The 144,179-nt window shown below is 37.5% G+C and overlaps 1 protein-coding gene across 3 annotated transcripts; it reads right to left on the minus strand.

Annotated features, from left to right (window-relative positions):
• Positions 1 to 17,743: 17,743 nt before the first annotated feature.
• LOC111921882 (telomere repeat-binding factor 1-like) lies at positions 17,744 to 20,832 on the minus strand. Of its 3 annotated transcripts, XM_042898812.2 has the most exons (5): positions 20,417 to 20,832; positions 19,954 to 20,064; positions 19,583 to 19,797; positions 19,126 to 19,210; positions 17,744 to 18,113 (listed from the first exon to the last, which is right to left on the minus strand). In XM_042898812.2, the coding sequence occupies exons 2-5, from the start codon at positions 19,954 to 19,956 to the stop codon at positions 17,895 to 17,897; spliced, it is 522 nt and encodes a 173-aa protein (XP_042754746.1). In that variant the 5' UTR covers positions 19,957 to 20,064; positions 20,417 to 20,832; the 3' UTR covers positions 17,744 to 17,894. The 3 variants fall into 3 exon arrangements, with proteins under 3 accessions (XP_042754746.1, XP_023773220.1, XP_023773219.1); XM_023917452.3 differs by having other exon boundaries at positions 19,954 to 20,831; XM_023917451.3 differs by having other exon boundaries at positions 17,746 to 18,113; positions 19,887 to 20,830.
• Between the last annotated feature and the right edge of the window lie 123,347 nt (positions 20,833 to 144,179).

Consider the following 144,179-nt stretch of genomic DNA (forward strand, 5'->3'; position numbering starts at 1 on the left):
TGAACGAAGATAAACCTGTTCCAGTTTCACCACCTTCCCGACCATTGGGAAGAGACAAATCAAAAAGCAAAGGCAAAGGCAAAGCGTCGGATTCAGATGATTTGAAAGAAATGGGAACCGACATGAAGGATATAAAAGAGAGAATGGACAAGATTTTGAAAATTGCTTCTGAAAGAGAGCTTCGGAAACAAAGGGAGAGCGACATGCGAATACTAGCAACGGACACGTCGAATATGACCGGGGCCGAGCTTGAAGTGGTGTTGGCGATGAAGGAGGAAGTGAAAAACCGTTACATGAATCGTGGCTAATTTCTAGGTTTTTTTTTTTTTCAAGATTTTAATGGTTTCTTGTGTGTTTTTTTTTAAAGTTGGTTTTTTGTTAAAAAATAAGTTTTATTAAATTAAAATAATTAACAAAAAAAACAAAAAAAAAAGGAAAAAAAAAATAAAACTAAAACTGTGGCACCACACCCTTGGTGTGGCAAGAAACCACACTTAAGTGATAAAATGTGACGTGACGCTTACGTGGCGAGGGAGGGAGTACGGTTTCGGTGGCACCACTCCCTCCGGCCTAATGACACGAATGAAATGCTAATTACACGAATGAATGACATATTTGACATTTTACTGTTTATGATGTAATTATTGACAGAATTACTTTTTATATTTTTGTTGTTTTTAATATTTAAATAATGATTGGTTTGTAAAGTTTATAACTGTTTCAATATTTCAATTTATACTCCTTAAATATTCATGTATGTTGTAGATAATTTGCTTTGAATTTTGATTTTTGATTTTCTTACTTTATATTTTTATTGTTTGGAGAATATAATTTAATTTAACTTACAACTTTTAATAATTATAAATAGGGTTAATTTCGAATTTTTTTTTTACTATGCTTAGCTTTTTTTTTTCTAGTGTAACTAGTCAATTTTGATTGGTGCTTAAAAGCCATCTATTTTCGGATATAAATTCTATCAAGATCGTTATAACTTGCATTTATTTGCAAAAAGCTCATCAATTTTTATTTGTGCTAAAATACACCCATAAAGTGAGGGCTAAACGAAACTTTTGAAAAAATACAGTTTTTTTTTTATTTTTTATTTTTTATTTTTATTTTTTATATTTAACTTAGCTCTAAGATGTAACAATGTTCTCGCGCAAACGTTTACAAAAAATAAGTGGTTAAATCGAACTTTTGAAAAATATAGTGTTTTTTTTTTTTCATAATTAGCCCATATAAATATTGTACTTTGGAGCACATTGTGACAATTCGAAAGCATGTGAATTTTTATAATTTATAAAAATTTTATAAATATCAGATTCACATGAAAAACTGAGCTAGAAATTTGACAAAAAAATTATTTTCCTACATCAATGTTAATCTATATTTAAAGAGTATGAAAAAATAAGAATTTCGATATATTTATTAATTTTTTTTCGATAAAAAATAAACATTAACTTTTCAAAAAACAAACAAAAAAAGTAATAAAAAATAAAGATTTAAACTTTTTTTTTCCGTGTATCATTGTGTTATCTTTTTGTTCCGACTATCCTTGAGTTGTTTTTCAGTCAGATTATCCTCATTTTATTTTTTTTTCATTCGAACTATCTCTATGTTATTTTTACCTTTCGATTATTTCTATGTTTTTTTTCTTCGACTATCTATGTGCTATTTTTTTTTTGTTTAGACTATACATTTGTTATTCGACTTAAAAAAAATAATAATGCAGAGATAGTCCAAACACACAAATAGACAATCATAAGTGAATATAGACAAACATATATGAAAACTATAAATTGGCAGGTCATTAAAATGTACATTTAAAGTAATAAATATATCATTAACATTTAGTAAAAAATAAATTAGATTGAAAATGAAGTGAATTTATAGTAATACTAAAAGTGAGAAATTATTAACATATATTTTTTTTAAGCTTTTAAGATTATTAGCATATATATATTTTTATATGCATATTTCAAATAAAGTTGTTGAAATTTAAAAGAATATAAAATATATGGATGTGTTTAAAATATAAAGATGTGTTTTTTATTGTACATCTAATGTAAAGGGAATAAAATAAAAAAAAAATGTAAAAGCAATTGCAATTATGAAATTTACAAATATGATGGGATTGATTGTGCACTATTAAAATTAATATAATGTTTATACACGAATTTATTCGTGCTAATAATAGAACCTTACAGAAGGGTTTATAGAAATAATGTGAAGTGACAAAAATGATGGACTATTTATGCACCAGTCAACATAATATTTAAATAATAAACTATACACGATTTTAATCAAATGAATAGGAGGACCCTTCATAAAAACAAGGGTAATTCTGTCACACCCCAAAATCAAGAATGGCGGAAACGTTCTGGGACGGAGGACGTCATATAATGTATCACAACAATGCAAAGTAGTAAACAAGCAACAACATCATCCATTGCATTAATAGTATAATTTTAATTACATGTGAGTTCTTTCATAGTATAATTCCACAAAATGAATATTCAAAATGAAAGACGTGTCTTGACTGCTCCGTCTTCACAAAACCTGGTAGTCGTACCTGTCTATTTGTGACCTGAGAATACAATTTATTTTGAAAGCGAGTATCAACAATAATGCTGGTGAGTTCATAAGTATTTATGTGACTTTGATTTGTGAAACTGTAAAGAAGGACCTGTAAATGTTTGAAGGAAAGTTTGTACAAATGAACATGTTTGTAAGAAATTGTAAACGTTTGAAAACCCTAGAAAATCTCATATTTTCTACTAGTATAAAAAGTAGCCTTCTACCAAGACCCGACTGTTTTGAATGTTTGCTTTTAGAAATGTAATATTTGCCCATAAGTGGGTGGTAGTTTAAAAGTCCCAAAAATGAACTACCATGGTGTTTTTCATTGCCTAAAATAGTAGATTTGTGTACGTATAAAATTGCTAAGGTATTTGATAATCCCGTAAATGAACGTGTTTTTAATACTCCATGTGAGTTTTATAACCATGCTAATGACCCAGACTGCCTGTAACAACGTTCTTCAGGCGTTAGAATGTTATGACGTTTGTCACCCCAGACCTGTCGGTCTAACTGTAGCTAACAATTTAGGTGCGAGATTGTCAATCCCGTATAGATCTATACACAAGTATCACGCTCCCCCTACAAGGGATTATGATATATAATACACGACTTAATAATGCATACTCGAAAGTACGTGAAATGTCTCACAAAACCTAGTATAAAATAGATTTACGTATGAAAATGTCCATTTGTTCTTGTATATGAAAATATCTCTTGGATATGGCACTTGTAGTATGTAAATTTTCATGAATATCTAGCACACTATTTTATGTAATCGTATCTCTTGTAATTGTATGTCTTGAAATTTGTATGCCTTGTAATTGTATGTAATCGTATCTCTTCATATACTATGTAATGTATTAGTATAGACTCATAAATAAACTGACTCTTGTATGATTCCTTGTACTTGGAATGGTAAGTAGTATATCCTAACTATACCTATTATACTTACTAGTATTGTGTGTGTATAACCGAAGTATGCCTTTGCTACCCAAAGGTACTGAACCAACTGATGGAAACTTTTATGTCTATATATGTATACATGATATATATATATATATGTAACTACACATATATAGGCGTGCATTTGACAATAAAAATATAAAAGAAGTTTTGTAAAACCTTTGAAAAGTTTAATAAATAAGAGATGATGACTTGATGTCAGTTTATAAAACGATTTGAAAGTAGTTTGTTTGATAAGAACAATTTTAAGTATAAGAAGACCTTTGTTTGAAACACGATTCTAACAGCGTTTGAAAGGACACATAAAGTATGTAAGACGATTTGATAAAGAGTTTTTTACATGTAAAAATGATTGTCGTAAACTATTATAGTTTTTCCAAAAGTTTGTTTCGTTGTATAGTAAACCCTAGTGAAATGCTCACTTGTTATGTAATGTGTAAATTTTGTAGTGACATAAATGAACACATATACTCAGAGTATAAATAAAGTGTTTGATTCGTATATGTATAACAACATATTTAATTTCAAAAGACAAGATGTTATCGTGATATATTTTGCGTACGAAAGTTTCCATGTAGTAGTTATGGATCACATATGATTTACTTGAGAAAAAGAGTATATAGTGAAACTTTAGGTTACACACGATAATAACTGTGTGTTTACTTGTATCCCCCCCTTAAAAGTGTATAAAAGCATTAATAACACATTTGGAAGTGTAGATTATAAGGGTATGAACTCACCGAAGAAAGTGCGTGCTTTGAAGAAAACGAGCTTTTTCTCGGGCGGCACCTCTACTGGAAAGTAACGAGTTCTTCGAGAAACTCGGGGCTTCAGACCTTCGTCGGGGCTTAGATATAAACCGGAAAGTCAGGATATTGTCGGCACGAGAAACAAGATGAAAATGTGAGAGAAGTGAAGAAAATGAGCAAGGATGGTCGGCACCCTCGCATTCTATTTATAGGGTGCTGAAAGAGGGATTACGCTGGGCGTAATTTCGGAGTACGCTGGGCGTACTCGTTACGCTGGGCATAATTTCGGAGTACGCTGGGCGTACACGACGTCAGCGCTTACCACATCCTCGAACGAAGAATTGGATGGGACCCGGAGCGACGTGGACGAACCGAGGCCTAGCACCCGAGTACGCTGGGCATACAAGGGTACGCTGGACGTAAATCGTCTTGGTGTGTGTGCCCCGAACTTGTAAAATCCATAACTATCGCATACGGTCTCCATTTTTGACGTTCTTTATATCCACACGAAGGTGAGAAAATACTCTACAACTTTCATTTAGACTCCATCGGCTAATTTTGACTTTATTTTTAATTATATTTTAACTAATAGGCCAGGACATGATAACTTCGTTAGAAATCCATAACTTGTTTATCCGATGTCCGTTTTCGTCTGTCTTTTTACCATTCAACTACTATTGTCGTGACCTTCAACTCTCGTTTAAGTTGTGTCGGCTAAAAATCGCTCGATCTCTATTTCGAGTTTTTAGCTGTCTACCGCTGTCATGAAACTTAGAAAAACTGTAACTTCTTCATACGATGTCCGTTTTGGGTGTTCTTTTTATGCATGATCACGGTTTAACGTAATCTACGACTTTCGTTTAGATACCTAAGGCTAAAAATTATTGTATCGAAACTTTGCGTTTTACGTCTATCAGTGTTGCCGGTTTTTACCGCGAATCTTAGATTGGTCATAACTCCTTCGTTATAACTCGGATTTTAGTGTTCTTTATATGTACGAAAACCTTGATAGGATTCTTACCACTTTATTTAACCCAAATAAGATTTTAGGAAAGCTGTATTTTGGCCTAAATTTGACTGGTGTTACAGTTTATTGTATCAAAATATAGGGTTGTCACATCATCCCCCTGTTAGAGGGAATTTTGTCCCGAAATTAGAGTTTAAGCAGAATTAATAATCATGCTACGGATAGAAGTTTTATTTGCTACTCGTGTACTTAAGTGAACTCTAGTCATCGCTTTGCATTCCAGCGAACCTTTCACTATCGGGATACGACTTTGCTTCTTTCGCTTGCCTTCACTGAGGTGATAACCCTTCTTGGTTGAATGTATGTTGAATGTTTTAGTAGTATCTGAACATAGTACACCTTGTATCCTACAAGTAGTGTCTCCAGATCTTCAGAGCAATTACCGCTGCTCCTGACTCAAGATCATGTGTTGAATGGTTAACCTCTTGTGTCTTAACCTGTCTTGAGGTATAGGTGGTGACTTTTCCTCTTGCATAAGAACACAACCAATCCCTTGGTTGGATGCATCGCATTACACCACAAAATCTTCTATCCCCTTTTGGGGGGGGGGGGGGGATAATTTTGGTGTGGTGCACCAGGCTTACTTTAGCGTTTGGAACGCTTTTTCTTGTTTACAGACAAGTCTGGTGCTCCTCAAGGTGAGAGACTTGGCCTAAAGAATCCTCTTCTGAGGAGTTCGTTAAGCTGTCTGGGAAGTTCCAGTATCTTAGTTGGAGCTAGACGATAAGGTGATTTGGCTACTGGGGTAGCCCTTGTAACGAAGTCGATTCTAAACTCGAATTGACATTGTGGTGGTAATCTCGGTAGTTCTCCTGGAAAGGTGTCCGGAAAGTCGCGTACTTTTGGGATGTTCTGAATGTCCTTCACTTCTCGACACGTCTCGGCGATGTGTGCAAGCAATGCATGATATTCCTTTCGTAAGCATTTCTGAGCTTGCATACACGAAATGATGAGAGGGTTCATACTTGGTTCGTTGCTGTAAATAACTAGGGCTTCGTTGTTTAGGGTGGTTAGGACGAACTGCTTTATCAAAGCACCTGATGTCGGCTCGATGTAGACTTAATCAACTCCTACTGATTATGACGTCAAAACCTTGGGGTGGATTAGCTGTCGTGAAGATCTAAAAGAAAGTATGACTACTCATGAATTAGGGAAAACGATAGGTATTTCTAAGTTTATTCTTACAGAAGCACGATCACTCGCATTCTTGGGCAGTCTCTGTCCTGAAGTTCATAGTAAAATTCATACCTGGTTCGTCAATCACAGTCTCGGGTATACGAGTCGTATATAATTAAGATTGAAAAGGTGGGTCTTTGGATTGAACTTGACGTACTGCACGAGTGGTACTTCGGGGAGGTTTGCTAAGGTTTCGTTGGAAAGGATAAGAAACATGAGGTACTCTATGCAAGAGTACTTCGGTGTTCTAGAATGACGGCTTCGCTAGAAAGACGTTTTTCGGAGAAGGAGAAGTACGCACGAAACTGGTATTGCGAGGATCGAATTGAGTCAAGTTATATGATGATATTGGACTTACATGGAAATAAAGGTATTAGATTTGATCATAAGGGTGTTACAGACAAAACACAACAGTGCAACTTTAACAGAGTTACAGTACTTTGGTTTTACTACAAGACTATTGTTGCGAACAAGGTTTACTACAAAAGGCAAGTATACGCAGTACGAGGGTCCCCTTTTTTGACGGGATCTCTCAAAAGATAAGACTCGAGTTGCACTAATTTTAAACATGTTTAACAACATACTTAATGTTGACTATTGGAAGTGAGCCCCTATTATAGTTGGGTCCTTCATTGCGTTTTTCCATTCTGGGGTCAAACTCCTCCTGTTCCACTGTCATTCTTCTCTGTTGGGCAGTCCCTCTTGAAGTCTCCTGTTAAACCACATAGATGGCATATCCGAAAAATTTCGACATTGGTGGTTGAAGTAATGTGTTGGACCCGAGTCCTGCAGAAGCGGGTAGTGTGTCTGTTCTTGTTGCAGGTCTTGTAGTGTAACAGACGACAACTACCTAGGTGATGGAAGCTGCACTTATTGCACTTCGGTAGGTTTCTAGTATACTGTCTGGCCGGGTTAGGGATAATTGGGATACTAGTAGTGTTGGTGGTAGGAGATGTAGATGTCGTGGCTGCGAAGGCTGCCACCGGCGATGGTTTCTTGCTTGTCCCTCGAGGTGATTTGCCTTGAACTCTATCCCAGAATTTTCGTTTATTGCTCTTTGGTTTGAGGTTCGGAGTGTCGTGGTAGTTTGTTACTCGTGGGTGTACTTGGTTGTTACTTGGATTGGAATTATTGAAAACGATCCCGCTAACATTTGCATTGTTAGCGTTAAGGTGACTCAGAACTGCTGTCACGGTAGCCGAGACTGTAGCTTGAAAGATAGCTGTATCAATCTGAAGAGTTGGTGTTTGGCTGATGGGTTGATTACTTTTCTTCGGCGACATGATTTTGTAACACGAAAGAAAAAGGAGTTCATGAGATATTATGGTTGAACCTAGATGTATTTCGATCGCTTAAGCAAAGAGTAAGAGTATGTTCTCGAAAGTTTGACCTACATCCCTATGATGCAGTCCTAGTACAGAGTAGAAGTATGTTTGTAGAATGGTCTTAAGACGTTTGTCGTTCAAGCCGAGGTATCGTTGGTTGGTGAATAACATGATCCGACCACTAAAAGAGACTTGGAAATGTCTCTGGAGTTAAATTACTTTAGTCCAATGACTTGACTAAAGCATGTTTCAGATAGACTCCAATGAAGGTATGATGAGGGTTTTTGAACAAAGAGTGACACGGAATTTAGCCGACTGTCAATATCGATGTTTAAGACGTACTAAGTTTAGGAAAATTTTATCTTGTAGAAGGTCCTACATCATATCCGGAGTAGAAAGGTTTTGGCCGCATAAAGGCCTAACTAACAGTACTTACAGTACAATATAGTTACATAGAAAAATGCTTCATAGGACATACACATGAAAACGATTCCTTTAAACAAGGAAGGGAAATAAAGCATTTCTTACTGGCGGCGGTCATCCTTCTGGTGAACTCTTAGTTCAGCCAATTGACGTTCCATTATCAAGCAGGTGTCTTTCGTACACTCTCTGGCATACTCGTAGCTCTATGACTTCGGCTCGTGTTTTAGCTAATGCTTGTAGCAGGGTCTCATGGTCTCTCTCAGATCTCTCACGAGTGTTTTCAAGACGGTTGGTGTGGATGGTATGCATTCTTGCATTGACATTTAAGCTCTTCGATATAATAGAGAGTCGTCCTGCCCTGAATTTTATTTCGGGTAACTCTACGGATCAGGATTTGTAGTACTTTGTCTGCTGAGCTCCCTTCGCTTAAGTTGTAGCAGCTTCGGTCTCCTTTAGATGACATAGGTTGATCTTGCTCTTCGCTCCATGTTTCCAAGCATTCTACCCAAGGAAGCGTCGAGCCATGAAGAGCTGGACGAGGGTTAGGGTTTGAATTGGGAGCTACAGGGGGTAGGTTCTCATCCTTGAGTTCGGAGTTATCATCATCTGAAAGGTCTTCAGCATGTTGATCATCCAAAGGGGATTGGATGATCATTCTCTGGTTCTTCTCTGAACCATCCAACATTGCCTTTGTTTGGGAAGTACGGGTCGTCGTAGGGATGGGGTCCAGCCATATTATCTATGCGATATTTGGGGTATAAGAATCTAACACATAAGTAGTTTATAGTAATACACAAAATACTCCTATAGTATTTTAGGTTTATGTTCTATTGTTCTCATTGTGGTATTGTGGGTAAGTTTTTAGACTTGTTGCAACTCACAACCACACTTAGGCACATGCTAGTCAACCTTCGGATAATATAGTTGATCAGGCTATATCATCCCAGTTTTGACTATATGTCTCTAAGTCTACTTGTGCTGCCCAACAATCGTAATACTTTTGTTCTGTCTTAGTGACACTGATTTTAGTATGAATGCAGGCACGTATACTTACTTAAATATTTTATTATTTAAAAGTATAGACTCTTTATCAGAGTATTTTAATCCCTATTGTATTTATAGTTTGTATATCTTTTATGGGTTGATATACTCAATTCACTATAAACAATGCTCTGATACCACTCTGTCACACCCCAAAACCAAGAATGGTGGAAACGTTCTAGGGCGGAGGACGTCATGTAATGTATCACAACAATGCAAAGTAGTAAACAACAACATCATCAATTGCATTAATAGTATAATTTTAATTACATGTGAGTTCTTTCATAGTATAATTCCACAAAATGAATATTCAAAATGAAAGACGTGTCTTGACTGCTCCGTCTTCACAAAACCTGGTAGTCGTACTTGTCTATTTGTGACCTGAGAATACAATTTATTTTGAAAGCGAGTATCAGCAATAATGCTGGTGAGTTCATAAGTATTTATGTGACTTTGATTTGTGAAACTGTAAAGAAGGACCTGTAAATGTTTGAAGGAAAGTTTGTACAAATGAACATGTTTGTAAGAAATTGTAAACGTTTGAAAACCCTAGAAAATCTCATATTTTCTACTAGTATAAAAAGTAGCTTTCTACCAAGACCCGACTGTTTTGAATGTTTGCTTTTATAAATGTAATATTTGCCCATAAGTGGGTGGTAGTTTAAAAGTCCCAAAAATGAACTACCATGGTGTTTTTCATTGCCTAAAATAGTAGATTTGTGTACATATAAAATTGCTAAGGTATTTGATAATCCCGTAAATCAACGTGTTTTTAATACTCCATGTGAGTTTTATAACCATGCTAATGACCCAGACTGCCTGTAACAACGTTCTACAGGCGTTGGAATGTTATGGCGTTTGTCACCCCATACCTGCCGGTCTAACTGTAGCTAACAGTTTAGGTGCGGATTGTCAATCCCGTATAGATCTATACACAAGTATCACGCTCCCCCTATAAGGGATTATGGTATATAATACACGACTTAATAATGCATACTCGAAAGTACGTGAAATGTCTCACAAAACCTAGTATAAAACAGATTTATGTATGAAAATGTCCATTTGTTCTTGTATATGAAAATATCTCTTGGATATGGTACTTGTAGTATGTAAAATTTCATGAATATCTAGCACACTATCTTATGTAATCGTATCTCTTGTAATTGTATGTCTTGAAATTTGTATGCCTTGTAATTGTATGTAATCGTATCTCTTCATATAGTATGTAATGTATTAGTATAGACTCATAAATAATCTGACTCTTGTGTGATTCCTTGTACTTGGAATGGTAAGTAGTATATCCTAACTATACCTATTATAGTTACTAGTATTGTGCATGTATAACTGAAGTATGCCTTTGCTACCCAAAGGTACTGAACCAACTGATGGAAACTTGTATGTCTATATATGTATACATGATATACATACATACATATATATATATATATATATATATATATATATATATAACTACACATATATAGGCGTGCATTTGACAATAAAAATATAAAATAATTTTTGTAAAACTTTTGAAAAGTTTAATAAATAAGAGATGATGACTTGATGTCAGTTTATAAAACGATTTGAAAGTAGTTTGTTTGATAAGAACAATTTTAAGTATAAGAAGACCTTTGTTTGAAACACGATTCTAACAACGTTTGAAAGGAAACATAAAGTATGTAAGACAATTTGATAAAGAGTTTTTAACATGTAAAAATGATTGTCGTAAACTATTATAGTTTTTCCAAAAGTATGTTTCGTTGTATAGTAAACCCTAGTGAAATGCTCACTTGTTATGTAAAGTGTAACTTTTGTAGTGACATAAATGAACACATATACTCAAAGTATAAATAAAGTGTTTGATTCGTATATGTATAACAATATATTTAATTTCAAAATACAAGATGTTATCGTGATATCTTTTGCGTACGAAAGTTTTCATGTAGTAGTTATGGATCACATATGATTTACTTGATAAAAAGAGTATATAGTGAAACTTTAGGTTACACACGATAATAACCATGTGTTTACTTGTATTCCCCCCCCCCCCCCCCCCTTAAAAGTGTATAAAAGCATTAATAACACATTTGAAAGTGTAGATTATAGGGGTATTAACTCACCGAAGAAAGTGCGTGATTTGAAGAGAACGAGCTTTTTCTCGGGCGGCACCTCGACTGGAAAGTGACGAGTTCTTCGAGAAACTCGGGGCTTCAGACCTTCGTCGGGGCTTAGATATGAAACTGGGAAGTCGGGATATTGTCGGCAGGAAAAACGAGATGAAAATGTGAGAGATGTGAAGAAAATGAGCAAGGATGGCTGGCACCCTCGCATTCTATTTATAGGGTGCTGAAAGAGGGATTACGTTGGACGTAATTTTAGAGTACGCTGGACATACGCGACGTCAGCGCTTACCGCATCCTCGGACGGAGCATTGGATGGGACCCGGAGCGACGTGGACGAACCGAGGCCTAGCACCCGAGTACGCTGGGCATAAATCGTCTTGGTGTGTGTGCCTTGAACTTGTAAAATTCATAACTTTCGCATACGGGCTCCGTTTTTTACGTTCTTTATATCCACACGAAGGTGAGAAAATACTCTACAACTTTCATTTAGACTCCATCGGCTAATTTTGACTTTATTTTTAATTATATTTTAATTAATAGGCCAGGACACGATAACTTCGTTAGAAATCCATAACTTCTTTATCCGACGTCCGTTTTCGTTTTTCTTTTTACCATTAAACTACTATTGTCGAGACCTTCAACTCTCGTTTAAGTTGTGTCGGCTAAAAATCGCTCGATCTCTATTTCGAGTTTTTAGCTGTCTACCGCTGTCACGAAACTTAGAAAAACTGTAACTTCTTCATACGATGTCCGTTTTGGGCGTTCTTTTTATGCATGATCATGGTTTAACATAATCTACGACTTTCATTTAGATACCTAAGGCTAAAAATTATTGTATCGAAACTTTGCGTTTTACGTCTATCAGCGTTGCTGGTTTTTGCCATGAATCTTAGATTGATCATAACTCATTCGTTATAACTCGGATTTTAGTGTTCTTTATATGTACGAAAACCTTGATACGATTCCTACCATTTTATTTAACCCAAATAAGATTTTAGGAAAGCTATATTTTGACCTAAATTTAACTGGTGTTACATTTTATTTTCTCAAAATATAGGGTTGTCACAAATTCTAATTGCACTAATGAAATTCTAATTACACGAATGAATGACATATTTGACATTTTACTGTTTATGATAGAATTATTGACACAATTACTTTTTATATTTTGTTGTTTTTATTATTTAAATATTGATTGATTTGTAAAGTTTATAACTTTTCAATATTTCAATTTATACCCCTTAAATATTCATGTATGTGATACATAATTTGTTTTGAATTTTTATTTTTTATTTTTTTTTACTTTATATTTTTATTGTTTGGCGAACATGACAACTTTTAATAATTATAAATAGGGTTAATTATGAAAACAAAATACTATGTTTATTTTTTTTTTCCCGGTGTAACTAGTCAATTTTATTGATGCTTAAAAACCATCTATTTTCGGATGTAAAAATTCTATCACGATCGTTATAACTTGCATTTATTTGCTAAAAATTCATCAATTTTTATTTGTGCTAAAAAAACACCCATAAATTGATGGTGAAACAAAACTTTTGATAAAATATAATATATATTTTTCTTTCATAATTAACCCAGCTCTAACATGCAACAATGTCTCACTCAAACGTTTTACAAAAAATTGGTGGTTAAATCGAACTTTTGAAAAAATACAGTATTTTTTTTCATAATAGCGCATATTAATATTGTATCTTGGAGTAGATTGTGACAATTAGAGCGCATGTGAATTTTTATAATTTATAAAAATTTTATACATATCAGTTTCACATGAAAATCTGAGCTGAAAATTTGACAAAAAAATTGTTTTTCTACATCAATGTTAATCTATATTTAAAGAGTAAGAAAAAAACCTATAAATTCAAGTTTAAACAAAACTTTTGAAAAAATATAGTGTTTTTTTTATATAATTAACTCAGCTCTTACATGTAACAGTGTTCTCGCGTAAATGTTTTACAAAAAATTGGTCATTAAATCGAACTTTTGAAAAAATACAGTGTTTTTTTTTTTTTTCATATTTAGCCCATATAAATATTGTATCTTGGAGCACATTGTGACAATTAGAGTGCATGTGAATTTTTATAATTTATAAAAAAATTTATACATATAAGTTTAACATGACAATCTAAGCTAAAAATTTGACAAAAAAATTGTTTTTCCAGATCAATGTTAATCTATATTTAAAGATTATGAAAAAGATACGAATTTTGATATATTTATTAATTTTTTTGATAAAAAATAAACATTAAAATTTCAAAATACAAACAAAACAAAGTAATAAAAAATAAACAATATTTTTTTTCTGTCTGTTATTGTGTTGTTTTTTTCTTCCAACTATCATTGAGTTGTTTTTTCAGTCGGATTATCCTCATTTTTTTTCATTCAAACTATCTCTATGTTATTTTTTCATTCCGACTATTTCTATGTTTTTTTTCGCTTCGACTATCTATGTGTTACTTTTTTTTGTTTGAACTATACTTGTGTTATCCGACTAAACAAAAAAATAATGTAGAGATAGTCCGAACACACAAATAGACAATCATAAATAAATATAGATAAACATATATGAAAATAAAAGAATATATCCGGTAAAAAAATCAAAAACCATCCATAAATAAATGAACATAAATATTCAAATTAAGAACAAATCTATACGAACAAATGGTTAAAATGTTAAATAGCTGTTCCTAAATCAAATTAGAAAAAATATAAATTAGCCGGTCATTAAAAATGTAAATTTAAAGTAATAAAACATATCATTAACATTTAGTGAAAAATAAATTTGATTGAAAATGAAGCGAATTTATAGTAATACTAAAAGTGACAAATTATTAACATATATTTTTTAAGTTTTTAAGATTACTAGCATATATTTTTATATGTATATCTCAAATAAAGTTGTTGAAATTTAAAAGAATATAAAATATAAGGATGTGTTTAAAATATAAAGATGTGTTTTGTAACTTACATCTAATCTAAAGGGAATAAAATGAAATATATATATATATATATATATATATATATATATATATATATATATATATATATATATATATATATATATATATATATATATATATATATATATAAAAGTCATTAGAAATTAAGAAATCTGCAAATATGATGAGATTGATTGTGCACTATTCAAATAAATACAATGATTATACACAAATTTATTTGTGATACTAAGAAAACCCTATAGAAATCATTAGATGGGACAAAAATGATGTTCTATTGATGCATAAATCAACTCAATATTTTAATAATGAACTATACACGGATTTTATCGTATTAATACGAGAGTCCTCCTATTTATATGATTAAATTCGTATATAATTCATTATGAAAATATTGAGTTGATTGGTGCATAAATAATCTCATTTTTGTCACTTCACATGATTTCTATAGGGTTCTCCTGTTAGCACGAATAAATTCTTGTATAAACATTATATTAATTTGAATAGTGCACAATCAATCTCATCATATTTGTAGATTTCATAATTTCAATTGCTTATATATATATATATATATATATATATATATATATATATATATATATATATATATATATATATATATATATATATATTCATTTTATTCCCTTTAGATTATATGTAAGATACAAAACACATCTTTATATTTTTAACGCATCCTTATATTTTATATTCTTTTGAATTTCAATAACTTTTATTTGAAATATGCATATAAAAATATATGTTAATAATCTTAAAAACTTAAAAAATATATGTTAATAATTTTTCGCTTTTAATATTACTATAAATTCACTTCATTTTCAATCAGATTTATTTTTCATTAAATTTTAATGGTATATCTATTACCTTAAATGTACATTTTAATGACCAGCCAATTTATAATTTTTCTAATTTGTTCTAGCAACATCTATTTAACATTTTAACCACTTGTTCCTATAGATTTGTTCTTGCTTTGAATGTTTATGTTCATTTATTTATGGATGGTTTTTGATTTTTTTCCGGTTTATTTTTCTTTTATTTTCATATATGTTTTTCTATATTCATGTATGATTGTCTATTTGTGTGTTCGGACTATCTCTGTATTATTATATTTTTAAATCGGTTAACACAAGTATAGTCTAAATAAAAATAAAAATAACACATAGATACTCGAAGCAAAAAAAAAACATAGAAATTGTAGGAAGGAAAAATTAACATAGAGATAGTTCGAATGAAAAAAAATGAGGATAATCCGACTGAAAAACAATTCAAAGATAGTCGGAAGAAAAAGATAACACAATGATAGACGGAAAAATAGTTTAATATTTATTTTTTATTACATTGTTTTGTTTGTTTTTTGAAAAGTTAATGTTTATTTTTTATCGAAAAAAGTTAATAAATATATCGAAATTCATATTATTTTCATACTCTTTAAATATAGATTAACATTAATATAGAAAAACAATTTTTTTTGACAAATTTTTAGCTCGGTTTTTCATGTGAATTTGATATGTATAAAATCTTTATAAATTATAAAAATTCACATGCACTCTAATTGTCACAATGTGCTCCAAGATACAATATTTATATGAGCTAATTATGTAAAAAAACACATTGTATTTTTCAAAAGTTCGATTTAACCATCAATTTTTCGTAAAACATTTGAGCGAGAAGACTGTTACATGTTAGAGCTGTGTTAATTATGAAAAAAAAAACACTATATTTTTTCAAAGGTTTTGTTTAACCATCAATTTATGGGTGTTTTTTTAGCACAAATAAAACTTGATGAGATTTTTAGCAAATAAATGCAAGTTATAACGATCTTGATAGAATTTATATCTGAAAATAGATGGCTTTTAAGCACCAATCAAAATTGACTAGTTACACTAGAAAAAAAAACTAAGCATAGTAAAAAAAAATTTCGAAATTAACCCTATTTATAATTATTAAAAGTTGTAAGTTAAATTAAATCATGTTCTCCAAACAATAAAAATATAAATTAAATAAAAAATAAAAATTCAAAATTCAAAACAAATTATTTACGACATACATGAATATTTAAAGGGTATAAATTGAAATATTGAAAAAGTTATAAACATTACAAATCAATCATTATTTAAATAATAAATACAACTGAAATATAAAAAGTAATCGTCTCAATAATTACATCATAAACAGTAAAATGTCAAATAATAATTACATCATAAACAGTAAAATGTCAAATATGTCATTCATTCGTGTAATTAGAATTTCATTTGTACCATTAGAATTACCCTTGTATAAAAGGGTCCTCCTATTCATACGATTAAATTCGTGTATAATTCATTATTAAAATATTATGTTGATTAGTGCATAAATATTTCATCATTTTTGTCACTTCACATGATTTCTATATATGAGGGGTCCTCGTATTAAGGGTAATTCTAATGGCACGAATGAAATTCTAATTACCCGAATGAATGACATATTTGACATATTTCTTTTTATGATGTAATTATTGACGCGATTACTTTTTATATTTTAGTTATTTTTATTATTTAAATAATGATGGATTTGTAAAGTTTACAACTCTTTCAATATTGAATTTATACCCCTTAAATATTCATGTATGTCATAGATAATTAGTTTTGCATTTTGAATTTTAATTTTTTTATTTTATATTTTTATTGTTTGGAGAATATTATTTAATTTAACTTACAACTTTTAATAATTATAAATAGGGTTAATTATGGAAAAAAAATACTATATTTAGTTTTTTTTTTCAATGTAACTAGTCATTTTTTATTGGTGCTTAAAAACCATCTATTTTCAAATATAAATTCTATCTTGATTGTTATAACTTGCATTTATTTGCTAAAAAACTCATCATTTTTTATTTGTGCTATAAAACACCCATAAATAGATGGTTCAACGAAACTTTTGAAAAATATAATGTTTTTTTTTTATTATTTAACCTGCTCTAACATGTAACAGTGTTCTCGCTCAAATGTTTTATAAAAAAATTGTGGTTAAATCGAACTTTTTAAAAAATACAATGTTTTTTTTTTTCATAATTAGCCCATATAAATATGGTATCTTGGAGAACATTATGACAATTAGAACACATGTGAATTTTTATAATTTATAAAAATTTTATTCATATCAGATTCACATGAAAATTTGAGCTAAAAATTTGACAAAAAAATTGTTTTTCCAGATCAATGTTAATCTATATTTAAAGAGTATGAAAAAAATATGAATTTTAATATATTTATTAATTTTTTTTGATAAAAAATAAACATTAAGTTATCAAAAAACAAACAAAACAATGTAATAAAAAATAAACATTATTTTTTTTCCGTCTATCATTGTGTTATCTTTTTGTTCCAACTATCATTGAGTTGTTTTTTCGGTCGGATTATCCTTTTTTTTCACTCGCAGTATCTCTATGTTATTTTTTCCTTCCGACTATTTCTATGTTTTTTGTTTTCGACAATGTATGTGTTATTTTTTTTGGACTATACTTGTGTTATCTGACTGAACAAAAAAATAATGCAGAGATAGTCTGAACACACAAATAGACCATAATAAATGAATATAGACAAAACATATCTCGTATCATAATAAATAAGTAGAATAGTGCCACGTGTCAGTCTCCCAGACCTCAAAATACAGTTTTCCCGCTTCTTTTCTTCAGGTCCATTTACGTAAATGCCCTTCACTTCAAATAGAGGCAACTAATCAAGAAAAAACTGCAGTCAAAAAATGCAATCAAAAATTTAAAATGAATAAAATATTTGCAAATAATATGCAAAAATCAGTTATTCAAATTTGAAATTCGAAATACCCGATTTAATATGGAAGTTTGTTTATTGTGATTAGAAATTAAATAATTTCCAGTGATTAAATCCCAAAAAATCTGTATTCAAAATATTATCTTTTCAAAATACTACTATTATTCATCTAATATATTCCTTCTTTTTAGCATTCTTAAAATTTTCGAGCTGTCGATTAAGTAAATCCCAAAAAAATCTGTTGTAAATAAATGCATATCCATATATATATATATATATATATATATATATATATATATATATATATATATATATATATATATATATATATATATATATATATATATGTGTGTGTGTGTGTGTGTGTGTGACTATAAGATCTACATGCTTTGGTATCCACGATTCTGCTTATGAGACTACTTTGCAAAAGTTAATCTTCTCATAATCTCGCCATATAATTTACTATTACATCAATTCACTATTTTCCTACACCTCTCTGCATCCAATCTTAGATTAATCATTTCAGATCCATTTAACTCGATCGTTTTCATTCAATCGTTGTTAATAAGGTTTAAGGTTAGTTTTCTTTAATATGTAATCTATCTGTATATACGACTTCTCTATATCTCTTTTTTTATACCATCTTTTGGGTTTTCTTTACTCTCCATTCTCCTGTTTATTCTCCATATTAAATTGGATGCATATTGGATTTACTTTTACGTATGTGTATTTAACATATGCATGAAAGTGTTGTAAGATATATTCATCTTCCTCTTTCATCCATTGTTGTTTTAATTGATGTGTGTTTATATGTATCTTTTATGAATAATTTAAAGTATAATTTTATAATAAACTAATCAATTAAAGTATATATTCCCTTTAACTATTATTAAACATGCTGATTAAAAAGAAATTAAAAGTTAAAAGCTAAAAAAACACAATATAACACAGATACCTCTATGTATGTGCCAATGGTAGTCTTATTAGAGCCACCATGCTCCTTTAAGTTGTTTATTGCCACCATTATAAGATTGTCCAGCCTGTTAATGACACGAAAGGTAAAATGGTCATACACTATAACTATTGATAACATCATCTTCCTAGAGACTAAATAACCATGATTCATAAGAGAGATCCCCAATGTATAATAAATAGCACATTATATAAACAATCCACCATTCTGGTAACACATATACCACAATGTATGTGGGATATTTGTAGCTATTTGTCAATTGATATCAATGTCAGTTCCAAACAAAGGGTACAATCATCATTTATTGTCGCTCAGAAGGTTTATTCAATGTAACAAAGAAATAGTCTTTGTTCACACATCACTTTATCCATACAACAATTCATCATCATTTATCCATACAACAGTTAGTGTGAAAAAGAATAAAGAAATAGGGCCTAACCTTATCATAGATCTTTTTGAAGCACCAACTTGTGGAGAACCACTAGAAGACTGAAGAGGCCTCACATCACCCGAGTCTTTATCACTGGGATCAACAGTTGTGAGTGAGAGAGGGTTGTCATCCTTAGGGACATGTTGCACTCTTTTCAAGGCTAACCTAGCCTTCTCCCTAGATCCCCATCCATTTGCCATTACACTCATGTTCCTCCATTTTTCCTGATCCAAGTCAATGAACCAACGATTAAAAGAAAATTTCAAATATGTAATAACCTCCAGCAGAAAATGGCATATGAAAAGATGTAAACCGTAAGATCCACATTAGAGCGCATGTATAACACACTGCTAAACTATGGATCTTTAAGAATTGTGCACCATTTTCCTGCTCCATGCTTAAGAACTCCAGCTTTCAGAGCTGCTTCTTCTTCAGATGTCCATTTCTGCTTAGGAGCACCCATCAAGTCAATCAAGACTAGTAATTTCTACCTGCACAACATATTCATCAATTCCATATAATGAAATCTAAGCGTTATTTTTATAGAACGCGTCAGGAGAATGATCAACTAATTGTATGTTCACCGAGCATATCGAACACATGGATTAGGCATCTAAAACTTAGGTCACCAAAGTGTAATTATGTATCAGATATGACTAAGATAACCAACAACGAAAGACATCAAAAGACCTCTTGCACGATTACTACAAGTACAACGAAACTCTGCTAGCTAAGAAAATATAAAGGAACCCTAATTTCCTCAATTCTCATCGATACTTGTACAATTACACAGATTACAAGCTCAAATACCAATCAACTCATGTATATGAACAGAAGACCGACCCACATCCTACTTCAATCATAATTCTTCTTCTTGGACCAACTGAGGACGAAGACCTTTTCATCTCCCTCTCTCTCTCTCTCTCTCTCTCTCTCTCTCTCTCTCTCGACGCCCACCTTCCCCCATCCTTATTCGCATCTTACTGCAAGAGCAGAAAAGAAGTAGGCTCGCTGCTTCTTCCCTTTTCTGCGGACCATTCGAACACCGGAGGTCCTCAACTTCTCAAACCTTCACCCACTAAGAATCGACAACAGCTTCCTGCTTCTTTTCTTCTTCTTCCTTCGGTCCAGCGAAACTCTAGAGATCCTCCCCCTGCTTCTTTTCCCGATCGAACGCCATCGGAGCCCTTTCTTTGATCGGTTGTTTCTTTTTCTCAAATTGAAGAAAACGGAGACCTGACCCCTTTTCCCTAATTTGAATTTTTGGTCTAATCGACCAATTCAGCCACTCCACTTTATGAATTTGACCAAAACAGTCCCCTATGGAAATTATTGACAAATTAACCTCAAATCTCAAACATTTATTCTTTTAAACCATTTCAGCCCCTCTGTAATTAGATTACAAATTCATTTTTTACTTTGTTTTATATGTTTTCTAATAATATCAATTTTTACAACTTTAATTTTATGTTGTTTTACATGTGCTTTCAAATGTAAATGCTTACTATTAGAATAATATTTCTTTTTTAAAATCTAATATTATGGTTAATGAAATATAAATAAGACTCTTACATAATTGTAAATTACAATCTTTATATAATGTAATAACAATATTTCAATAATATATTTACTTTTATATACCACTATTTTCAACATATTTCATTATAAACTTTTAAACGTAACTTACATATACCTAAACATTATATTTTTTATTATTTAATATGTATACTTTTTTTGAAATATTATATTAATTGTATAAAAAATAAGAACATGGATATATGTGAAACTATTGTGCAATATTATAAAGTTCAATAAAAATATTACAGGTATATATTATATACTACCAAATTGTAGGTTTATATGTTATTTCTTGTAATTTAATCATAATATGTCAATATGTCAAAAAAATATATTATACCCCTTTGTTCAACATATAAATATTATATATGAATTACTTGTTCTATACTTTTAGGCATGTTGTTTTATTAACTAAATCGAATTATCTGTTAACGTTGCATACATACAATGCATTCAATTTCTTCTAAAAAAACTAGAAAATTAAATAGTTTCCTCTTAGATAATACAAATAATATTAAGTTGGATACCACATCAACACGTCTATCTGCAATCAAGGTTCTAAATGGCGTGAGGCGTGGTGTGGCGGCAAGGTCAAGCCTCAAGCTTAACGAGCCATGGCGTTTTTCAAGGCGTGATGTAAGGCGGCGATTTTGTATTAATTTAAAATTATATTACCACATAAATATAAATTTATATTAAATATAACTACTTTTTAGAAGTGTTAGATCAATAACTATTAACAAAAATTTAACAAAAACCACAATACTTGTATCTCCGATTAGAAAAGACATAACAAAGAGCAAAAAACCGTGTCTCAAACGAAAAAATGCGCCATGGCGCGCCATATCACGCCTTGTCACGCGTCACGCCTAACAGCAACTTTATGAGGCTTTTCGTAACGGCGGAGCCATGCCTCACGCCATGGCGCGCCTTTTAGAACACTGTCTGCAATAACTAAAACTGTTGATACTTCAGCAAACTTTCCGTCTACTACAAATTAATATTGCTCGACACTGGTTACTGATGCTTACAAAGGTATGTTTATTTCTTCAATTTTATTATTAAAAAAACATATTTTTTTACCTCCTTATACATTTTATAGTGTATAATATTATCGTTTATATAGAAAACAACAATAACATGTACCAAAGATTGGTTTGTTTCTCAAAGATCCAGTTTTTTCACATTGGCAGTTGTATATTGCCTTATGTATAGTTCAAAGCACACAGAGGGATTAAAATTATTAATTTTAGATAAAGATGACAGACTCACATATAAAACTTTCAATGTTGTTCATATGGAAGTTTTTCGAAATTTATAACCAACTTTTTTGTAGCATCTTTTAGTCATTTTTAGCAAAACATACTTAATCCATCATATTACTTTATTTATTTATTTATAGTTACGTATTGTATTTTTTATGTTAATTTCATTACCACACATGGGTAAGGCATCATCTCCGTATGTTCAACAAGAATCATACACCAAAAATCATGTTAAAAATCTCCACTTGTAATTAAATACTTATCATTTACTGTTTAATTAAACACGTACAAATCACAAGTTATTAAAATATGCATTATCACAATTCAAAAGTTTTCTAATCTAATTTGTAGCCAACTTTTTTGTAGCATATTTTATTCATTTTTAGCAAATCATACTCAATCCATCATATTACTTTATTTATTTATAATTACGTATTGTTTTTTTATGGTAATTTCATTACACATATTGTTAATGCATCATCTGCGTATGTCCAACAAGAATCATGAACCAAAAACAAGGGTTTTCAAAAGTCTTCATTTCTAATTAAATACTTACAAATCAAAAAGTTATTGAAAAATACAATATTACAATTCATATGTTATCAAAATTAATTAAATATTATTTTATTAAATAGTTAATTTTTTAAATTCACTTAAAAATCAACACCCGTGGAACCCACGGATTTTAACTTAGTATGAAAATATTATTTTATTAAATAATTAAATTTTAAATTTAATTAAAAATCAACACCCGTGGGTTCCACGGATTTTAACCTAGTATGAAAATAAAAGAATATAACCGGAAAAAAAAATCAAAAACCATCAATAAATAAATGAATATAAACATTCAAATCAAGAACAAATCTGTATGAACAAGTGGTTAAAATGTTAAATAGATGTTGCTAAAAAAATTAGAAAAATTTTAAATTGACTGGTCATTAGAAATGTAGATTTATAAAATATATCATTAACATTTAGTGAAAAATAAATTTAATTGAAAATGAAGTGAATTTCTAGTAATACTAAAATTGACAAATTATTAACATATATTTTTTAAGTTTTTAAGATTATTAGCATATTTTTTATATGCATCTTTCAAATAAAGTTGTTGAAATTTAAAAAAACATAAAATATAATGATGTGTTTAAAATATAAAGATGTGTTTTGTATCTTACATCTAATCTAAAGAGAATAAACTGAAAAAAAAATATAAAAGCAATTCAAATTATGAAATTTACAAATATGATTAGATTGATTGTGCACTATTCAAATTAATATAATGTTTATACACGGATTTATTCGTGCTAATAGGAGAACCCTAATTAAAATCATTTGAAATAACAAAAATAATAGAATTATTTATCCTCTAAATAACTCAATATTTTAATAATGAACTATACACAAATTTAATTATACTAATATAAAACCCTTTAAATTGATTAAAAAAAAAAGTTAACATTAATCACAAAAATCCCACTGCCCATAAAGTAGATCAGTCAAACTTTATGATTTTAATCTCAACCTTTCATCATATGAAACAAATGGTGGTCCAAACCAAATTCCGATATATATATATATATATATATATATATATATATATATATATATATATATATATATATATATATATATATATATATATATATACTAGTTTATAACCCGTGATAACCATGGTTATAAAATTAATTAAATTTTCGTATTAAAAAATCAAAATTATTAATCAATTACTTTAAATAAATTATTACTTACGAGATATTTTTTTAGTTATATAAAATTATAATCGTTGATTTAAATAAATACATGGAGTTATATCATTTTATAATTTATATTAATTTTATTTTATTTTTTAATCTAATGTTATTAATTTAATATAATTAAAGGAAGAAATTTTAAAATTTGAAATTTAAAATGAAAAATCAATTATTAATTTAATAAATATAGAGTGAGAAATTTAAATTTTGAAATTTAAAATGAATAATTAATAGGTTGACAAGTGGCATGATAAACGATATATAACATTAATGAGGGGTTCTAATTGCATAACACTTGTCAATATGAGATTAAACCTATTCTTTTATTAGAATAGGGATATATATATATATATATATATATATATATATATATATATATATATATATATATATATATATATATATATTATATTATACCTTAATATGCATATTTGGTCAAAGGCTGAATATTAAGAGGTACAATCTATTTATGCATCATATACAACAAGTTTATGCATTACAAATCTTATCGGTCGACATTTGAAAAAGTCAAAGATAGTTAACTTAATCCTGTAACTAATTTCCTGATTTTCAGTTAGTTGGCGTGATTTGAGGAGCCGTGATTTGATGAGGAGTTCAAATTTTGAAAACTTATTTTATCATCTCTTTTAACTATCCGCCCCTCTTCTATAAATTACTTACATCGTCATCTATATATCTCTCTCTCTCTCTCTCTCTCTCTCTCTCTCTCATTGATGTGTGATTTTTTGATTTAATGTTCATTTGTTGGTTTATATTAACATAAGGTTTATGGTTTCTTGCAGGTCCCTAACGGCGAACAGCGTTGCCATCATCTATGTCATCCCCAAACCACATCGGTGGGTCTGGGCTCTAAAGCCCCCTTTTAAAGAAACTAATGTCAGCCACATCACAAGCCATATACCCTCCACAACCATTGATATATGTCTAACAAGCTCAAAGTTGTTGTCGCTTTTCATCATAACCACCGCAAAACCACCTTTCTTCACCTAAACTTCAATCGGAAGAGTGACAACCTTTACAAGCGCCAACTCCTGACACCACCACCACCAATTCTCCCTTCTCTGACAGTTGGCTAAGTACGGTTCAAGTGAATGTGTTCGATTATGGCTCACGATGTTGTCCTATTTTGTTGAAGGCACGACTGTGGTGGTGGGTTTCGACTGAGACGACGGTGGATTAACCGTCTACCTCCACCTCCACCTCCACTGTTAATTACCATTATCAGCAACCTTCCCATCCACTAATGGCTACCATCTGGCTACGAGAAAGAATATCGATCCCCACCACTTTCATCTTTTGTCTCTCAAAATCCCTAGCCATTCCATCTCTCTGTATCTGAAACCCCAAATATCTTTATCCTCTATTTATCTTACTCTTCGTCAGAAAATCCCTAAACCCCTATCACACTTTTTCTCGGTCGGTCCAGATAAATTTTATCGATCAGTTTAGATAAATGAGATGCATTTTCCTCCTTCCACATTGGTATTTTACCTTGACAATCCCGTTCAAACGTGATTGCCTCTCTCATCTAACAACAACCCTAATTTTGCAATCAACCTTTCTGCAATCTGTCATTGAAGCCAGATATTCGATACCGGAGAAGGTAATTTCTAAAGACCTCTGCATGATCTAATTTGCTTTTTCTTTAATTCAAGGTAATTTTTAATACTCGATGCTTCTCACTTACTTACATACACTCTTTCTCCCCAATCAAAAAATTGTTTTTTACTTAGTCTTAGCATCTCAGATGTCTCTATTCTAAAACCTAATGTTGAATTGTTGTGCAAATCGATTATACTTCACATATACATCAAGGTTTCATCGATTTCTATTTCCTAGGTTTGAGTTTTTGGTCAATGTTATTATTTTCATGTTTTTATTTAATTTATGAGGTCCAGTAGCATAATTTTGGTATTTTTTATTTCGTTTTCTTTTCAATGCCTTTTATTTATGAGTTGTAGGTTTACAAATTGGATTTTGATTTGGTATTGAGACACAATGATGCTTTATTTAGAAGAGCTTAGTTGAAAGCCCTTGTTTCAATCCATGGCCAAGAGGTTAATACTTAATTCTAATCATTTAAGCATGCATCAATATAAATTCTTTTTTTTTTTTTTGATGAAATTCTTGTTTGAAATCCTTATGTGTATACTTTTTATGCAATGAATAACATCCTGATTTTATTGCAGGCAGGTAAAGGAGGTGAACTGACTCATGATAATACCATAATTATCAGTGGAGCACTTGATTTAACTGAAAATGTATCAAATGAAATAAACCTGCAGTTTATAACGTTGGTTTTTTTTTTCTAATATTTATGGTGTAAATTATTACTTTCTTTTAAACGATGGATAATTTCTCAATGTTTTCATATGTGTGATCTGACTGCAAAGGAGGCTATGACACCAATCGAGTCAACTTTTTCATCGGATGTCAATTCAAAGTTAGATTGGTGAGTTTTGTACTTTTGTTCATGTACATTATTATATTTGTTTCTTATCATTTAGTTTTTACTACTTAAGAAAAAATGAACAAGCCAAATTACCCTTGTGCCCTTTGTGAACTTACATCAATAACATAGAATGCCAATATAGCATATTAAAAATTTTAGGATTGAACATTCGTAAACAACATCATTATTCTATGTAAACACAATACAAAGCAGAATATAAAAACACTAAATAATAGGATAAAACATTTGTAAACAACATCATTATTCTATGTTGATTAAGACATCATTAACATAGAACGCCAATATAGCAAATACATCTTTTTTTTTTTTTTTTTTTTTTTTTAAATTTTTTTTAGCATTCATTGATTTTCTTATCTTTTCAATATTTCAGGGAAGCAACGGGAAAGATTCTTGCAAGAGGTCATATCAGAGTTCATGTATACTCAGGAAACCCTAGAAATGTTATTGGACTTCAATTGGTAACTTTCATTTAATTTATTTAATATAGCATCCTACTTTCATTATACTTACAAAATCAATCAAACTATAGCAATGTCATAATTTTTATACAAAAATCAACTTTCACTGCTATATTTAGATAGAATTTTCAATGTCATCAATTACTTGCCAAGTTGTTAACGACCAAGTAAGTTCATTCATTTATGATCAGGTTATCCTTGACTGTCACCCTTTACATGATTAAATGATGTAATTGACGTAAGTTCAATTTTCCCTTTATTTGACCATTTTACTCTCCATAGTTTATCCTTCCAAAACTTACCGTGCAACGATGCACAGGGATGACCATCATAAGGAGTCAAATAAAAAGAGAGCCAACCAATGATAGAGAAGAAATGGTGGTTTTGGTGACTTGAAACATTATTTTACATTGGCTCAAAACAATGTATTAATATTGAAAAAAGAGGTTGTAGGTTTAAACGGAGAACCGTGTTACTGTAACAAGCCCAAACCTTTGTTTACATTGGAAAAAATATAGTAGGAAGCTTTAATACAAGTATTATTAAAAAAACAAATTAGTAACATTAAGATTCTTGATATTTTAAAATTATATTTGCTTTAAGTTGGTATTTAAGGATGGTGTGAGTGAGTAAAGTTCAATTTTTGAAAAAATATATGATTTTAAAATAAACAAGAAAGTAGTTAAATATAATTAACAACATTGCAAAATGAATCCATAGTAACTTCTAGACAAAATAAATTTATTTTCCAAAAACTATGATTTTCAAGTAAGAAAATGTGTAATTTCTATATTGTTTAAGTTTACAATAATATATCTATTGTATTTTGGTTCAGGAGAATTATTTTCACATCATTGCCAATATGGGTTTTGAAGAAAATAATATTAAAAATAATAGATGACAATCATTGACGATAGTGTTTTAAAATAATTATAATAGATGAGGGGTATCGTAGAAATAGTCCTTAGAGATATATCATATTATATACATTTAGTCTAAGTGCATATTGGTAATTTAAAAAAAGAATTACCTTTTGAAAGACCAACCATGCCACAAAATGAAACCATAAGGACCAAACAAATAGTTGCCAATGATACTTTTTGCAAACCATATGGACCAATAATTATGTTTAGTCTTTATACATTATTTTACCTTCTATTATCGGTTTAAAGGTTATATAAACTTTTTTTTGAGTCAATTAGTTAAAAGTAATCATTGGGTAAGAAGCTCAAAACAACTTTAAATACATTAAGCTAAGATAATTCGACATATAGATAATCTTAGTAACCGCCACATTCTCCAACATAAAATAATCCAAACACCTAGCTACAAACTATCCATCGAAATGAACTATCTAACACAAAACAGTCCGTCAAAAGGCCGCACGGAACTACTTCGCACCTAAAGGAAACTAATAGTCGCATTAAAACTATTTTTCGAAACAAACTATTCAACTATTCGTACCCGTCGCTTGGCGTGGGTAAACAGCTAGTATATATATATATATATATATATATATATATATATATATATATATATATATATATATATATATATATATATATATATATAGAATAAGAGAACTCTTTTGAAACATATAAGAAACCTTTTGAATCAATATGCTTGAATAATAGGATTAGCTTGATTGTTTAAACAAAAAATTATTTTAACGAAAATCTCAAATCTTGTAAAATTAATTGTTATATAAATTCGAAATGAAATAATCATAGTAAATAACCAAACTATTTGTAGGAGAAAATGAAAAAAAATGGAGAATAAATTTTGTTTGATAAAACATAATCTTTCCAAAGTCCTAAATGTAGAAACCTTAAATAATATGAAAATTCTTTGTTATGCCAAACTCTTTTCTTATTATTATATTCTTTATAATATTCAATATTTTTGAAGTAATTAAAATCAACGTGACATTCTTGTTTAGAAAAATTGATATTAACAAGTTGTGTTGGTTAGGATTGAAGAAACATAATTTATTGTTTCTAAATAAAGATATCTTAATTGTTTGTATATCTTGATCATTTCAGTTAATCAAGATTTTTGTTCTATTTGTTTACTATACATATGACTATTGGTTTGTAGTTTTAATAAATAATATTTCTCGTGAGATCTAAAATCTTTTAAATGTTAAATATTTTTACACATATTAGAGTTTATTTTCTAATGTCTTTTTATTATGTTATTCAAAAGCCCGTTGTTTTTAGAACAATTAATCTGTCTTTTAGAACTCATTTAACAAATTATTAAACTATCAATAAGATGATTAATTGAATAATTGATACGTTTTATGACATTTTTAAAATGATCAATCTTAATTTTTAGACTTCCTATTTTTACTACGATTTTGACCTTTAGATATTAATTATTTTACTTCTAATTGCTTTTCTTTTAATTGTTTTGTTGAAGTGTTTAAGTATTGTCAACTTTTTTTAAATAAATTAGTATTTTAATTGTCATCGAAATTAAAATATATTTGAGTTTTATTACACATATTTGTTGTTTAAAATTTTGAAGTTCATCTATAAAATCAGATTTAATAGGACTAGGTAAACTAGTTTTACTATTTTGTTCATCTTGATAAAGCTGTTTTGGGATGAAATTAGTATAATCAACAGCCTTTAGTTTCAAAGATCATGATTTTAAAAATGAAGGTTTTGATATGCCAACTTCTAGAATCAAACTTGTTGAAAATCATGATTATAAAAAATTTATTGAAGAAAAATTTGTATCAACCGATCCATCATTATGTTCAATAATATTAGAAATTTGTTTTGAAGAATCTAAAGCCTTTGGTTCAATAACGTTTTGTAAATTCCAATTACATGATTGAGTAATTTCCAACCATTTAAGTCTTTTAGGCATATGAACCTTAGTATGGTTAGTATTTGCTTCAAAAATAATTGTTTCATTTCTTGGGCTTGATAGACGGGTTCTTGGTTCTAACGTGGTTGACATTTTTTATAACAAAGACGATAGATTATTGCTAAAGGCTTGGTATTATCTTTAAATTCTATGTTTTTTTATTTCTACTATTAAAACTAAGGTATCTAATATATTTTTATCGAATAATCCTATAAAAAAATTTGGATAACAGTTAAAATAAATTGGTCCGTTAGCAATATTTGTTTCTGTCATAACTAAAATAGAATTTTGAAAATCTGTATGCCTTTTATCCTTTAAAATTAGGAGAATAGGAGCATCATTACCAATTCTAAATAAATGTCTAATAGCAATTTGTGCTAAACCGATATGAAGAAATTTATATTTTTGTCTATGTTCCAAGATAGATTTAAGTGATAATAGATTTAAATTTTGTTGATTTTGACCGATAGACACAGTTTGTTTGGTCATTTTGATCGAGTAACTTTGAAAATAATCGAAAGTTCATATTTTATATATTTTATTTATATTTGTTTTAGGTATTGTCCAATCATTTAATCTTTGTTCTATGCCATCAATAGTTTATTCGATAGAATTTATTTGATTATTATCATAGTCTGGTTCTTCATTAATACTTTTACCAGGAATGTATCTTTTGGATAATATGTGTGAAAACCTACTCATATTTGACTTATTTTCTTTTAAGATTTTATAAGAAAGCTTACTTGTTTTAATAATGATGAAAAGATAGGAGTCATCCCGACAATGATTGTGGTCCGGCACCACGACTTACGTCCTCATCTGCGGGTTTTACGCTAATCCAACCAATCACTGGTCTTGACTCTGAATCATACTTATTAAAACTCATAATTTTCTTAGAGAATTTTAAACCAAAATTAATCAAATTTGAAATAATATCATCACATATAACCACCCAAAAAATCTTTCTTGGCTCTGATACCATAAATGAGTCATAAGAGAAATCTTTTGAAACATATATATATATATATATATATATATATATATATATATATATATATATATATATATATATATATATATATATATATACTTAGGTTATTGTATTCTAACTAATTATTGTGCGGATGTAGCAATGTTTGTGGATCACTCATTTTATTTATTTAAGAAAGACATTTATTCATATTATTAAATTAAAAAAAATAGAATAATACCATTTAATTTGAAAAAATGGTAAAAATATACATTTCCATTACTTTCAAATTAGAAAACATAAATTTTAAAAATAAATTTTGCGGATTCTAAAGGATTTATTATTATGTTAATTTCGAATTATGATTTTTTTAATTAATTAAATTTTAATTATACTAGAATATTATTTTGTTATAATGATTTTCTATGATATTGTTTTGTTAGAATGTTATTCTATCACAATACTAATGAAGAATAATAAAATTCTCGAACCTGAAATTGAATAATAACAACATTCTCATATATTTAAACACATTCGATAAATATTTATAACAAGATACATATTTCTAACAGATTAAATGATCTTCTTGAAGAAAAACAACATTCTGAAAGGATATTTATTAAATCCAATGATAAAATACCACATGGTCATAAACAAAGATTTTTGAATGAGAATCAAAAGAATATTCTCCTTCCTTATTCTAAAAGAATATTTATTGGCCTTCCTCATTCTGACAAAATCCATCCCAATACATAGTTCTTCCTTTTTGTGCATAGCTACTGAAGGCAATTTGATTACTTCTTCTACTTTCCTAAGATTTCCAGAAAAAAATTGATAAAAATTAAAACTTAATAATAGAAGAAAAACAATGACGAAATAAAGTTTGGAAATTCACTGACACAAGATAAGTAAGAAATAGGGAAATGTCAAAACAGGTCAATACAACTTGATACCGTCTATAGAAAGAAATTGCCTCTCATTAATTGCTCTCCTCAAGAGAATTCTCAAAGCTAAAGTTCTTGAACACGGTTAATGCCTAAATATCAAGGAAACTCAATGAACACTAGCAAATGAAACATCATAGCTTGTATCAAGCTATCAACAACTTTTTCAAGTTGTATAAGATTTATACGTGACAATCACAAACTATCAGTAACTTTCTCAAGTTGTATAAGATTTATATGTGGAAATCACTATGATTTAAAAGTGAAGTCTAAATGTAATTTTGTATATTTTTAGCTACATAGGTGTAACACCGGGATCTTTCAAAACAATTTTTCATTTAAAAATAATCGTTTAATTCTTAGAAACACTTGTTTAAAATCTCATTCATAATCGAATTACAAAACATAACTCCATTTTCACTTGCATAGTAAACCAGGATCCTCAAAACATGACTCTTTCTCTGGTGCGTACAATCAAGCCGGTGCCGTCCCGTGCTCCTGAAAGAAACCTGAAACACATACATAACACAAAACACTGTAAGTACGAAGCTTAGTGAGTTCCCCAAAATACCACACATAACACATATTATCCACTCGAGGCTATAACTCTGTGGGTCCGTGGACCCTGCTCTGTGAACCCTCTGGTTCTAACTCTGTAAACCTTCCGGTTCTAACTCTAGGAACCCTCCGGTTCCAACTCTGAAAACATGAACAACATAATTCACATAGAAATAATGCAGTACAACACATAACATACATAGTATACAAATACTCTGTCACATAACTCTGGTTACCTACTCAAGGTAAAGTATAGTGAGAAGACTCACCTGGCAAGCAGAAAGCAGATATCCCCACACTTGAATCTCGAACTCGTCACCGCGTAACACGTAAGGCATATACTCTCATGAATATAACTCTCGAGACTAGAATCAACCCTCTCATGGCACCCTCTTAAGGGTAAAAGACTATTTTACCCCTCTCTTGGCCCAAAGGCCACATTCGCTGACCAAGCCGTAAAAGTCAACAGTCAACTCTTGGTCAAAGTCAAAGTTGTGACAACCCGATATTTCAACTCTTTGTAACGACCAAAATGGGTCAAGTATTGTAACCACTTCTGAATAATAAAAATTTACTTTCATAATAAAATGTACAAATAAGTTCTATTTAATTTCCTTCTATGATTAAATGTCTTTGAACCATGATCGTACGTGAAAAGAACGCCCAAATCCGACTTCATATAGCGAAGTTATGATTTTTCCAAGTTCGGCTTAGCAACAGACAGCTAAAAACTCGAATCGGAGATCGAGCGACTTTTGGCCGGAATGACCTAAACGAGAATCGAAGGTCTCGACAATGGTATTCCAGCGGTAAAGAGTCTGGCAAAAACCGACATCAGATAAAGAAGTTATGAATTTTCTAAGAAATTCCTTAAACGCGATGGATTTTTAATAAATAATAAAAAAATAATTTTGGAATTTGCCGACGGAGTCTAAACGAAAGTTGTAGAGCGTAGTCTCACCTACGCGAGGATATAAAGACCATCGAAAACGGAGTTCGTATGAAGAAGATATGAATTTTTGAAGTTTATTAAATAAATTAATTATTTATTTAATTCAAAATTCGGATATTATCCGAAGGGGAGTCAGCATCCTCCTCCAAGGTACGCGCTGCGTACCCCTGTACGCCCCGCGTAACTGAGAGGATTGGCCTCTGATCGTCCACGTCGCGCTATCCGAAGAAACCGACCCATCCGACCCGTCCGAAGCCCCGACCCGTCCGACCCGACGTCCCATCCGACCCGGCGTCCCATCCGACCCGCGTACCCAGCAACCCGTCCCATCCGAACCGAGGCAGTCGAGGCTTCGGTCACGCATGATGTAAGCGTACGCGCTGCGTACGAGCGTACGCCCCACGTACCGAGGCAGACCAGCCTTACTATAAATAGGATGCGAGGGTTTCCAAAGAAAGGGTTCATTTCTCTTCTCTCTCTCTCAACTTTGCCTCGTTTTCCGTGTCCGTTCAAACCCGAAGCTCTGGTCTTTTTGGATCAAGTCCCGAAGGTCGATTTTACTCCCGAGATTCCCGAGGATCCCGAGGAAAATCCGTTTCCCGAGACGAAACTCTGCCCGGTTTTCCATCTCGCTATCCCCAAAACTTTCAAGTGAGTTTCATACCCCTTAATCAACCGTTTTAATTATTCTAAATACTTTTATATGCTTTCAAGGGGGGGATTACAAGTAAAACACACGAGTATTATCGTGTGTTACATAAAGAACTCTTTTATATACTGTTATATATTCAAATCACATGCGATTTATAAACATTTAAAGGAACTGTTATATATATATATATATATATATATATATATATATATATATATATATATATATATATATAACATATGTCACAATAGCATTTTACCTTTTAAATATAATGTTGTTGTAATGCATGTATAAACTAAACTGTTCTTAGATTTTTCTTGTCTATCCTAGACTCTACACCAAAAATCTATACTTTCATAAACAAGTGATTCCTTTTCTCAATATTTCTAAACAAACAAAACACGCTTTTTGGAAACTATAATAGGTATAGTTTTACGAACAGATTTCTAACTCTTATGTACTAGAAACACATATTTCAAGAAGTTTACTTTCGTATACAAGAACAAACGTAACATTTTAACAAGTAGATCTGTTTTTATACCACGGTTTTGTGAGACACTAACTTCATGTACGTTCGAGTACACATTTCAAGTCCTTTATTATATACCAGAATCCCTTGGAGGGGGAGCGTGGTGTTTGTGTATAGATCTATACGGGCTTGACAACCCGCGCCCTGACTGTTAGCTGCAGTCCACCGTTTGGGGTGACAAACGTCATAACATTCCAACGCCTGAAGAACGTTGTGTATAGGCATTCAGAGTCAATAGTATGGTTATAAAACTCACAAGGGGTATTAAAAATGCATTGATTTACAAGGTTTTCAAACTCATTGGTTATTTTACATTTACATACATTTTGGAAACAAACATTGGTCTTGAGTGAAGGCTACTTTTATACTAGTAGAAAATATAGGATTTTCTAAACACAAACAAACAGAGATAAAACATTTCATTTCATTCAAACATTGTCACTTAAATACTTATGAAATTCACCAGCTTAAATGCTGATCTACTCTTTCAAAATTACTTGTATGTCCCAGGAAATCAGTAATTTCAGGTATTCATTTCGCTTTTGATGAAGGGATGCTGCGGCGCCAGTTTAATCTCATATTTTGACATCATATTGTAATTGAGTTTTGAACATGTAACTTTTGACAAATGTAAACTTTCAATTATATATATGATGGTTGTATTGCTTTTTTTACTATGTATTCATTTGTTACGCTACCACATGAAGTCATCCGCCCCCGAACGTTTCCGCCGTTCAGGTTTGGGGGTGTGACAGATTGGTATCAGAGCAATGTTTATAGTGAACTAAGTATATCGAACCACATAAGATATACAAACTATAAATGCTTAAGGGACTAATACTCTCTGACAAAACAAATTTTCTTTTTACACTTAAACAACATTTCGTTCAACTTAAATTGATAGTTCATTTAAGTACAATTACATGCATACCACAAACTATTTTTCATGTATACAACTATACAAGTATTTAGACAAGTTGACACTACGATTGAGACTCGATATATGTAATCAGATTTTGGACAAATATAGCGTGATCAACTATATTTGCCCAAGATTGGACCAACGTATATCGAGGAATGATCGTAGTAAGCAACAAGTCAAAACTTACCAAACCATTACAAGAATCAAACACAAGAACTTAAATACTATAGGAGTATTTGCTATCTAAACTAGTTAAACTTACATGTTTTACATGTTCCGACTTTATTCAATTCTTATAACCCCATTTCTCGTACAGTCAAATGGTTGGATTTCACCACCCTGGCGACCCCTACTTTCCCAACCAAGGCAACGGAGGATGGATCGAAGATGATCCCGAAGAGGACGAGGAACCCATAGAAGTGGGTGATGACTCCGGTACCGACTCAGAGCCGGAAGTTATCGATCCACCACCCATTCAGCCTCCCGTCTTCGTAAGGAACTTTCAAGGACCGACTCCCGTCTGGGGAAGTCACCTCCACCATTGGAGCCAACAGCAAAACCTACGCCCTCCCTACGACATGTGCCGGGACTTCTATGATGTCCGCGGCGGAGGTTCGGCTGATCGAGCACTCCCGGTAATGGTGGGTAAGTTAGCCAATCAGTCCTATCAGTCTGGAGTACAAGCTAGTCGACTCCAGGATATCAACGTGGAAGTGCAGGTTCACACTTCTGACATCCGTAGGCTGGACAAGATGCAAGACAACGCCCAATTCCAAGCTGAAGCGTTTCAAGCGCAAATGATTGCAACCCTCGCCGAACTAAGGGAGCAACAAGCCGCTTCCGATAGGCGTCTAATGGAGTCAAAGCAATCAGATACGGAGTCAAGCTCCAAGCGCAACCTTCGACGCAAGTAGTGCTTGTCTAGGACTCAAATTTTGTTATAGCTTAGGACCTCGGCTAAAAGTCTTTAAATTTCTCGAACTTTGTAATCGGAGACCCTTATAGGGGTCAAATTTTCATGATCGTTGTAACAACTTTTATATTAATATAAGTGGCACTATTACTACTACGTTAAGTATTTTGTTCGAACCTTGAATGGTCTTTGTGAACCCAAATACTTGTTTCATACCTTCAGTCTTACAAATAACTTTCATTCTTCTATTTTAAGACTCATACCATCATCTGTTGTTGAACTATAGCGATTTAGTTCATGAGACACATACATTTTCCATTCTATGAAATTCTTATCCTTGTCTCTTCAATCTATAGTTGAAGGATGCCTCCGCGTAGGAATCCAAGGCGAAACAACGGTGAGGAAGCACCTATACCACCACCACCTCCACCACCCCAATTTGATGCTGTAATGTTTCAAGCAGCAGTCACCGCAGCGGTGGCAGCTGCCATGTCACAGATCAATAATTCAAGTGCTAATGGCTCGGGATCTGGCACACACCCATCCAACCATGGCGAGAGTCATGGACCACCTCGAGAATGCACCTATAAGGACTTCACTAATGCCAAGCCCCGGATGTTTTATGGTACTGGTGGTGTGATGGCCCTGAGGCAGTGGATTGAAAGGACGGAGGCAGTCTTTGAAATCTGCTCCTGCCCCGAGCACAGCAAGGTCAAATTTGCAACTTTCACCCTTCTCGATAAAGCTTTAACTTGGTGGAATGGCCACGTTAAAGTACTTACCCTAATCGTGGCAAACTCCATAAGCTGGGAGAGCTTGAAGGCCATGATGATGAGAGAATACTGCCCACGGGGAGAAATTCAAAAGCTTGAACACGAGCTATGGACTCTCGGAATGGTGGGTACCGACATCGCTACTTATACCAACAGATTCTACGAACTGGCAATCCTTTGTCCAGATATGATTGCTCCCGAGAGCAAGAAGATAGAAAGGTACATCTGGGGACTGACGCCCCAAATGCGATCAAGCGTGTTAGCTTCTAAACCTGACACCTTTGAAAGTGCTAAGGAACTGGCACAATCTCTGATCGACTACGGAGGTCATCAGAACTCAACCACTTCTGCACCAGCACCACAGAAAGCAAACAACAACAACAACCACAACAACAACAACAACAACAACAATGGCAGGAAGAGAGCGTGGATTAAAGGGAAGGGTGGGTCTTCCCAAGAATCCGCAAAGAAACAACTGGTGTCAGTAAATGCTGCCATTGTACCTGCTACAACCCCTATAAATACCTACCCAACAAAGCCTTATATAGGCAACCTCCCAAAATGCACCAAATGCAATTACCACCACCATGGACCTTGTCGAGATATGCAGTGCGCCAACTTCAGCAGGAAAGGACACACAGCCCGTTTCTGCAAGGAACCCGCAAAGCCGATCACTCAAGTTCCCGGTGCGGGTGTAGGGCAGGCTTGCTACGGTTGTGGCGAGGTGGGCCACTACAAGAGAAACTGTCCTAAGGCAGCAGGCACCGGAGGTGTGGGACGAGTTTTGGCAATAGGCCACGACGAAGCTGTAGCTGACCCAACTATAGTTGCTGGTACGTTCCTTCTCGATAATTCATACGCATGCATATTATTCGATAGTGGAGCGGAGAGAAGCTTCGTGAGTCAAAACTTTATTCATTTACTTAAACCTAAACCTAGCAAGTTAGAAAATTCATTCACTGTAGAGATGGCCAATGGAAAAACCGAAAACACAAATTGCATATACATGGGCTGTACGTTAACATTAGACGGCCATTCTTTCCCAATCAATCTCATGCCGGTTCAAATTAAAAGTTTCGACGTCAGAGTCGGCATGGATTGGTTGAGTCTTCTTCGCGCCGACATCATGTGCTTTGAGAAAGCAGTCCGTCTTAACCTCCCTAACAATGAAACACTAGTTATCTACGGCGACAAATCTAGTGCAAACCTTCGCATCATTTCGTGCATCCAAGCTCGAAAGTGCTTGCGGAAGGATTGTCGAGCATTCCTAGCGCACATCGTCGATACAAGTCAAGAACTGAAGGACATCAAGAGCATCTCGGTAGTACGCGACTTTCCCGATATCTTTCCAGAAGAACTACCAGGATTACCACCGCAACGCCAAGTCGAGTTCAGAATCGACTTAATTCCAGGAGCTACCCCAGTAGCGAAGTCGCCTTATCGTCTTGCACCAGCAGAGATGCAGGAACTTTCCAGTCAGCTTAATGAACTCCTTCACAAAGGATTCATAAGACCAAGTTTCTCACCTTGGGGAGCACCGGTCTTGTTTGTAAAGAAGAAAGACGGATCGTTCCGTATGTGCATCGACTACAGAGAGCTGAACAAACTTACTGTCAAGAACCGCTATCCTCTACCCCGTATTGACGACCTATTCGATCAACTTCAAGGGGCGAACTACTTCTCCAAAATAGACCTGCGATCCGGATATCACCAATTACGAGTTCTAGAGGGGGACATTCCAAAGACAGCCTTCCGAACTCGTTATGGACACTATGAATTCGTGGTGATGCCGTTCGGATTAACCAATGCACCAGCAGTATTTATGGACCTAATGAATAGGGTATGCCGCCCTTACTTGGATCAGTTTGTCATCGTCTTTATCGATGATATACTTATCTACTCTCGAAGTGAGGAAGAGCATAGTCAACACCTACGAAAAGTCCTAGAAACACTGCGAACGGAGAAACTCTATGCGAAGTTCTCTAAATGCGAATTTTGGATTCGAAGAGTCGAATTTTTAGGTCACGTTGTTAGCGAGGAAGGTATACACGTGGACCCCTCCAAAATTAAGGCTATTGAGAACTGGTCGGCACCAAAGACACCTACAGAAATTCGTCAATTTCTAGGTCTAGCTGGCTACTATCGCAGATTCATAAAGAACTTTTCGAGCATTGCGAAACCTCTTACTTCATTAACCCAGAAAGGTGTGGCCTTTGATTGGGAAGCGAAACAAGAGAAGGCATTCCAGACACTAAAGCAGGCCTTGTGCACCGCACCGATACTATCCCTCCCCGAAGGGATAGAAGACTTCGTAGTGTATTGCGATGCTTCAAACCAAGGACTTGGATGTGTTCTTATGCAGAGAGGGAAGGTTATCGCTTATGCCTCCCGACAGCTTAAGACACACGAAGTGAACTATACGACACACGAACTCGAGTTAGGAGCAGTGGTATTTGCTCTGAAGATCTGGAGGCACTACTTATACGGAACAAAGAGTACTATATTCACCGATCACAAGAGCCTTCAACACATTTTCGATCAGAAGGAACTCAACATGCGACAACGACGATGGGTTGAGTTACTGAATGACTACGAATGCGAAATTCGTTGTCATCCTGGCAAGGCCAACATAGTAGCCGACGCCCTCAGTCGAAAGGAATACACTGGTCGGAGGGTCAAATCTCTGACCATGACTATCCATTCCCACTTATCCACACAAATTAAGGAAGCACAAATGGAAGCTTTGCAACCTGAAAATGTGGCAGGTGAATCCCTGCGAGGAATGGAGAAGAATTTAGAAGTCAAGGGTGGCGGAGCCTACTATCTCATGGACCGAATCTGGACCCCAAATCATGGTGGTTTCAGAAACGTAGTCATGACCGAGGCTCACAACTCAAGATATTCCGTTTACCCGGGTTCAGATAAAATGTATCTGGATCTTAAGAAACTGTACTGGTGGCCTAACATGAAAGCAGAAATCGCTACCTTCGTGAGTAAATGTCTTACTTGCGCTAAGGTTAAGGTCGAGTATCAGAAACCGTCAGGACTACTACAACAACCAGAGATACCGGAATGGAAATGGGAGCGGATTACTATGGACTTCATAACCAAGTTACCCAAGACGACAAGTGGACTCGATACCATATGGGTCATTGTCGACAGATTGACCAAATCCGCACATTTCCTACCCATCAAGGAGACTGACAAAATGGAGAAGCTTACAAGAACTTACTTAAGGGAAGTAGTGCGACTGCATGGTGTTCCGATATCCATTATCTCCGATCGAGATAGTAGATTCACTTCAAGATTCTGGCAGTCACTACAAAGTTCCCTGGGAACTAGGCTAGACATGAGTACAGCCTACCACCCACAGACAGACGGACAAAGTGAGAGAACAATACAAACTTTAGAAGACATGCTGAGAGCCTGCGTGATTGACTTTGGAAAGGCATGGGATATTCATTTACCCTTGTCGAATTTTCATACAACAATAGTTATCATTCAAGCCTAAAGGCTGCTCCGTTTGAAGCCCTCTATGGTCGAAAGTGCAGATCCCCTCTGTGCTGGACTGAATTTGGCGATACCCAGTTAGCTAGAGGAAGAGTTCCTGAAAGCACTCTCACAGGTCCGGAGATCATACGTGAAACAACAGAGAAGATCGTTCAGATTCGTGAACGATTGAAAGCCTCAAGAGACCGACAGAAAAGCTACGCTGACCAAAGGAGGAAACCTTTGGAATTCCAGGTAGGAGACCACGTCTTATTAAAGGTCTCACCGTGGAAGGGTTTAATACGATTTGGAAAGCGTGGGAAACTAAATCCATGATACATAGGGCCTTTCGAGATTCTTGCCAGAATCGGCCCAGTGGCTTACAAGCTTAACCTACCGCGCGAACTTAGTAACATCTATCCAACCTTCCACGTCTCAAACTTGAAAAAGTGCCTGTCCGACGAGACTCTTGTTATTCCACTCGATGAGATCGAGATCAATGAGAGCCTCAACTTTGTGGAAGAACCAATAGAAATCATGGACCGAGAGGTCAAACAAACAAAACAAAGTCGCATAACCATCGTGAAGGTTCGCTGGAACGCCAAGCGGGGACCCGAATTCACATGGGAACGCGAGGATCAGATGAAACAAAAGTACCCTGATCTCTTTCTTGTTCACTAGTATCTTTACTACTTTAAATTTCGGGACAAAATTCTCTCTAACGGGGGGATGATGTGACAACCCGATATTTCAACTCTTTGTAACGACCAAAATGGGTCAAGTATTGTAACCACTTCTGAATAATAAAAATTTACTTTCATAATAAAATGTACAAATAAGTTCTATTTAATTTCCTTCTATGATTAAATGTCTTTGAACCATGATCGTACGTGAAAAGAACGCCCAAATCCGACTTCATATAGCGAAGTTATGATTTTTCCAAGTTCGGCTTAGCAACAGACAGCTAAAAACTCGAATCGGAGATCGAGCGACTTTTGGCCGGAATGACCTAAACGAGAATCGAAGGTCTCGACAATGGTATTCCAGCGGTAAAGAGTCTGGCAAAAACCGACATCAGATAAAGAAGTTATGAATTTTCTAAGAAATTCCTTAAACGCGATGGATTTTTAATAAATAATAAAAAAATAATTTTGGAATTTGCCGACGGAGTCTAAAAGAAAGTTGTAGAGCGTAGTCTCACCTACGTGAGGATATAAAGACCATCGAAAACGGAGTTCGTATGAAGAAGATATGAATTTTTGAAGTTTATTAAATAAATAAATTATTTATTTAATTCAAAATTCGGATATTATCCGAAGGGGAGTCAGCATCCTCCTCCGAGGTATGCGCTGCGTACCCCTGTACGCCCCGCGTAACTGAGAGGATTGGCCTCTGATCGTCCACGTCGCGCTATCCGAAGAAACCGACCCATCCGACCCATCCGAAGCCCCGACCCGTCCGACCCGACGTCCCATCCGACCCGGCGTCCCATCCGACCCGCGTACCCAGCAACCCGTCGCATCCGAACCGAGGCAGTCGAGGCTTCGGTCACGCATGACGTACGCGTACGCGCTGCGTACGAGCGTACGCCCCGCGTACCGAGGCAGACCAGCCTTACTATAAATAGGATGCGAGGGTTTCCAAAGAAAGGGTTCATTTCTCTTCTCTCTCTCTCAACTTTGCCTCGTTTTCCGTGTCCGTTCAAACCCGAAGCTCTGGTCTTTTTGGATCAAGTCCCGAAGGTCGATTTTACTCCCGAGATTCCCGAGGATCCCGAGGAAAATCCGTTTCCCGAGACGAAACTCTGCCCGGTTTTCCATCTCGCTATCCCCAAAACTTTCAAGTGAGTTTCATACCCCTTAATCAACCGTTTTAATTATTCTAAATACTTTTATATGCTTTCAAGGGGGGGGATTACAAGTAAAACACACGAGTATTATCGTGTGTTACATAAAGAAACTCTTTTATATACTGTTATATATTCAAATCACATGCGATTTATAAACATTTAAAGGAACTGTTATATATATATATATATATATATATATATATATATATATATATATATATATATATATATATATATATATATATATATATAACATATGTCACAATAGCATTTTACCTTTTAAATATAATGTTGTTGTAATGCATGTATAAACTAAACTGTTCTTAGATTTTTCTTGTCTATCCTAGACTCTACACCAAAAATCTATACTTTCATAAACAAGTGATTCCTTTTCTCAATATTTCTAAACAAACAAAACACGCTTTTTGGAAACTATAATAGGTATAGTTTTACGAACAGATTTCTAACTCTTATGTACTAGAAACACATATTTCAAGAAGTTTACTTTCGTATACAAGAACAAACGTAACATTTTAACAAGTAGATCTGTTTTTATACCACGGTTTTGTGAGACACTAACTTCATGTACGTTCGAGTACACATTTCAAGTCCTTTATTATATACCAGAATCCCTTGGAGGGGGAGCGTGGTGTTTGTGTATAGATCTATACGGGCTTGACAACCCGCGCCCTGACTGTTAGCTGCAGTCCACCGTTTGGGGTGACAAACGTCATAACATTCCAACGCCTGAAGAACGTTGTGTATAGGCATTCAGAGTCAATAGTATGGTTATAAAACTCACAAGGGGTATTAAAAATGCATTGATTTACAAGGTTTTCAAACTCATTGGTTATTTTACATTTACATACATTTTGGAAACAAACATTGGTCTTGAGTGAAGGCTACTTTTATACTAGTAGAAAATATAGGATTTTCTAAACACAAACAAACAGAGATAAAACATTTCATTTCATTCAAACATTGTCACTTAAATACTTATGAAATTCACCAGCTTAAATGCTGATCTACTCTTTCAAAATTACTTGTATGTCCCAGGAAATCAGTAATTTCAGGTATTCATTTCGCTTTTGATGAAGGGATGCTGCGGCACCAGTTTAATCTCATATTTTGACATCATATTGTAATTGAGTTTTGAACATGTAACTTTTGACAAATGTAAACTTTCAATTATATATATGATGGTTGTATTGCTTTCTTTACTATGTATTCATTTGTTACGCTACCACATGAAGTCATCCGCCCCCGAACGTTTCCGCCGTTCAGGTTTGGGGGTGTGACAAAAGTCCTCAGTCAAAGTCAACCCTCCTGGTTGACCCTGCTCGCCGAGTCAACCCGTCGACTCGTCGAGTCCCCAACTCTGAGTCCACTCGCACACAACTCACCGAGTCATCCCTTGACTCACCGATTCTCGACTCAACCAGAAAATATTGGGACTCTTCGACAAGACTCGCCGAGTCCAAGAACAGACTCGCTAAGTCTAAGGCTATCCTCAACCTACTCGCCGAGTTGTTCATACAACTCGCCGAGTTCCAGGCCATCTTCATCCAACTCGCCGAGTTGTTCTTCCAACTCGTCGAGTTCCAGCTCATCTTCAAGCAACTCGTCGAGTACACCCATGTGACTCGCCGAGTACCACCGGTCTGAATCCATACAGAAGCATTCCAGGCCATGCAATTGGTCCAAAACATAGATCTAGTCTCCTACAACTCATCCATCACGTAAAGTGGCAAACTTTACGTGAATCCAAGGAGATCTAGGCCTTTTACACTTTAGGGCTAAGGTTTGGGACATGATAGCTTCACTACATACTAAAACACAGGGACTTTCAAGCATTTCCAATCCTTCTCCATTCCAGATCTGAGGTAGCAACCTCAGATCTAACCTCTAAGCTCCAAAACACCAAAAAATATGATCTCAACACCCCGAAACATGAAGAATCTAGACAATAGAAGCTCAAACAATGGAAAGATACCTCAAAAGGAAGCTCCAAGAGAAGATTATCCCGAATCCTTGCAAAGCCCTTTGATCCAAGCCTCTTCTTCTTCTTCAAGATCTCTTCAACAACCACCTCTCCAAGCTCCAATTTGCTCAACAATGGGGTTTCTCCATGAAATTAGGGTTTCTGGGACTCAAGGGGGTGATAAAGAGGCTGGGGAGGAAACATAATGTTCCTTATATAGGGCTCAACCCCGAGAATTAGGGTTTTCTCCACTCATCACCTACTCGCCGAGTCCATCTCGTTGACTCGCCGAGTCGGCTACTTGACACGCGACAAAGCCGCGACTCTACTCGCCGAGTCACCCATGGACTCGCCGAGTCACTCTTTCCCAATTTACTCTTTTAGCCCTTCAACTCTACTCTTGATATTTCGGGATGTTACAATTCTCCCCCACTTAAATTAGGCTTCGTCCTCGAAGCCTACGGCAACTCAACTCCAAAATACTCCCACGACGCGCCACCTGGCCCTAACTGGACCAGGTTCCTCAAAGCATAACCATCGAACTCGAACTCACTTCTTCTTTCCTTGCGGTGTCCTGACCACCGTCTCAAACCGGGCACCGACTGTACCCTCTGATAATCACACTCAACAATCGAGAATTACCCGAGATGCATCACTGCTCCAAATCTCAACAATCGCTCGACCCCCCACGAGCTAGAAATAATCACGAACCACCGGATCCCCGATTCGAAACCCACTCTATCCATACCATGCTGACAGAAAGACCCACTCTTCAATCTCAGAGCAACTCCCACGAGTCCTCTTCTTGCAATCACACACACATGCTGCACCAACCTTCGCACCCTCGGGTTAGGAAAACCCGTCACACTGACGACATCTCTAACATCCCCAGGAGGAAGCACCACTACGCACACAACCCTTGATCAGAATCAAGCTGGGAGTCCTAGACTCCATCCCTACATCCATCCTGAGACTCTTGGCTCTACACCCGCGGAATCCCTTCCGCGTCCTCAGCAGACATCCCATCATGATGTCATTCCATACCACTGTCACAGACACAATGTTCAACCACCATACTCCAAATCATCCATTCTCACTACTACTTTCACTTCCGCGAACCAACACTTCCCCCCCAGGGGTTACATACCTTTCTCTTCCCTAACCCAGGGAAATCGACTTGTCAACCTTGCCACTACTCCATGTATCGCACATGCTCTGGATCTGCTCGCAAGGACTCTCGGGTCCATGCGCTACCTCTCACTAGCAAATGAGGGTCCGACACCTCCTCCCATACAACATCTCAAAGGGTGGCATACCAATGCACTAATGATGGTTGTTGATATAGGATAACTTAACCAAGGATAAATACGTGCCGCAACTCCCTCCGAAATCTAATACACATGCTCAAAGCATGTCTTCGAGCGTCTGAATCGTTCGCTCGCTCTGAAGTGTCCTCAGACATCATCATGATAAGCTCTAGCTCATTTCTCATATCCCTCTTCGAGACTGAGCACCAGTTCAGCTTTTGACTCCACAACTGAGCCTCCAAGGGTCACCCATATCATGATCCAAATATCCCACTAACTTCCTCCCTGTGACCACTATCCCGGCCCAGTGACACGCAAGTCATGAAATTCTCTTTTCCTCATGCGAGAAAATACAATCCAACCGAGGATCGTCTCAACTCTGATCTCTGGTTTCTGCTGCGCATATCCCTTGCGCATCTCGCCGCATCCCCCGACAGAGACGGAGACCCCAGTCTCGCCCCCGGTTCAACACCCAGGCTCCAAAAACTCAATACTAGGGCTACTCAAGCCCAAAACTCTTCCACATCATACACTGATCGGAGAACATTCCATCATTACATTCTCTTGCCATCTAGTGAGTACTACGACTCCCCGCAGTATCACAACACCCTCTGACTAGTGAGTACTACGACTCCCCGCAGTATCACAACACCCTCTGACTAGTGAGTACTACGGCTCCCCGTAGTATCACAACATCCTCTGACTAGTGAGTACTATGGCTCCCCGCAATATCACAACACCCTCTGACTAGTGAGTACTACGACTCCCCGCAGTATCACGACACCCTCTGACTAGTGAGTACTACGGCTCCCCGCAGTATCACAACACTCTCTGATCCCACTAGCTCATGCTCCGCAGATTATCATAGGCAGCTACCCATACTCGACTCGAATATGTATCACAGACTCTGGAGGCAATCGACATATCAAAATGCCCACCCTTGCGAAGATCCACTCTCTTAAATAATCTCCCTGGATGCCCATACTCGAAGGGCTCCCACTAGATCCGTAGATACCTGATATACCACAAGTCGTCTCAACTCAAGATTCACGAGTAACTCCGAAATAAAGATATCATACCCGGATAGCTCGGAATATCCCAACAGAACATCACAAGCTCCTGCCACAACCACTGATCTCCTACCCCCAAGCATCATATAGATACAATAATACATTTCCTCCGAACCCCATAATTAGATCTACATTTTTCTTGAAATGCACCTTCGGTGTATCCAATTTCTCAATTGGAATACGAGAAAACGCTAATGCTACGAAATACGCTGATAATTCTCTGAAACCCTTTTTTCCACCACTCAAAATCCAAGCAAGGATACGCATACCGACCCGGGAGTTGGCTGCCCAATCATTCTCTATCTACTTGCGACAACACTGACCACTACCAGGTTCCTGACCATTAAACACATGCCGTGGAGACATTCATCCTTCTCAAACAAGTACTTCCTGCATTAACTCACTCTGACCCCCTTCCCTCGATTACCGACATCTCTGGTCTCATGATTTCTTACCGCAGATCTCTATACTCCACTTATAACTGCTCTTGACAAATCTCTGCTTTCTTACATACGGTACCCGGTTCTCCCCCACTCAGGGTTTGAACTATCACCAATTAGCACACAACCAACCCACAACTATTTTCACCAGCAAAATCGCACCTGCCCCTGGAAAGTGCTACACAACGCCCGATAATCCCCCTTTAAGGAAATCAATCGACCTCATATACTCTGAACCTCTGATGAACTCCTCAAGAGTTTCTCGTACCAATCTAGTACCAAACAACTCAACTGCTCAATAACATCCCTGACCCATAGACTAAACCACAAAATCATCATACCCCTCACCTTAACTCATCAACCAACGCTCCAACACCGAGATCATCCCAAGAACAGAGACCCACTCCTATATTCAATACCCAACATAGATAGAAAACTCTCTGCACTGCTAAACTCGACTGAACTCCCCACTGATACCACTACAATACATCCTACTATACTCAAATAGGCGTAATGTGGTCCTCAACTATCTCAGTCCCAACTGACTATCTGATCATGATAAATCACTGCCTCGCGGCACACATGCTACCTGAGACTCTGGGGGGAAATCATCATCAATGACAACCTGCAGGGTTTACCCCCAAACCCAAAACTTAAACATCATGCTTCTCATATTTTGCACACGAACATAATCAGTACCACCCAGATCAGAGAAGGTGACATCTCCTTTATCAACTAATCGCTTAACTCAGATCGAAATTCTCCCTTCTCACTGACTCCTTACTAAAATACTCTTAGAGGCTCTCGATCTCCCTCTCAAGGGACGCCTCTTCGAACTCAAACATGACCGGATAGCCGGAGAACCACAAGCATCATTCCCTACGAACCATGGTACTCATTCCATGGCATCTCTTCTCAATATGCTCCGACGTACGGTACTCGAACCGTAACATCACTCCTTAGTCAACTCCGATGTATGGTACTCGAACCATAACATCACTCCTCAATCCGCTCCGATGTATGGTACTCGAACCATAACATCACTCATCAATCCGCTCCAATGTATGGTACTCGAACCATAATATCACTCCTAAATCCGCTCCGATGTATGGTACTCGAACCATAATATCACTCCTAAATCCGCTCCGATGTATGGTACTCGAACCATAAAATCACTCCTCAATCCGCTCCTTAGAACCTTCAGAATACTCCCTGTATCAAGTATGGGTCCTCTGCTTTCAGTAGTACGGGCCCATACTACCTGCCACATCTACCCATACTTTCCACACGGACCATCCCAGAGCTCCTAAGTAGCTGCTCGACCTACTCTTTCACCAATCCCATCGCGCGTGCTCGCTCCCCAGCGAAATTCTCTACCCTACCAGCGCACTCATCTGGCTAAGGTTACTCCCTAGGCTCTTCCTTGGTCCTCCTACTTCTTTGCTATCAGCTGCTGAAGAGCTCCTAATGGTGCCAACCATCTACCTCCTGAATATCGTCATATTCACTTGGTAGCTGACTCCCATCATCGAGAGTTCCACAAAGCACAAAGCAAGCAGCATTCGAGCATCGAAGAATACATAGAACTCACTCTCAGTGATAACTCCACTTTCTCGGCTCATCCTCAAAAGTACCACCGAACTCTGTAACTCTACCCCTCATGGGTTCTAACTGGATACTCTCACTCATCACATACTCAAAAGCATAACACATATAACAACAAGTCCTAGGCTAAGGCATCACAAATCAGGCCACTCTAGTCCTAAGATATGAAATACCTAGCCTGTCTCTAGCATGCAATAATATCTCATAAAGTGCATCATAAATATCTCATAACACAAAAGTAAGGGTATTTTGGGAAATCACCGTTCGGGCTCTGGCTGATTGTACACACTGCTCTTTCTCGCTTTCTCTTTGAACTCTTATTCACTTTTAGAAATTCAATTCTTTTTGAAAACTTTTCTTACTTCCTCAGCTTTGAGTCCAGATTTACCCGAAGGCGCATCCGAATCCCTCAAACCAAGGCTCTGATACCAACTTGTAACACCGGGATCTTTTAAAACAATTTTTCATTTAAAAATAATCGTTTAATTCTTAGAAACACTTGTTTAAAATCTCATTCATAATCTAATTACAAAACATAACTCCATTTTCACTTGCATAGTAAACCAGGATCCTCAAAACATGACTCTTTCTCTGGTGCGTACAATCAAGCCGGTGCCGTCCCGTGGTCCTGAAAGAAACCTGAAACACATACATAACACAAAACACTGTAAGCACGAAGCTTAGTGAGTTCCCCAAAATACCACACATAACACATATTATCCACTCGAGGCTATAACTCTGTGGGTCCGTGGACCCTGTTCTGTGAACCCTCTGGTTCTAACTCTGTGAACCTTCCGGTTCTAACTCTAGGAACCCTCCGGTTCGAACTCTGAAAACATGCACAACATAATTCACATAGAAATAATGCAGTACAACACATAACATACATAGCATACAAATACTTTGTCACATAACTCTGGTTAGCTACTCAAGGTAAAGTATAGTGAGAAGACTCACTTGGCAAGCAGAAAGCAGATATCCCCACACTTGCATCTCGAACTCGCCATCGCCTAACACGTAAGGCATATACTCTCATGAATATAACTCTCGAGACTAGAATCAACCCTCTCATGGCACCCTCTTAAGGGTAAAAGACTATTTTACCCCTCTCTTGGCCCAAAGGCCACATTCGCTGACCAAGCCCTAAAAGTCAACGGTCAACTCTTGGTCAAAGTCAAAGTCCTCAGTCAAAGTCAACCCTCCTGGTTGACCCTGCTCGCCGAGTCAACCCGTCGACTCGTCGAGTCCCCAACTCTGAGTCCACTCGCACACAACTCACCGAGTCATCCCTTGACTCACCGATTCTCGACTCAACCAGAAAATATTGGGACTCTTCGACAAGACTCGCCGACTCCAAGAACAAACTCGCTAAGTCTAAGGCTATCCTCAACCTATTCGCCGAGTTCTTCATACAACTCGCCAAGTTCCAGGCCATCTTCATCCAACTCGCCGAGTTGTTCTTCCAACTCGTCGAGTTCCAGCTCATCTTCAAGCAACTCGTCGAGTACATCCATGTGACTCGTCGAGTACCACCGGTCTGAATCCATACAGAAGCATTCCAGGCCATGCAATTGGTCCAAAACATAGATCTAGTCTCCTACAACTCATCCATCACGTAAAGTGGCAAACTTTACGTGAATCCAAGGAGATCTAGGCCTTTTACACTTTAGGGCTAAGGTTTGGGACATGATAGCTTCACTACATACTCAAACACAGGGACTTTCAAGCATTTCCAATCCTTCTCCATTCCAGATCTGAGGTAGCAACCTCAGATCTAACCTCTAAGCTCCAAAACACCAAATGATATGATCTCAACACCCCGAAACATGAAGAATCTAGACAATAGCAGCTCAAACAATGGAAAGATACCTCAAAAGGAAGCTCCAAGAGAAGATTATCCCGAATCCTTGCAAAGCCCTTTGATCCAAGCCTCTTCTTCTTCAAGATCTCTTCAACAATCACCTCTCCAAGCTCCAATTTGCTCAACAATGGGGTTTCTCCACGAAATTAGGGTTTCTGGGACTCAAGGGGGTGATAAAGAGGCTGGGGAGGAAACATAATGTTCCTTATATAGGGCTCAACCCCGAGAATTAGGGTTTTCTCCACTCATCACCAACTCGCCGAGTCCATCTCGTTGACTCGCCGAGTCGGCTACTTGACACGCGACAAAGCCGCGACTCTACTCGCCGAGTCACCCATGGACTCGCCGAGTCACTCTTTCCCAATTTACTCTTTTAGCCCTTCAACTCTACTCTTGATATCTCGGGATGTTACAATATGTAATTTAACAAATAGAATATGAAGATAAAAAAATCAATTTAAGGTTTTACAAGTAGTAGTAAGTATGACCACAAGGACCACAGCCGAAATTATTATCAAAATTGGTAATTTTAGACCTTTATTGTAACACCAAAGCATAAATCCTTAATTCCTTGTATGTAACAGATTCTGATACACTACAAAATTACGATTAAGCATCAAGTACCCTACGTCACCCTGACACCACCACAACCAGAGCACCACATTGTAATCCCTGCAAAGCAGAATGAACTCACCTAAAGGCCATCAATTCGAAAAAAAATCACCTTTAATTTCGAATTATTTGAGAAAAATCAAAATAGAATGCAACAGGAGGTGGAAGAGGGTGACACTATACAGAAGGGAAATAAGGGATCAAACATGTTGGAATAAATGCAACCTACAAATTGTAGTAGAAGACTTAGGGTTTCCTGTGAAACCAAAATCAACATACCTCCTATCATGGACAAAGGGACTCATGGTGATTTCTACGCTGCCACATCAAGTGATGGGGGAGGGGACATGTCTTTAATACAAATGTCGATGTTTGCTGAGATAGGGGCGGCATGGGAGGCGGTGAGCTTTTTTTGAAGTCCTTTGCCGCCTGGATCGGAACATGGGAGGGATGAGAGCATAAAGGGAGACCGAGAGAATTATAAGAAACGAGAGGAATCAATGAATGTCATAGGGAATAGAAGGAAAGAAGATATCTACCATGTTTTTAGGCCTAATGAATAAATCAGTTACCATAATAATAGGACTGAATTTAAATTAAACTAATTTATTTACTTTTCAATTTACCAAACTACCCTTATATATTTAATTAATTGTTAATTGTTAATAATTAAAATCATTGGTACACAATTATCCATACATCTACACAATAAATAGTTAGAATAAATGAACCTAGTTCTCTCTCTCTCTCTCTCTCTCTATATATATATATATATATATATATATATATATATATATATATATATATATATATAGTTTGGTTATTTTGTTAGGATATTGGGGCAAAGTAACAATTAGGTACAATGTTATCCTTTAGACTTGACTAACATAATAACCAAGTACTAAGTTAACCTAGAGATTTTGGCCATCATAATGACTATGTACTATGTTACCCTAGTGATTTGGTCAGCATAACGACTTGGCATAATATAAATCCTAACGTTTCATGCGTTTTGTAAATTGCTGATAGATAATACTTTACAAAATCAATAATATAAGTTTAACATGTATTCCCCTCCATAAAACCTTCAAAAATTGTAAAAGTGAGGCCGCTACTTCACACTTGTCATGTGCTCTGACTGACTTGTAATTCGCAACGGGAGGCTCGATCCATTTAGGAGAAGGGAATTTTTTCATATAGAATATTAGAGAGGAGAGAGTGTTTTGAGGTGTGAAAAATGAAGAGTTAAGGGCCTCTATTTATTGTGGGTAATTTTGGGTGCTTGCGGCGTACCTTTATGTGCTTGTCATGCACACGAGCGTTGGCTCCTCTCAATACTCGACATGTATCACTCTCTCGTTTGTCCACATCTTCCATTTCTTAGTGAATCCGATCGTCAGACGTGTGCATCACGCTTTGCATGCCTGGCGTGCGTGATTTTTTTCCCAAAAATTTGTTTCTCTTTTATATGAACTGCATTTTCAATGCTCTCTATACCCACGTGGAGGTCTCGACAAGTACTACAACTTTCCTTTAGGTTGTTTCAGCTGATTTGAACTTTATTTTTAGCCTAATTTTTATTATTCTAAACAATTTTTCAAAAATAATATTTTTCTCATACGAACTTTGTTTCTGGCCTTCTTTGTCTCATTGGGCTAATAACGAGGAGTACTTTGATTCTCGTTTATAGATTTTGGCTAAAACTCAACTGATTTCTTTTGGCATTTTACATCCCAATATTCCATGTATGATTGATTATTATATTTAAATAAAGTCATATCTTTTCCATACAGAGTCAGATTTTTATTAGTTCTATATTTTTAGGATCGTGCCAATGCATACTATCTGAATACGTTAATATCTTTATATGGTGGTATGACTATTCGCATCCCCAATTCTTTGACCTATTAGCTCATATTACCATATTTTTATGAGTATGCCAATGCAAAGACGTATATTTTTTTGTTGATATACATTATATTTTTAACAATCCTACTTAGTTGTTGTTGACGTATTTCCCTGAGTTGTCACAAGGAGATACTTTGAATCGTGAGCTTCATTCAAGACTGAGATTCTGATGTTATCGAACTGGGTGTCCCGATTTAATTCACGATGTATCGTGTTCTTTCATCCCTAAGCTTGAAGTGCTTATCCATTCCTCGTAAAGCATTAATCGTGATGTTTTCCTCTTTTAGAGTCTCGAGTTGAGCTTCTTGAATCTGTGCGGTAAGGTTAGAATAGATAGTCATTGTTAGTGTTTTGCATCGATTGGATTAATGTGTCTAAGCCAGTAACTAAATTAGTATATTCTTATAATTATAAACAAAGTCGTTTTTAGGTTCCCCTCAAAGGTATAATTTGATTAGAATGGCATTTATAGAGATAGGAAGATTTATTAGATTATTATATGATTAATAAAGTAAATGGAAATTATGAGGAAATGATTTATTAATATATTTTATGATTGGTATATTAATTGGAAATAGAAAACTGATTTGTTAATTTATATGATTAATAAATTAATAAGAAATCAATTAGAATTAATTAATTATTAATTAGAATTAATCTGGAATTAATCAGCATTAATTGGAATTAATTAAAGGTTCAAGGGTTGAATTGTAGTTGTTCATAATTGAGTAAAGAGTGAAGATTCTACAACCTATATAGGTAGTGAACGAAATTAGGAGGGATTCTATGGTTTTGAGAAGCCTCCTGGTAGTATATAAGGAAATGATTTGAATTATTATTGAATCTATTATTTAATTATTCAAATCTTGCTTTGTCTCTAAGTTACCTAAACTATAAATAGAAACCATTGGGAACTCAACTTTAGTCAAAATCTTGCTTAGAAGATACTTTGGCAACAAATCTTCTCCTTCCTCTCTCCTCTTGTCTTCTAGTTCTAGGGTTTGGGTGTGGGCCACTAGAGGCATCATACTTTTGGTGCTAAGCTTTCCAAGACCAACACTATAATGGGATTGAAGTAATTTGTTTAATAAAACAAATCAAAAGGTTGTACTGTTGAATTAGGTGTCTAAGCCCATAACTATAATTGGTATGTACTTGACCCGATAGTAGCATGGTCCATTTGGTTGCCTTCACCAGAACAATCTGATAGGATGGATATTTGAGAAAGAGACTATTTATGATTTACTAATTTATTATAAGTATAATATATTAATTGAGAAATCATAATATTTAGTTAGTATTGATCAATAATTAATTTGGAATTAATTTAGTTATCAAAAGAAACTAATTAAATTAACGGGGACTAATTATGTAAATCAACGATATATATATATATATATATATATATATATATATATATATATATATATATATATATATATATGGTTTAGGCTATTGATCCATGATGGGCTAAGTTTATGTAGGTATCCATGAAGAGTTAGCCCACATGAAATATGGATCATAACCTATGTGTATGGATTAAGGTTTACACATGACCCTTGGAATCCTACACTATATATGTGTTAAAATCGGGACCCTAAGTGTTCTAGGAAGAGAGATAGCTGATTTTGGAGTGTCTAGCCTCTCTCTCAAAGTCCTCCTTTGTTCATGGTGTTTATGAAGCATTTGAGGCATCACAGTTGAGGTGCTAAGTTCTTGAAAGGCCAAAACTACAAGCTGCAAATAAAAGGTATTCTTCTAACTGTTGGATTAGTGTCTAAGTCCATAGCTATTTTGGTATGTACTTGACCCGATGGTGCATGGTCCTTTTGGGTTGCCTTCACCAAAGCAACTAGATTGGAGAAATAAATAGAGAGAGAGGTTATTATGATTTATTAATATGTTATAAGAATAATATATTAAAGGAGAAATCATATTTGTTTAATTAATATTGGTCAATAATTAATTAAGAATTAATTTTGTGATCAAGTGTAATTAATTAAACTAGAGGGGCTGAATTGTAATTATGTGATAGTTACAAAATAAGGTAAGAATTATCTTATATATATGGTGGACGAATTTGAAGTGATAATCACTTAGAATTCGACTATGATAAGGATTCAAGGATTATCTTATGGGTTGCTTGGTGGATAAGCAACTAGATAAGGATAATGACTGAAACTCTATCTTTACACCTATATAAACCCCCTAGGGCTTAGGAATTCATCTAACCCTTCCCAAGAGGTCCTAAGGACGAATTCTAACCTCCCTCCTCTCTCTTTATACCTTCTCCATTTGCTCTTGGTGTTTGTAAGCCATTAGAAGAGTGACACTTGTGACTCTAAGCCTTCCAAAGTCAATTCAAAGGAGGAATTGGGATTGTTATTGCTACATAACAATCAAGGTATGTTCTTAAACCTATTTACATGTGAATTCTGATTTCCATATGCTAGAATTAGGGTTTATAGTCTTGGATTCAAAGTATGTACAATAGAGAAACCTAGATCCAAGCTTTAGGGTTTGTATGAGCACATAGGATGTCTTATGACCAAAACCCATGAGTGGTATCAGAGCCTTGATTGGTTTCTATTGTATTGATGCTTGATATGTTTGAAAATTCGATTTTTTTGGTTTCTGGAGGCTGGACTCGCCGAGTCCATAGCTGAACTCGCCGAGTCCATGCTGACTCGACGAGTCCATGCTTGACTCGACGAGCCAACTCGTCAGACAGGCGGATTTTCGGGATTTTTTACCTATTATGACTTAGGATAATTGCCATAATTGTTTAAACTTAATAAAATTCGAATTTTGTTAATCCCTTATGATTATCCTTGTCAAAATAAAAGATTTTGGTCATCTAATTAGATAATTGTTACCTTATTTGATATATGTTAAGTTATAGAAATTATTTGATCATTATCTTGCAAGAATTTGAACTAGATCTAATTGGATAACCACCAATTATAGTTAATTGCCTTATTTGAATTATGTGATCTAGAATATTCTTGACAAAGTTTGGAATAATTTCAAATTAATCCCTTTAGGTTTTATATTTTAAATTTGAACCCAAAAGTTTTGTTGTTTTGAAATTTAAACAGTTAAAACCCTAATGTTTTGAAAAAGGTTTCAAAACTTGCCCTCAAGTTTTGGAATTTAAATTTTGATTAAATAGTTTAATTTTGATGTATATTTAAATTCTAAACCCTAATGTGTTGAAATGTTTCATAACTTGCCCTCAAGTTTTGGAATTTAAAAGTTGATTAAAAGTTTAATTAGGAATGTTAAATTCTAAAACTAGTATAGTTTTGAAAAAGTTCAAATCACACCCTTATGGTTTTATTAATTAATTAAGATGTATAATTAAAAGAGGTTTAATATTTCCATAAAAGTTTAGGTATACAATTTAATTGAATTAAAAGTATAATTGTTAAATTAGACCACCTAATATTTTAAAAGTATAAAATACACCCTATACTATATATATAACATTAAAAGTCTAACATTATATATATGTATGAGTAAAAGTCAGTCTTACCGTTAGTAGGCCTCATTCACGAAGCTAGTCTATAAGGGGTGTTTAAGGAAATTGCCTATAAAATGGCGATTGAATGGGTATCCACTCTTACCCACCGCACTCTTGACTAGTGGAGGGTCGTTAGCCGAACGGGTAGGATAGGACGAAACCTTCCATTATCAGTATAATGAATTACTAAAGTAACCAAATGTTTTTCGAAATTCCCAATCTTAGTTACTTAGGCAAAAGTGAATTGATGCAATTCCATGAAATTACACTTTGTGCCCTTGCGAAGACGTTAGTGGAGCGTGTGTGGTTAACCGGCACACTAAATGGGTCTAAGCAAAGGTAGCAAAGGGTGACTCAATGTTTGTCATAGCTCGGTGGAGCGTGTGTGGTTTACCGGCACATCGAATAGGTGACTGTAACATGTGAGTGCACCATTTAGTTTGCATGGTTATTCACACCCGCTTTTTGATCCTCGGCATCCCAGTCACAAACAAGAGGGGCATATCGAGATATAAACATGCCATTGAAAGTTCAATGTATCTCAAAGGATCTAGGAGTTTTCATAGATTTAAAACTTAAATTTCTTTTTCGTTTTTCATGGTGGAAATTAGTGAATCGTCATTCACTTACCTTCAAATATTCTGCAATTAGGGTTACGACATCCCTCTCCCGAGTTGTAGAATATTGTGTTGGGTCCTAGCCTTAGTATCTCATTTGGGTGATTTGCTAAGGACTCAATCAATCAACTAACTTGAATTCATTTTCTCCCGTATTATAGATGTAAAAGTTCGACAACTATGGTCTTCCCAAATCCCATGGAACAAGCATTCCACATGAAGATGATATTCCACGATTCGATCGAGGAACAAGAGATCATGCTTCACTTCCTCCTCCTCCTCCAATTATTCTCCCTAACCCACAAGTTCAAAGGCTTGAAAAGTTCAAGATCACTCAAACCTGTTTGGCAAGTAAACATAAAGAAGGAAAGTCGGTGTGTGCACACGTCCTAGGGATGAAGTCACACATTGATAGGTTAAGAATGTTGGGATCCGTTGTCTGTGAGGAAATGGCTGTTGATTGGGTTTTTCAGTCACTTCCCAACTCATATAGTAAGTTCGTAAGAGAGTACTATATGATGAACTACGACGTGACCCTTATAGATCTCACCTATATGCTTATTGCTGCTGAATCTGCAATGATTTGGCGCAATAGAAAAAGCAAAGTTGATTGGTGAATCTGCCTTCGAGACCTCTACGGATATAGACAATGGCAACGAAACACTTGCTATGATCGAAAAGTTTGATCATAAGAGAAAGGCGATGTCTGAAGTAGTTCCATGTCCTGTTCCAAAAGAGTCGATTTGATTTTATTCCCAAGAGAAGGGGCATTGGAGACGAAGCTGCCCCATTTACCTAAGATATCTAAGAGATGGGAGAGTCGAAACGTATGGCTCTAATATAGGTAAAATCCATTGACTAACTCTTTTAAGCTTCTATTCTAGATTCTTAATACATAATGTGATAATATTACAATTCATGTTTTGTAGGATCGAAGAAAAGAAAGGAAGCTTAAGGGAAGAAGTGAGCAGAATCTAACCGTGAAGGAATGGATTTCGATCGCATTTCTCGAAGATTAGATTCTTGAGCTACTACTTAGAGTTAGAATTAGATTGCTAAGAAAGATGTATTAGCATAAGTTTTTCAATGAGTTGCATTGTAAGGACAAATTTTTCCGCAATAAAATAAATTTTGATTTTAAATTTTATTTATTTATCCTTACAATGGCGTGTATGAAAAATTGATGTTAAAATGTTTCTATTATTAGCAATAATGGATTTGGTTCTTATTATGTTATGTGAAAGTCGAGAATTTACCAAATAGGGAGAGTTTCTCATCGCCCAAGTTTCAATTGGACAGAAACTTGGAATCATGCAACGTGGATGCACGATGAATGAGAAATTTTGTATTTGGAAATCAGACTAATTCATTGACAAAGTGTCAAGTGAAGGACTAGGAGATCGAGTACACAAAGTTGTGTGATCAAAGTCCACCATAAGAGTAACGAGATATTCGTCATGATTTACTAAAGGTTTAGTAAATATGATTATACTTATAAGATTAAGTGTAATTCTGAATTGATTGAAAAGGTTTAAATCAATAGTAGAACGAATAACAAGAATCAAGTAGGCAGAAAGATAAAAGTTTCTCCATTCTAAGAAGAAGGGAGAGTACCTTTTATGCTTTATGATAGGTCTTAATGATTAAGAACCATATCTCAATTGATCCTCTAAGTGAGTCTTGGTACAATTGTATGTCCAAGAAGAGGAATCAAAGATTGAAGAAATGGTCAAATCAAGAAGTCAATCATACTTCGTTCCAAAACAAGTCTTAGAGTTAAGATTGTGACAATGAGTGAAAAGTATTAAGAAGGTTTAAAACATTCATTAAATGTGGTAAGTTGTGATGTCTTAGATAAGAAAAAGATCAACTAGGACCAATTTATGAGGAGTTTTGATAAAAACTACACTAACTCTTGAATATTTGTTTGTCAAGAAATGGTTATTGACAAGAGAAACTTATATGTCAAGGAGTTAGTGGGAGTCTTAATGGTCTTGAAAGGTTTCAAGAACAAATCAAATAAACCTTATCGATCATCACTAGCACATGAGTTGAGGTTTACAACCTATCGTGTTGACATTATTTTGATTATGTGCCAATCCAATCGAGTTAATTATGCATGAGAGTTCTATGAGTTCTCATTTTGAACGCATAAAAGGCAAAGCACCTTAATCAATGAAAGGTACATTGATAGGAAAGGGTGAGCTGCTTAACTACTTGGAAGACATGGTGGGTAGCTGTGCTACCATAAGGCAAGAAATCAAGATTAAGAAAGGTTCGGTCCATATTATTTTGAATTTGACGTAAACTTTGGTTTTAACAAATTCACATGGATAGGAACACATACACCGCTCAAATCTAAGTGTCATAAGATTACTTCCTTCATGAAAATGATTGTGAAGAAATGCTTTCACTAAGAAAGATTTTAAGAAGATAGTGATTGTAAAATTGCATTCTCGAATTCAATTATGGTTACGACATCCCTTTCCATAATTTGAATTGTGAGGTTTGGCAATTAGTCTTAATTGTTTAGACACACATATGGACTATCGAAGGCAAATGTGTATAAGTTCAAGAAACCTTGATAAAAGATTATCAAAGCACTAAGTATTAGAAACATGAACTTAAGAAATTTAATAAGCATTGTTTTTCTGAAAGTTAAGATGTTTATGAATACATGTCGAAGCTAGTGGGAGCATAAGTGTTATGCTTTATAATAATCATCAAGATAGTGGGAGCATAAAAGTTATGATTGTATGATTATTAAGGAAAGTATTGCAAGGTTAGCAATATTAATTATAGAAAACAAGAGTCATACTTTGCAAAGTCGCAATAGTTGAAGAGTTGTTTTGCTATAATTAAGGGAGAGAATATTATGCTTCATTTCAAATCTAAAGGTTTAGGTTGAGAAATGTTAATAAAATTTAGTCAAAGGTACAAAGTGTGTTCTTAAAATTTCGATTATGATTACAGCATCCCTCTTCACAATTCGAATTTGGAGAACATAGCAAATAAAACATTATGCGTCGTGTCCCATACGCTTCGGGTATAGGATCGATTGAAAATACTTTAATGTTTGACCATTCTAAAATTTTCCAAATGTCGAGCACATTTATAGGGAAAAAGGACTAGAATTGGTTTAGACTAAAATAATTAAACAACTATCAAAGGACAATCCAAGTTCGACGAGGATTGGTCGCTTGTGAGTAGTTGGAAGTATAGTATTGGAAAATATGGAAATGTTTCCATATTGGATGGACCGTATCGACATCATTACGAATAGATAAGATTCTATTAAGAATGAGTTGTCATATGGAACATATGGAAGTGTGTCCATATTGGGAATTGAATATTGAGAAATCTATGACTAGATTAGAAACTTCTATGCAAAAAGATGTTCAAAGAAAGTACTTTGAGTGAGAGACATCACATCTATGGAATTGTCTTGTAACAATCTCCGATAGAAGACTTTGTAATATCATTGGCAATAGTCTTTGTGACTTTGGTGCAGTGACATTACAAAAGAGATCATTGCATAAAATGTTAGAATCTAGCATATTCTATAAGTAGCAAGAATTTGATATTCTTTCACTTATGAAAAGGATTTGGAGTTGTGAAATGAGAATGATTGGAAATGTGTTCAATGTGATCTATTTCACAAAGTAAGAACCATAGGTAAACATTGTGTGCATGCTAGGAGCATGGGACAAGTGTTGTAATTCAAGTAAGAAGTTGATTACCCGAAACTACAAATAATGAGTAATCAATATGGTGATAAATAAAAGGTGTTTTATTTATGCTCAAAGGGTTGAGGCCATGTGGGATTAGTATTATTCTTGTGTTTCACATTTGCATGTTTTGACTTCCAGAATAATTGAGTTTATTAAGAATAATCGAATTATTCAAACAGGCCACAGTCGTTCATATGTTGGAAGTAGATATGAATGAAGACTGTCGTGAATTGGTGTGTGGATTGTCTAGAAAAGTATTAGACATAAGCAAATGTTTGCTGCAACGTTCATGAGTGCTTATGAATATGATTTGAGCATTGGAGTAAACCCACGCTCACTTGGATCACTCCATGAATTGTATCACGAGTGATTGGTGAGACGATAACATCTTATATTCTTGAAACCGAGATGTGTGAGTTGTATCTTGCGAATCGGTTGCACATTGATAATATGTAAACGCACCAGTAACTTGGTGTTATAAAACATATTGTTGTGTGTGATTCGGTGCGTGAGTTCAAGCGAGCATTGTATCAAAGTTTATCCGTTCCTTTTATTCAAAGTAGGATAAAAGCGATATCTTTGGGCCCCTCGATGGTTTAGTGATGACAAACGTAAATGCTCGGCCGGGCTAGGACTAATTTGATTTGTTCAATTAGTCAGTCATCATAAATCAGAAGTCGAGATATAGTACAAAGAGAATGATTTGAAATCATATCTCATACGATATCAAGAATGGAGGAATATATGATCCCTTATCTAAGGACACGCGTATTTGATATGATCAGAGTTGACAGCGGCTTTGGAAAGCTACGATTGCAGATCGGGATCCGAAGTCATACGCATAATAGTTGTTAGACTTATCCAAGTGGGAGACTGTTGGATTAGTGTCTAAGTCCATAACTATTTTGGTATGTACTTGACCCGATGGTGCATGGTCCTTTTGGGTTGCCTTCACCAAAGCAACTTGATTGGAGAAATAAATAGAGAGAGAGGTTATTATGATTTATTAATATGTTATAAGAATAATATATTAAAGGAGAAATCATATTTGTTTAATTAATATTGTTCAATAATTAATTAAGAATTAATTTTGTGATCAAGTGTAATTAATTAAACTAGAGGGGCTGAATTGTAATTATGCGATAGTTACAAAATAAGGTAAGAATTATCTTATATATATGGTGGACGAATTTGAAGTGATAATCACTTAGAATTCGACTATGATTCAAGGATTATCTTATGGGTTGCTTGGTGGATAAGCAACTAGATAAGGATAATGACTGAAACTCTATCTTTACACCTATATAAACCCCCTAGGGCTTAGGAATTCGTCTAACCCTTCGCAAGAGGTCCTAAGGACGAATTCTAACCTCCCTCCTCTCTCTTTATACCTTCTCCATTTGCTCTTGGTGTTTGTAAGCCATTAGAGGAGTGACACTTGTGACTCTAAGCCTTCCAAAGTAAATTCAAAGGAGGAATTGGGATTGTTATTGCTACATAACAATCAAGGTATGTTCTTAAACCTATTTACATGTGAATTCTGATTTCCATATGCTAGAATTAGGGTTTATAGTCTTGGATTCAAAGTATGTACAATAGAGAAACCTAGATCCAAGCTTTAGGGTTTGTATGAGCACATAGGATGTCTTATGACCAAAACCCATCACTAACTAGTTTTATGATTCATGTACCAAATTTGTATGCTAGATAGGTTCATGCTTTGGATAATTTTTGTTGCATGTATAACTAGAGAAAACTTAGATCCAAAGCTATTAGGGTTGTATGTGCACCATAGTAGTGTTATAGTACACAAAACCCAACAGTAGTATCAGAGCCTAGGATTTTTTTTTTCAATTATATTTGATGCTTGGTGTAACACCCAAAGTTTTGAAGGCCAAGAAAGGAAAGAAAACCCTAATTTTTAGGGGCAACTCGGCGAGTCCAAGGAGGAACTCGGCGAGTCCGAGCGGGATCCGGGTCGAGGTGTAAGTGACCAACTCGGCGAGTCGGCCAAGTGGACTCGGCGAGTCTAGTCTGTGCGAGGAAAGCCCTAACTTCGGGACTTGGAGCCTATTTAAGCACCTCATTCTCTCCCCTAAGGTTCCTTTGCTGCCTCTTTCACCCAGAACATTAAACCCTAGCCGCCATATCCTCTATTTGAGCCATTTGTTGCCTTGGAAGGTGCATTAAAGCTTGGAGAAGGAAGAAGGAACTTGGAGGAGCAAGAAGGGACTATAGATCTGGGATTGTGAGTTCATTCTGAGCATTTGGAGGTAATAAACTAGTTCTTGGACCCTTTTTGCACCTAGATCTATGTGTGGTTGTTGGGGATTTTTAGCCATAATGTTATTATTTTGAGTTAGAAGCCAGATCTGAAGTTGCTTCTTCAGATCTAAGCATATTATGGTCTTGAGAAGCATAAAGTAGCAGCCCTTGAGTTGATTATGGAGCCTCCTTGCCTTAAACCCTAGTTTGTGGTGTATTTTGCCTAGATCTCCTTCTCTATACGTAAAGTTTGCAACTTTATGTGAGGAATAGGCTTGGGAAGGGTAGATCTACAGTTTGGAGTCTATGCTTGACTTAAAAGTCCTCTGCATGTATGTAGATCTGAATGGACTCGGCGAGTAGCATGAAGATTTGGAGGAACTCGACGAGTGGGATGAACAGCTCGTCGAGTCAGATGAAGTTGGGCAGGAACTCGGCGAGTTGGAAGAACAACTCGGCGAGTCTGTTGAAGGTTGTCCTGGACTCGGCGAGTCTGTTCTTGGACCCGGTGAGTCAGGTCGCGAAACCCCAAACCCTTCGAGTTGAGACTCGAATCAGTGAGTCGAATGGAGACTCGGTGAGTTGGACAGGTCAGGACTCAGTAATCGGTAGACTCGGCGAGTCAATAGGGTGACTCGGCGAGTAGGGTTGACCTGGGAGGTTGACTTTGACCAGGACTTTGACTTTGACCAGAGTTGACTTGGTTGTCTTTGGGGGGTGGGGGTGGGGGTCAGTTAGACTCAGTGTTGCATTGATATTGGTAGATCGGGGAGCGAGTGGAGCAGGAGTTCAGAGAGTTTCCGGGCAGCAGCTAGTGGGTTCACCAGCCAGTTCAGCCAGTGCAGGTGAGTTTCCCTTTGTATGAATGGTTCTACGGCCACAATGCCGACCCATGTAGTTATGAGTAAAAGACCTGGGGGTTAGCCCTAGGCACAGTATGCTAGTATGATATTCGGGACGAGGTCCAATGATAGAGGGTAGGTGCCCAAGGAATGGTTTATGTGATAGTTTATACTTGTTGTCTGTGTGATACATGTATGTGCCTGGTAGGGGGGTGAGTGTGGGCGAGGTCCCGTATATCACTAATAGTAGAGTGTGGGTGGTGTTCCACATCTCAGTAGCAGCAGAGCAGGGGCGAGGCCCAAGTTAGGGAAGGAGTGAGGGTGGGCTGGGCCCGTACCTCACTATCAGCAGGAGTATGGACAGGGTTCCATGACTCATCAGTAGTAGGACAAGGGCGGGGACCAGAGATAGGTGAGGCCTTAGGACAAGATCCGTTAGTATGTGTTTAGATTATGTGATGTGATGTGATATGTTTACGTGCTATATTATATGTTAGTGGGCGAGGCCCTGTGACAGGCGAGGCCTAAGTGAAACAGATCTGTAGCCGAGTGGGGCTCAAAGCCAGGTGGGGCCTGGAGCGGCGGGGCCGTTGTAGCGGGCGAGGCTCGAGGTAGGGGGTGAGGCCCAGGATAGCGGGCGTGGCCCAATATGTGCATTATGTGACTATGCATGGTATGTGGTAGGGTGGGGAACTCACTAAGCTTCGTGCTTACGATTTTTAGTTTTGGTTTCAGGTACTTCCGGTAGCGGAGGGAAGAGCTCGGGGTGATCGCATGGCACACACCGTAGTTTAGACAGCCTGGGAATGTTTACTCTGATAACGAACATGTATTTTGGAAACTAATACTCTGTTTATGTTCTGAAATGATGAATTTGCTTAAAGTAATGTTTTATTAAAAGAAATTTTTAGTCTTGAATTTTGGGACGTTACAAGTTGGTATCAGAGCTTTGGTTTGAGGGATTCGGACATGCTCTCGGGTGTGTCTGAACTCAAACCGAGGAATTGGTATAGAAGTTTTCAAAATGAAAAGACAATTTTGTAAAAAGAGAGTTTTGGGAAAGAAAACAGTTTTAGAAAAGAAAAAATAATTCAGAAAGAAAAGAACTTTGAAAAGAGAAAAAGGGTGTGGTGCATGCAATCAACCGAGCTCAAGTAAGTACCCCAAAATACCCATACAAGTTTATGTTATGATTATCAGTTGATAGAACAGCATGCTAGATTAGGACTAAGGATCTAGGGATGATTCCTTATGTGCCTATTATATGTGTTTTGAATTGCATGATAGTGCTGATTAGACAGTAGTAGGATAGCCTATTTAGGTTATGCCTGAGTTTATGAGTTTTTGCGGATCTATGAGTTTGTGTTGCATGCTAGTTCAGATTCTTGCTATGTGGATATGATTGCTTGAGTATGTTATGGTTAGATTTTCCCCTTGTCTGAATGCTGCTTGCTTTGTGCATTGTGGAATTGTGAGTGATGGGAGTTAGCCATTAGGTGAATACGTCACGTTACATGTGACCAGGATTGAATAATCTCAGAGTGCTGGATTTGGCCCTATTGCGCAGCTCTCGTTTGAGTCTAACCATTGTAGGGACGAGTCTTTTACTCGAAGGATTATCTGAGCCTCGTCACATGTGATGGTATCCAGTTAATGGCTAATTGGCATCACAAGGAGACCTTCAGCAGCTGAGGACTGGCTTGAGTTGAGTCAGAGGTTTCCCTAGGGTAAGCCTAGGATGAGGTAGTGCTGGGAGCAGAAGTGGTAGAAAAGGGACCTGGTGGAGTCGAAGCAATTCCTGAGGAAAGTACGGATAGATGTGGAAGGTAGTATGGGCCCGTACTACTGAAAGCAGAGGATCCGTACTCGATTCGGGAAAGGCCGAGACAAGATCGGGAACTGGTAGGGTGTGTTTGGTCTCGCAGCAGTGATGAGTATTCTGATAGTGGTGGTGTTGTATTTTCAGTGTGGTGACGTTGCGAGAGAGACCAGCAGGCGGATCAGGCGCTGGAGAGGGATCGGGCTCGGGTTCAGGGGCCGAGCAGCTCGAGGAGCGGATGAGAGAGTTGATATCAGCTGAGGTTACGCGCAATGTTCTAGCTCAGACTCTTGTGATCTTTCGCATGGTTAAGGAGGGTATGTTGGAGATTTTGGATGAGAGGCTGGGAGCCTTCCGTGCTAAGATGATGGCTTTGATGGGAGCGCGTATCTTGACATTTTGGGAGTTTAGGGCTTGTGGGGCACCAGATTATCATGGGGCTAGGGACCCCATCGCTAGCAGCAGATGGTTGGATGATGTTGCCAACACATTCCGTACAAGCCGATGCCCTTAGGGGGACAAGGTCAGACTCGCTGCCTGTCTTCTGAAGGACAGAGCGAGGGATTGGTGGGAGGAGATTGGTCATGCTTTGGGGGATGATGCCGCGTTGGACGCGATGACTTGGAGCGATTTCTCGGCCAGGTTCAGGGCAGAGTTTTCGCCGATTATTGAGGTGCAGCAGTTGGCACAAGAGTTTCAGGATTTGACGCAGACCACTGAGACTGTGGCGGAGATCACTGCCAAGTTCAGGGAGAGGGCTCTTCTTGTACCGTAGTATGTCGCAGATGAGGAGATGAAGAAGGCCCGATACCATGAGATGTTGAGGGATGACATCAGGGAGTTCGTGAGCAGATCCAGCTGTAAGACGCTGGAAGATATGATTTATCGGGCTAGAGAGAGGGAAATTGATTTGGAGCAGATCCGGAAGAGGAAGCCGGATGAGGTTCAGGTAGCTGCAGGTTCGGGCAAAAGGCCTAAGGGATCGGATTCGAGGTCGAGGGATTATCAGGACCGCAGCCGGTGCGGGAAGTGTGGCAGGGCGCACGGGGGCGCATGCAGGAGTGGTAGCGGTGTGAGTCTGGCTGTTTCAAGTGCGGTCGGACTGGTCATTTCAACAGGGATTGTACTATTACCACCTCACAGGGATCAGACCTGTTATGTTTTCACTGCAACCAGCGGGGCCACAAGAAGGCCCAGTGCCCCAGTTTGTTTTCAGCAGGACGGTTGATGGCACCTGCCCCTGCAACTTTGAGGATCACAGACGGCCGCCAGGGCCGTGCAGAGGCGTCTGCGGTAGGAGGCAGAGCTCTTCAGATGACTACCTTAGAGGCGCAATCAGCACCGGACGTTGCAGGTATGCGATTTCTGTTTTTAGTTCTTTTATTTGTGCATGATTATATTGTTATGGTTCTGCATCATTATCGGTATGAGTATTTTATTTTTGAGCGGTTGATTGTGATCGAGTTATATGCCATCTGCATACCTTGGATATTCGAATGGTAGTGAGGGGATGTGCCCTATTGGAGAAGGTTACATAGGATGCAGTAACTGTAGCATGCTTGGGAGAGACTTGGTATGTCTCGCTAGATCGGAGTTGTATAGTGTTAGAGATGGATTGGTTAGATCCCTAGCTATGGTAAGCTTGGGTTCCTCAGCAGATTGATTATGGAATGGTAGCAAGGATTGGGATTTCTTTTTGAGTATTGAGTAACAAGGGGTAAGCAGGATCGAAGTGGGGGAGAATCCTCTGAGTGTGCAAAGGTAGGAGCACGCAGATCCAGAATGAGTGTCCGATCTCCGAGAAGGAAAAGAAGTGGTTCAGCGTTTGATGGATCGAGGATTTCAGGGTTGGGAGTTTGAGAAACTCCCCATCAGCTAGTGCGTGTGATGGTAATGGTTAGTGGGTGGTTGGGAATTCAGGTTATGGATTACCCGTAGGAATCGAGGGAGTCGGAATGAGGATCTTGAGAGCTAATGGCACGTGGGTTCCTTCGTTTTAGCAGTCAGTGGTGGAAGTGTTGTAAGACTACGGGGCAACCGTAGCATTCACTAGCAGTCAGCAATGGATGGTGATGTAAGACTACGGGTAAGCCGTAGCATTCTTTAGTAGCTTCGTTAGCGGAGTTGGGGCGAGGCCCTTATCTCCTAGTGATCAGATAGGGATCAGGAATGGGTAGTGGATGAGAATGATAGGGAGTTTTCCTGTTTAGCCCTAGAGAGGTGAGACCTTGGGAGAGGCCGCTCCAGGATATAGTTGGGTGAGACCCGTGGGCGAGGCCCATATGAGAGTAGTAGTATAGGTGAGACCTGAGAGCAGGGTTGCTCAGTAGTATGGTTGGGTGAGACTCGTGGGCGAGGCCCGAGCGAGAGTGACTAGACTAGTGGGACTAGATGGATAGGGGCGGGTGGGACCCGTGGGCGAGGCCCCTAAGTTTTAGCAGCGCACGTCGGACCTGGTAGGGACCTTAGTGTCAAGCTAGGGGATCAGGGATCCCAGGCTTGTAGTGCCTGAATGGCAGAATAGATTGAGCAGTTATAGGTGGTCGAAGTTTCTTCGGGAGTTGCTGGGAGCGACTAGTGGTGGTGTTGGGACTAGCTACCGGTGGGAGCCGGTAATCCAGACATTGATAGGTTGGTAGGGACCAGGGTGGTCTCAGTTCATCCGGAAGGCAGACAAGGAATAGCAGAATTTTCAGTCAGTAGTATTTCGGGTAAGCAGTGTATGTCGGGATTTAGTTAGTTGAATCGAGGGGTGCTCGACACCAAGTTTTGGCAGAGAGGAGTGTCAGTGGTTACTGATGGTGATGACCCGTACTGGGAATAGCGGGGGTGATGGAGTTGGTGAAACATAGGGCCTTCACAGTGACAGAAGGAATAGTTAGATATGGAGCATCGCCTTAGGAAGGCAAGGGAAGCGCGTAAGGAAAGAAGGGGTCAACCCCTATGAGTTCAAGTGCAGCACTCGGAGAATACCAGAAGGATTGTCGGTGGAGTAAGTTGTGTTTCTAAGTTGTTCAGGGTCAGGTTTGACCCGACGTTTTATCCGCGACGTTTATGTTAGTCAGAATGACCAGGTGGAAGACCAGCGAAGGTAGGCAGTTGGTGTTGGGATAATTGGTGGGTTTTGGAAGCCGATCGCAGGCGGTGGAACATGGCAAACTTCGAGGACGAAGTTTAGTTTAAGTGGGGGAGAGTTGTAACACCCAAAGTTTTGAAGGCCAAGAAAGGAAAGAAAACCCTAATTTTTACGGGCGACTCGGCGAGTCCAAGGAGGAACTTGGCGAGTCCGAGCGGGATCCGGGTCGAGGTGTAAGTGACCAACTCGGCGAGTCGGCCAAGTGGACTCGGCGAGTCTAGTCTGTGCGAGGAAAGCCCTAAATTCGGGACTTGGAGCCTATTTAAGCGCCTCATTCTCTCCCCTAAGGTTCCTTTGCTGCCTCTTTCACCCAGAACATTAAACCCTAGCCGCCATATCCTATATTTGAGCCATTTGTTGCCTTGGAAGGTGCATTAAAGCTTGGAGAAGGAAGAAGGAACTTGGAGGAGCAAGAAGGGACTATAGATCTGGGATTGTGAGTTCATTTTGAGCATTTGGAGGTAATAAACTAGTCCTTGGACCCTTTTTGCACCTAGATCTATGTGTGGTTGTTGGGGCTTTTTAGCCATAATGTTATTATTTTGAGTTAGAAGCCAGATCTGAAGTTGCTTCTTCAGATCTAAGCATATTATGGTCTTGAGAAGCATAAAGTAGCAGCCCTTGAGTTGATTATGGAGCCTCCTTGCCTTAAACCCTAGTTTGTGGTGTATTTTGCCTAGATCTCCTTCTCTATACGTAAAGTTTGCAACTTTACATGAGGAATAGGCTTGGGAAGGGTAGATCTACAGTTTGGAGTCCATGCATGACTCAAAAGTCCTCTACATGTATGTAGATCTGAATGGACTCGGCGAGTCCTTTGAGTGGACTCGGCGAGTAGCATGAAGATTTGGAGGAACTCGACGAGTGGGATGAACAGCTCGTCGAGTCAGATGAAGTTGGGCAGGAACTCGGCGAGTTGGAAGAACAACTTGGCGAGTCTGTTGAAGGTTGTCCTGGACTCGGCGAGTCTGTTCTTGGACCCGGCGAGTCAGGTCGCGAAACCCAAACCCTTCAAGTTGAGACTCGAATCAGTGAGTCGAATGGAGACTCGGTGAGTTGGACAGGTCAGGACTCTGTAATCGGTAGACTCGGCGAGTCATGGACTGACTCGGTGAGTCGAGTCGCGAATAGAAGGACTCTGAACATATGAACTCGGCGAGTAGGGTTGACCTGGGAGGTTGACTTTGACCAGAGTTGACTTGGTTGTCTTTGAGGGGGGGGGGTCAGTTAGACTCAGTGTTGCATTGATATTGGTAGCTCGGGGAGCGAGTGGAGTAGGAGTTCAGAGAGTTGCCGGGCAGCAGCTAGTGGGTTCATCAGCCAGTTCAGCCAGTGTAGGTAAGTTTCCCTTTGTATGAATGGGTCTACGGCCATAATGCCGACCCATGTAGTTATGAGTAAAAGACCCAGGGGTTAGCCCTAGGCATAGTATGCTAGTATGATATTCGGGACGAGGTCCGATGATAGAGGGTGGGTGCCCAAGGAATGGTTTATGTGATAGTTTATACTTGTTGTTGGTGTGATACATGTATGTGCTTGGTAGGGAGGTGAGTGTGAGCGAGGTCCCGTATCTCACCAATAGCAGAGTGTGGATGGTGTTCCACATCTCAGTAGCAGCAGAGCAGGGGCGAGGCCCAAGTTAGGGAAGGAGTGAGGGTGGGCTGGGCCCGTACCTCACTATCAGCAGGAGTATGGACAGGGTTCCATGACTCATCAGTAGCAGGACAAGGGCGGGGCCCAGAGATAGGCGAGGCCTTAGGACAAGATCCGTTAGTATGTGTTTAGATTATGTGATGTGATGTGATATGTTTACGTGCTATATTATATGTTAGTGGGCGAGGCCCTATGACAGGCGAGGCCTAAGTGAAACAGATCTGTATCCGAGCGGTGCTCGAAGCCAGGCGGGGCCTGGAGTGGCGGGGCCGTTGTAGCGGGCGAGGCCCAAGGTAGGGGGCGAGGCCCAGGATAGCGGGCGTGGTCCAGTATGTGCAGTATGTGATTATGCATTGTATGTGGTACGGTGGGAACTCACTAAGCTTCGTGCTTACGGTTTTCAGTTTTGGTTTCAGGTACTTCCGGTAGCGGAGGGAAGAGCTTGGGGTGATCGCATGGCACACACCATAGTTTAGACAGCCTGGGAATGTTTACTCTGATAACGAACATGTATTTTGGAAACTAATACTCTGTTTATGTTCTGAAATGATGAATTTGCTTAAAGTAATGTTTTATTAAAAGAAATTTTTAGTCTTGAATTTTGGGACGTTACACTTGGTTATTTTCAAAGTTGAAAAAATTGATTTTCTGGCCTCTGACTAATGAACTTACCGAGTCCACTAACTGACTCGACGAGTTAACTCACTAAAAGGGCAACTCGACGAGTCTAGTTCATGTACTCGTCGAGTAGAGGCTTCAGGTTGCAAAATTTCGAGTTTTTTTTGGCCGAAATTAGACTAAGATCATTACCACAAACTGTTTTCTAATCATAAAAATTGTATTTTCTGATTTGGTAATGATGATCCTCATGCATCTAAAAGATAATTGTCGAAGTTTTAACATAATTGTTGATTTATATGATCAACAAAGTTACTATTAAATTGTTGATTTGATATTATCTTGCTATATGAATTTAGTTAGATCAATCATGAATTATTTAATAATTTTATTTGTTAAAATTTATCTAAATGTTTTTACTGAGTTCCATAACTTGTCATCAAGTTATGGAACATGAAAAGTCTCATCCATTAAAATAACATTAAACTCATAAGTTATGAAATTCAAGAGTCTTGGATGGTTACAAAACTTGACATCAAGTTTTGGAATCCATAAGGTTTTGAAGAGTTTCAAAACTTGTCCTGAAGTTTTGGAATTTGAAAAGTTTAATTAAAAAGTTTTAATTTGTAATATTGAATTCTAAAACATCTAGTAATTTAAAGGTTTCAAAAGATGCATCTCTTGGGTTCATAACATAAAAATTAATTAAATAGTTTAATTTTGAATTTTTATTAACCAAGATGCTTTGATAGTTCAGTTACACCTTATAGACTTTATTAAATTAATTAAAGTTTTTTAATTAAATGAGAAGTTTAACAAATTCATAATAACATGGTTTAAGATTAATGAAATTAAGAGTATAATTTATTAATAGATTAAACCATCAAGTATTTTAAATGTTTAAAATACATCCTTATACTATATAAAATTAAAAGGTTTAATATATTATATGTATAAGTAAAAGATCAGTCTTAACATTAGTCGGCCTCATTCATGAAGCCGGTCTATAAGGGGGGTATAAGGTTAATGATTATAATATAGTGGTTTAATGGGTGTCCACTCTCACCCACTGTTCCCTTGACTAGTGGAGGGTCGTTAGCCAAACGGGTAAGATGGGACATTAATTCCCATTAAAAGTTTAATGAAAATACCAAGTAACTAAACACTTATAAATTCTCATTCTTAGTTACTTATGAAAAATGTGAATTTGATGCTAACCCATGAAATTGCACTTTGCACCATGTTAATTCATTAGTGGAGCATGTGTGGTTAACGGGCACACTAATTTGGGACTGAGAATATGTGGCAAAGAGTAGCTTGGTGTTAATCATGGATCAATGGTGCGTGTGTGGTTAACCAAAACATTGATTGGATGATTTGTAACATTAAGTGTACCAAGCTAATTTGCATGGTTATTCACAGCTTGTGTGTGATCCTTAGCATCCCAATCACAAACTTGAAGGGCGTAATTGAGATTAAACATGCCATTGAAATGTTCAACGAATCTCAAAAGATCTAGGAATTTCAATTAATTTAAAATCTAAAATTCATTTTCGTTTTTCATAGTGGAAATTTGTAAATTGCCATTCACCTACCTTCAAATATTTTACAACTGGATTACGGCATCCCTCTTCCGGATTGTAGAATATTGTGTTGGTTCCTAGCCTCAATATTTCATTTTGGGTGTTGTATTAAGGACTTAAATCAACTAACTTGAATTTCTCCCATTGTAGATGTCTAGTTCAGACAATTGTGTTCTTCCCAAATCTTATGGGAAAAGATTTCTACATGAAGATGATATTCCACAATATCATACTTCACTTCCTCCACCTCCTCCAATAGTTCTCCCTAACCCACATGTTCAAAGACTTGAAAAGTTCAAGGTCACTCAAGCCCTATTGGCAAGCAAACACCAAGATTGAAGGTTTGTGTGTGTGCATGTTTTGGAGGTGAAGTCACACATTGACAGACTGGGAATGTTAGGAGTCATTGTGTCAAGGAAGTTGGTTGTTGACTTGGTTCTTCATTCACTTCCCGAGTCGTATAGTCATTTTATTAAAGACTACTATATGAAAGACCCCGACGTGACCCTTATTGATCATACCTATTTGCTTATTGCTGCTGACTCTGCAATGATTTGGCACACTGGTAATTCAAATTTTATTGGAATATCTACTTCCTAAACTTCTGTGGACATTGACAACGACAACATTGGAAGTCTAGAAAAGTCTTATCTTTCCAATGGGAAAGAATCAAAGGGAAAGTCTAAGTCTGTGATTGTCCCGTGTATTATTCCAAAAGAGTTTGTTTGTTTCTATTGCCAAGAAAAGGGACATTGGAAGCGAAGCTGCCCTTACTACCTGAGAGATCTAAGGGGTGGTAGAATCAAATTATATGGTTCTATTTTAGGTAAGCTCAAAATCTAACTCTATTAAGTTCCTATTTGTAGATTCTTAATACATGATGTGATAAGATTACATTTTGATGTTTTGTAGGATCAAAGGAAGCTTAAAGGAAAGAGATGCTGAGTCTGATCGCGAAGAGATGGATTTCGATCACATGGTTCGATGATCGGATTTTTAAGCTGATGCTAGGAGTTGTGATAGATTGTTTAGGAAACATAGTTTTCATTTGTAATTGCATTCTAAGGAAAAAGTTTTTCCGCATTCTATAAATAAATAAAATTTTGAATTTTATCTTGTTTTATATCTCTTTGTAATGGCATATGTGAAAATTGATGTTTGTACTTTTTAACAATATGGATTTGATTCTTTAGTTTGTGGTAGTGTCTAAATTTACCAAATAAGAAAAGATTCTCATCACCAAAGTTTCAATTGAACAGAAACTTGGAATCATGCAACTTGTTTTGTATGATGAATGAGAACCTTCATCTTTGGGGATTTAAGGCTAATTCCTTATTCACATACAGAGGTGTGTCAAGTGAAGGATTAGGGGATATCATTATATAATAATTTTTAATTAGTTATATTAAATTGAATTATGTCTTATGAATTTAATAATTAATCTAATAGTAATGTAATTAAAAGATAATTATAAATTCATAATATGTTTATGTTGATTAATTAATTATATGATAATCTAGATAATTAATATTTAAACCCCGTATTTTGAAAAGATTTAAAATACACCTTATACTATATATGATTAAAATTTTAATATATTATATGTATGAGATAATTCAGTCAAATCATTAGTAGGCCTCATTCACAAAGCCATACTCTCTGAGGGTATAATGAAACGACCTACAAAATGAACGTTGAATGGATGTCCACTCTCACCCACAACTCCCTTGTATGGTGGAGGGTCGTTAACCGAAAGGGTTTGATAGGACATAACCTCTAAAAGTATGATCCTACAAAGTAACTAAACCTTTTAAAAATCTCACTCTAATTACTTTAGAAAAAATGAGAAATTGTATGCTAATCCATGAAAACGCACATCGTTTCCTTATGAGTCGTTAGTGGAGCGTGTGTGGTTAACCAACACACTATTTTGGGACTATAAAGGTGAAATGATGAAGCAACTCGTGTTTATGACTGTTGATGGAGCGTGTGTGGTTAACCGACACATCAATGAGATATTATAAATCGATCAAGGGTGTTTAAGCAGGTTCGCATGGTTATTCACATCTTAATTCTGATCCTCAGCATCCCAACCACAATTGGTAAGAGCATAATCGAGATTAAACAAGTCATTGATAAGACTCAATGAATCTCAAAAATATAGGAGTTTCATGTGATTGAAATTGGTGAGATGACTCTACTTACCTAAAATGTATTCAAATTTGATTACGGCATCCCTCTTCAAAGGTCGAATAAAAAATAAGGATCCTAGCCTTAATTTAAATTTTGGGTTAATAATTAAGGATTAAAATCAACTAACTTGATTTCTCTCTTCTCCCAAATTTTAGATGTCAAATCAAGACAATGATGGTTTTCCTCGTTCTTCTAGAAATGTTTTTTCTCGTTCTTTTGAAGATGATCTTCCACATTTTGATAAAGGTGAAAAAGTTTTCTCTTATTTGAGTAATGGTGGAATTTGACATCTTGCTTCTTCAATTCTTCCACCTCATTCTCCTGTGACACTCCTAACATTACGTTTTCTTCTTGAAAGATATAAAACTAATCAAGCCCTATTGGCATGTAAACATGAAGATGGAAATTTTGTGTGCATGTACGTTCTAAAAATGAAGTTGTAAATTGAAAAATTGGAAAGGATGGTTTTCATATTCCTAAAGGAACAATCCATTGATTTGGTTCTTCTTTCTCTTCATTAGTCATATGGTTAGTTCGTTAAGAACTTTCATATCAAGAATCTCGATGTACCCCTTAGTGATCTGACATATATGTTGATGGTTGCTGATGCAAAAATGCATAAGAACAAAACTAAAGCAGAAATGCTTATATGGTCTAATCCTAATGTTTCCATGGACATTGATAATTGTAACATTTGTTATAAAGAAAAGACTTCTCTTCTCAATCGAAACAGATTGTCCAAGGTCAAACCGTTTAATCATATGGTAAACAGAATGGCTCATTTTGAGATTATTCCACATGTTGAACCAGTGAGTCCATTGTTTCTACTTCCAATTGAAGGGACATTGGATGCAAAGCTGCCTAAATACCTAGAAGATTTTAGGGATAGTAAAGTCATTTCGTATGACTCGACTTCAGGTACATCTACTATCTAACTCTATAAGTTCCTATTTTTAGACTCTTAATACATAATGTGATGATCAAATTTTGGTGGCATCATAGAATCTAAAAGGAAGAAGGAAGCCTAATCAAAGTGAGCTAAATATGATCATGAATTTGGTCGTATAGTTCGATGGTCATAATTGAAAGCTACTACTATGGAGTTAGGATAACTCAATAGATTACTATTACTCTTCGGGGAGGTTTAGAAATAGAGTTTTAATTTCATGCATTGTAAGGACAAGTTTCAGTTTTCATTTTATTTCAATAAAAGTGAAATTTTGGTTTACATAGTTGCCTCACCTTATTTCCTTGCAATGACATTAATGAAAATTGTTAGTTAAGTTACTAATAATAGAAATATTAATTATGGATTGATTATCATAATATCATTTATGGTATTGCCATATTTGACCAAGTGAAAAGAAATCTCTTCACCAACTGGATAGATACTTGGTGTTGTACAAGTCGTATTGTATAATATTTGTGATTCTTGTTCAATGGAAAAATTATGACTTAATTCATTGTTCACATGTTTTTGTGATGAAACTAAATGAGAAATGGATCCAGTACATGTTGATATGGACTTTTTAGATCCACTACACGGGATGATAACTCTATTTGTCATGATCTATTGATGTTTCGGTAATTATGATCATGTTTATAAGATTAAACACAATTCTGGTATTTTTGAAAAGGTTCAAAGAGTACCAAAACGAATAGGAGAATCTATTAGGAAGAAAGATAAAAGATTCTCCAATCTAAGAAGAAAGGAAAGTGTTTTAGTATCATGTTTATGATCATCTTAATAATTGTGGAATTGTATCACAATTAATCATCCAAGAGCATCTTAGTGCAATTGTATAACTAAGAAGAGGAATTGAACATTGTTGGGAATGGTTTGATCATAGATGAGTCGAATGGAAAATGTAGGTTACAACACAATTCTCCAAGCGAAAAAACAATTAACAATTAATCGTATTAGGGTACATGCAACCTAAAGGATCCATGTCTTTCACATAAAAGCAACATACTATAAACTATTAAACTATAAAACCCTAATGAAATCTAAATTCATAAAGGAAGATTACATACCTCTTGATTTGTTGTTGCAAATAAATCTAAAACCTTCTTCAAAGCTTTTTGTAACACTCCAAAAATCACAATAAATTTATTTTTTTATACCAACTGTAAATCAATATTGTTTACAAAAAGAGTCATTATTTAAAAAACCATTATTTCAAATCCGAGTTTTCCCACGACCCGAAGACATAAGAACAGGAAGTTGTGTACGATCATGCCTTTGCCTTCCCACGATCCTCAGAAATACCCGAAATACCCTAAAACCATGAGTCTATGACTTAAAACTACAACTAAGTACTTAGCATAACAACATTTTCAATTAAGTTAAGACTATAACACTTCAGACATTTATTTAACACTAACAGAAGTAAGAATGATTACTTAACCGATATCCCACCTGGAAATCACCTGGAAATATCGGTAAATATCACTGATTTTTGTGGTTCTTATATTTTGGACCAATATTTGACACCGGTATTTTGAAAGGTACCGATAACCGATATCCCACCTGGAAATCACCTGGAAATCGTCGATATTAACAGCTTAGCCAAAGCCATAAACTAAATCTGTAAGCCAAAGCTTAATCAGTTCCCTTAAACTACCACCACATAAAAATAACAAACAACATTCATACAGAGCCTTGATACTGACTGGAATGATGCACCATCCTACAAACTATCTGGATCACTCACAGAACCTTCAACATGACTGGAACACCTTACCGAGACTTTAGCCTATCTGGACCATGTTGGATTAGTGTCTAATTCCTTAACTATATTTGACCCAAGAGTAGCATGGTCCATTTGGGTTACATATCATCAGGACAATTTGATATGATGGACTTTTGAGAAGAGGTTATTTATGATTTGTTAATATATTATAAGTTCTAATATATTAATATGAAATCATATTATCTAATTAGTATTGATCAAGAATTAGTTTGGAATTAATTTTGTATTCAAAAGAGACAAATTAAATAAATGGGGATGATTTGGTAAATCCTTCATTCTTATAAAGAGAGCTTATGATCCATAGTTCTTTATGTTGAGCTAAACCAATGTGGTGACCCATAGATACTCCATGGAGGTTAAAACCCATGGATCCTAAGGAATGTGGAAAGTCATGCACATTAGGGTTTGTATGGTGTAACCCTGGTTGTGCCACACTATATAAGAAACCCATTGGTTGGTGAAATTGGTGCTAGATAGACTAGAGGTTCTTGGAGAGCCATAGAGCTGATTTGTTGTGTGCACCATACTCTCTCAAAAGTTATCCTTTGTCCTAAGTGTGTTGTGATTCCATTTGAGGCATTCACATTATTGGTGCTAAGCTCTTAAAGGTTCAGGGCTTTCAACTACATCAAAAGACATGTCATCTAACTAGAATTTTGTAGTATAGATAATCCATTGTATGGTAGTTAGGATGATGCTTTTGAATATTGAAAGTTTGTATGTATATTATAGAAAAGATAAATCAAAGCATTTATGGTTGCATGTACACCTTAGGGGTGTTAGAATGCTCAAAACCCATCAGTAGTATCAGAGTCTAGGGTTGTTTTCCAATATACTTGATGCTACTTGCTTTCAAAAGCTTAAAAAATCGATTTTTTTTTGCTTTTTGGACAGTGGATTCACAGAGTCCACTGGGGAACTCGCTGAGTCCCCTCAGAAAATTGAGCAAGTTACCGAGTCAGTTCATGCACTAGATTAGTTGGTGCTCCTGAATGCAGATTTTCAATGTTTTTGGCTGGAATTAGACTAGGATCATTACCCTAAGGTGTTTTTGAACTTATAAACCTATTTTTGATGTGTGGTAATGATCATGCTTATCAAATTTATAAGATAATTGTCAAATTTTTATGTTTTGTATTAGTTTATATGGTTAGGCTAATTACATGAAATTTGCTTGATATGAATTATCTTGTTCTTATGACCTTAATTTAGATCATAGACAAAATTGTTTTGTTTTTGTAAGTTACAATAGTTGATCTAAATATTTTGATGAATTTCATAACTTATCCTCAAGTTATGGAAAAATGAAAAGTTTTTCTTATAAAAAATTCATTAAACTTATAGGTTATGAACTTAAAAAGTGTTTTTCAATAAATGTTTTATGAACTCCATGACTTGTCCTCAAGTTATGGATTTTCAAGAGTCTTTTCATTAAAACCTTTATTAAAATCATAAGTTATGGATTCCAAAAGTTTTTGAATGGTTCGAAACTTGCCGTCAAGTTTTGGAATTTGTAAATGCAAAGTCTTACTTTGAAACATTTAGTTCCAAACCCTAGCATTTTAAAAGTTTAAAATTCAACCCTTATATTATTATATTATTATAGGTTTAATATATATATATATATATATATATATATATATATATATATATATATATGTCTGTGTGTGTGTATGTATGTATGTATAAGAACAAAGTCAGTCTTACCATTAGTAGGCCTCATTCACGAAGCCAGTCAATAAGGGGGTATAAGGTTACTGCCTACAAATTGGCAGTTTAACGGGTGTCCACTCTCACTCACTGCTTCCTTGACTGGTGGAGAGTCGTTAGCCGAAAGGGTTTCGCAGGACATTTCAGTTGTCATTATAAGTATAATGATAATTATAAAGTAACTAAATTTTCATTAAATTCCCAATCTTAGTTACTTTAAGAAAATGTGAATTTGGTGCTAACCCGTGAAATTGCACTTTGCAGCTTGTTAAGTCGTTAGTGGAGCGTGTGTGGTTAACCGACACACTAATCTAGATTAACAGTGTGTGGCAAAGGGTAGCTTGATGTTAATAATAATCAATGGAGTGTGTGTGGTTAACCGGCACATTGATTAGGTGGTTGTAACATTGAGTGTACCAAGCTAATTTTCATGGTTATTCACATCTTGTTTGTGATCCTTGGCATCCCAGTCAGAAACTTGAAGGGAACAATCAAGATTTAAACATTCCATTGAAAGTTTCAATGAATCTCAAAGGATCTAGGAATTTCAATTCAATTAAAACCTAAAATTCTTTTTTGTTTTTTGTAATGGAAATTGGGAAATCGTCATTTACCTACCTTCAAATAGTTTAGAATTGGATCACAACATCCTTCTTCCGAATTGTAAATTATTGTGTTGGGACCTAGACTTAATATTTCATTTAGGTGTTATATTAAGGACTAAAATCAACTAACTTGAATTTCTCCCATGTAGATGTCTAGTTCAGACAATTGTGGCCTTCCCATATCTTTTGGAATAAGCTTTCCTCTTGAAGATGATGTTCCACGATTGGATCGTTGAAGTGGAAATCATGCTTCACTTCCTCCACCTCCTTCAGTAATTCTCCCTGACCCACAAATTCGAAGACTTGAAAAGTTCAAGGTCACTCAGGCCCTACTTGCGATGAAACATCAAGATGGAAGGCCTGTATGTACTCACGTCTTGGAGATGAAGTCACATATTGGCATGCTGAAAGTATTGGGTGTCGTTGTTTCGAGGAGGTTGCCTGTTGACTGGGTTCTTCAGTCACTTCCTGAGTCATATAGTAAGTTCATTAAGGACTACTAATTGACAAACCATGACATGACCCTTATTGATCTTACCTATTTGCTTGTTGCTGCTGAATCAGCAATGATTTGGCGCACTGGAAAAGAAAATTTGAGTGGAAGATCTACTTCTCATGGGCATTGACAATGGAAACATTGGAAGTCTAGAAAAGATTTCTCTTCCCAATTGAAAGGGATCGGCCATGGTTAACCCAGTTGACCAAAAGGAAAAAAGAAAGGCTAAGTCTGAGATAGTCCTGTGTACCATTCCCAAAGAGTCTATATGTTTCTATTTCCAAGAGAAGGGGCATCGATTGCAAAGTTACCCTGACTACTTGAAAGATCTAAGAGAATGTAGAATCAAAAAGTCTCTGCTTCAGGTAAGTCTACTAACTCTGTTAAGTTCCTAATTGTTGTTTCTTAATACATGATGTGACAAGGTTGCATTTTGATGTTTTGTTGGATCATGCAAAAGGAAGGAAGCTTAAAAGTAAGAGTATGCTGAATTTGATAGCGAAGATGGATTTCAATCGCATGGCTCGAAGATCCGATTTTTGAGCTGCTACATAGGAGTTATGATAGATTGCTAGGAAATATGTAGCAACATAGTTTTCATTTATAACTGCATTGCAAGGAAAATATTTTCTGTATTTTATAAATAAATAAAATTTTGTTTTTTTATATTATATCTACTTGCATTGGCATTTGTGAAAAATTGATGTTTGTATGTTTTAATGTTAGCAATATAAATTTGATTCTTTCGTTTGCGGTAGTGTCGAGAATTTTCCTAATAAGGAAAGATTCCCATCACCCATGTTTCAGTTGGATAGAAACTTGGAATCATGAAACTCATATTGTGTGATGAATGACAGTTTTTTTGGAAATTAAGACTAATTCCTTGTTTACATGAATATGTGAGTCAAGTGAAGGACTAGGAGATTGGGTACACTTGGTTGTGCGTTGGCCAGATCCACCACAAATATTGATAAGACTATTCGTCATGATTTACTAAAGTTTAGTAAACATGGTTATGCTTACAAGTTTAAGTATAATTCTGGAACATCGGAAAAGTTTCAATGTATGGCAGAACGAATGAGAAGTATCAAATTAGGCAGAAAGATAAAAGTTTCTCTAATCTGAAAGATGGGAGTGTACTTTAGGATCGTGTTTTATGATCATCTTAGTGATTTTGGAAAACCATATCACAATTGATCCTATAAGGACATCTTAGTGCATTCGTATGGCTAAGAAGAGGAATCATAAAATGTTGAAATGGTTAAATCAAGAAGATGAGTCATACTTCGTTCCAAAACAAGTCTTAGAGTCATACTTCGAGATTGTAATTTGAGTGGAATAATCTTAAGAAGTTTTGAAACACTCATCAAATGTAGAGTAAAATGTTTTCTTACTCTTGTACATTTGAAATTGGTAAGTTGTGATATCTTGGTAGGGACAAAGATCAACTAAGACCAATTGTGTGAAGTGTTTATCTTGATAAGAATCTGCACCAACTCTTGAATATTTGTTTGTCGAGGAATGATTCTTGACAAGAAAATCTTATATGTCAAGAGGTCAGTGGGAGTATTAAAGATCTTGACAAGTTTCAAGAACTAATCAAGAATAAAACCTGTTGTTTATCACTAGCAGACGACTTGAGGTTTGTAACCTATCGTGTTGACATATTCTTATTTCTGTGCTCATTCTAGTAAAAGTTGACTATGCATGTGAGTTCTGTGAGTTCTCAATTGTTTGCATAACAACTTGGAAGACATGGTAGGCCCTTGTGCTACCAGGTGGCAAGAAATTAAGATTAAACAAGCTTAGTCCATGTGAGTTTGGATTTGTCACAAACCTTGTCTTATGATTATGGTTTGACAAATTTACATGGATAAGAACACATACACCATAAAATCTAAGTGTCATAAGGTTTCTCTCTACTTCATGAAAATGATTGTGAGGAAAAACTTTCACTAAGTAGATTTTAAGGAGATAGCAGTTGTGATATTTGCATTCTCAGATTCGATTATGATTACGGCATCCCTTTTCATAATTCGAATTGTGAGAAATGGCACAAGGTCTAAACATTTGAGACTTATTGCTGTAAGTTCATAAATTTTTTAGACACACATATGAGCTATCTAAGGAAAGGTGTATGAGTTTGAGAAGCCTAGATAAAGTTTTATCAGAGCATCTCATGTCAGAATTCTGAACTTTGGTAAGAAAGTCAATGAAGTATTGATTTCTAGAAGTCCAGTTGATTTCTGAATACATGTCAAAGCTAGTGGGAGCATAAGTGCTATGCCAATAAAGAAATAATTATTATGCTAGTGGGAGCATAATCAATTATGGTGAATGTTGCAAGTTAGCAGTGTTAATTATACAAAATAGAAGTTTCAATTTTCAAGTTGCAGAGTTTGCAAAGATGTTTTGCTATAATTAAGGGAGAGGAAATTATACTTCATTTCAAATATAAAAGCTTAGATTATGATATCTAATCATGTTTAGTCATGATTGTGTTAATTGCATTCTCTAAATTCAATTATGATTACAACATCCCTTTTCATAATTCGAATAACGAGAACATGGCAAATAGAAATATTGTAGCAAAAAACTGGTTAGGTATCATGTCTTTATGAATCATGTCCAATATGCTTCGGGTATAGGATCGATTACATGTGCTATTATATTTATCCGTTCTAAAATTTTCCAAATGCCTAGGGCATTAAGAGGGAAATGGAATAGAACCGGATATGAATAACGTGGTTAAACAACTGTTAAGGACAATCTAGGGTTTGCCAAGGATTGGTCGCTTGTAGTTTGAAGTATAAGAATGGATGGACCATATTGACATATTCTGAAAAGAGGAAACTCTTGTTCAAAAGTGATAGTCAAAATAGGAATATGGATATTTTTCCATAGGTAGAAGTTATTCCTTAAATCTGTGTATGATTAGAAAACTTAATGCAAGAAGGATGTTCAAAGGTTTGTACTTTGAATTTGAAACTTTGCTTCCTTGTAATTGCTTTGTTGTCAGTCTCCATTGGAATACTTTGTAATGTCTGTTGCTAAGTCTCTGTGAGTTTTGTGCATAGTCATTACAAGAGGATCATTGCATATAAGTTTAAAAATCTAACATATTATAGCAAATGGAAAAAATTTGATATTCTTACATTTACAGTAAGGATTTGGAATTATGAAATGAGCATCATTGAAGTATTTTCAATTGATCTATTTCACAAGGTAAGGACCATAGACAAACATAGTGTGCATGCTTGGAGCATGACATAACTGTTGTTTAGACAAACATAGTGTGCATGCTTGGAGCATGACATGACTATCGTTTTATTTCGAGTATTAAGTTCATTATTCGAAACATTATACAATGAATAATGAGTAATCAATATGGGACTCAAAAAATTTGGGGCCATATAGGATTAGTATTGTTTTCGTGTTTCACTTTGCATGTTTTGACTTCCCGAATAACTAGGTTATTCAAACCATCCACAGTTGATCATACTTTGGAAGTAGGTATTGAGGCAAGACTGTCATGAATGGGTATGTTGTTTGTCTAGGTGTTTTAGACGTAGCTGCAGTGTTCATGAGTACTCCTAGAATAAGATTTAAGTATTGGATTCAACCCAAGCTCATCTGAATCACTTCATGGACTTTATCACAAGTGATTGTGAGACGATAATATATAATATTCTTGAAACCAAGTCATGTGAGTTGTAGTTTACAATTCGGTTGCACATCTACGTATGTAAACGCACCAGTAACTTGGTGTTATAAAACATATTGTTGTGTATGATTTGATGAGTAAGTACGAAGTTTATCCATTCCTTTTACCCTTGGAGAGATAAAAGCGATATATGTGGGCCCCTCGATGATTTAATGATGACACCCCTAAGTGCTTGGCTAAGCCTAGACTGATTTGATTTGTTCAATTAGTCAGTCGTCATAAATCGGAAATCGGGAAACAACAGATGGATAGAGAGAATGATTATAATCCATGTCTCATGTGTATATGACATCTAGAATGAAGGAATATATGATCCCTTATCTAATGGACGCATCATTGACTTGGTCAGAGTTCGACAACGACTTTTAAGAGCTTTGATTTCTAGTCGTGTTATGGAGTCGTACTTGCAATAATAGTTATTAGACTTATCCAAGTGGGAGACTGTTGGATTAGTGTCTAAGTCCATAACTATATTTGGTATGTATTTGACCCGAGAGTGGCATGGTCCATTTGAGTTGCATATGATCAAGACAATTTGATAGGATGGACTTTTGAGAAGAGGTTATTTATGATTTGTTAATATATCATAAGTTCTAATATATTAATATGAAATCATATTATTTAATTAGTATTGATCTAGAATTAGTTTGGAATGAATTTTGTGATCAAAAGAGACTAATTAAATAAATGGGGATTGATTTGTTAAATCATTCATTCTTATAAAGTGGGCTTATGATCCATAGTTCTTTACGTTGGGATAAACCCATATGGTGACTCATGGATACTCCATGGAGTTTAAAACCCATGGAGCCTAAGGAATGTTGAAAGTCATGCACATTAGGGTTTGCATGGTGTTACCCTAGTTGTGCCACACTATATAAGAAACCCCTTGGTTGGTGAAATTGGTGCCAGATAGACTAGAGGTTCTTGGAGAGCCATAGAGCCAATTTGTTGTGTGAACCATACTCTCTCAAAAGTTATCCTTTTCCTAGGTGTGTTGTGATTCCATTCGAGGCATTTATAATATTGGTGCTAAGCTCTTAAAGGTTCAAGGCTTTCAACTACATGAAAAGGTATGTAATCTAACTAGAATTTTGTAGTATAGATAATCCATTGTATGCTAGTTAGGATAATGCTTTTGAATATTGAAAGTTTGCATCTATATTAGATAAAACATAGATCCAAAGCATTTAGGGTCACATGTACACCTTAGGAGTGTTAGAATGCTCAAAACACATCAGACTATTCTCCGAACCTTCGACCTGACTGGTATGCCTCTCAGGCATGTGGTCTGTCCGAGATGCCTTGTGTCACTTGGCCTTCAGTCTACACTGGTCTACCTCCACCCAACCACAGACAACATGTCAACATATACATAACAGATAAACAAACAAACATATAACCAGTCAGCAGACAATCATATAGATCTTACAAATAACTAAGCATAGCATCATCCTATATACCATGATTCTGATCTAATAGATCACTACAACATGATAACATATTATCACATAACAAGATATCTAATTTGATAGGCCGACCTTGGTGCCATATACCTATGAGTACAGTAAGCAAAAATTCACCTGAAGCAGCAAACACAAAAATAAACCATTGGAGTGGCTAAGATGGATTCCTGAATCTCTGAGCACCTACCACCATATTCATGATCCTTAATCAGCTCAGTTTACAAATATTACTTATTAGTATTTCGTATCATACTTGCTATTCACTTTATTATTGTACCAGGAATTATTGTATTGAGTTGTTTTTACAATATTAACCATAGATCCGATAAATTTGAGCCTTAAAAATCCATACAACTGTAGTAACACCTATAATACTTAATAAATTAATTACCTTTTTATTTATTTAACCAAACTATGTTCACAAAGGTATTTTTCTTCCTTTAGAGAGAATGAACGACCTTTGATTAATTAATTTTTTTGTTCCAAGTACTAGTTAATAAGGTCTTACCATGTATTATATTAATGTTGAGTTAAAACCCAATATTACTTAGCCCAAAACATTGATTGAATCCATATGGTTTTAGCCCAACTACTTAAAAGCCCAAGCACTTGAATTAACCTAATAATAAGCCCAATAGCTACCATCAAACCGAATTGGTGTAGACTACTAGGTCAGATAGTGGAAGAATACCTCGTACAACACCAAAACTTCATGTATTAGTAAGAGGTTTCTGCCCTTTATGTTGCCGGCGACGTCCAGCTCAGGCGGACCTTCCACCTTCGACGATGATTCTTCTTTTTTCCTTAGACTCCCTCACCGATGGTATTTCCCTCACCGACAATGCCTTCATCTTTGGTGAAATGAACCAAACCCGCCACCCCAACATCAATGTCTCATCCTCTCACTTTCTGTCTGTTTCTCTCCTCATATTTTTTCTACTACACACAACACACATTCACATCTTCATGTAATAAAAACCTTCCATCTCTTACTCTCCTACATCCAATGACCTCCAGCTCCGATAATGACAATATCCTCCTATTTCTCTTTCTTTTTCTTGATCTCAATCTCTCTATGTCTCACTCTCCAGCCACACCTAGAGACTCACCCTTGCTACTCTAGGGTTTTTGAGTTGATTATATACAAGATATGACACGATTACCACCAATGCGATGAAGGTTTTCCTGCCTCTCACATTGCTGTGATGTAGGGAACAAGGGAACAGAAGTTTCCAAAATTGATAGAAACAGTACCCAAAGTTTGGACCTTTAACCATTTTAACCTATGCTTGATTTCCTCCAACAAAATAAGTTACTGAAAATAGCATAAAACCCCTTAGACCTTCATAATTCAACTTTGTTGTTATTATTTTATTCTAATAAATCCCATTTTAATTATTTTACTCCCTTAAACTATTATATTGCCTCATTAAACGATTAAATCCATCCAGATAATTATTTGCGACCTTTTTTTTGCAATAACTCGTCCTTAAAATCTGACTAAGTTATAAATTTTGAAAGCTGCAATAACAAAATCAATATGCTTCCTCCAATCACTTCATAAGATTAGCACCTTCGAATCAAAAACTCGGGAGATCCTTCGTAGCCCACTGATGCTAACAAAAATTTTAATCACTTAGAAACATTCAATTTCCACAACTACCTCTTTCTCCCAACGGTACGACCCCAAACCCATCGGGTACTGAGCCTTTAGTAGTATTTTGATAATTCCCAAAATACTAAACTATGCCGAAGACTTATGAACCACACGTACAGATCTCAAGCACATGAATGTCGGCCTGACATATAGGTGAAAACCCTAATGGTTCTCAACAAGTTGTGGCAACATGAATTAGTAGCTCATGGTTCCTCACCATTCTTACCATCACCCAATCATGGATAATAAGGCTCCCTACCAGCATCCGGTTGGCCTATAGGCACACGACATCATACCATCAACCGACAGGAGCCTCAAAAGCATCCTACCTTGCACCAACCAATAACCGCTAACAAAAACATCCTCATGAATGATTAGAAAAAGATACCATACCTTGATTGAAACTAAATAGATTCCCCTGATATGTAACTAGATCGTTAAAACTTCTAAAGTTATCCATAAATGTTGGTAAAACCATGGTCGGGTCAATCCAAAACCACACCTGAAAACCAAACTACACCGCTCTGACATTCGAACTCCCAATAACTAAGGACACCTGAAAAACCTTAGCCTATTATGAACAGTAATTCCATAACCAACAATTGAGGATAAACATAATGCTACTAAACAAAACCCATGTGGAACTAAACATACCAAACTCTGAAGCTGATTTCCCGATTCAAAACTGTCTAGCCTAGGCTATAGATAGCAATCTATACAACGAGTTTACAAATCCTATGATAATAGTTACTCAACCTAAGCAACCCAAATGCCTCATGACCAATTCATCGGTGTTCCTAAAAGGAACCACTAGCTACAACAAGCTCCTTATCCAACGACTTTCGACCGCAAAGACAACTCATCCATTCATGAGCACATTCATCTGATAACAAGTTACTCTGCATCCCTGTCTTGACCAAATCTGGCACCAAAGTCTTGCATACCCAAATCAAAGATCCCTATTACCCATTCTTTTGAAACCATAAACGCGAATAGATCAGTGATTCCCAAGAAGAAATCCTACTCTCCATTACTTAAGGTTCGAACCACCACCAACTGACATTGCAAATAGACCACAACTCATACCGACTTACCCAAACGCATACCAGCCCTTTTGGATGTATAACACAACGCAAGATGATTTATAGATAAGGACCAAGTAAACTCCCAGAGATTCCAAGTCTTAGATAGGGACCTTGGGGACTCCCCAATCATGATTGTGTCTAACATTATGAATTACATCCAGATACACCATCAAAACACCAACTTCCTATCTTGAAACAAATGGACTACCACACTCCTCTCTTGCAAATCTGATCCAAGAATTCATCGTGAGAATCATTCATAAATATAAAAGGCATCATTCCCATAGTCAAGATACAGCGTGTAACGATGAAAAATTTTCAACCAATTTTTCAATTTTAAAACATGGTAAATTTTGCCAAAACTTTAAGTATCAATGTCAAAACATATTTCAAATTAGTTTGTCACAAACTCAGGATCCATAATAAACATAACTCCAGCTCAGTGTGTGTGTGTGTGTACAATCAAACCGGAGCCGTCCCACAATCCTCGAAGGTACCTGAAACACATAACACGGTAAGCACGAAGCTTAAAGAGTTCCCTAAAATACCACGCACAAATAACTAGCCACTCAAGGGTATAGCTCTGTAAGACCCTCTGGTCTATGTGTCTCAGTGGGACCCTCCAGTCCCGCAGCTCGTTGGACCCTCCGGTCCGGTCTGGTTGGCACCCTCCAGTCCCATGGCTCGTTGGACCCTCAGGTTCGTTCTGGTTGAGAACTCTCCGGTCTCATAGTTCGTTGGACCCTCCGATCCGGTCTAAATATCACATAATATAGCATAGGTCACATATATCACACAAAAAATACATAAATCAAGCAAGCACGTAAGACCCTCTAGTCAGACATAATTACCACCCTAGGTAAAGTATAGTGAGGATACTCACCTCGAAGCAAGAAAGCTAACACTCCTCGTACACGAATTACCGATCTAGCCTCCGCCTAATACATGTGATGATTACTCTCTAATTAACCACAATTATAATAAACTCATAATAACCCCTTCTAACTCTTGGTAAGGGTAAAAGACCATTTTACCCCTCCATGGTCTCAGTTACTCATATTTGGTTAAAACTCTAAAAGTCAACCGAAGTCAAACTTGAGTTAACTGTCCATGTTGACCCAACTCGTCGATTGCATCCAGAGGACTCGTTGAGTTCCCTCGCTTTCCTAAGAGACCTCATGAAAACCAACTCTACTCGTCGAGTTGACCCGTTAACTTGATGAGTTACAACATGCTCAGACTTATCGGGATGAACCCTAAGCGAACCGTCGAGTCATCTCATGGACTTGGCGAGTTCATTCATTCTCTACTTCCATTCAGATGTTTTAGGGTAGCTCTATCACTCCAACTGCTAGATCTAAGCTCCCTAGGCTCGATTATCACGTAAAGCTTCGATCTTTACGTTCATGCATGGCATATTTACTCCATAATGCCATTACAAGCTCCAAAGAAAGGTTAGATGCTCATGAGCCTGCCCCTAACTCAATAAAGCTCAGATCTTGGGACTCTCAAGGCCTCCTATAGTCCAGATCTGAGGTTTTAACCTCAAACCATACTCAAATAACTAAAGGACACAAGATGATTGGAGGAAACCCCTAAAAACTCCCAAAAATGAGATCTAACGAAATATGTGACCAAGATGAGAGCTTTTTACCTCTGAACAGATGCTAATGATAGAAGAACACTAGATCCACAACCTCTCCTTGATAAGATCCATAATGCTCCTCAAATCTTCCTTCAAAAAGCACATGAATGTTCAATTTGGTCTCTCTCTCTCTCTCTGTCTCTCTCTCTCTCTCTCTCTCTTTACACAACGAATGAGAAGGTTTAGGGTTTCTCTCTGTGAGTGTGGCCGCATAAGGAGGATATAAGTGCCTTTAAATTGGTCCCAAACTTGGGGATTTAGGGTTTCTCATTCCAGTGCCTACTCGGCAAGTCGCATCTCGAACTCGTCGAGTAGATCATTAAACCCACGTGGCTATTCACGATACGACTCGACGAGTGATAGAACCCACTCATCGAGTCACTCTATAAACTTCCAAAAATAAATAGTCAAAATGATGTACCTAGGATCCTAGATGTTACAATTCTCCCCCACTCGAATCAAACTTTTCCCTTGAAGTCATTCTACGCAAATAATTCTAGGTGTTGCTCCCGCATTTCTGACTATGACTCCTAAGTCAATTCGGACCCCCGTCGATGTTCCCACTGGACTTGGACCAGGGGCACTTCCTTATTCCTCAAAACTTTCACCTTTCGATCCAAATTCGTGATTGTCCTTTCAATATAGTTCAGGCTCGCATCCACCCGAATGTCCTCTAGCGGTACCACTGTCGTCTCATCGGCCACACACTTCCTCAACTGGGACACGTGGAAGGTGTTGTGGATTTGGCTTAACTCCGCATGTAGCTCCAACCGGTATGATACCCTGCTCACTCCGGCGATCACTCTAAAAGGACCAATGTAACGGGGTCCCAACTTGCCTTGTTTCCTGAATCAGATCACCCCCTTCCAAGGGGATACCTTCATGAGTACAAACTCTCCTACAGGAAACTCTAGCTCGGATCGTCGCCTGTCCGCATAACTCTTCTGGCAACTCTGTGCCATCAGTAGCCTCTTTCTGACTTGCTAAATCTGTTCAGTCGTCTATAGCACTATCTCAGTGCCACACATCACTCTCTGTCCCACTTCTCCCCAGAAAATGGGAGTCCGACACCTCCTCTCGTAAAGAAGTTCAGACAGAGGCATACCAATACTTGAATGGTGTCTGTTTTCGTAAGAGAAATCAGCCAGTGGTATGTACGTGTCCCAACTTTCTCCGAAGTCCATGACACATGCACGCAACATGTGCTCAAGTGTCTGTATCGTCCGCTCATTCTGCCCATCTTTCTGCGGGTGGTACGCAGTGCTGAAATGTAGGCGCGTGCCCAAATCCTAATGAAATTTCTTCCAAAACCTGGAACTAAATCGCATGTCTCGATCTGACAGTATTGAGATCGGCACTCCGTGCCATGCTACCACCTCTCTAACATAGATCTCAGCCTATCTTTCTATAGAAGAACTCTCACTAATAGCAAGAAAGTGGGCACTCTTCGTCAATCGGTTCACAATCACCCAAATCGCGTCAACACCACGCACCATTCTCAGTAGTTTGGTGATAAAATGGTAATCTGCTCCCACTTCCATTAGGGAATCTCTAAAGGCTGCAACGGACCATGTGGTCATTAGTGCTCTACCTTGACCCGATGACATGTCAAGCAACTATCAACTACCCATGTAACATCCCTCTTCATACATGACCACCAATAATCTCTCTTCAGGTCCAAATACATCTTAGTGGCCCAAGGATGGATCGAGAGTCTCGACCTATGCGCCTCCTCCATGAGTATACCTCGAGCTTCGCCCATATAGGGCACCCAAATCCATCCGTGGAAAGTCATAATCCCTCGACTATCTGTCACAAACTCTGAAACCTGTCCAATCACCCGCTCCCTCTTGCGGTTCTCCGGTCTCACGGCTTCCGCCTGGGCCTCCCAGATGGTATCCAAAACTAGAGTCATCATAGTCATCCTCATACATATGTTTCGAATTAGGGCACTCTCTGCTCGACGGATCAAGGCGTTGACTACCACATTAGCCTTGCCTAGATGATACAGGATCTCATAGTTATAGTCCTTCACCACATCCAACCACCTCCTCTGACGCATATTTAGGTTGGGCTGATCCATGAGATACTTCAGACTCTTGTGGTTCGTGTATATGGTACACCGAACCCCATATAAATAGTGGCCCCAGATATTGAGGGCGAACACCATCGCCCCCAACCCTAGATCATGGGTGGGATACCTCGTCTTATGAGGCTTCAACTGCCTCGATGCGTATGCTATCACGTGCCCTCTCTGCATTAGCACCGCACCCAACCTAGATATAAATGCATCACAATAAACCACGAAGTCCTTCATTCCCTCGGGAAGGGCTAACACCAGGGCTTCGCATAATCGTTGGCGAAGAGTCTCGAATGAGGTCTGCTGCTCGGGACCCCAAGTAAAAGCAACGCCCCTCCGGGTCAACCTGGTGAGCGGGATGACAATCTTGGAGAAATCTCTGATAAATCTCCGATAGTAGCCGGCCAACCCCAGAAAAATCCTGATCTCGATGGGGGATCTCGGCACCTCCCATCTCATAACTGCCTCAATCTTGGCTGGATTGACCAAAATCCCATTCTGATTAATGAGGTGTCCCAGAAACTGGACCTCTTGTAACCAGAAATCATACTTGGAGAATTTGGCATAAAGCCTCTCCGATCTTAATACCCGAATAATCTCTCTCAATTGCTCCGCATGTTGCTCTCTGGATCTCGAGGACACCAAAATATCATCGATGAACATGATCACCTATCGATCCTGCATAGGCCTGCACACCCGGTTCATGAGATCCATGAATGCTACCGGTGCCTTGGTGATCCCAAAAGGCATCACCATGAACTCATAATGCCCATAATGAGTCCTAAAGGCCGTCTTATAGATATCCTCCTCGCAGACCCTCATCTGATGATATTCAGACCTCAAGTCGATCTTGGAAAACCAAGACGCGCCCTGTAACTGATCGAACAGATCGTCAATCCTCGCTAGCGGATAACGGTTCTTGACCTTCAACTTGTTCAACTCCCGGTAATCAATACACATTTGGTGTGAACCATCCTTTTTCTTAACAAAAAGGACCGACGCTCCCCATGGCGAGCTACTCGGTCGGATAAAACCCTTCCCTAACAGCTCTTAAAGCTGTGAGGATAACTCCTGCATCTCGGGTGACGCAAGGCGATAAGGTGCCTTGGCAATAGGTGCCACTCCAGGAACCAAATCAATCCCAAACTCCACCTGCCTCCCGGGCGGCACACCCGAGAAATCCTTGGAAAAAACATACAGAAACTCACTCACTATTGGAACCTCAGCGATAAAATTTGATCTCTCAGCTGCAACTCGCGTATCCATCACATACCCTACAGAACCCCTGCAACCCTGCTGCAGACTCTGTCTCGCTCTGCTAGCCGAGCAAAATGCCAACCCAGATCGGGTACCCTCACCGTATACTGTAAGCACTCCCACAATAGGGTCTCGTATGGCCACTAACTAACGCTGACATTCAATCACAGCTCCGAATCGACTCAACCAGTCCATGCCCACAATGACACAGACATCCCTCATCGCGATTGGTACCAGATCTATCGGAAACTCAACTCCAAAAATCTCAAGCACACATCCCCTTATCACATCTGTCGCAAACACTGCGTGCTCATCCGCTATAGAGACTCTCACAAGTTGACTCAATGCCTCTCGTTGGATACTGACATGATGACTAAATGCTAATGATATGAAGGATCGACTTGCACCCAAGTCAAATAACACCAAAGCAGGTACAGAACTCACAAGAAATGTATCGATGAATAACACAATATAAGCACAAAATAGCTCAATTAAAATAAGTAAAAGAACACATACTGGCAATGACATCAGGTGCTGCGTGGACCTCCTCCGCTGTCAGCTGAAAGGCTCTCCCGCGAGCCTTCAGTGCCTCGACCTTCACTGGCCGACTCTCTATAGCTCTAACAGTAGCAGGTGCAGACCCTTGCAGTGAAAGAAAACTACAAACCCCTTGGGGCAATCCCTCGCGATATGCTCCTCCCTGCCACACTTGTAGCACACCCTCGCTCTACATACCCCATCATGACTCTTGCTGCACTTCCTAAAAGTGCGGCCCTTCTGGCCCCAGATCTCGAATCAACGAGCTTTTCCCGCTTGGATGCCAGTTGAGACTGTGCCGATCACTGATCCCTCCCCTGAGACTCCGCCTCCTCCCTGGCCTGAGTCTCTAGCTCAATGTCCCTCTTCCGGGCATTTTCCTGGAGCTCAGCAAATTTTCGGTATGTCGAGTTTGCTACAAACTCATGAATATCCCTCTACAGTATGCTAAAGTATCGACTCATTCGTGCCTGCTCGGTAGACACGTGCTCAGGGTAGAACAACGCCCTGTCATGTAACATCCTCGTAATCACTGTCACAGACTCTTTCTTCTTCTTGCGGGACAATAACTCCTGGGCCAACCGTTCCCTCTCTACCATGGGAACATACGCATCTCGAAACATAGTAGTAAACCTCTCCCAAGACACTACAGTGAGCTCTGCAGGAGTGAAGCTGGCTGTCACAAACTTCCACCAGTCCATTGCCCCCAAGCGAAGCTAGTTCAGCACGAATCGTACCCTCAAATGTTCCGGACAGGAACAAGTGTAGAAACACCCCTCAACGTTAGAGATCCATCTCATCACAACAATCTGATCCTGAGTCTCGTCAAACTCTGGTGGCTTTGTGTTGTTGAACTCTCGGTACAGCAATGAGTTATCCTCGTGTGGCCTGGCAGTAGTGACAGCTGTGGTGGCTGCAACAGCAGCCATCTCAGTAACAGCAGTGTACCGCTCATCAAACGTCTCAATCAGTGTGGTCTTAATGGACCCAAACATCTCTGGGATAGCCTCTCGGATAGCTGCGGCCACCTCATCATGAATCATCTTGCGAATCTCCTTATTGTTGACCCCACTGCTCTCAGGGTTGTGACACGTACTCACCATGACGTCTCTGAAACACAACACAAAATAATTAGAGACTTGATCGAGAATAATCACACTCGATCGCTCACCCCTACTTGTTCCTGAGCATCCTAAAGATTCTTACTTGGACTGCTCAGCGATCCGATGTTTCCAATAGTACGAGCCCAATACTACCTTCCGCACCGCATTTGTGTTCATCCCAATTCCCCCTTCTAGGATCCTATATCAAAAGTACTCTATATCTCATCTAACATCTGCTACTCTCATAGTAGACCTCTCATAAGCTCATCTCTACTACATACTCGCACTCAAGCAACTCACTAGTAGCAGTAACTCCTAGGCTAAGGCATCACAAATCAGACCACTCTAGTCCTAAAATATGAAATACCTAGCCTACTCTCTAGCATGCATAATATATCTCATAATATCTCATGAATATCCCATTACACAGAAATAAGGGTATTTTGGGAAATCACCATTTGAGCTCTGGCTGAATTTACACGCTGCTCTATCTTGTTTTTCTCTTAGAAACTCTTACTCGTTTTAGAAAAAATCGTTTCTCTTTGAAATTTTTTCTCAAATCCTCAGTTAAAGTCCATATATACTCAAAGGTGCATCCGAATCCATCAAACCAAGGCTCTGATACCAACTTGCAACAATGTAAAATTTTCAACCAAATTTTCAATTTTAAAACATGGTAAATTTGTCCAAAACTTTAAGTATCAATGTCAAAACATAATTCAAATTAATTTTTCACAAATCCAGGATCCATAATAAACATAACTCCAGCTCAGTGTGCATGTGTAAAATCAAACCGGTGCCTTCCCGCAATCCTCGGAGGTACCTAAAACACATAACATGGTAAGCACGAAACTTAGTGGGTTCCCCAAAATACCATGCACAAATAACTAGACAATCAAGGCTATAGCTCTGTAAGACCCTCCGGTCCATGTGTCTCAGTGGGACCCTCCATTCCTACAGCTTGTTGGACCCTCCGGTCTTGTCTGGTTGGGACCCTCCAGTCCCATGGCTCGTTGGACCCTTTGGTCTGGTCTGGTCGAGAACCCTCCTGTCTCATAGTTTGTTGGATCCCCCGGTCCGGTCTAAATATCACATAATATAGCATACAACGCATATATCACACATAAAATACATAACTCAAGCAAGCATGTAACAACCTCTGGTCACACATAATTACCACCTTAGGTAAAGTATAGTGAGGATACTCACCTCGAAGCAAGCAAGCTAATACTCCTCGTACACGAATCACTGATCTAGCCTCCGCCTAATACATGTGATGATTATTCTCTAATTAGACCAAAATTCTAATAAACTCATATTAACCCCTTCTAACTCTTGGGAAGGTAAAAGACCATTTTACCCCTCGATGGTCTCAGTTACTCACATTTGGTCAAAACTCTAAAAGTCAACCGAAGTCAAACTTGAGTCAACAGTCCACGTTGACCCAACTTATCGAGTGCATCAAGAGGACTCATCGAGTTCCCTCTCTTTCCTCAGAGACCTCATGAAAACCATCTCTACTCGTCAAGTTAACCCGCTAACTTGACGAGTTACAACATGCTTCATACTTGTGATAACCTGAAATTTCTTCTGTTCAAACTGTTAAAAATAAATCAATTCAAAAGTTATTTTTGCCCTTGTCAGCTTATTTTGGGTCTAATTAATCATTCTAAGCTTAGTACAATCAAGGTTTGGGTCCATGAACGAGTCTCTCTAAGCCAAAGCATCACATTCAGGCCTAACACCCCTTCGAGAGGTGTGTACGGCCGCAAACTCAAGTTTATGGCCGTACATCCCCACCCACCCCTTGGCCGAAAACTCATTTTTATATAAGGGATTCTAGGCCTTCATTTTACCACTTTACACACTTCATATGCATCCTCTCTCTACTTTCTCTCTCTAGGATCTTCATCTAAGGACCCTCCAAAGGCTTAAAAAACGTGAGTATTCCATCATCTAGCTTGTTATACTCATAAGACGCATTGATCTAAGCCTAAATTCATCATGTTCTTGATCCTTTGAAGGTGTATGGCCACACAACCTCATATGGTGGCTGTACATACCTTAAAAGGGCTCTCTAAAGTTAGATTTTGGCCCTATCTGCTGGTTGGGCTTGGTTTTAGCCTTGGAGCACCTCAAAATCAACCCAAAAGACATGAACACGAAGGGTTTATGGCCGTAAACCCTGTGCACGGCCGTACGCCTCCCATTGACCGTAAACCCTAGTAATTGGACAAGGATTGACCTTAAACACCCGTTTTTGTTATGAATGAGGCTTAGAACACTACCATGAGGCTAGAAATGACTTTGAGACACCGAAAATCATAAACATCATCTAGTGTTTACGGCCGAAATCTCATGGGCCATAAACCCATGGACCGTAAACATTTAGGCCGCAAACTCTTGGGCCGAAAACTCTATCGGGTCGTAAACCCATGGCCGTACACCCCTTTTTACGGCCGCAAACTCCTCATCTTCAATCATAAGTGATTCTAACACTTAGTTTCAAGTGTTTCTTAGTCCCTAAGGTGGTTTCCTTTCATAACAAATAGTGTTATACTCTCACCTAATACATATATGTGATTCCATATGTTAACAGGATCCACTTGCGTACGAAACATCAGTTGACACTCAGCATCCACACCGATCTTACGCTCGAATCCTACGTCAAACATGAGTTCATATCCCTACGCTTTTATGATTTTTAAATGTTTTCAGCGAGGGAATACAAGCCATACACAACAGTTTTCGACAAATCAAACTTATGCAATCATACCAACCAACGGTTTTCATAAAATAGTTAGATATTTTATCCTTTTTGTATTATGCGGAGCATAAGGGAGATTTTCTAAACTTAATTGCATGAGTCTTTAGAATCATTCATGAACATAACTTTTCAGTCAAACTATAATAGGTATAGTTTGGGGAATTCATTACCAGTTTTGCCAAAACACACTACATGCTTAGACAAACATATAAACTATGACATATTTAATTTATGATATTCATTACTACGTTCATAAAACAAGAGTATAATACTAAATAATTATTTGACGTATAATTATTTATACTCTACCAACTTTACAAATGATTTCAACTATGGAAACACGGTACAAAACTACATGTAAACTAGTTAATACAGGATTGTGAGACCTCTCTTCAATAGTACCCTTCAAGGTACTGGTAAAATCCTCTACACTCAGTATAACCAGAGTCTCCTGGAGGGAGAGCGTGAGATTTATGAATAGATCTATTCAGGACTGACAATCCCACACCTGAACTCCTAGCTACAGTTAGGCAGGCATGTATGGGGTGACAAATATCATAACCTACGACGCCTAAAGAAACGTCGCGGAGGTCATCGGTCATTTTAGCATGGTTATACAAACTTACGATAGTATAAACTAACCTTTGTTTACAAGATTTTATTCTTTATTAGTTTTATTTTAAAAAACTACTATACATATTGGTGGTAGCCAGGGTTTTAACACATCATACTCTACATACTGATGGTAGCCAGGGCTTTCAACACAACATACTCTACATACTGGTGGTAGCTAGGGTTTTCAATACAACATACTCTAGATACTGGTGGTAGCCAGGGTTTTCAAACAGAACATACTTTACCTACTGGTGGTAGCCAGGGCTTTCAAACATAATTCATCTCACATACTGGTGGTAACCAGGGTTTCGACACAAATGATATTTTACATATAATGAAAATGAATTAATTATACAAATTCAGTGACTAGTTTTCATTATAAAATCATGCTTATGAAATCACCAGCTTTATGCATATACGTTTTCAAAATATCTTGTATTCTCAGGACAACGATAGACAGGTACCTTTGCCAGCTTTCAGAGAAGACGGAGCATAATTGGAGTCTCGTCTTTACCTTTTGCTACATTCGGTGTATACAAAATTACATAATCAAACAAATGTAATTAATCATATTGTAATGTAATGGTTGGGTTTACTTTGATTGCTATGATACGATTGTTGTGATGCTACGCATGACATCACCCACCCCCGAACGTTTCCGTCGTTTGTTCTGACGGTTCGGGGGTGTGACAGATTGGTATCAGAGTTATTGTTTATAGTGAACTGAGTATACTGAACCTTACATGGTATACAACTATAAACACTAAGGGGCCAAAGTGCTTTGAACTAAAAGTATACTCTAAAATATAAGTATTTTACAAAAAGTATACAAGTATACCTACGTACCAGAAACAATATCACGAGTAGAACAGAACAAAAGTATTTGGATGTTGGACGCTGTGGTGAAACCTGGGCAGTTATGTAATCATGTCTAGGGTCAATATAGCATGATCAACTATATTTATTTGAGACATGACCAACATGTCCTTGCGAGTGACTGTGGTGTTGCAACAAACATAAAACTTACCAAGTGTCCATACAACAAGATATCGGTACAACAAAACACAAATTACTATAGGAGTATTTTACTAGAGTCAAATTCTTTGTAGAGATTCATTTCCAAGTGTTGCTACTCATTCCTTTTGCGATAAATTACTTGCATTAGTAGCTTTTCGTTGTTTATCGCTTAGTAGAACACTCTAGCCATAATATTGAGATATTTCTTGCTTCATATCTCTTGATTCAATTCAGAGGACTTACAATCCTCTTCTTCCTGATTAATTCTAGAACAAGATGCCTCCAAGGAAAAGACCCAGCAAAAAGAACGAAAATCCTCCAACAGATTCGCTGCCACCTCCTCAGTTCGATTCCGCTATGTTCCAGGCAGCTGTTACTACTACTGTGGCTGCCGCGATGTCACAGATTAATCATGGCGGCTCTGGTGGGTCGGGAGGCGGTACTCATCCCCAAAATCAGGAAGGTGGTCAGGAACACCAGAAGGAATGTTCCTATAAATATTTCATGAAAGCAGAACAAACATCTTTCAACGGAAATGGAGGTGTTATTGCCTTGACCCGATGGTTCGAAAAGATCGACTCCATCTTCGAAATTTGTTCCTGTTCTGAAGCCAACAGGGTGAAATTCGCTGCTTGCACTTTCACCGATAGAGCATTGACCTAGTGGAATGGTCGGGTCAAATCCCTAACCCTGCCTGTAGTAAATTCCATGGGTTGGGAGAGCTTGAAAGAGCTCATGCTTGCCGAGTACTGCCCAAGGGGCGAGATGCAGAAACTGGAGCACGAGTTATGGAACTTGAAGATGAATGGTTCCGACATTGCTTCCTATACAGCTAGATTCTGTGATCTAGCTCTCTTCTGTCCGAGAATGGTCACCTCGGAAAGCAAGAAAATAGAAAGGTACATGTGGGGATTGATGCCTCCAATGCAAGGGAACGTATTGGCTATTAAGCCAAGCACTTTTGACAGCGTCAAGTGCCTGGCACAAACTCTCATAGATCACAGAGTTGATCTTGATGCAGCAGTAGCCGCTCCCGAACCAACTAAGGTGAGTGTGAGAAAACAAAATTATGGAAGCAACGCAAGGGCCAGTCTTCACAGGAGCCCTCCAAGAAACAGAAAACGGTGGCAGTTCACGCTGCTACTACTCTTGCTGCTGCTCCTGCTACTCAAGCACCTACCAGTGGTTATGCTGGTAACGTCCCTCGGTGTAACAAGTGCAATTACCACCAAAAACCCGGCCCATGCCGCGAAATGCTCTGTAACAACTGTGGCAAGAAAGGTCACACAACTGAGGTTGCAAAACACAAGTCCAACCCACTAACCAGGCCTCGGGAGCAGGCATTGGGCAAGCCTGTAATGGTTGTAGAGAAGTCGGGCACTACAAGAGAAATTTCCCTAAGGCAACGACAGTTGGCAGCATGGGGAGAGTTCTAGCGATGGGTCAGGAGGAAGCAGTTGCAGATCCCACCGTAGTTACGGGTACGTTCCTCCTCGACAACACTTATGCATGCATTCCTTTCGACTCTAGTGCGGAGAGAAGTTTTATTAGTCATGCATTCAAACATCTTCTCAAACATAAATCCCAACCTTTAACCGAAACATTTACCATTGAAATGGCTAACGATGAGAAAGAGAGCACTAACAATATATTCATCGGTTGCATCCTTACCCTAAATGATCATGCCTTTCCAATCGATCTCATGCCTGTTTCCATAAAAAGTTTCGATGTCATCATTTATATGGATTGGTTGAGCCCCAATCGTGCAGATATCCTTTGTTACAAAAAAGTAATCCGTCTCAATCTTTCCTCTGGAAAACCCCCATGATTCATGGCGATAAACTCAGCTCGAACCTCCGCATCATTTCGTGCGTCAAAGCCCAAAAACTTCTGCGAAACGAGTATCATGCATTCCTAGCCCACGTCATTAACGAGAAGCAGGAAGTTAAAGAGCTCGAGAGTATCCCCGAAGTCTACAATTTTCCTGATATCTTTCCCGAAGAGCTTCCGTGAATCCCTCCTGAGCGTCAAGTCGAATTTTGCATCGACTTAATCCCTGGAGCTACCCCTGTAGCTAAATCCCCATATCTCCTAGCGCCAACAGAAATGCAAGAGTTATCCAGCCAACTTAATGAGCTCCTCAACAAAGGATTCATCAGACCGAGTTCATCACCCTAGGGAGCCCAGATTTTATTTGTGAAAAAGAAGGATGGATCTTTTCGGATGTGCATTGACTACCGTGAACTAAACAAGCTCATCGTCAAAAACCGTTATCCTCTTCCTCGGATCGATGATCTCTTCGACCAACTTCAAGGAGCTAGCTACCTCTCCAAAATAGACCTAAGATCAAGGTACCATCAGCTGCGAGTCAATGAGAGTGATGTTCCTAAAACAACATTTTGGACTCGATACGGTCTAACTAACGCACCGGCGGTATTCATGGACTTGATGAATCGGGTGTCCCGTTCTTTCCTGGACAAGTTCGTAATCATGTTCATCGAAGATATACTTTTCTATTCCAGAAGCGAGGAAGATCACAAACAACAATTGATATTGGTGCTGGAAACTCTAAGGACGGAAAAGATGTACGCAAAATTCTCCAAGTGCGAATTTTGGATTCGAAAAGTAACTTTTCTAAGTCACGTGGTAAGCAAGCAAGGCATACACGTGGACCCTTCTAAAATCAAAGTGATAGAGAACTGGTCAGCACCGAAGACGCCCATAGAAATTTGTCAATTCTTGGGTCTCGCTGGTTATTATCGCAGGTTTATCCAGAATTTCTCTAGAATATCCAAACCCTTAACCACTCTGACTCAGAAAGGTGTACCCTTTTGTTGGAATGAAAAGCAAGACATTGCATTCTGAACATTGAAACAGGCCTTATGCAGCGCACCTATCCTGTATCTGCTCGAAGGGATGGAGGACTTCGTTGTCTACTGTGATGCATCAAATCAGGGTCTAGGCTGTGCTTATGCCTCAAGACAACTGAAAGCACACGAAGTCAACTATACAACTCACGATTTGGAATTAGGAGCAGTAGTTTTCGCGTTGATAATATGGAGACATTACCTCTACGGAACCAAGTGCACTATCTTCACTGACCATAAAATCCTGCACATATCTTCGACCAGAAAGAGCTGAACATGAGACAACGGCGATGGGTAGAGCTTCTCAGTGATTACGAGTGCGAAATAAGCTACCATCCCGGCAAGGCCAATATGGTGGCTGATGACCTTAGCCAAAAAGAGTGCTCAGGTCGAAGAGTCAAGGCACTGAAAATGACTATCCATTCCCATTTATCTGTGCAAATCAGAGAGGCTCAGCTGGAAGCCTTAAAAGCAGAGAATGTGTCGGGTGAAGCCTTGATGGGAATAGAAAAGAACCTAGAGATCAAGGAAGACGATGTCTACTATTTCACGAACCGGATCTGGACCCCAAAGTTCGGAGGCTATAGAGAGGTTGTCATGAATAAAGCTCACAAGACCAGGTACTCCATTCATCAAGGATCGGACAAGATGTACCTTGATCTCAAGAAACTATATTGGTCGCCAAACATAAAAGCGGAAATCGCTACCTTCGTGAACAAGTGTCTGACTTGCGCCAAGGTGAAGGTCGAATATCAGAAGCCCCCAGGTTTGCTTTAGCAGCTGAAATTACCTGAGTGGAAATGGGAGAGGATTACTATGGATTTTATCACTAAAATACCCAAGTCTCCGAATGTGTTCGATACCATCTGGGTAATAGTCGACTGATTGACAAAATCCGCTCACTTCCTACCGATAAAGGAAAATTTCAAAATGGAAAGGCTTACTCGTACCTATATTCAAGAGGTAGTTTGACTGCACGGTGTGCCTATATCTATTATCTCCGATCGAGATAGCAGGTTCACTTCGAGATTTTGGCAGTCCCTGCAGAAAGCTCTTGGAACTAAACTGGATATGAGTACAGCTTACCATCTGCAGACAGATGGGCAGAGTGAGAGAACCATCCAGAACTTGGAAGACATGTTGAGAGCATGTGTCATCGACTTCGGGAAGTCATGGGACGCTCATTTGCCCTTGGTTGAGTTTTCTTACAACAACAGTTATCATACCAGCATCAAGGCGGCGCCATTCAAAGCCCTCTATGGTCGCAAGTGCAGATCTCCTCTGCGCTGGGCTGAGGTGGGCGACACGCAACTAGCCAAGGGGCAAGTCCCAGACAACACTCTCACTGGTCCAGAAATCATCCGTGAAACTACATAAAAGATCATCCAAATCAGAGAATGACTGAAAGCCACAGGAGACAGACAAAAGAGCTACGTTGATAAACGATGAAAACCCTTGGAGTTCCGAGTTGGAGACCGTGTTCTGCAGAAGGTCTCACCCTGAAAAGGCATAATACAATTTGGAAAGCATGGAAATCTAAATCTGAGATACATAGGACCATTCGAGATCCTCGCTAGGATTGGTCCCATAGCATACAAACTTCGTTTACCTCAAGAACTTAGTAACATTCATCATGTCTTCCACGTCTCGAATCTTAAAAAGTGTGTATCTGAAGAGACCCTTATGATCCCTCTCGATGAGATTGAAATCAACGAGAACCTCAACTTCATGGAAGAACCACTCAAAATCATGGACATAGAGATCAAACAAACGAAACAAAGTCGCATCCCGATAGTGAAGGTTCGCTGGAATGCCAAGCGGGGGCCTGAATTCACTTGGGAGCGTGAAGATCAGATGAAACAGAAATATCTGCATCTCTTTCCAAACCCATGATTTGTATCCTATGTTCAAATTTCGGGAAGAAATTCCCTCTAATGGGGGGATGATGTGACAACCCGAAATTTCTTCCGTTCAAACTGTTAAAAATAAATCAATTCAAAATTTATTGCTTCCCTTGTCAGATTATTTTGAGTCTAATTAATCATTCTAAGCTCAGTACAATCAAGGTTTAGGTCCATGAACGAGTCTTTGTAAGCCAAAGCATCGCAATCGGGCCTAATACCCCTTTGAGAGGAGTGTATGGCCGCAAACTCGACTTTACGGCCGTACACCCCCACCCACCCCTTGGGCGAAACTCATCCTTATATAAGGGATGCTAGGCCTTCATTTTACCACTTTACACACATCATAATCTTCCTCTCTCTACTTTCTCTCTCTAGAATCTTCATCTAAGGACCATGTAATGGCTTCAAAAACGCAAGTATTCCGTCATCTAGCTTGTTATACTTCTAAGATCCATTGATCAAAGCCTAAATTCATCATGTTCTTCATCCTTTGAAGGTGTATGACCGCACACCTTCATATGGTGGCCGTACAGACCTTAAAAGGGCTCTCCAAAGTTAGAGTTTGCCCCTATCTGCTAGTTGGGCTTGGTTTTAGCCTTGGACCACCTCAAAATCGATCCAAAAGACATGAACACGAAGGGTTTACGACCGTAAACCCTGTGTATGGCCGTACACCTCTCATTGACCGTAAACCCTAGTAATTGGTCAAGGATTGACCTTAAACACCCCTTTTGTTATGTATGAGGCTTAGAACACTACCATGAGGCTAGAAATGACGTTGAGACACCGAAAATCATATCCATCATCTAGTGTTTATGGCCGCAATCTCATGGGCCATAAACCCATGGACCGCAAACTCCAGGGCTGAAAACTCTACAAGGTCATAAACCCATGACTGTACACCCCTTTTTACAGCCGCAAACTCCTCATCTTCAATCACAAGTGATTCTAACACTTAGTTTCAAGTGTTTCTTAGTCCCTAAGGTGGTTTCCTTTCATAACAAATAGTGTTATACTCTCACCTAATACATATATGTGATTCCTTATGTTAATAGAATGTACTTGCGTACGAAACATCAGTTGACACTCAGCATCCACACCGATCTTACGCTCGAATCCTATGTCAAACGTGAGTGCATACCCCTATGCTTTTATGATTTTTAAATGTTTTCAGCGGGGGAATACAAACCATACACAATAGTTTTCGACAAATCAAACTTATGCAATTATACCAACCAACGGTTTTCATAAAATAGTTAGATATTTTATCCCTTTTGTATTATGCGGAGCATAAGGGACATTTTCTAAACTTAATTGCATGAGTCTTCAGAATCATTCATGAACATAACTTTTCAGTCAAACTATAATAGGTATAGTTTGGGGAATTCATTACCAATTTTGCTAATACACACTACATGCTTAGACAAACATATAAACTATGACAGATTTAGTTTAGGATATTCATTACCAATTTTGCTAATACACACTACATGCTTAGACAAACATATAAACTATGACAGATTTAGCCTGGGGTGACAAATATCATAACCTACGACGCTTGAAGAAACGTCGCGGAGGTCATCAGTTATTTTAGCATGGTTATATTAACTCACAATAGTATAAACTAACCTTTGTTTACGAGATTTCATTCTTCGTTAGTTTTATTTTATAAAACTACTATACATATTGGTCTCTCTCTCTCCCTCTCTCTTGAGACAACGAATGTGAAGGTTTAGGGTTTCTCTCTATGAAGTGTGGCCAAATAAGGAGGCTATAAGTGCCTTTAAATAGGTCCCAAACCAGGGGATTTAGGGTTTCTCATTCCAGCGCCTAATCGGCGAGTTGCATCTTGGACTAGTCGAGTAGATCATTAAACCCATGTGGCCATTCGTGATACGACTCGACGACTCATAGCACCCACTCATCGAGTCACTATGTAAACTTTCAAAAATAAATAGTCAAAATGATGTACCTTGTATTCTAGATGTTACACATCAGAGAGAAAAAAAGTTGTCACTCTCGATTCACTTCCCTAATCTTCTGAAACCATTAGTTCGCAAATGACCTGCCTATATCCCAAGAAAGAAGGCCCTTGATCTCATCTTAAAGAAACCATACCACAATGATCCTCTTGTGATTCCCCACAACGTCATACTGTCATAAAAATCCACAACCATATAGCCCTATCCTGGGTCTACATCCCAACTCTGCAAATCACATGCCTGTTTTCTCTCTCATATGAACATGGGAAGCTGGAAGAATATAACCTCTGTCGTAGCTAGGAAATTTCAATCCATCTGCCAATTGATCAGCCTATGAATGCAATCCTCAAGCCGATCATAATAATTGCTTCTTTCTTAATTCCCGCGACTCAGTTGGCGCTAACTTGAACAAGGCCCTCAAGATCTCAAAATTAACTAACTCACCTAGGTCTGCACAATTCAACCCAAACTGACATGACCACTAAATCCCAACAATCACCTGACTCATCCTTAGACTAAACAGCCATAACCACAAGACCGGCATACATGAAGTCACTGCCACAAATCATGGCATCGGACCATGTTATCTTCCCTAATTCTCATTTCCACAGTTTCCTTCATAGTCTGCAAAAATACAGTTTGCCCCTCAAGCTTGGCAATTAGCTTGCTAGTGATCCGCTCCACGACACCAGACAATTCTACAAGCAATATCTATGAATACTTAATGGTAATTATTTCCCGCATTTGAACAACAACCACCCTCGGCCTATCGTGGCCATCAGCTCTAGATCCCATTGTGGGCTCCATACTGAATTGAACCAAGATGCATCAGAATACCCCAATACACATTGCTACCACCACATGATGAGAATACCCCTCAAGGTTTGTGAATTCCTTGCTATTCATACGGTTCCTGTGATTTCAGTAGTACGGGCCCAAACTACCTTCCACACCTACTCGTATTTGTATCAAGGATCATCACAACCACCCAAAACAAATACCACAACTAGGATACATATACATCTTATCCTCACTCACTGGAGAGTGCCTAATCGCACCTCATCTGACCAGCTACAAATAGATATACTCATCCATGAAACTTCCAACAAAGCATATCATGAGCACTACATACTCCCTAGGCTATCCTAGGATCCACATCTCAACCTACGATCAATTACCAAACGACCCCCATTGGTGCCAATTAACTACTGCATGAATACAATCACATTCAGCATAACTTAAATAGTCTTAGATGAAAAGATCCAACCCTACAATGGTCGGACACAGACAAGAGCTGTGCAATAGGAAAAATCCTTTACCCTAAAATTATTTAACCCATGTGGAATGACTTAATGTAATTAATTAATAGTTTCTTCACGCCTGAAAGAGTCATACACCAATCACTAAGAAAACTCTATCAGAAATAAGGCATCATGTATCAGGCAATTCTATCATGCAATTCCTAAAGATCCCCATCCTAAAACAAGCAAATTGTTCTACATATCATAACAAATAATAGTGTGGGTAACTCGGGGTATATTTTCTTGCTCCGGTGATCGTACACACTGCATCCTTCCTTGGCTACTTTTCAAAACAATTTTGAAAACCATTTCTATCAAACCAAGGCTCTGATACCAACTTGTATCACTCCAAAAATTACAATAAATTTAAAACTTTTAAACCCAACCATGAATGAATATTGTTTACAAAAGAGTCATCCTTTCAAAAGCATTAAGGAAAGGAAGTTGTGTATGATCACTCCTTCACCTTCCCACAATTCTCAGAAATACCAGAGACCATAAAAAAAATGTAAGCTAAAGCTTTGTGAGTTCCCCTAAAGTATCACCACAATAAAAAATAAACAACATCCATACTGAGCATTCAGCCTGACTGGAACGCCGCACCAGCCTACAGACTCTTTGGACCTCTGACAAAACCTTCAATATGACTGGAAAGCCTTATCGGGCCTTCAGCCTATCCGGACCGTTCTCCAGGCCTTTGGATTTTCCGATACACCTCTCAGGAGTGCAGTCTATCCGGGACGCCCTAAGTCGCTTGGCCTTCAGTCTACACTAGTCCGCCTCAACCCAACCCAACACAACATGTCGATATATACTTAATAGATAAACATTCATATAATTATTCAACTGAAAATCAGATAGATCTTACAGATCACTAAGCATAGCATCATTCTATATACAGGGTTACTAAGCTAACAGATCACTACATGCAGCACCATAACATATTATAACATAACATGATATCTAATCTAATGGGCCGGCCTTGGTGCCTTAGATCCATGAGTAAAGTAAGGAAAAACTCACCTGAAGCAGCAAACAAAAATAAACCACTGGAGTGACTAAGATGGAATCCCAAATCTCTGAACACCTACCACGATATTAATAATCCTTAATTAGCTCAGTTTACAAATAGTACTTATTAGTATTTCATATCATACTTGCTATTAACTTTATTATCATACCATGAATTATTAACTTCCAATGTCAATCATGATAAAGTGTTGTATTGAGTTGTTTTTACAATATCAACCTTATATCCGATAAATTTGAAATTTAAAAATCTATAAAACTCTAGTAATACCTATAATTCATAATAAATTATTTACCTTTAAATTTATTTAACCGAACTATGTTCATAAATGTATTTTTCATCCATTGGAGAGAACGAACGACCTTTGATTAATTAACTTTTTTGTTCTAAGTACTAGTTAATAAGGTCTTACCTTGTATTAAATTCATCTTGAGTTAAAACCCAATATTACTTAGCCCAAAACATTGATTGAATCCATATGGTTTAAGCCCAAAGGTCGCAAATAATTATCTGGATGGATTTAATCGTTTAATGAGGCAACATAATAGTTTAAGGGAGTAAACTAATTAAATTGGTGGAGATGAAAATGACCAATAAAAAAATACATATCACACTATATATAGTATCCACTGTTGTAAACCCTAATGTTGTCACACCCACGAACCAGAGGGCGGAAACTTCCGAGGGCTTGCGCGTGACTTCACCTTTTAATATCATCACAATGTATATAATTGAAACAAGACAACACCATCGTCATACATATCAAAATAAAACCAGCATTGTTTACATCAAGTATAATATCATAAGTTACATGCTAACCACATTCCCTGCTGACCTTTCCACTTAACGATTCCCTGACAATACAAGTTACATTGAAAACTTCAACATATATAATGTTGGTGAATTCATAAGCATGTTTGAATAAAAGTTTTGCATGGTTATTAAAACACCATAAAATCCGATATTTTCTGAAAAATGGTTTCAATGTGATATGACAAAATCAAGTATTAATGCACGTGTGTTTTCCATTTTTGGAAATGTATATGGAATGCAGCCCAGAAAATCCTATATTTTATGCCGTAAGTAAAACTAATGTATAAATGTATTCATCCCATAAAATCCGATATTTTCCATTTTTAAGAGTATTGTAATCGTAAATTCCCAAAACCAAGTGTTGATGAGTGTATGTTTTGAATTTCGTGAAGATTTGAATAAGTATACTGAAATCTTTGATGGAGTTAGTCTACAGGTGAGCCATTACAACCATGCTTGATAATGACTAGTTCGCCTGTCTTGGCATTTTTCCGGCGCCGGTTTGATCATGGTAATGTTTGTTGCCCTAGACTGGCCTAGTCTAGCTATAGCGAACAACTAAAGCGTGGGGATGTCACCCCTGTATGGATCTATACACAAACTCCCGATCTCCCTCTAGGAGACTGGTTATAACTACAAGCTACGCTCATACACACAAAGGTGTCAACTGACAAGTCTCACTAGATCCTCAACTTGCTTATGAGTACTGTATCACACCATGTATAAGGTTTCAATATGTGTTTTAAGTTTTCAAATCCAAAGTATGTAAGTGATTGTATGAAGTCCATCACATATGTAAGGGACATTTAAGGCCCACTACACATATGCTTTTTAATCCAAGCCCAATTAAGCATGTGGACGGACCACTAAGAACCAATAAACATGTAAAAGGGGAACTTAGGCCCAATAGGCATGTAAATGAACCACCAAGGCACAATAAACATGTGATCCATAGCTCATGCTAAAATTAACATATAAATGGACCACAAAGGTCCAATAAACTTGTCATGGAAATATTAGGCCCAATATACACTTATACGGACCACTAAGGCCCATTAACCATGTACCGAGAGTATTACGCCCAATAACATGTTATCAATGTATTTTGTCCATTTGTCGTTATTTCGTTTTTGTTTTTGCACACAAAAATGTCTAATTTATGTAATAGAGACATTTTTGGCCCATTAGACTGAAATTATACAATTTTAGTTACCTTTTTGGAAAATTTGACACTTTAGATCCCTTAGGGCTAAAAGTTTTCCTTTTATGGGCTTACTTCTAATAAAGTGACATTTGTGGCCCATTTTGGCTAAAAACTTCATTTTCGGCCCAAAAATCATAAATATTAACATTTTTGGCCCAAATATATTTAAATTGCTGTTTTCGCCCCCATATAATGCGAATTTACATTTTCAGCCCATTTTTGATAAATATGGCAATTTCGGCCCAAATTTTATAAAAATAACATTTTGGCCCAAATTCAAAGATAGTGACACTTTCAGCCCCTAAATTCACAAATTTATATTTTTAGCTCAAAATTTGTATTAAGAGACAATTTACTCCATAAAAATCAAGGTTTTTACATTTTAAGTCCTAGAAAACCGAAATGGCCCAAATCAAGGCCCATTACGCAAAAATTTACACTTTTGGCCCCTTAGAAAATATGACTATTATAAAGACTCATTTTTGATGAAAATATAACTCCTTTGATGCTTTTTAAGCCGTAAATGACACAAAAGTCTCAACTTTTTGTTTAGTTGTCAAAATGGCCCCTTTATAAAACTTTGTTTAGATTCTTAAGAATAATCACATGTTTAACACTTTTATGTTCATAATAAGTTGTATGAAGTGTTTTAGTTTGTAGAATCACTATTTTTGTTTATAGTTTTTGAGATCTAATTTGTTTCAATAAATAATTCACAACTTAAACCAAGAAAACACACATAGCATGCATAAGACATAGATCTATCACATAGCAACTTGTATTCTACCCCAAAATCATATAAAACCGAAAATAAAGGGGGTATGAACTCACTTTGCTTGTTGTTCTTGGTTTGATGAAGAGGTGGAAGGAGTTGAGGTGGTTCTCACCCCTAGTAAGGTGTTGCACGGTTAACCAATAAACATTAGTGAGGTGTCATCTCTTCAGCACCCTTTGTTGATTTCCTCTTTTTTATAATTGGGCCGAGAGTGAGAAAGAAAAGAAGGAGGAGAAGTACTTTGGGCCTTACATGCTTGATTATAATCCTATGAGCCCAAATGGATGGTTCTGGACCCATTGGGCCCTTTATAAGAGTTTATGGCCCATTAGGATAAAAGGAATGAGGCTTATAGCCCATTAGGGCTATTGGAATTTTTTATGGCCCAACTTGGCCCATTAGGGGTATAATGAAGCGTTTTAGGTTCAATTAGTCCAAAAAGTTAAAGTTTTATAAATGTGGGTCCAATTAGAACCCAATTAGGTTTTATAGGCCCATAATAGTCGAATTGAATGCTTATTGGTCCATTAGGCTCAATAAGAAAATTCTAGTCCATAATAAACTTGAACCAAGATTTTTAGGGTTTTCAACTCATGATTGATCTCTTTTCAAAAAAAAAAAAAGTCATGATTGATTATTTGAAATGTTTTGTATAGAGTTTTGAACTTCACTTGAGAACCTTGTTTAAGTATGTTGCCATGGAATAAGCGTAGTGCATAGTATCTAATTAGAGCTACATGTATCATAACAAATGATGTTTACAAGAGCACAAATTTCCTAGCTAAATTTCTAGTTGTGACATCACCCCCCCGTTAGGGGGAATTTGGTCCCGAAATTCTTTTGAAAGGTAGGGTCATGAATGAGAGAATAGGTGAGGGTACTTCTGCTTCATTTTGTCATTGTGTTCCCATGTGAATTCCAGTCCACGCTTAGCGTTCCATCGAACCTTCACAATCGGGATGCGGCTCTGTTTCCTAAGCTTCACTTCCTTGTCTATAATCTCGATCGGTTCTTCGATGAATAGGAGATTCTCATTAATTTCTATTTCTTATAGAGGAATGATAAGAGTTTCATCCGATAAACACTTTTTCTTGTTTGAAACGTGGAACACGGGATGTACGTTGCTGAGCTCCAAAGGTAGCTGCAACTTATAGGCTACCAGACCAATTCTGGCAAGAATCTCAAACGGTCAAATGTATCGCAAATGAAACATTACGTGGGCTACAGTAAGGATAACACTGGTGCACTACAGGACTTGCTTCAAGCTTTGGAAGGCAATCTCTTGCTTCTCAGTCCAGTTGAAATCCACACCTTTTTGCATCAATGTAGTGAAGGGGTTTGGCTATCTTGTAAAAAATTTTAATGAACCTATGGTAGTAGCCTACGAGGCCTAAGAATTGTCGGATTTCTGTTGATGTTGTCGGGATCGCCCAACTTTTGATGGATTTGATCTTGGAAGGATCTACATGAATCCCTTCCTTGCTGACAACATGTCCCAAGAAGTTTACACTACGAATCCAAACCTCACACATAGAGAGTTTCGCATACAACCTTTCAGCTCGTAGGGTTTCCAAGATTTGACGGAGATGTTGACCATGATCTTCTTTACTTCGAGAGTATATGAGAATATCATCGATGAAAACGATTATGAAGTTGTTAGGGAATGGGCAGCAAACTCGATCCTTGAGGTCCATAAATGCTCCGGGGGCATTTGTTAGACCGAAGGGCATCATAAAAAATTTGTAATGTCTATATTGCTTTTGAAAAGCAGTCTATGGAATGTCCTCTTCCCAGACTCGGAGTTGATGATAACCGGATCTCAGATCTATCTTTGAGAAATAACTAGCTCCTTGAAGCTGGTCAAATAGATCATCAATTCGTGGAAGTGGGTACCGATTTTTGATGGTAAGTGGTGGGGTTACAGTGTTGCGTCATGGGCTCAGTCCTTAGCCCAGTTTTGTAACCGGTTTGGGTTTTAGTATTTAAGGTGCATGCATGCATCCTTAGTAGGGATCGCTTTTGATAATTTCCTTTTTGATAAGTATTTTAAACCCTAGCTCGCCTCTATAGCGGAAGTTCTTCATCGAGCTTTGCTGAGGCGTGACTATATTTGAATCATAAGCTTCATATTGATTCCATATTGTGTTCTTAATCGTATTGTGATTGATTTGTTTGTTCTTTGTCAACATACATGTGAAAGATCTAAACGATCTAGAGATTTATTCTCATCAATTGGTATCAGAGTAGGAGACTGTGTAATTCATACACATCTCTTCTGTTGAAGAAATTATTAGGGTTTTTCCGCATTGATTGATATTAATTGAGCCGTCATTCCATATTGACGTATCTCATTAATTGTCGATCTTACTCTAACGATAAATTACAAGTCTGATCTTAAACATGTTATCGATCAAACATCATCACAGTGTCTTTGGATGATTCACAAACTAATCCAATCAACATCTCTAACAGTATTGGATCAACGACAAGGATTCCAATCTTATGCACTCAGGATTATGAAGTTTGGATGCACCACTTCGAAGATTATGTGATCGGCTCACAGGATAATCGGTACTTGATCTGGGAAGCAATCACAGTTGATCCGTTTGCTCACTCAAGCACTTCAAAGATTGTTAAAGCTCAAAAGGAGTACAATCAGCTCGTGAATGATGTGAAAGACATTCCTCAAGACAAGAAAGAGAAGTTTCAGTGCAACATCAAAGCCTTAAGAATGATTAGGTTTGCTTTACAATCAGACACGTTTCGATTGGTGAGTTCATGTGCTACAGCAAAAAAGATATGGCAGTTGTGTCCATAGTGAAGGCACACGAACAGTTTAACTCATATTCTCTAGCTAAACTGGTGGGAATTTTGAAGTCCCATGAAAGTGTGGTGTCAAAGGAAACGAGCGTGGTTTTTAGTTTGGGGTCACTAGCTCTTGTTTCAAAAGGAAAGAGTGCTGCTGAAGAAGAAGATGAATTGGATCTCGCTGACTATGATCTAACTGGTGAAGAGTATGCCCTGATGGTTTCCAATCCAAGAAATTTTATCAAAAGAAAGTTCCCAGCCAACAAGAACCGAAACTGACAGGGAAGTTATAGTTCCGAAAAGGTGAAGGAGGAACCTAAGATGGGGTCAAAATAAAAAGAATCCAAGAAGGAGTCAAAGTTTGGTGGTGACTCAGGTTTTGATTGCCATTATTGTGGAGGTAAGAATCACTTTTCCAAAGACTGCATGCTATGGAAAAGGCAGAGAACGTTGATGAGGATGATGAGGAAGCGAACCTCCTAAGAAGATTGGAGGAGATCAAGAAAAGGAAATCAACAGCTAACAATAACACCAAGAATGCTTTGATTGTACAGGATATAGGTGACAATGATGAATTTGGTGGAGTGTAGGTATGGTCCACAGATTCAGAGGACGAAGAAGTGAGAAATCCGAATCATGGCAAGGCTATGCTGGTGAAAGAAGAATATGTTGCGGGAAGATGTTTGATGGTGACAGAAGGTGTATCACAGATGCGAGGATACACAACAGATGGTGGACTGGAAGATAACAAGGAGCGAGGGGACATATGTTTCGCTGTGAAACCTGTCAGTGCACAGATCAACAAATGTAAAGAGTTAATCAAGAAGGTACAAAATATTCTTACCTCTTTGAAAATTCCTATTACTAACTATGAAAAAGAACTGAATAGCCTAAAATCTAAATTTTCTAGTATAAGTAGTAGTCTTACCCAAACTCGTGTCACAAACTCTAACCTAACTGATCAAATTAGCAGGATATCGTCGAATAGTGAGGAGAGGAGGATATGGATTGAGTAGAAGGAGAAAGAGTTAATTAGGTCTAGGGATGAGTCGATCTATTCGCAACGAGACAATCTTAAGCTTTTAAAACAGCGAAACATTTTTTGTTTAATTCCAAAAAGACTTTACTTTAATATCACTCAATTGCATCTCGATTGTGAAATAGGAAAGAAGATACATCGCATGATTTTACCCTTCCTTGAGTTAAAGGAGGATGAAGTCGATGCCGAAGCTTACAACTGTGAAAATGTTGTATCTTCTGACGAAGTCTCTCCTGCCTAAATATTGGTCTTGACAAAATAGAGTCCTACAAAAAGTCAAAAGACCATAAGGACATGCTCAAAAATTTGTTAGATGAAAATGATAAATTGAAATTAAGAACCGAAACTGTACAGAAATTTGACTCGTTGAATGCCAAATTAAGTTTAGAAAATAAAATTGATGTTGAAAATGCATCTGAACTTAATGAGGATGATGACATTAGTGAAATCTCTGTAGAGGATGTGGTGGACTGTTCAGAATTTGTCAAAAGCGAACCCAAAACTAACAAAAATGTGATCTCTGAAAACTCCGTTGAGTTCGCTCGCTCATCAACAGACTAGACCAAAGGTCTCAAGGCAAACGCTGTTGTATATCAAAAGGTTCAAACCACTCCAAATCAATTCTACACAGTTCAGGGAGTTACTCCTCAACAAACAGCAGAACTGACAGCTATGGTAGAAGAAGATAATGCAAATGGATGTGAGGTGCTCTTCGGGTCAGCACCTATAGATAATGCTGATGAAACAAAAGGCCTATCTCAGAAAACCTCATGGAGAGTGAAGGGTGGGTACACACCAGAGCCACTTAATGAACCTACAAGATATGATGTGCCAAGTAAAAGTGGAACCAAAACATCCTTGGGCGAACCAGTGATTATGTCCAATGAGACATGTTCGTCAAAGAGCGAAAGCCATGCTCATGTATCGAAGAAAATGCCAATATTCATAAAACTCCAAAACATGTGGCAGAACGAAAACACCAACGTAATATGAGATTCAAGAAGAATCTCTCAGAAAGAAAACAGTTTTGGCGATCTCAGAATCCTCATTACGTAAGGTATGGAAAGACGCATAAGTCATGAGGAGAACCAAAAAGCAACCGAAAGGAAGGCTTCGGTCCTCGGAAAGAAAGCAACCGAAAGGAAGGTTTCGCTCCTTGGCAAGAAAGTAACCGAAATGAAATCTTTGGTCCTCAACGTAATATTAGCCGAAAGGATGGGTTCCGTCCCAGGTTCAATCAAACGAACAAAAGGGAAGAATGTCCCCGTTCTCAACCAAGGAAGAGTGATAATCGACGATCTAATATCTTTTCTAAACCCTATTCTTCTCATTCTCATTCTAATTCTTATCCTTCAAAACATTCAAAGGGGAACGGAAAGCTCTTTCCAGAAGACAACAAAAGCCCGAAAGAGATCCAAAAGCATGCAGACATCAAAATTTCAGATCCTACGGCTAATGAATCTAAGCCAAACAAAATCAAAGTTTTTACAATAAAGAGAAAAGATGAAACAACTCTAATAAAAAGAACTTATATGGTTGATGTTTCGCTTACTATTCCCTGTCCCGTAAAAGGCTCACAAGGACCCAAGAAACTTTGGGTTCCTAAATCTACTTGACATTTTGCAGGTTATACATGATGAGCAGTTAAACAAAGAATGGCACATTGATAGTGGCTGCTCACGTCACATGACAGGACGAAAGGAAGACTGAGGGTGTTTCTATCTCTCAAGGATGGTGGAATTGTAAAGTATGGCAATAATTCGTTTGGAACTATCAAAAACTATGGAATGATTACGAATGGTGATTTCTCAATAAGAAAGGGCGCATACATTGAAGGATTGCAGCACAACCTCATAAGTGTATCACAACTCGTAGTAGGGACTAGATTGAAGGTCTCATTTGATGATGAAGGCTCAGGCCTCAGAGATAGTCGAAAAGAAGTCAAATAACATACTGCTGAAGTCAAAGAGAAAGGGGGAAATGTACCCTTTGAATCTTAATCCAATTCGAGGGAAACCTGCAATCTGCTTGCTAACGAAGGCTCACTTAGACGAAAGCTGGTTATGGCATAGAAGGCTCTCTCATCTCAATTTCAAGGATATCAATAAGCTGGTATTGGGAGATCACGTTAGAGGTCTAACATTTCTCAAATTCGACAAAGAGCATTTATGTGCAGCTTGTGAAATGGGAAAGCAAAGTCAACAAAGTCATCCTTCTATTATCAACACAAAGGTGATAGAACCATTGGAGCTGTTACATATTGATCTATGTGGTCCCTCATCCATTGAAAGCATGCAATGGGAACAAATATATTCTGGTCATAGTTGATGACTTCTCTCGCTTTACATGGGTATTCTTCTTGAAGCAAAAATCAGAGGAAACTCCTAAGCTCAAGTTATTCATAAAGCAGGTAGAGGTTCAACTGAGAAAAGTGGTTCGTAACGTAAAAAGTGACAATGGCTTGGAATTCAAGAACAAGGATTTCGAAAATATTCTGGCTGAGAAGGGAACGACTCATAATTTCTCGGCTCCATATACTCCACAGCATAATGGAATCGTCGAAAGGCGAAACCGATCTCTGTGCGAAGCGGCTCGAACTATGCTAAGCTTCGCTTCCTTGCATTTATATTTCTGGGCTGATGCTATTGCTGCTGCTTGTTACACTCAGAATAGATCATATCTAAACAAGCGATTCTCTATCACTCGTTACGAGATCTTGAACAACCGCAAGCCTAATGTGAAGTTCTTTCACGTGTTCGGTTCAAGATGCTTCATCTTCAACTCAAAGGAGAATCGAAACAAGTTAGATGCTAAGGCTGATGAAGGGATATTTTTGGGCTACTCCTTGCACTCGAAGGTGTACAGAATTCTGAACAAATGCTCAAAGAAGATTGAAGAGACATACTTTGTCACTTTCGATGACAATTATGTCAAGAAGTTGAAGACAACTGAAGATGCAATGCAGGAAATCTTTCAAAAATCAAGTCAAGTTACAGTACCAATCTCAAATCTCTTCGATGAACCTAAAAAAGCTATTGATTCTGAAGCCAAGGCAGAAGTTAACAAAGTCGATAGTCTAAAGCAAATCATTGACGATGCTGCACAGAAGATGGTTGCTGATCAACCAAAGGCAACCAAAAGGCCTGACCTAAGCAAACCTTCCGGTGACCGACCTTCTGTCCAGGGGGAGGGTTCGTCTCTACTAAAGGATCAAGGTTCTTCATTTCAGGAGGAGAATTCAACGTCACAATCATCTAGCTCAACCGAAAGTCCAAACGAAGGGAAACATTCTGATCTAGAAATTGAAATAGAGTCACCATTCGAGGGGGCGAATATAAATGTCAATGACGATGAGACACTATCAGAATTGGAAGAAGAAGTCAATGTAGAATGTTCAAGGAGTTTAAATTTCGAGAAACATAGATAATCTATATATATATGTCAGTGCTAGTGGGAGCACTGTTGTCATCCTTGGATTGTACATTGATAACGTACAATTCATAGGAAATTATATTCTAACTTAGCAAGTGTAAAAGCTTGGCTTGGTATGAGAATTGTTTCGCTATGTTATAGATGGAAGATACAAAACACGTACATAATAAGGATCTATGGAGATAGATCAAAGTGATTTGTTGGATTAAGCCAAAGTACATTGAATGTTGAGGAAACTCGACATGTAGAACTCAAAAGGAGTTTAGGTTGGCATGACATTAAGTATTGCTAATGTCCAAGTTCTACTATTGAGCTAAAGCAAATGATTCGTGTCCTACATGTTTCTGCTATGGGATCAATCATACATGTCATGACATGTACCACATCTAATGACTTGTATACCTCGTGCATCACAAGTTGGATTAGTTCAATTTGGCAAGAATCAATGAATCAAGATCAAGAGCATTCTTAAGTGTCATTGGAGGACAAAAGAGATGATCTTGATAGTATGGAAGAGATCATTGTAAGAGTTACATTGATGCTAATTTCCATAACAATAGAGATGATTCCTGATAGTATGGAAGAGATCATTGTAAGAGTTACATTGATGCTAATTTCCATAACAATAAAGATGATTCCGTTTGCATTTGGATTTTGTGCTTGTTTGAATGCTGAAGTTTTAGCTTGGAAGAGTACCAAGTACAACACCATAGTGGATTTGCAAACTTAGAGTATGTTGCAGTTGGTTAAATTGAAAAGAAGTCAATGTAGCTGAAAGAGATTCATTAGTGACATCTTTGTTGAAATTCAATCACTCATGGTCCTTATGAAGTTTCTTGTGACTTTAGGTGAACTTACCTCGAGTATGGATCCCAAGTCACACAAGATCATATTACACATACTCAGTAAGTACCAACACATTTGATAGTGAGTCAAATGTAAAGACATCATAGTTAATATGTCGTATTGATAGATAATAGTGTTAATCCATTCCATAAGCTGATGTCATTGACCAAGTCTGACAGTCAGAGAAAGTCTAGAGGCATTAGATTTGCAAATGAATTGGCTTAAACACTCATAGCTTGGTTTGTTTTAAAACCCGAGAACTTCAAGTGGTATAAGTTTTAATTTGATTTGGCGATTATTAAGTGATGATCTTCATATATGATAGATTTCGGTCATTTCAATTAGCCTATCACTACGTTCTCACTTTTGTATGTTTGGAACCTACTTCCCAAGTATTAATTTACTCAAACATCCATAGTCGGTCATACTCTTGGAAGTAAGTAGTGATTTAAGACGGTCGTGAGTATTAGTGGATTGTCCATATTGATTGGACATAGCATAGAGATTGCGCTAACACTCATGAGTGCTTAATAGAGAATTAGGTATTGGACCAACCCACGCTTAGAGATTACTTCATGGATTTAGTCACGAGTAATTCTAAGACGATAATATCTTCTATTCTTCAAACCTAGATACATGTGGGGTTTTTCTCTATGATTCTATTATGCATTGGTCTACTCCAACACTAACCGTAACTGGTAGTTATAATGGGTATGTTCATGTATGACATGATGAAATTGACAAAAACTATGTAGTCAAATTTTATTCGTTCCTTCTGCCTTAATAGGAGAAGCGATATCTTTGGGCCCGTCGATGATTTGGTGATGACATCTAAAGTGCTTGGCCGAGCCTTGACTGGAATTTATGTGTTCAATTTAGTAGTCAGATTGACCCTTCTCCATGTCTCAAATTCACACAGATATCATAGAACGAAGGGATAGTTGATCACTTATCTAAGGGATGAATCTTGATTAGATCAAGAGTTTGGTAGTTGCATTGGATGGCTAACTTTCTGTTAATTATTGATAAATATTGATCGTCATATAGTTCGTGACTTGTCCAGGTGGGAGACTGTTGGAATAGTGTCTACGGTCATTAACTATTGGTAATATTTCTAATAATAGCAGGGTCCTTTTGGGTTACCTTCAAGACCCAAATTGAGTAGAATAAATAAAGGAGAAATTAGTTTATTAATTATAATGGTTAATAATTAATTAGAAACTAATTGGAAATATATTTTGGGAATTAATTAACAGTTTAATTAATTAAAGGGTTGAATGTTCATTAATCGATAGTTGGTTAATCAGGAATGTTCCAGAACCTTATGGAATTAGGGTTGGATGAAAATCACTCCATCCTACATGGGAAAGGAGTGAAATTTCGTGGGTATGCCTCCATCCCACATGGGAAGGAGTACTAAACCTAAGGAGACATCCAAGGATATAAATAGGGCCTTAGAGATTTCATTCCTCCTTGCACCTTGGCTTGAAGTATTCGCTAACCCTTCTTTCTCCCCCATTTAGGGACGATTTCTAACCCCTTTAGGTTTGTGAAATTGACTCTTCTCCTAGTTATTTTTATTCCACTTTTTGGTGTCATTGGGTGTGATACCATTAGAGGGATTTTGGTTTGGGTCCTTTCATCCAAGAAACTTCATGGAGGAGCAAGATCTCAAGCATGGAGATCAGGGGCTACATAAGAGGTATATTTTCTTACAGTTTTCTAGGGTTGATGTAATTAGCATGAAGCTATAGATCCATATGATGTGTGTACACTTAGGTATATCGTTGTTTCGATTTTTCCGTTGCCTAGTTTTAGAGTGTATTTGATGCATAGAAAACCCAACATAAACCTACTGCTCCCCTTAGTGGCAAAACGAAAGTCATTAACATGATGCAGATGGGGAAGATTGAAAAAGAAAACTGGACCGTGATGTTTCATCGTGGTTCAGGAGCTAGTTTGCAGAAGTGCCTCTTTGCATTGCCTTATAAGCATCTGTTCTCTATAGTTTGCTTGGAATTTATTTTGGATATCATAAGCCAATACAAAAATAATGATGATACAACGAAAAAGAATTACTTTGATAAGATAAGGTGGTACATTGCCTTTCGCATGCATCTTCTCCCAATTATTCTCAAGCTTTTCATGTAACATACTATTTAATTAATAAATAAATTTATAAAATTTTAATAAACAAATAATTGCCCTAAATCTATATTAGTAACGGGATGTTGGTTTTGGGAAGCCAAATTTTATAAATCTGATTATTCGTGGGATAAAAAGTAATTTTGGAATTTATTTTGAAAAGATTTTGGAGGCTAAGGGGCAATTTGGTAAGTACTGGACTTGATTTGTAAAGGGTTTTAAGAGACAGGCTTAAAAAGGTAAAATATGGATCTATTTTGAAATAAATAGGAGCTGGAGGGTCCATTTTGGTCATTATGGCTAACATTTAAAATGGAGTGTGTATTTAAGGATTGCCAAACCCTAACCCTAAGAGAAGGTCGGCCACACCATCCCCCCCCCACTCCCTCTTCCTCCTTCAGTCGCAAACCATATAGCTCTCTCTCTCTCCTAGCCGTCATCTCATCGCCACCACCAAAGGACCACCCAAGCAGCTACCCTATTCTGTCACCGGCGAAGACAGAGAGGCACTAAGAGATCGGGAAACTTGTTCGTGGATGCTGCTACTGTTCGATTCTGGGTTGCTGCCTTAACCTACATTCACCACCGCCACTCCACCGACGTTCCCTTGCCTGTGATGACGAAGTCTGTCGCTGCTGCCGGAGACGTTGATGCGCCGTTGGAGCCGGAAAAGACGGATGAGGGAACTGCGAGCTCCGTCTGTCGCACGCCATCGGGTGCAAATTTGTCCGAGTTATCATGTGTTGTTGCTACTGATTATGGTTGATGTGTGTGTGCATGAAAGCTTAGCTGGAGAACGAGAGAAAAACCTACCATGGCCATAGACCATGGTGGTTGTTACCCTGAAACTGTTTTCCACCACCATATGCCACCGTGAGGTGGTGGCTGTGTGAGAAAATCCTTGGATCAGTGTGTTTTAAAGCTGCTTGCATAGTATTTGGCCGGAATCACAAGAACAGCCACCACCACCACAGTGAGGTGGTGGCTACCACCATGTGTGTGTGTTGATGTAGTTATTCTGTGTGTTTATTTTTGGTTAATGCATTGTAAATTGTAATTAGGTAAAGTATAATGAAAAGAAACCCAAACCACCACCAGAGAGTAATGGCTGCCGCCACCGGCCACCGTGTTGGGTGGCGGTGTGCTTGCCTCGTTGAGTTCGATTCGTTTAGGGTGTTTGAAACCCTAATGGGCCATGTAAGCCCTAATGGACCCTAACTGACCCAATAAAACCTTAATGGGCTTAATTATTTTCAAGTGGGCCTAATAGTCCCAATAAAACCCTAATTGATGCGGTGTTTGGATAAGGAAAAAATAGGCTGCTTATTGCTTATTGCTTAATCCCACAGCAATAAACAAATTTAAGTGTTTGGATAGAAGTCTTTAAAAATCAGCTTATTGCGGTTGGAATAAGCCAAATAAGCTTATTTTAATAAGCAAGGGGAGTAATGCTTATTGTTTATTCCTTATTGCTTATTGGTCATTTTACTCATATAAGCTTTTTTGTTTGCCAAACACTTCAAATGTTTATTGCTTATTGCTTATTCCCACCGCAATAAGCTAATCCAAACACATTTTAAAAAAATATTCATCCCCACTACAATAAGCAAACAAGCAATAAGCTAATAAGCTAGAAACGTTTTATCCAAACACCCCCTTAGTAAAGTGAAGGACTTAATGGATTAAGTCATTAATGGGTTAAGTGAGAAACACTTAACCCTAATTGTCATTTATGTGAAACCCTAATTTCACTTGGGCTTTGGTAATTGGATTATTAATGGGCCATCCAAGAATAATCATATGGACTAGAATATCTTGATGGGCTTGGGGTAAGGCCCATATCAGGGTGTGGGCCTAATTTGGAAAATTGGGCCGTGGACGGGCCATAGTTTCGGCCATAATGGTTATATGATATTGGGCCATTACAAATGCGAAATGTGGGGACTGGACTAAGTAGTTGGGTCGTTATTTATGACCATGTAAATATTTGGGCCCAATTTAGAAAATTGGACCAAATTTTGGGCTTTGGCCCACTACTTGAATATTGGGCCTTTGGGGTGTGAGTTGCACCTTGAGCTTAGAACCCAATTATTAATTGGGTATTGTTTGATGTTGGAAGTCCGGGAATCTATCAACCAGCAGTTGGAGTTTTATTCGCGGGACTTCAGCAGTGTCAGGTGAGTCTTCTCACCATACTAATGGGTTAAGGCACCAAGGTCAGCCCATTTTGTAGAGATGTGTGGTATACTAGTTGATGTAGTGATATGTGGTATGCCAGTTGGTTATATGCTATATGATATGCGATTTGTTTATGTGATATTGCATGGAAGACCCCGGGGGAGCCCATGGCGATTAGATATAAGACCATGTGGGGTAGCCCATGGCACAATGGTGTAAGACCCTGGGGGGAGCCCACAGCATCCTTACAAGTTTATTTGTTTTATGTGTAGATAATTCTGTGATACATGATATGTTTATGTGATATGTGTTATGCTAGTTGTCTTTGTGATACTTGCATAGAAGACCCCGGGGAGAGCCCGTGGCAATTAGATATAAGACCATGTAGGGTAGCCCGTGGCATTCTTAGGTTAAAACCATGTAAGGTAGCCCACAGCATCCTTATAGGTTTTTGTATGTATGGCTTATATGTTATATGTAGCTTCTATAGCTAGCAGGATATGTGATACAGGTAGCTTTTATAGCTAACAGGATATGTGATCATATGTGGATTATGTGTATGGTATGTTCTGGGAAACTCACTAAGCTTTGTGCCTACAGTTTACAATTTTGGTTTCAGGTACTCCATTTTCAAAGGAAAGGAGCCAGCTCGATCGTAGCACATCACACTATGTTTTCCACACATGAGATCTTTGGGATTATACTCTGATATTATTTTATGATGACATGCTTGATTATTGACACACTGGTTTGACATGAGATATTATTATGACTATTTTATACTGATGGTTTTATGTCATAACTTAAATAAAACAAAATTTTTGGTCTTGAATTTTGGGTCGTTACAAGTTGGTATCAGAGCTTTGGTTTGAGGGATTCGGGCACACTCTCAGGTGTGTATGGACTTAGACTGAGGATTTGGTATGAAATTTTCCAAAAGAAAATCATTTTTTTTACAAAAAGGAATTTGAAAAAGAAGCTAAAAAGGGAAAAGAACTTTGAAAAGAACAATGTGTGTGATGCGTGCAATCAGCCGAGCTCTAGTAAGTTTCCCCATAATACCCGCATATCTTGTTTGTAATGACTTGGTTTATGAATATGTGACTCGCATGCTAGTTAGGGATAGGGGAGATGCATGTATATATTGTATGAGTTGGTAGACTTGCATGCTAGTGTTGAGTAGTCAGCAATAGGTTGGCCTGATATATGGTGCTTGTAGCCTTGGAATATTAGATGCCATGCTGGAATGAAAATGATAATTGGTATTTGTAACTGTTGTGTGTATTCTTGTTAAACTGTATACAGTTAGGATCTTATAGCCTTAGAATAATAGAGTTGGCCTTATTTCCTGTTCCTTGTTGGGTTCTGGTCCTAGGGTATAGTCTATTATTCGACAGTCTATTGGATCTTGTTCTGTGTATAATTTGCATGCATAAGGCAGCCGACAGTGAGGATTGATGAATCTGGATAACGCTAGCTACGATATGTGGACTGAATGTTTTATGGCAGTTCTTTGGGTCGGAGTGCAACTGCACGAATGCTGCTTTCTTTGTGCTTTGTGGAACTCTTAAGTGATGGGAGTCAGCTACTAAGTGGATGTGACGATATCCAGGAGGTAGATTGCTGACATCATGGAGAGTTCTTTAGCAGCTGATTGTAGGGCAAGGTTGGGAGCTTAGGGAAGCCTAGTATGTGATTCGGTGGATATTGTGTTGTTGTTTAGCAGATGTTTGGTGCATCAATGGAGTGGGTGACTTAGAGGATTCAGGAGGATTGTTGAGGAATGTATGGATAGGTGTGGAAGGTAGTATGGGCTCGTACTACTTAAAGCACATGATTCATACTCGAATCAGTGAGAGTCTTGGAGAATCTAAGAAGCCTGGGAAGGGGAATCCTTGATTATGATTGGTCCGTGAGGATAGCTGCTATACAGATTGCGGATGAGCATGCAAGGAAAAGGTCCAAGGTATGGTCTCGGCTCCGGTGGTGAGCCAGACATCGGAAGGACTTCCAGAAGTTTGAGTTCGCCTTTGTATCAAGTAGCAAGGATTGATTATGCGATCTATTACACTTTTGAAATTGGAAACTATATCTTCGGGATAGTTAGTAGCCTGACGTAGAGCAGAGGTTGCTCTAACTATTGGAGTTCAGCCATTGACATTTGAGCTGGTGAGTGTGCTAGGGTATGAGACCCTGAATGATATGATCTCTAGAGCGCAAGACCAAGGATTTATAGGAGCACGTTGATAAGATGGGAATAGATGAATTGCCTATATTGGAAGGTCTCGGAAAGAGACCCAAGAGTTCGAGCCAGCTTTTGAGGGGCCAACAGGGGACGATTCAGTGTAGTTCTCATAGGAAACTACACGAGGGTTTTTGTTTCAAGGGTTTTAGCAAGTGTATATCGGGGTTTGCTTCCCCGATTGTGTTTGGGGTATACCTTCAAACATTGTCTGATGATGTTCACATATCGTATGTTACGGGGTGGTTAGTGAACAATCGCTTCCCTTTCTGATGGGTTGGAGCATCCAATGTTGTTTGGGTTGGTAGTCGGGATCGGTTCAGAGACGTGATGCAGAAGGCCTACAGACAAGATTGGTAACTCGACCATTATGCTCTAGTTGGCTTCTGGAAGTGTGAGGGAAAGTGGATTGTTGTTGAGGCTTGGCCTGGACATCGGTTATTTGAACCTCAAGATATAGGTGGGGTATCATTTCAAGGCGTCAGAGATTATCAGTCTCGCTGGGATTCGGGAAGTGTTTGTCGGATCTTTAGGAGTTACGTGATCCTTGGGGATTTGGGTCGTAATAGAACACTCACACGGACAAGAAACAGGTTGTCAGAAGTGGGTTATTAAAGAGTAAGAAGGATCAGGAATCCTTCAAATCTCATGTATTGTGAATACTTAGTCGAATCTAAAAGGGGGAGAATCATGCAGGTATTCAAGCCAGGGATAGGTATGAGACCGGGATGGACTTCTCGTCCTTATCGAGGAAAATGGCGGCCCAAGTGGCTATTTGGTTTGAGGGTTGTGCGAGTTTGGAATCCGGTAAGATTTCACGTCATGTGAATCACGTCTTCTTGGGGGATTGATAACAGAATTTGGGGAGATAGGCTGTGTGACATCCCCAAAATCTCGGCCAGAAAAGACCGATTTTCATTTATGCTTTTAAAATATTTTCAGAGTAAATCCTTTTGATTTGAAAGAGTTGCGGAATTTGTTCCCAAAAACAAAACATGATAAAACAATGTTTTGATGGATTTTGGTCATAAGACATCCTATGTGCTCATACAAACCCTAATGCTTGGATCTAGGTTTCTCTATTGTACATGCTTTGAATCCAAGACTATAAACCCTAATTCTAGCATACAAGTAATCATATTAGATATTAGAATAAGTTTATAATGTTACCTTGATTGTTATGTAGCAATAACAATCCCAATTCCTCCTTGAATTGACTTTGGAAGGCTTAGAGTCACAAGTGTCACTCCTCTAATGGTTCACAAACACCATAAGCAAGAGGATGAAGAGGAGAGAGGTTAGAGGCTGCCCAAAAACGTATGAAACCCTAGAAGGTTGCTTGTCCACGTTTTTGAGGCATAAGGGGTCTTTATATAGTAAGGCTATTAGGGTTATCTAACAAGGAAACCCTAATTTGATTGCTTAAGCCCTAAGCAACCCATGGAGCCCTTTTCTTAAAGCCTTGGACGACTTCATATGGGCTTCCCCCATAGAATTCGTCCACCTTATAATAAAAGGCAATCCATGGCCCTAATTGCAATTATCTTATAATTACAATTCCAGTCCCTTAAGTTTAATTAATCTCTTTTAGTCACAAAACTAATTACCAATTAATTATTGACTAATATTAATTAAACAATATGATTTCTCCTTTAATATATTATTCTCATAATATATTAATAAATCATATTTAATCCTTTCTCTCCATAATTCATCCTATCAAGTTGCTTTGGTGAAGGCAACCCAAAAGGACCATGCACCATCGGGTCAAGTACATACCAAAATAGTTATGGACTTAGACACTAATCCAACAGTCTCCCACTTGGATAAGTCTAATAACTATTCTGCGTATGACTTCAGATCCCAATCTGCAATCGTAGCTTTCCAAAGCCGCTGTCAACTCTGATCATATCAAATACGCGTGTCCTTAGATAAGGGATCATATATTCCTCCATTCTAGATATCATATGAGATATGATTTCAAATCATTCTCTTTGTACTATATCTCGATTTCCAATTTATGACGACTGACTAGTTGAACAAATCAAATTAGCCCTAGCCCGGTCGAGCATTTATGTTTGTCATCACTAAACCATCGAGGGGCCCAAAGATATCGCTTTTATCCTACTTTGAATAAAAGGAATGGATAAACTTTGATACAATGCTCGCTTGTATTCACTCACCGAATCACACACAACAATATGTTTTATAACACCAAGTTACTAGTGCGTTTACATATTATCAATGTGCAACCGATTCGCAAGATACAACTCACACATCTCGGTTTCAAGAATATAAGATGTTATCGTCTCATCAATCACTCGTGATACAATTCATGGAGTGATCCAAGTGAGCGTGGGTTTGATCCAATGCTCAAATCATATTCATAAGCACTCATGAACGTTGCAGCAAACATTTGCCTATGTCTAATACCTTATTGACAATCCACACACCAATTCATGACAGTCTTCATTCATATCTACTTCCAACATATGAACGATTGTGGCCCGTTTGAATAATTCGATTATTCTTAATAAACTCAATTATTCTGGAAGTCAAAACATGCAAAGGTGAAACACAAGAATAATACTAATCCCATATGGCCTTAAACCTTTGAGTGTAAATAAAACGCCTTTTATTTATCACCATATTGATTACTCATTATTTTTCGTTTCGGGTAATCAACTTCTTACTTGAATTCCAACACTTGTCCCATGCTCCTAGCATGCACACAATGTTTACCTATGGTTCTTACTTTGTGAAATAGATCACATTGAACACATTTCCAATCCTTTTCATTTCACAGCTCCAAATCCGTTTTTCATAAGTCAAAGAATATCAAATTGTTGCTACTTATAGAATATGCTAGATTCTAACATTCTATGCAACTATCCTTTCGTAATGTCACTGCACCAAAGTCACAAAGACTATTGCCAATGATATTACAAAGTCCTCTATCGGAGATTGTTACAAGACAATTCCATAGACGTGATGTGTCTCACTCAAAGAACATTCTTTGAACATCCTTTTGCATAGAAGTTTCTAATCTAGTCATAGATTTCTCAATATTCAATTCCCAATACGGACACACTTCCATATGTTCCATATGACAACTCATTCTTAATAGAATCTTATCTATTCGTAATGATGTCGAGATGGTCCATCCAATATGGAAACATTTCCATATTTTCCAATACTATACTTCCAACTATTCACAAGCGACCAATCCTCGTTGAACTTTGGGTTGTCCTTTGATAGTTGTTTAATTGTTTTTAGTCAAAACCAATTCTAGTCCCTTTTCCCTCTAAATGCGCTCAACATTTGGAAAATTTTAGAGTGGTCAAACATTAAGCATTTGCAATCGATCCTATACCCGAAGCGTAAGGGACACGACGCATAATGTTTTATTTGCTATGTTCTCAAAATTCGAATTGTGAAAAGGGATGCCGTAATCATAATCGAAATTTTAAGAACACACTATGTAACTTTGACTAAATTTATTAACATTTCTCAACCTAATCCTTTAGATTTGAAATGAAGCATAATATTCTCTCCCTTAATTATAGCAAAACAACCTTTCAACTCTTACAACTTTGCAAAGTATGACTCTTGTTTTCTATAATTAATATTGCTAACCTTGCAATACTTTCCTTAATAATCATACAATCATAACATTTATGCTCCCACTATCATGATGATTATTATAAAACATAACACTTATGCTCCCACTAGCTTCGACATGTATTCATAAACATCTTAACTTTCAGAAAACAATACTTATTGAATTTCTTAAGTTCATGTTTCTAATACTTAGTGCTATGATAATCCTTTATCAATGCTTCTTGAACTTATACACCTTTGCCTTCGATAGTTCATATGTGTGTCTAAACAATTAAGACTAATTGCCAAACCTCACAATTCAAATTATGGAAAGGGATTCCGTAACCATAATCGAATTCGAGAATGCAATTTTACAATCACTGTCTTCTTAAAATCTCTCTTTAGTGAAAGCATTTCTTCACAATCATTTTCATGAAGGAGGAAATCTTATGACACTTAGATTTGAGCGGTGTATGTGTTCTTATCCATGTGAATTTGTCAAAACTAAAGTTTACGACAAATTCAAACTCTTATGGATCGAACTTTCTTGATCTCGATTTCTTGCCTTTATGGTAGCACAGCTGCCACCATGTCTTCCAAGTAGTTAAGTAGTTCACCCTTTCCTATCAATGTACCTTTCATTGATTAAGGTGCTTTGCCTTTTATGCGTTCAAAATGAGAACTCATAGAACTCACATCCATAATTAACTTGATTGGCTTGGCACATAATCAAAATAATGTCAACACGATAGGTTGTAAACCTCAACTCGTGTGCTAGTGATGATCGATAAGGTTTATTTGATTTGTTCTTGAAACCTTTCAAGACCATTAAGACTCCCACTGACTCCTTGACATATACGATTCTCTTGTCAAAACATTTCTTGACAAACAAATATTCAAGAGTTAGTGTAGCTTTTATCAAAACTCTTCATAAATTGGTCCTAGTTGGTCTTTGTCTTATCCAAGACATCACAACTCTCCACATTTGATGAATGTTTCAAACCTTCTTAAGACTTTTCACTCAATGTCACAATCTTAACTTTAAGACTTGTTATTGGAACGAAGTATGATTGACTTATTGATTTAACCATTTCTTCAATTCTTTGATTCCTCTTCTTGGACATACAATTGTACTAAGACTCACTTAGAGGATCAATTGAGATATGGTTCTTAATCATTAAGACCTATCATAAAGCATAAAAGGTACTCTCCCTTCAACTTAGAATGGAGTAACTTTTATCTTTCTGCCTACTTGATTCTTCTTATTCGTTCTGCTATTGATCTAAACCCTTTAATCAATTCAGAATTACACTTAATCTAGTAAGTATAATCATATTTACTAAACCTTTAGTAAATCATGACGAATATCATTGTTACTCTTATGGTGGACTTTGATCAACACGCAACTTTGTGTATTCGATCTCCTAGTCCTTCACTTGACACTTTGTCAATGAATTAGTCTAATTTCCAAATACGAAATTTCTCATTCATCGTGCATCCACGTTGCATGATTCCAAGCTTCTGTCCAATTGAAACTTGGGCGATGAGAAACTCTCCCTATTTGGTAAATTCTCGACTTTCCATAATATAATAAGAACCAAATCCATTTGTTGTATAAGTATGCAAACACCAATTTTCATAACGATTTCATTGCAAGGAAATAAACAAATAAATAAATAAGTCAAACGAAAATTTATTTTATTTATAAAAGCAGCGGAAAACATTTGTCCTTACAATGCAAAATCCATTGAAAACTATGTATTTCAAAAGAAAATTTTCTAACAACTCTATCATAACTATCTAAGATCAAAATCTAATCTTCAAGTCCATGCGATCAAGATCCATTCCTTGTGATTAGATTCATCTTGCTCTTTCACCAAGCTTCCTTTCTTTTCACCGATCCTATAAAACATTCAAATGCAATCTTATTACATTATGTATTAAGAATTAATGAATAGGAACTTAATGGAGTTAGATAGTGGATTTTACCTGAAGCGCAGCCATACTCTTTGACTCTCCCATCTTCTGGACTCTTCAGGCTCTTTGGGCAGACTTGTATCCAACGCCCTTTCTTTTGGCAGTAAACGCAGGTCGGTTCTCCTAGAACGTCCTCGGAAGCATGGTCGGTTGATTTTCCAACAAATACGCTCCATTGCTTCGCCAAATCATTTCTGATTCAGCAGCAATGAGCATGTAAGTTAGGTCAATGAGGTTGTCGTCATGATTCATCATATAATACTTTCTTTTGAACTCATTATTCGGGAAGTGACTGCAAAACCCAATTCACAGCCAACTCATCTGGGAATGACACACCTAACATTATCAACCTATCAATGTGTGATTTCATTCCTAGAACGTGGGCACACACGGGTTTACCATCTTCATGTTTCATTTCCAATAGGGCTTTAGTGATATTGAACCTTTCAATTCTTCGATCTTGTGGGTTAGGGAGAACAATAGGAGGAGGAGGAGGAAGTGAAGCATGATTTCTCGTTCCTCGATTGAATCGTGGAATACCATCTTCATGTGGAATGCTTGTTCCACGGGATTTGGAAAGACCATAGTTGTCGAACTTTGACATCTACAAAACGGGAGAAAAACAAATTCAAGTTAGTTGATTAATTGAGTCCTTAGTAAATCACCCAAATGAAATACTAAGGCTAGGACCCAACACAATATTCTACAACCTAGAAAAGGGATGCCGTAATCTAGTTGCAGAATATTTGAAGGTAAGTGAATGACGATTCACTAATTTCCACCATGAAAAACGAAAAAAGAAATTTAAGTTTTAAATCTATGAAAACTCCTAGATCCTTTGAGATACATTGAACTTTCAATGGCATGTTTATATCTCGATATGCCCCTCTTGTTTGTGACTGGGATGCCGAGGATCACAAAGCGGGTGTGAATAACCATGCAAACTACATGGTGCCCTCACATGTTACAGTCACCTATTCGATGTGCCGGTAAACCACACATGCTCCACCGAACTATGACAAACATGGAGTCACCCTTTGCTACCTTTGCTTAGACCCATTTAGTGTGCCGGTTAACCACACACGCTCCACTAACGTCTTCGCAAGGGCACAAAGTGTAATTTCATGGAATTGCATCAAGTCACTTTTGCCTAAGTAAGTAAGATTGGGAATTTGAAAAACATTTAGTTACTTTTGTACTTCATTATACTTATAATGGAAGGTTTTGTCCTATCCTACCCGTTCGGCTAACAACCCTCCACTAGTCAAGAGTGCGGTGGGTAAGAGTGGATACCCATTCAATCGCCATTTTATAGGCAATTTCCTTAAACAACCCTTATAGACCAGCTTCGTGAATGAGGCCTACTAACGGTAAGACTGACTTTTACTCATACATATATATAATGTCAGACTTTTAATGTAGCAATAACAATCCCAATTAACAAATAACAAATAATCTAAATTAACAATTAATCACATAATTATCCATATTTGATTTATTTAATGATTTCTTGCAAAACAATTTATCAATTTACTCAAAATAATTAATCAATTATCACATAAGGAAACAATTATCTTATTAATTGATAAATATCTTCAATTAGATCAAAATTATGGTCAAATATATCATATAATCGGATTAATATTGATCTAACATGATAAGGTAACTATCCATAAGCAAAAACAACAAGAAATCCCGAAGTACCCTCCTTCTGACGAGTTGACTCGTCGAGTCAGGCTTGGACTCGTCGAGTCTGCATGGACTCGGCGAGTTCAGCCATGGACTCGGCGAGTCCAGCCTCCAGAATGCAAAAAATCGAATTTTTTAGTTACAACAAGCATCAATACAATTGAAACCAAGCTAGGCTCTGATACCACTGATGGGTTTTGGTCATAAGACATCCTATGTGCTCATACAAACCCTAATGCTTGGATCTAGGTTTCTCTATTGTACATGCTTTGAATCCAAGACTATAAACCCTAATTATAGCATACAAGTAATCATATTAGATATTAGAATAAGTTTATAATGTTACCTTGATTGTTATGTAGCAATAACAATCCCAATTCCTCCTTGAATTGACTTTGGAAGGCTTAGAGTCACAAGTGTCACTCCTCTAATGGTTCACAAACACCATAAGCAAGAGGATGAAGAGGAGAGAGGTTAGAGGCTGCCCAAAAAACGTGTGAAACCCTAGAAGGTTGCTTGTCCACGTTTTTGAGGCATAAGGGGTCTTTATATAGTAAGGCTATTAGGGTTATCTAACAAGGAAACCCTAATTTGATTGCTTAAGCCCTAAGCAACCCATGGAGCCCTTTTCTTAAAGCCTTGGACGACTTCATATGGGCTTCCCCCATAGAATTCATCCACCTTATAATAAAAGGCAATCCATGGCCCTAATTGCAATTATCTTATAATTACAATTCCAGTCCCTTAAGTTTAATTAATCTCTTTTAGTCACAAAACTAATTACCAATTAATTATTGACTAATATTAATTAAACAATATGATTTCTCCTTTAATATATTATTCTCATAATATATTAATAAATCATATTTAATCCTTTCTCTCCATAATTCATCCTATCAAGTTGCTTTGGTGAAGGTAACCGAAAAGGACCATGCACCATAGGGTCAAGTACATACCAAAATAGTTATGGACTTAGACACTAATCCAACATGTTTACCAAAGCATTTCATAAAAGAAATGTATTTTCATTATAATCAAAACTCGGGGTGTCATGTTCCGATACAGACCAATAAGCATAAACGAATACATTACAAGTCATTCAACAAATATAAACATATACAGACTTGCAATCAAAACAACTGATGGTTCATCCATCTCATGCCCTCGCGCCACTTCCTGTAATACAAATAAAACTGAGTGGGTCAGGCTTGGGAGCCTGGTGAGCATATTGGGTTTTCAACCCACAATAAATAATCAAATTTAATTTCCACCAACCAACAATAACCCAATTACCCATTCCCGTTATTCTCACTTTATGTCCCTAAAACAACTTACACAAGGGACCTAGTCTAAGAATATTTCATCGGGGCGACAACACATGCTTCAGGAGTACCTCAGCAATATAAGTCAAATAAGGCAACCATGAGGGGGATGGAGTACAGCGAATGAACACCCAAGTTCATTAACACCTACAGGTGGCGAACCTGCTAATGTTTCCACAAGACTCTCTAGAATAGCCAGTGGTCGTCATCTAAACTCCGCTAGATGACTAAATCAAACAACAACGAGGCCTGTCATCTGTTTATTACTCACCAACTATCTACCCATGTTCTACCCAACATATTAGTAGATAAAATATACATTTTTATACATAGTTTTGAAAACCTGTATAGCATGCTTTAATCAACACATAATCCACATAACAGATGAGGCACACACACACATAGCACATATCTCATAGAGAATAAATCATATCTATGAGATAGAAGAGAGTGAATACACATTCACACATATAAACAACAATATACTATACACATAGCACGTATTTTATAGAAAATACTTAATATTTATGTGTTAGAAGAAGGTAACTACACACTCACACTTATAAACAACAATATACTTAATACACTCGAACCAAACTTGTATTATTATCGTGTTTATGAAAAGTAGTATACACTCACTTGATCAGAAGATGATCGGACAGCACTACGACTTGCAGAAGTAGTAATCCTCAGCAGATTTGAAAGATCTTCACAAAAAATCGAACTTCTCGCGGGTAGAGCTTCGGCTCGGGAACCGCACTTCTCGGGATCTTCGGGATCTCGGGACTTGCTTCGGGACTCGGGAATATTACCGGGGCTTCGGGGTACTTCTGGCATGCAAATCGATGCAAAACGGGAGAGAGAAGAGAGAAAATAGCAACCCTGAACGGCTGGCCCTTCAAATCTATTTATAGGGAAAATTTGGCCCTTGCCACGTCGTGGCAACCTTTTTCCATGTCGTGGGCTTGGTCGTCACTGCATCCGCCATCCCAAGTTGCATCTGGGGGCCTTCCGGAGGTGTCAGGACACTTGCCACGTCGTGGCACTGCTTGCCACGTCGTGGTCTCTGACAGTTTTGGGGTTTCGCGCCCCGAACTTCAGAAATTCATAACTTTCGCATACGAACTTCGTTTTCGAAGTTCTTTATATCTCCGCGAATGTGAGATTATGCTCTACAACTCTCGTTTAGACTCCATTGGCTAATTTTGACTTTATTTTTAATATATTATATGTGTATTACTTATATATTATCTTTAGTAGGCCGGGACAGGAAAACTTCGTTCGAAATTCATAACTCCTTCATTTGAACTCCGTTTCCGTCCGTCTTTCCGTCGTTGCACTACTATCGGTGAGATCTTCAATTCTAATTTAGATCACTAAGGATAGATATCTATCTACCTTAAATTCACCATCTACGTCGCGCTGGGTCGTCCTGGTTCTGTCGCGAAACTTCGACAGGTCATAACTTCTTCGTTATAACTCAGATTTCGGCATTCCTTATATCTCCGGAATCCTTGTTTCGACCACTACAACTTTATGAAAAGATATCGGGCTTATCTCACACTTTAATTTTGACGCTTATTTTTATTCTTAATTAATCAAGCCACATAATTAAGCAATTAAGCACAAAACACATAATACTCAAATAATACACTTTTATTATTTCAAAATGGGTTACAAAGGTTAACCTAGACTATTACATTGCTAAAAAATGGCAAGCCCGGAAACACAGGCGTTACAATTCTCTCCACCTTAGAATGATCCCGTCTCTGGAATCACACATCAACAAACAAATGCGGATAGCGACTCAACATGTCACTCTCCGTCAACCAGGTGAGATTCGGCCCATTCGTGTGTTTCCATCGGACAAGCACTAACCCAACCATTTTGCGTCGCAACTTCTTAGTCTTTCGGTCAACAATTGCCTCTGGTTCTTCAATCAACCTTTTGTTCTCATCAATTCTCAATTCAGAAATTGGAAATATGTCGGGAACTTCTCCCGTGAACTTCCTCAAATAACACACATGAAAAGTGTTATGAATTCCATTCAGTTCTTCTGGTAGTTCGAGCTTGTAAGCTTGGTTCCCAATCCTCTGAATAACTTTAAACGGTCCAAAAAACCTTGGACTCAACTTTCCCCTTTTACAAAATCTTATAAGTCCCTTCCACGGCGAGACTTTAAGCAAAACCGAATCTCCAATCTCAAAAGTCATCGGTCTTCGCTCCTTGTCAGCATAGCTCTTTTGACGATCTTGAGCTGCTAACATTCTTTCCCTAATTATTTTCAACTTTTCAGCGGTTTGATGGACCATCTCCAGTCCCATAAACTGCTTTTCCCCATCCTCAAGCCAACAAGACGGCGTACGACACTTCTGTCCATACAAAGCTTGATAAGGTGCCATCTTAATGCTCGAGTGAAAACTATTATTATAGGAAAATTCTACCAATGGTAAATGTTCATCCCAATTACCTAGGAATTCCAAGGTACATGCTCTTAGCATATCTTCAAGTGTTTGTATCATTCTTTCACTCTGACCATCAGTCTGCAGATGGTAAGATGTACTTAAACATAACTTGGTACCCATTTCCTCTTGTAGACTTTTCCAAAACCTTGAGGTGAAACGACTATCACGATCCGATATAATCGTTAACGGAACACCGTGAAGCCTCACAATTTCCCTCACGTAAGAATTCGCAAGCTTCTCCATAGACCATTTCTCCTTGGCTGCTATGAAATGAGCACTCTTAGTGAATCGATCAACGACCACCCAAATCATGTCGTGACCATTCTTTGTTCTGGGCAGTTTAGTGACAAAATCCATAGCAATGTCTTCCCACTTACCCATAGGCACAGGCAATGGTTCTAAACTCCCGTACGGTTTCTGATGTTGTGTCTTGACTCTCGCACAAGTCACACACTCAGCCACATACTTTGCAACATCAAGCTTCATCGTCGGCCACCAGTAGTAGGGTTTCAGGTCCCTATACATTTTAGTGCTACCCGGATGAATTGAGTACATGGTCTTGTGAGCTTCTTCCATCAGAAGATCCCTAATTCCTCCTGACTTAGGTACCCAAATACGACCTTGGAATACCTTCAGTCCATGACCGTTTGTACCAAACACCAACGTTTTACCCAAACGTTCCTCCTTTCGGTCATTTTTCTCAGAAGCTTCCTCTTGAGCTTTCTTTATACTTTCCACAATGGTCAAGACAAATTCAATTCTCAACGCTCTTGGCCTTCTCCTTTCAAGATTGACTTTCCGACTGAGAGCATCAGCAACAACATTAGCTTTACCGGGGTGGTAAAGTATCTCGTAGTCGTAGTCTTTAAGTAATTCTAGCCAGCGTCGTTGCCTCATATTCAATTCCTTCTGATTAAAGAGATATTGGACACTCTTATGATCAGTAAAAAGTTTGCACTTCGTGCCATAGAGGTAATGCCTCCATAATTTCAGAGCGAAAACTACCGTTGCCAACTCCAATTCATGAGTCGGGTAATTCTTTTCATGCTCTTTCAGCTGTCGAGACGCATATGCTATCACCTTTTCTCTTTGGGTCAAAACACAACCCAATCCAACCCCAGACGCATCGCTATAAACAGCGAAGTCTTCAACTCCATCGGGTAAAGAAAGTATCGGTGCCTCGCATAGCTTCTTCTTTAGCTGCTCAAATGCTTCTTTATGCTTATCACTCCAAGCATAAGTAGCTCCTTTGTGGGTCAAACCTGTCAATGGAGTAGCAATCGAAGAAAAACCCTGGATAAACCTTCTGTAATATCCGACTAATCCTAAAAAGCTTCGAATCTTCATGGGACTTTTCGGTTGTTCCCACTTCATCACAGCTTCAATCTTTGCTGGATCAACCATTATCCCTTCTTGGTTGACCACGTGACCCAAGAATTGGACTTCACGAATCCAAAAATCACATTTGGAAAACTTCGCATACAGCTTCTCCTTCTTCAAAACTTCTAACACTTCTCGCAAGTGTCTGCCATGTTCCTCCTGGCTTTTCGAGTAAATCAGAATGTCGTCTATGAACACTATCACCGATTTATCAAGGAACGTGTTACAAACCCTATTCATCAAATCCATGAATGCTGCCGGAGCATTGGTTAGTCCAAACGACATAACCAAGAACTCGTAGTGCCCATATCTAGTTCTAAATGCAGTCTTCTCGATATCTTGCTCTCTTACTTTCAGCTGATGATATCCTGACCTTAGATCGATCTTCGAGAAATAGCTCGAACCTTGCAATTGATCAAATAGGTCATCAATCCTTGGCAATGGATATCTATTCTTTATCGTTGCCTTATTCAGCTCTCTGTAATCAATGCACATTCTCATACTTCCATCTTTCTTCTTCACAAATAACACCGGAGCTCCCCAGGGCGATGAACTAGGTCTAATGAAACCTTTGTCCAATAACTCTTGAAGTTGCATCATCAGCTCCTTCATCTCCGTCGGTGCTAATCGATAAGGTGCTTTTGCTATTGGCGTGGTTCCTGGTAACAAGTCTATTCTGAACTCCACTTGTCTATCAGGTGGTAATCCAGGAAGATCTTCGGGAAATACTTCCGGATAATCACACACCACTGGAATACTTTGCATCACCTTCTTTTCCTTCTTAGCATCGATCACGAATGCTAAATATGATGTACATCCCTTGGTCAAACACTTTCTGGCTTTCATTAGGGAAATGATTCCAGAATTCACTCGCCGTTTGTCCCCGTACACCATAAATGAATCCTTCCCAGGCGGGTTTACTTTAACTATCTTCTTCTTGCATTAAATTTCGGCATCATTGGCGCTAAGCCAATCCATTCCCAAAACGATGTCGAAACCATTTAGTTCGATAGGCAATAATTCCTCGTGAAACTTATTCCCATTTAGATCAATTAAGATGTTTTTCATACGATGGCTAACAGGTACAAACTTTCCACTAGCTACTTCGACTAACAAAGCATTATCTAGTCTATCGACAGACAAAGCTAGCTTTCTACCAAACTCATGCAAAATAAAGGAGTAGTTGGCTCCAGAATCAAACAAAATTTGAGCAGGTAATTCGTTTACGAGAAAGGTACCTGAAGCGACATCAGCTTCATCTTTCGCAGCCTCAAGTGTCATCTGGAAGGCTCTCGCCTTCGGCTTTGGTGGAATGTTGGGCCCAGCTGCCTCCTTCTTCTTTGGACAGTCTTTCAAAATATGCCCCTCTTCATTACAACCAAAACACATCCTTTTGCTGTTCGGACATTCATTGGCAAAATTTCCAACCTTTCCACACTTGTAGCAGGTCACATCATCGCTACATTTCCCAAAGTGCTTTTTCTTACACTTATCACACCACTTTGCTTCGCCTTCTTTTCCTCCAAACTCTTTCGAATCAGATTTCGAAAATTTTCCTTTCTTACCGGAACCAGATGTTCCCTCAAACATTCTTTTCTCACCAACATCAACCTTGTCGGTGGTTCTCCCCTTAATCATGTTCTCAACAGACTTGGCAGCCCAGATAGCTGCCTCTAGAGTATGTGCCTGACGTACTGGCACCTCGTACTCCCATGGGAGTCCCTTCGCATACCGGTCCACCTTTGTCAACTCGTCTGGGACGATACACAAGGCAAACTCCATCTTATCGGTGAAGCTATTGGTGTATTCATCAACTGACATGCTGCCTTTCGTCAATGTCAGGAACTTGTTCTCCAACTCCAAAAAATTTTGAGCCGAACAGAACTTGCGCTTGAACTGCACCAAGAATTCTGCCCATGTCAATTGCAGTGGCTCATTAGGGCTTAACATCTTCCCTAGAGTGTTCCACCAACGAACGGCTCCACCTCGGAACTGACGCACTGCATAGATAGTCTGCAACTTGTCTCTGCAGCCACACTTCATGAAGGCTAACTCCATTTCGGAGATCCAATCCATAACTCCAATCGGATCCTCATTCACGATAGATATTCTAATCATCCTTATCACTCCGAAACTTTTACATGCTAGTTCTAATATCGTAGACGTACGCTTAGAATCCTACACACATAAGGTTTCCAGATCCGGTCGACAACAGACCATAGATCCGGACAAATAATATCATATATGGCAACATATAACATTTAGCACATAAAAGCATTTTAGGCAACCCTCCTAAAATAAACTAGTGCTCGTGTCTAAAACACAACAGACACACATCTCAAAATTTCACTTAGCATTCTAAGTTTAAGTCTAGAAATCCTACAAATTCCTAGTTCGTTTAAAATAATGCTCTGATACCAACTGAGACATCCCGAAAATCTCGGCCAGAAAAGACCGATTTTCATTTATGCTTTTAAAATATTTTCAGAGTAAATCCTTTTGATTTGAAAGAGTTGCGGAATTTGTTCCCAAAAACAAAACATGATAAAACAATGTTTACCAAAGCATTTCATAAAAGAAATCTATTTTCATTATAATCAAAACTCGGGGTGTCATGTTCCGATACAGACCAATAAGCATAAACGAATACATTACAAGTCATTCAACAAATATAAACATATACAGACTTGCAATCAAATCAACTGATGGTTCATCCATCTCATGCCCTCGCGCCACTTCCTGTAATACAAATAAAACTGAGTGGGTCAGGCCTGGGAGCCTGGTGAGCATATAGGGTTTTCAACCCATAATAAATAATCAAATTTAATTTCCACCAACCAACAATAACCCAATTACCCATTCCTGTTATTCTCACTTTATGTCCCTAAAACAACTAACACAAGGGACCTAGTCTAAGAATATTTCATCGGGGCGACAACACATGCTTCAGGAGTACCTCAGCAATATAAGTCAAATAAGGCAACCATGAGGGGGATGGAGTACATCGAATGAACACCCAAGTTCATTAACACCTACAGGTGGCGAACCTGCTAATGTTTCCACAAGACTCTCTAGAATAGCCAGTGGTCGTCATCTAAACTCCACTAGATGACTAAATCAAACAACAACGAGGCCTGTCATCTGTTTATTACTCACCAACTATCTACCCATGTTCTACCCAACATATTAGTAGATAAAATATACATTTTTATACATAGTTTTGAAAACCTGTATAGCATGCTTTAATCAACACATAATCCACATAACAGATGAGGCACACACACACATAGCACATATCTCATAGAGAATAAATCATATCTATGAGATAGAAGAGAGTGAATACACATTCACACATATAAACAACAATATACTATACACATAGCACGTATTTTATAGAAAATACTTAATATTTATGTGTTAGAAGAAGGTAACTACACACTCACACTTATAAACAACAATATACTTAATACACTCGAACCAAACTTGTATTATTATCGTGTTTATGAAAAGTAGTATACACTCACTTGATCAGAAGATGATCGGACAACACTACGACTTGTAGAAGTAGTAATCCTCAGGAGATTTGAAAGATCTTCACAAAAAATCGAACTTCTCGCGGGCAGAGCTTCGGCTCGGGAACCGCACTTCCCGGGATCTTCGGGATCTCAGGACTTGCTTCGGGACTCGGGAATATTACCGGGGCTTCGGGGTACTTCTGGCACGCAAATTGATGCAAAACGGGAGAGAGAAGAGAGAAAATAGCAACCCTAAACGGCTGGCCCTTCAAATCTATTTATAGGGCAAATTTGGCCCTTGCCACGTCGTGGCAACCTTTTTCCACGTCGTGGGCTTGGTCGTCACTGCATCCGTCATCCCAAGTTGCATCTGGGGGCCTTCCGGAGGTGTCAGGACACTTGCCACGTCGTGGCACTGCTTGCCACGTCGTGGTTTCTGACAGTTTTGGGGTTTCGCGCCCCGAACTTCAGAAATTCATAACTTTCGCATACGAACTTCGTTTTCGAAGTTCTTTATATCGCCGCGAAGGTGAGATTATGCTCTACAACTCTCGTTTAGACTCCATTCGCTAATTTTGAATTTATTTTTAATATATTATATGTATATTACTTATATATTATCTTTAGTAGGCCGGGACAGGAAAACTTCGTTCGAAATTCATAACTCCTTCATTTGAACTCCGTTTCCGTCCGTCTTTCCGTCGTTGCACTACTATCGGTGAGATCTTCAATTCTAATTTAGATCACTAAGGATAGATATCTATCTACCTTAAATTCACCATCTACGTCGCGCTGGGTCGTGCCGGTTCTGTCGCGAAACTTCGACAGGTCATAACTTCTTCGTTATAACTCAGATTTCGGCATTCCTTATATCTCCGGAATCCTTGTTTCGACCACTACAACTTTATGAAAAGATATCGGGCTTATCTCACACTTTAATTTTGACGCTTATTTTTATTCTTAATTAATCAAGCCACATAATTAAGCAATTAAGCACAAAACACATAATACTCAAATAATACACTTTTATTATTTCAAAATGGGTTACAAAGGTTATCCTAGACTATTACATTGCTAAAAAATGGCAAGCCCGGAAACACAGGCGTTACAATTCTCTCCACCTTAGAATGATCCCGTCCCCGGAATTACACATCAACAAACAAATGCGGATATCGACTCAACATGTCACTCTCCGTCAACCAGGTGAGATTCGGCCCATTCATGTGTTTCCATCGGACAAGCACTAACCCAACCATTTTGCGTCGCAACTTCTTAGTCTTTCGGTCAACAATTGCCTCTGGTTCTTCAATCAACCTTTTGTTCTCATCAATTCTCAATTCAGAAATTGGAATTATGTCGGGAACTTCTCCCGTGAACTTCCTCAAATAACACACATGAAAAGTGTTATGAATTCCATTCAGTTCTTCTGGTAGTTCGAGCTTGTAAGCTTGGTTCCCAATACTCTGAAGAACTTTAAACGGTCCAATAAACCTTGGACTCAACTTTCCCCTTTTACAAAATCTTATAAGTCCCTTCCACAGCGAGACTTTAAGCAAAACCGAATCTCCAATCTCAAAAGTCATCGATCTTCGTTTCTTGTCAGCATAGCTCTTTTGACGATCTTGAGCTGCTAACATTCTTTCCCTAATTATTTTCAACTTTTCAGCGGTTTGATGGACCATCTCCGTTCCCATAAACTGTTTTTCCCCAGCCTCAAGCCAACAAGACGACGTACGACACTTCTGTCCATACAAAGCTTGATAAGGTGCCATCTTAATGCTCGAGTGAAAACTATTATTATAGGAAAATTCTACCAATGGTAAATGTTCATCCCAAT

Source organism: Lactuca sativa, chromosome 1 (genome assembly GCF_002870075.4).
Source record: "Lactuca sativa cultivar Salinas chromosome 1, Lsat_Salinas_v11, whole genome shotgun sequence".
NCBI classification, from domain to species: Eukaryota; Viridiplantae; Streptophyta; class Magnoliopsida; order Asterales; family Asteraceae; genus Lactuca; species Lactuca sativa.

Bases quoted from the DNA above. Each gene is read 5' to 3' on its own strand.
- LOC111921882 (XM_023917451.3), bottom strand. From the start codon at position 19,910: ATGCGCTCTAATGTGGATCTTACG. The intron at 19,211-19,582 runs GTTAGGCCCTAT...TGTCATTAACAG, and splicing joins TCAAAAAGATCTATGATAAG to GCTGGACAATCTTATAATGG. The intron at 18,114-19,125 runs GTATCTGTGTTA...TTTCTTGATTAG, and splicing joins CCATTGGCACATACATAGAG to TTGCCTCTATTTGAAGTGAA.